This window comes from Melitaea cinxia, chromosome 1 (assembly GCF_905220565.1).
Source record: "Melitaea cinxia chromosome 1, ilMelCinx1.1, whole genome shotgun sequence".
In the NCBI taxonomy this organism is placed as follows: Eukaryota; Metazoa; Arthropoda; class Insecta; order Lepidoptera; family Nymphalidae; genus Melitaea; species Melitaea cinxia.
In genome coordinates this window covers 6,131,951-6,276,129 of record NC_059394.1, presented here as the reverse complement: position 1 = coordinate 6,276,129, position 144,179 = coordinate 6,131,951, and the positions used below count along the sequence as shown (strand labels likewise).

The 144,179-nt window shown below is 32.6% G+C and overlaps 1 protein-coding gene across 1 annotated transcript; it reads right to left on the bottom strand.

Annotated features, from left to right (window-relative positions):
- Positions 1-50,041: 50,041 nt before the first annotated feature.
- Positions 50,042-131,116, bottom strand: LOC123658147 (homeobox protein dve-1). The gene is made up of 6 exons (XM_045593623.1): positions 131,027-131,116; positions 88,606-88,786; positions 58,741-58,929; positions 57,725-57,954; positions 50,996-51,814; positions 50,042-50,911 (listed from the first exon to the last, which is right to left on the bottom strand). The coding sequence occupies exons 1-6, from the start codon at positions 131,114-131,116 to the stop codon at positions 50,246-50,248; spliced, it is 2,175 nt and encodes a 724-aa protein (XP_045449579.1). The 3' UTR covers positions 50,042-50,245.
- Positions 131,117-144,179: the final 13,063 nt, after the last annotated feature.

Here is a 144,179-nt window from a genome sequence, read left to right as displayed (position 1 = left end):
TATTGTAGCTTGACTAAGTCGACATTGGTAATCATATCTGTACATCAACGGATGGGCACCGCAGTCCGTTTAACGCGAATCCGAAGCATACAGGCTGCTTCGATTTAATACGCCTTGATAACGTCGATAAAAATTGAAATTTCTTATCACGAAAATACGGCTTTGATATTAAAATGGTATGATAAAACGTGACGTAAGTAATACATGATTTCACTATTAATTTTTTTTTGGACTAGCGAGTGTTCCCGTACGTATATTACACTTGAATGAGAAGTGAATGACTGTTAGATATGAATTATTGTTATAATAATGCCCCTGAAGAATTATCTTTAATGTATTTATTTAGAGCTTAGTCCTCACAACAACCTGTATACTTTGACTCTTATCTAAACTTTCTTATCACTGATTAGACTCGTATTGACTTATCGTCGTACCCAAAGAAATAGTTTTGCTCGTTAAATAAATGTGACAAATAAAAATAGATGTCATCCTGTGGCACAGTTTTACAATTGTAAAGCGAATTTGAGGCAATCACGTCGAGGTTGTACATTTGATGGTCTCAAATTTAAATTGTTTAATTTTATAAAATGTAAATAATGTTGACAGTATTTTGTTTATATTTCACATTTCGACATTTAGTTTTTTATTCATGTCATATGCAGTTATTATAACAAGTTTGTATTATTATATTGGAAACAGAATATTTTTCATTTATTAACGAATTCTTAACCACAAAATTATCATGCTAATGTGGGGGACAACTTAATCTGAGTATCACGTGTGTTTTCAATTACTCATTGATAAGATACGATTTCTTCGAGCTGTACTATGAAATTTAAATGTGTCAGATACTTGTTATATAAACAACTAGCTTTGCCTCGTGCGCGGTATCACTCACAAAATATATGTGTACAAAATCATTTCGTTACGAGTTCAATACAATGTTTATAGAATACTTGCTAAGCTCCTTAACGTTATATAAAGATAAAACTTGCATCAGATTTTAAACTGGTCCCTACAGATGATAATTGTGAAAACGACATACATACTTAGAGCAAGCTGTTAGCGATGCTGAATCCAACATACAGACAAATTTTCTAGAAATAATAATCTATTATAGCTACTATTGTTTTCTTATATTGTTGTTTTTACACATTTACATTACAAATAGATTTTTATTTCTGCATAGAAGCAATATTTTAAAATACAAAATTAGATTGCATAATAATAATGAATGTACAATAAACGCCTCACACAAAACGGTCCCCACTAGGATTAACTCCTGTATCGGGGGTCCAGAAACACAAATAATACACAAGCACAAACACCCAGACCACGGCAAACATCTGTATGGCCAGTACAAATGTTTACCATGTGCGGTGCTCAAACTCGAAACTGCCAGCGCAACAGCCACAATCCAGTGCTGTGACCATTGCGCCAACGCGTCATCAATAATTGATAACAATAACCGAGTGTGTAAGAATTCAATTAAAAAAATATCTCATTTTACTTTTTTATACTACTGTAATGGCAAACAAGCGTACAGCCTACTTGTTGGTAAGCGGTTACTGTAGCCTACAGACGCCTGTAACACCAGAAACATGGCAAGTGCATTGAGAATCCTACACCTGATCCCCCCTGGAGCTCTGGTCGCCATAGTAACCACAAAAACACGATCTTCTTGAGAGCAGTGTTATTTACCCGTGACTTCTCTAATGTTGAGGTACTTCCCCAGACGGGTTGCTTCAGATTTTGAGGATATTTCCTACTGTGCTCTACGTCATTTTACAGATTAACATAAAATACTAAAAGTTATATTGACTAGTATTATTATATATACTTTATTGCACTCAAAAATACATATAAAAACACAAAATAATAGTAAGGTTTATGGCAAAGGTGGACTTATCTCTGAAAGAGATTTCTTCCAGTCAACCCATGGTCATGAGTGTTTCATTCTTCCAGTCAACCCATTGTCATGAGTAAGTGTTTCATATAGCGAGGCAAATAGTACAAGAAGTATTCATTAAGAAGAAAAATAAAAAATATTATAATAAATTATTTTATTAATAAATTTACCAATTTATGTCGAGGTCACGTTTCACATGTCGGTAAGAAAAACCATTTAAGAAAGTAATAACTTTTACTTACGATGAGTGTATCCTGTTTCCCTCTATAAGAAAATTATTAATGCAAGTATAATGTATATAAACTTACGTAGGTAAATATTATGTGTATTATTAGTATTAAGTTTAAAATTTACTTGATAATATGATTATTATTAGACTAAAAATAATAAATAATAATTGATGAATATTAGAAATAAAATGTATTCAAAAAGATATCACGTTATAACTCATGGTAGCAGAAATAAAATCACAGATGAAATAAGCAATTGGGCTCGTCTAGTATTCAAATAATGCAGCCAATATTCTTTTACAAGCTAATCAGTAAAAATTTAATCGCTAAACAAGGCTCGAACTCGATGTTCAATAAGTAATAACCAATTTGCTTTGACGTGTTTCATCTTCAAATCCTAAGTGCTCGAGGATTAAAATCAGGTGTCGAGTGCAAAAACGCGACACGTTCGCGTCACGCTTGTCTGAACTCGTTTGCGACCTGTTTACAACCCCCCAACTTAATAGGGGAGAAGGGAGCTTCGATTATTGAAATGCGCCTACAGAGAATAGAGATAAGACAGTTTTTTTTATAAAATTATACAAAAGTAAGTACATTATTAAGTAAAACTAAGCTAAATAAATAATGAAAAATTGGACACTTATTTGTTTTTAAATACTTTACGACCTGTTTTTACACCTATATTGATTATCTCATATTTAAATAAAATTAACATTTTAATGTATATAACATTTAGAGAGAAACTAATTAATTTATTTTAATAATTGTCATAATTCTACTATTATATTAAAAGAACGGCTAATAAATCTTCGGTCTATCTGAAATAACTTAACCGTTAAATTACCGTCGCCTATGAGGCCTGGAACATAAGGGACATCACAAGTAAGTAGCCAAACCTTTCCCGGCTCTAGACACATTCAACCCAGGAACTGTCAATTTTAGTTGCCATGCACAAAACTACTTGAGAGCAATTAAATTTGCCTCTGATCTTCTATAAGGTCTAGAAATTTCTTCAGTCTGACTGCTTCAGATTTAGAGTCGATAATATATTTCTATTCATCAATATTTTATATTGTACAATTAATGTCATCGGATTTCTATATACAAATTATTGTAGTAAATCCTACAACAAAACAGCGTATGTATAACAAAAAAAAAAAAAATAACAAAAAAGGTTTTCCAGTTGGAATTGCCGATAGCTATTAGACAACCTTTGTATACTAAATACATTCCTATATGTTTCTTTTAACTATTGTAATGTATTTTACGGACTATTCTTCATACGTCTATTTTACTTACAATGTGCCAAGTTATTTTTGGTAGCACTTTCTTACAAAAAATAATTAATAATGATTTGTAAAATATTATTTTAAATTTTGATAAAACATGAAGTAAAGTTATAAAAAAGACAATAAGTTATATCTACTATAAGTATTATAATACTACATACAGTAGTCTATAGACTATAAGTATTAGTATAGTTAATAATAAAGTTCGAACTTATATTAAAAATATATCTTTGTGCTAGTTACATTCCAGTAACATATGAGTATTGTGACATCAAATACGTATTTATATTTTTAAAATCGGTTTTCGAAAGCTACTGAAAAATGTGAAAAATTTTACGCCTTAAATTCGGTTGCAACAAACTCAATAAATAAGGATATAGCCCATTAGAGACGGTCCAGCAAATCTTTGGCCGCCAAACGCCACTTACTTAGACTTAAACTGTTACGTAGAGATATTTGATAGAAGATTTGGGATTGTAACCGACATTTTGAGATATTGTAGTCGTTGTGAACAAGATAACTTTTTTTTACTGTTTATTGTTATTTTTCTTGTTCTCAGTCTACTCAGTTATGTTTTTATATTCATTTAAACTTAAGAAATATATATTTACAATAAAAATGTATATAATAAAAATGAATAAGCGAACTCTATTTAGGTGCAACTTCCGAACGACAGCTTCAAATTGGATGCTTGCCTTTTTTTCTTTATTGTCACGACAAGATTTTATTTAAAGAAATAATAAAAGGATATACCTATTCACGAATAAGAAGAAAAGATAGCGGTACGAATGTCCTAAAATCGTCTTTAGCTCTAATCCAAATTTCACAAGCAAATAAAATCTTAAAACAATAGTTTGATGAATTTATTATAGAACAATTATAATAAATAAATAGACAAATAAAAGCTTCAAACTAAACGGCCCCCAGTACGATTTTCATTTGTCATTTCATTCTGTCAGAGTCGAACACACACAACACACAATCACAAACGCCCAGACCACGACAAACAAATGATAACATAAAAATATGATACATTAGAAAGAAAATAGTAAAGAAATTAGACAAAAGACAAAATGATAATAATGCTAAACGTTTTGAAATACAAGAGGAAACAATAAAACTTACCTCTTACATCAATTTAGGGACGGAATTATGTCCGGGAGATCAATTGCTGACCCCAACATATCTTAATACCCAGATCAACGAAATATAATACTCGATCGTACCGTATTTATTTATGCCCATTAAGGATTTGCCCTTCATATGTTAAGATGTTTGACCCCTGAAACGAGATGAGGGCAATTTGCTGTATTGACTGCTTGTTATCCTTTTTGCTGTTTATATACAGGTATGAACTGGCGTTGGCGTTAACAATATTGTTAATGAGCCTAAGCCCTAATTTTGCGTATTTTTTATCACAAATAAATTACGATTTAATAGATATTTGCGTAGTATTATTATAATATCTCTCCATTGATGTTAAAAAAAAATCTACATTACATTTTACTCCTGACAAATCTATGGAGACAATTATTTTTGTTTGACACAAATTGCCCAAATATTGCTGTTCTTAATAAATATTTATAACAATATAAATACTATGTTGTCAATTGTATATAAGTAGAATAAAAGTTATTGTAAAATTAAAAAAAAAGTTTTAGCCATATTTTTATTACATAGCCTAAATACTTATAACTACGGTAAACAGTTAACAAGTGACGCAACGACAATTATATATAATATAATATATTGATATATATATTTGTACTATTAGAGTTAGCGTCAGTCTCTCTTTTATGCTCTTTACCTTCTTTTGTATATATTTTATTGTAAATAGTATATATTAATATTGTAAATTATAAATAAATAAATAAACTTCTCTTCTATGTTTTATTTCTATGTCGGGGTTCTGGAAACAGAAAACACATTAGCACAAACATCCAGACGAACTACTAAAATAAATACTTGTGGCCAATACTAATATTTGCCACGTGCGGTATCGAACCCGTGCGACCGTAGTGCCAGCGCGTATTAATATATTATTGTATTAATAATTTAATACATTAAACCTTATATAACTACGTTTCTCCAGTGCAGCGGTGCTTGTTTTTATTTTTACAAACAAAGAATGCGTTTGTATGAGTTCAATTTCAAGCAGTTTTCAATGAATGTCTTGCTTTAATTATATGGCCTTTTTTAACATTTGACTTACTAAGTTTAACTGCTGACATACTCACAAGAAACTGTATAATATGTGCATTTTCAAAAACGCAGGATGTTTAAAATTGAAAGGTCAGTAATATTGAATCTATTTGAAGACGGTCTCCATCTCAATCCGCTACTTCAATCGTTCCTGGCTTCAAATGTCAATCCTTTTACGATAGTGATGTAAAATTATATTACTTCACTACAGCATAATAAACTTTTTTTTTTAAATATTTCCACAAATGTTGTTATATACAATACACACAGATTATTATTTATGATATATATAGTATAGTAGATCAATATTTTAGTTCAACATTCAATCAAATACGAAAAATGCAGTAAATAATTACAGATTTTCTAAAATTTTAAAATAAAGTCTTGGATAGCAAAGCTGGCTGTTGGGTTTATCTTTATAACATCTATTTTAAAAAAATATTTGCGATGCCTTATCGTGTTGTTGTGTAATGAATAATATTTTCATCATTTTAGCCGACCACAATCCACTGCTGGACATAGGCATCCATAAGTTCACGCCAAAAATGGCGTGAACTCGTGTGTTTTGCCCAAAGTCACCACGCTAGGCAGGCGGGTTGGTAACCGCAGGGCTGGCTTTGTCGCACCGAAAACGCTGCTGCCCGTCGTCCACCTTTGTATTTCAAAGCCAGCAGTTGAATGGTTATCCCGCCATCGGTCGGCTTTGTAAGTTCCAAGGTAGTAGAGGAACTGTGTTATCCCTTAGTCGCCTCTTACGACACCCACGGGAAGAGAGGGGGTGGCTATATTCTTTAGTACCGTAGCCACACAGTAATATTTAAATAATAGTAGTAATAATATTTTAATGAACTTTAACATTTAACGGAGATTGAAAATAACCGAAAGATTACATTATTTCGATTTAAAAATTACGTAAAACTATAAAAAAATTGTAATTAATTAACAAGTGAAACTCAACGCCTTGACATAACTGTAATATAATCTTGTTATCTATGCAAAGCAAAACAGGTCGCTTGTTATTTAAATTGGCATTAAAAAAAAAGGATTCGTGTGTAGTTTTAATTTTTGGATGCAATCAAAAAATTGCTACGATATAAAATCAGATCAACTAAAGATATAAATAGAATTAATCGATCTCATTAAAGATGTAATATATATCGATACTTTTCCCACCCCTATAAAATTTTAAGTATTGATGGCAGAATAAAACAGCATTGAGTCGATGTCGCATCCCTAAACCTCGTCGTCGGGAAACAGGCTTATTCTTCCGATGAGTGCTATCGTTCGTGGCCTTTTAGGCCGAACCCCGTGGGAGCTCAGCCTTTTACAGTGTGTACGCGGCTTTATAGAATCGACATTCAATATGAATTTCAGATGGGTTATAAGATCGGTAAGCCGGTGTTCGGAGTTTGACAAATAGGCTTGTGATCGGCTCGAATATTGTTCGGGTTTTTTGTATGTTTTTTTATTAATTTGTTCAATGATTAAGTTTTTTTTAAGTCATAATTAGATTGTTTAAGAATTTATAAGAAATAATCTGTTAACAGCGCTTTACTTTTTTTCTGATTACTACCAAATTTTCTCTGCATTGGAGTAAAGACGCGAACTTAATCTACTATACTGTTTAACATCCGGTAGGCGTTAGGTTATTTTTCAATAAAAGTCATGATCACCAACGTCATGATGTGTTTATAAAAACAATTCATGAGTTTATGAGTTCCTTGAGAGTATAAGTATTATTACAAGCAGTTTGAGTATAAGTAAATACTAATAAAATAATGTACAAAAACAATAAAATACTTTTATTTAATTCTCTCAAGATTATTTTGACATAAACATAACGAGTAAACCATTAAAAATTGTTTTAATTTTCTCTGAAAACCATCTGACGGAAATAAATGTCAGTTATTTATAATGAAGCCAAAATATAAAGTAGTATTGTAACTTTACTTTCGTATGTGTTGGTAAACTATTTATTCTTTGTCATATATTCTATATTTTTGATTTATTATTTTATACCAAAATAATATACATATTTTATAGGTACTTGTTTAATCATCGCTAAGTACATAAAATAAATATCAAAAAGTCATAACGAAAATTAAATACGCTGTGATAAATTTTTGTCGGAAGCCACATCTTACTTTGGAGTTGCGGTAAGTTTTCCCGAAGTTATAGTTTTCTCAAAGCCCGTCGCGAAACTGCGGAACATTCCAGAAAATGAAGAAGCAAAGCATCCGAGTGAAACGAAGTCGCCGGCTGAGGCGGAATAAAGTTGACATTTTTGCAAAGCTACGTTAGAATTTCAACAAAATTAAATGTGGCACTACACGAAATGAAAATAGTGTGAGCGGGGCACCTTACCACCTCACCCAACCCCCTCTCTATAACCCTCCCAAGTCCTATTTTGTTATTTTCATATAATGTCTGTATCGTTGTTCGAGCTGGGCGTGCGTCTTAATAAACCATTTTGAAAAAAAAATTAATTATTTACCTTAAGGAATTATTTCGTTCAAAGTGACAAATTATTATACTCGTAGTACTGTTCGTTATTTGAAATATAATTTAGAACGTTATGACGGTAGAATATCATATCAAATTAATTTAATATCTAACAAACATTAATTTTCAAATGTCATTTCGAAATTACGAAACAAATATAAACAATCTATTTGTTAGTTCCAATTATCGTCCATCGTTATTATAGAAAGTTTAAACCAGCAAGCCGTTGCCAAAGGAGGCGGGATGTAAATGAGATGCAACTGCACATTAGCACAACGAATAACCTCTGTCGAGCGACTATCGCGCGCGACATAAACTACCCCCCACATTACCGAACTGTACACACAGGCCTCAAGCTCGATATTATTTTTTAAGTAAAACTTCTTAACGCACACTTGATTTGGGGAGTAAGCTAATACGTGTTGAGAGAGTTACGAAAAGTGTGATCGGGTGAGGCGAACTGATTGTATATAGATATACTAGTGACCTGGCCTCGCGCAGTTGCAAAAACTATCAGTGTTCCGCTGGAATCATACTATTTACTAAAGAAAACCGCATCAAAATCCGTTGCGTAGTTTTAAAGATCTAAGCATACAGACAGCGGGAAGTGACTTTGTTTTATACTATGTAATGATAAAGATAATTATATATCTAAAGGTTGTGTGGAAGATATCGCTCTCTCTTTCTTTGCGCGATAGATCTTTAGCGATAAGATCGCCTTTGTACATATTTTTTTGAATATAAAATACTACGAGTGTGTGTTTTTTTATTTTAGTATACATTAAAGAATGATTAGATTTTAGGCACTAAGTAATAGGTTCCAATATTTTTTTAAATAAAATTTACAATTTTTAAACAATATCTATTAAAATGATCATGTTCAAAGTCTGTGTGTAGATGCGCCATCAAGACCACACTATCATAAGGCTAATGTTCCGTGATCGTAGCCTCGTAGCTTATAAACTTTGTGAAATACTTTATACTATTCTATTGTATAGAAGCTCCGGTATTTATATGTAGGTCAAATTTCAGTAACGACTTATGAGACTGCGCGGACCGATCGATTAGAAATGTCGGATAACTCTTTTGGTTAAATTAATGTTATTTTATTAAATGTCATGTATGTCACACGGTAAAGTTATTACCAACCTTAATTGTGTCATATATTGATGAATATAGGTGTAATATGTATTTCTAATAAAGAAAATTCACAATTAGGTATATGTACTATTGTAAGCATAATTAAGGTTAAATCGTAACTTTTGTAAGAATCAGGCAATAATATTATACTAATCGCTAATGTTTATACAATTATATTAGTAATAATAACGATAAATGTAATGAAAATCTATTGTTGAATGTAAATATATATATTAAATCTTTTTATTTTCGTGAAGACTGAATTAAGAGACTGAATTGACTAAACGGGTCTGTTACCCGTTTAGTAGGGGAACTAAATGGTGGGAACTAATGGTGGGGAGAGTATGAGCGAAGCTAAAATAGAATGTCGCTGGACACACTCGCGTTTTGGTCTTCAAGAGAATAGCAAGTGTTCTAAGTGTTGTGTGAAATAAATAACATTGAAATAACAGTGCTGGATTTATTTACTTTCCAATATCTTCAGAAGTGGCAAGAATCTTTAAGCGCCCGTAACATGGAGAATGTAAGTACAAGTATTTCTTTAATTTTTTTTTTTTTTTTTGCTTTCTACCCTCGCTGCTGTGACTTTTGTTGTATTCATAATACAAAAGAATTTATTTTTTTCTGTATATCGTTTAGATTTTAACTCTTACCTTTACTATACTTATGTAATAGTATGATTGAAATGAATTGAAAAAATTACTTTATACCTACTTTTGTCAATAGTCTTAATTTGGCAATACGTTCGCTACGAAATATTTAAATTAAGTCTATAACCTAATATTGTACACATTTGAATTCTTTCCGGGAGCGGAATTTAAATACTATAATTGATTAACTATTTGAATAAATATGTGGGTAATATTTAAAAAAAAAAATGCAATGTGGAAGATATATTCGTAGACCAGAGGCGATAATTAACTATTTTTCGTGACTGTTACTGAATAGCATTAGTGATAATTTTACTAATTATCAAGATGATTTTTAAGGTACCGACGTTGTCTTTTGGTCGTATATCATCATCTAATGTTCGACAAAATGAAATTTACATTCTTGAAAGTTAAATTATTAGTTAGTAGTCGTTGTATGTATGTAGCTTAATTGAATCTGTACCTACACCTTCGAACTTTATTTTCTAAAGTAAATAATTTTTTTTTGATAGTTAGTATTAATCTATACCCACGTTGATGTATTAATGTGACTGTATGTGTATATATGTGGATATGTGTATACATAAACAATAGATAGTATTTATTGACGCAGTTTCACACTTATAATTGTAAGTTTCAGGTTGACCATCTGGACACGCAGCCCGGCTGCAGCTCAAACGAACCTTGTCTTTCGAGGACAAGGGCGATAAGCGTGCATTCTCGTGAACGGTCAAGGAGCCGTAGTATTACGCTGCCTTGTGAAAGACGACGTGCTTCCGCGCCGCTCGCGCCTGAACGTAGTTATAATCGTAAGTCTGCACAGCGATCTTTGCATACCCCAACCCCTGATGACGATGAGCACGAGCAACGTTTAAGGGATGATTTGATCAGAGATATTAGACGTAGGGATAGAGTACTGGACGATGAGCTCGAGCAACGGCCAGTCTCTAGACCTACCCACTCTAGATATCGTTACTCGAACGGTGAGCTTGAGCGACGTTCGGTTAACGACTATCGTTACTCGAACGATGAGCTTGAGCGACGTTCGATTAATAATTATCGTGAGCGATCGAGGTTGAGACACGATGAATTTACCAACCGTGACTTAGTTATCCGACATGACAGCCGCAACTCTGTGATAACGACACCTAGTCGCCGACAAGGAGTTTCAGACACTAGACAAGATACGGACCGCGATAAGTTTATAGAAGGGAGTCAAAAATCTTCTCACGTGATTAACCAGTTTTTAGAGGCTTTAAAATGTATTAATAGTGGTGGAAACAAGCTGAATTCTATGAATAATGTAATTCCAGAATTTGACCCTATGAATAAAAATCAGACTATAACTGACTGGTTAGCTAAAGTAGACGAATGCGCGGAAATCTACGAATGGAGCGAACGTGAAGTTATACATTACGCCTTGCCCAAATTGGTAGGATTAGCAAAATTGTGGTATGAAAGTCTTTCTAGCGTTAAATTCTCTTGGGTTGAATGGAAAACTAAACTCACAGCATCGTTCCCGTGTAGTGATAATTATGCCGAGTTATTGACTGAGATGTTAGCCTTAAGAGTTAAATACGGAGAACCCTTAGAACGTTACTACTATTCTAAGTTGAACCTCCTCAACCGTTGTCAAATAACCGGTAAGAAAGCAGTAGATTGTATTCTATATGGCATCGAAGACAGAGCTATAAAATTAGGTGCTCAAGCGGTTCAATTCAAGTCGCCGGAAGAAGTGTTAAAGTATTTGAAATCGGTTATGGTAGGTCAGATAAAGAGTACTACAGTTTCTGCTGGTAGGGTTAGAAATGACAGACGATCACAGATGACTAATTTTAACAAAACTGCACAAGGTTGTACCGAAAAGCCCTCTATTAAATGTTTTAACTGCGACTTAGAAGGGCACGTTAGCTTCAAATGCCCCAAGCCAATTATGAAATGCAGCAATTGTCATAGACTAGGACACCAGGTTGTAACATGTCCAGGGTTGTCGAGAGTTCAAACTCCAATTAAGGATGTAACTAATAATGAAAAAAGTATACTTAAACTTGACTTGCAAAAACAAAATAACCAAACCCCTACATCTGAATTATTGAAACAAGACATTTACACCCATAGAGAAATTAATAGGACCGATTCCTCCAATGATAAATACATCATGACGATTAGAGTGAACGACAATCCGTTAACTTGTTATATAGATCTCGGTAGCCCTTTCTGATGCAAAATTGTTAAAATTACCGATTACCGTTAGTAACTTGCCTTTGATGAAAGGCTTAGGGGGTAATCCTGTTACGCCTATTGGTAAAACATTTGCTAAAATAGAAGTACAGGGGATAGCTATTCCATCCATTGAGCTTATTATAGTTAATGATGATATACTTAAGTATCCCATACTGCTTGGGCATACATTCACTGAGCAACCCGGTATCCTCATTACAAAAACACCAACTCGGCTATTATTTGAACCCATTAAGAAAAAGCAAAAATTGTTTTTAATAATTAAAGATGAAATTCACGTTGACCCACTAGGCACTAGGGCAATTCCGGTTAGTACAGATGATGAATATACTGGAAATATATTCATCAACGGTACTGTTAGAGGGCATTTAACGAACCAATTTTATTTACTACCGGGTGAATATACGGTTCTAAACGGAACAGGTAATGTATTAGTACAAAATCTAACAACCAATCGTTTAAAATTAGCTAAAGATTCATTATTAACTCGCGCTTTGCCCTCTAAGAGGACCGTTGATGTAAACAAAATATCCACATTTTGGGACCAATCGGAACATTTAATTAAGCACGGCAACGACATTACTCCTGTGCAAAAGGAAAAGCTAGAGTCTTTAATAAAAGAGTTCAGGAACTGTTTCTCTACTAGCCTTAAAGATCTGGGTTTTACCACAGTGACAGAAATGGAAATTAGGTTGAAAGACTCTGATCCCGTAGTGTATAGACCTTATCGCTTGTCTCACATAGATAGAAGTCAGGTACAAGGCATGGTTCAGGAGATGCTTGACGCAAATATTATCCAGGAATCAACATCGCCTTATGAGAGTCCTATCGTCTTAGTACAAAAGAAAACTGGGGAAAAGCGATTGTGTGTCGACTATAGAGCCCTAAATAAGAAAACAGTTAAAGAGCATTACCCTATTCCACGAGTAGAAGACCAACTCGATCTCCTTGCTGGACATAAATATTTTATTTCACTAGACCTCGCATCTGGCTATTACCAGATTCCAATAGCTGAAGAGTCTAGACACAAAACGGCTTTTGTTACACCCGAAGGTCAGTTCGAGTACCTTCGAATGCCTTTTGGATTAGTTAACGCACCATCAGTTTTTCAGCGTACAATTAATAAAATCTTGTCCCATGCAAAAATTAAATATGCAGTCATCTACATGGATGACATTCTCATTCCAGCACATGATTTCGAGGAAGGACTTTTAAGATTGAGAGAGGTACTCGAGCTGTTAAGAAGTGGTGGTTTGACTCTTAACCTGAGTAAGTGCAACTTTTTTTTTAAAAACATTGATTTTCTGGGTTTTGAAGTAGGTTCAGGTGGTATTCGTCCTGGTAGTAAAAAAACAGACGCTGTGGCACAATTTCCGACTCCAAAGAACCAACACGAGGTGCGTCAGTTTATGGGTCTCGCGAGCTTCTTTAGAAGATTTGTTAAGGATTTTGCTATAATTGCAAGGCCGTTAACAGATCTTCTACGTAAAGACTGCGACTGGAAATGGACAGAATTACAAAACGCCGCATTTCATGGTATTAAGAAAAAGTTGATTGAACGTCCCGTTATTGCTCTTTATGACCCAAAAGCTGCCACGGAATTACATACTGACGCAAGTAAGTTAGGCGTAGCTGGCATATTATTACAGAAAAATAAAGATGGTATTTTGTGCCCTGTATCATACTATAGTCGAAAAACTACAGTGGACGAACAAAAAATGCACTCCTACGAGCTGGAGACCCTAGCCGTTGTATCTTCACTTAATAGGTTTAGAGTATATCTTCTAGGAATCCCTTTTAAAATTTATACCGACTGTAACGCTCTGCGAACTACTCTCACGAAAAGAGATCTTATCCCACGGATAGCGCGTTGGTGGATACAGCTTCAGGAATTCGATTGTGAAATCGAATATCGATCTGGTGATAGAATGGCCCATGTTGACGCGCTCAGTAGGCACCCTGTTGACGCGGGAATCGTAGAAGCACATATTTTGGACGTTTTAAATGTGGAGTCTGATAACTGGTTGAGTACTGCCCAATTAGTAGACGAGGAAGTACAAATTATTAAAAATATTCTCAAAAATCCGGAAAGTAAAAATATTGCAGATGTTTTAAATAATTATGAAGTTAAGAATGACAGACTTTATCGAAAAATTGATGGCAGTCTTAAGTGGGTGGTACCGAAACCAATGCGGTGGCAAATTCTCAAGAGGAATCACGACGACTTAGGCCACTTTGGTTTTGAGAAAACTTTAGCCCGAGTCAGAGATTCCTTTTGGTTTGCGAAAATGCGTAGGTTTATAAAGAAGTACGTCAGTGCTTGCTTAGAATGCGCACACCATAAGGCATCAGGTGGGCCTCGTGAAGGGTTCCTTCACCCCATACCCAAAGTTGATAAGCCATTTCATACAATTCACGCTGACCACCTAGGCCCATTTGTGAAAAGTAAACGTGGAAATTGTTACCTTTTGGTTATAGTAGATAGCTTTACAAAATATGTCAATATTAAACCTGTTACAAACGTTAAAGCCGCTACAACTATAAGAGTGCTCAAAGAACACATTAGCTACTTTGGGGTTCCGGTAAGACTAATAACCGATAGGGGATCGTGTTTTACTAGCAACTCTTTTAAAGTGTTTATTAAAGAAACAGGAATTAAGCATATACTTAACGCGGTCGCAACGCCACGAGCAAATGGTCAAGTAGAGCGCTTTAATAGGACAATTTTAGATGCTTTATCAACCAAAACCCACGGCAAAAACGATAAATCTTGGGATGAATTTGTACCTGACATACAAATTGGTCTCAATACATCTGTGCATAAAACCACACAAAAAAGTCCATCCGAACTATTGTTTGGCTTTAGAGCAATTAATACTACGGAAGGTATATTGAATGATGCGATAAGTGACACAGTTAAAGTAAATTCGTCCGAACAATTAGATAGAATGAGGGAAAAGGCTGGGAAACTGATTAGATTACAACAAGAAAAAGATAGTGAGAGATTCAATAGAAAAAGGAAGTCAGGAATTAGCTATAAAATAGGCGATTTAGTACGCGTAGAACGTGACATTTGCTCTAATGATGGGAAGTCAAAGAAACTTTTACCCAAATTTCAAGGACCCTACCGTATAGCTAAACTTTTACCTAATGATAGATTTTTGATAGAAGATACGCCCATAACACAAAAAACTAAACGACGTTATGAGTCCATAGTAGCTATAGACAAAATACGCCCATGGCTAAACCTTAATACTGACCTGAACAGTTCTACAGACAATGACAATGACAGTGACTGCGACAACCAAATCGACACATTGACAAATTAATAAATTGAATGTTATGTTGTTTTAGGAACCTAGTATTTTTGATTTTTAGTTGATATTTCTCGAAATAATGTAAGATCCTTTCTATTGTTAATTATCTTTCTATGTAATTTCAATAAAGAATCATTATATTTAATTTAAATAATTGTACTGATTGCACTCTAGATTATGATATTAATAGAATTATAAAATGTAAAGTATCAAAGCTTGATTATATATTGTAAGTTTAATTTAATTTTATTTTTCGTTGTAAATAATGGTTATTAATTTACTAAATAAATACATGTATAGATACGAGGACGTATCATTTGTCTGATGGCCGAGCTGTAAGCATAATTAAGGTTAAATCGTAACTTTTGTAAGAATCAGGCAATAATATTATACTAATCGCTAATGTTTATACAATTATATTAGTAATAATAACGATAAATGTAATGAAAATCTATTGTTGAATGTAAATATATATATTAAATCTTTTTATTTTCGTGAAGACTGAATTAAGAGACTGAATTGACTAAACGGGTCTGTTACCCGTTTAGTAGGGGAACTAAATGGTGGGAACTAATGGTGGGGAGAGTATGAGCGAAGCTAAAATAGAATGTCGCTGGACACACTCGCGTTTTGGTCTTCAAGAGAATAGCAAGTGTTCTAAGTGTTGTGTGAAATAAATAACATTGAAATAACAGTGCTGGATTTATTTACTTTCCAATACTATATGTAATTATTTAAGTATTCCTTAGCATTTTAATTCATATGTAATATTAATAGTTACTAAAAAATAATAACAAGTATTTAGTGACATTTTGCTACTAACGCTGCCTTGCCACGAAAACTGAAACTTATCGAATAACTGTTGATTAATTGATTAATTAGAATTTATTCTAAGAGGAATGATGCCATCATACATTCAATCCCACATGGCAAATATTTGTATAGGCTAAGAAGACATTTTGTCGTGATAAGGGCGTTTTTGCTTAGGTATAATTTGCGTAGGTTTCCAGACTTAGTCTTCAAAATGAACTGCAAGATTGAAGCGATTATTTACTTATCGTTAATTCGTATCTACTTTATATGTGATAGACATACTCGTATCTTGTATGTGGACATCGGTCCATTAATTATATAATATACATAAAATTATTACTTTATTTTTGTTAGTTTGTATTGGATAAATTGATAAACAACAAGACCAATTTTCAAAATTCTTTCACCAATAAAATATTATGCTATCACTGAGTAACCTAGACTATTTTAACGGGAAAGAATGAAACAGTGTATAATCCTCGTGGGCGAAGACGCGGCGGAAAGCTAGTGTTTTAATAAATGTCATAAAAATCTATATCGTCAAAAAGCACACGCGGTGCTGGCACGGTAGTCGGTATGTTGAATTTAAAACGGTCATTAGTCATTTGAAGCTTCGACGTTACGACCAGACTGTATCAAGTTCGTTTCGCTTCGCAGCAGCTAAGTGTCTAGTATTGGCGACGTTCCATCTACATATAAAATTAGGAGACGTGGCGTCTTATAAGATCCGTATTTATTCTTAACTATGTACAGACTGAGGAATTATATCGCAAAATATTTGTGAAGCTATATTATGCGATTTATTAATTTGTTAACAGTATGTATATAATAAATAATATAGCATAAGAATTAAGATATATATGGTTTAAAATATTAAAAAAAAATTATGTGTTTCTGATCGATAAACTTTAATCACTGCTTCGGTTTAATTTTTAACTAATCTAAACCATTAAAACACTACACAAATATGTCATTACATTACATTAAGCATCTTTTATTACTCTCATTCACTTTAGTATATCGCAGTCCACTGCTAGCCATAGCCCTACCTCCCCAAGTTCGCGCCAGACATCCCGGTTTTTCCCAATCCTCACCCAGCCTACACCGACAATCTTACGTAGATCGTCGGTCCAGCATCAAATCAACATATTTTATATCTAAGTATATTGAGCTTGGATTGTAATGAATATATTCGTGACCAAATAACTCGAGCAAACTTTACAAACAGCAACAAAAACATATATAACACAAATTCAAGCAATTGTAGCTCTTTAAAAACATACAATTAAGGACGAAAATTGATTGAAGATTCTGTTTTCTGCATACAAAAGCACTGTTGTCAATTTGTGTACGACGTCAGCGGCACAATGTACTAATTATATCAGTATCTTAGAAAGCCCCCTGACCAGCCCCTTAACAGTTTTCCACGGTATCGGAGAGGCATTAGTGCATTTCGCAGTAATGCTTCTAAAGACGGTCGGCGCACGATGACCAAGAAAACCGGTCAGTGATACCGAATTGGTTTCAAGCATTTTAACTGAAAGAATAAATAAATAATAAAATACTACACACTTACGAAAGTAGTATACTCAATAAATACTTATTTGTAATGTGAGTAGAGGTAATTTTGTGTATTATGAATGAAGCGATACCAAAATGTCACTAGTTACAATTTAGGCAAGTAGAGACTAATCATTTTTTTATTTCAAATTTGACTCATGCGTAGTAGTGAAGGAAATATCGTAAGAAAACTTACCAGAGTCAGAAGAAATTTTGTAAATTATATGATTAAATCCACCAAAACGCAATAAACGCTTCTTCGTATAATAAAACCTGCGATTGTGAAAGTTACCAGCTTTTACAGCATATATTACTATAAATTAGAAAACGTTTTTTTATTTTTAAATCTTAAATAAAACCATTGAATAATTGGTACACTATAAAGTATTACAAACACCGTTAACATATTACATGTTAATGACATTGAGACATCGGTTACATTCAACTTTAATTAAAAGAATGTTTCTGATTAACTAAAACGCTAGTTAAACTGTAGTTAGTTTAATTGTAGAGCTCGTTGTTGGCTTGTTCGGCTAATTTAGAACCATCGGCAAGCAAAGTGCTTCGTCTTGTGTCGGTACTGGACCGCGCTCAGAGCGAACTTGCGAGAGTTTTGGTCACCACTCAAACCGAAACTTAATATCAATATGTGATCCTTTGGTAAAGTTACTTGCGGCATTAAACGGCTGATAAGTGACGGAATGTACTAGACGATGAGACGACCGAATTATTATTATTAAATTTCGTTTTGGTACAAAATTTAGGTACCTAGATTAATTTAATAAAACAAATATCTGATATATAAAATTCTCATGTCGCGGTGTTTGTAGTTAAACTCCTCCAAAGCGGCTTGACCGATTACCATGAAATTTTGTGTGCATATCGGGTAGGTCTGAGAATCGAACAACATCTATTTTTAATTCCCCTAAGCTATAACGGGGGGAGAGGGGGATTGAGAAGGTTAATCAAATATATGGCAAAACAACGTTTGCAGGGTCAGCTAGTAATATATAAAAAAACCTGCAAGGGGAAAGAGGTCAATGCCCATTAGTGGGATGTTGCAGGCTGAATCACTATTAACAATAAATAAAAAATAGCAGCAGCTATAAGCATTATGGTATTAACGTGTGCTCCCCCACCTAGTTTGAATGAAATATTAGAAATTAACTGTAATATTATAAGTCTCCTAAGTATACACTAGCCAAGGATAAATCAACTAGAGTTTGTTTAAATGTTTTCTTCTGGTGTTTGAAGTCTTAGATACAGTGACTTACTCAAATAAATAATCTTAAGCTGTCTTTTGTTCTTATACTTCGTTTTCGATAAACGACTGAATAATTGTCTTACTATATTTATTTTACTGTCGCTAGTACAAAATGTTAATCAAATATAATATGCACAATAGTTTAAGATATCAGTTTGAATCTTAACCTCCAGCAGAAAGGACCGACCTTACCGGTTCTCATGTCTTAATTGCTAAATATCGTCTCACAAGGGATCTCAACTAAACCGTTAAAAGGATCTGTTACTGTTAAGTGCAGGATCGGGGGTTCGATTCCCCGTTGTAATTCGATTTGCCAATTAGGAGTTTAGTTGTCCTCGGTCGAACTTCGTCTTAAAGGTACGGGGTTGCTTAGACTCGATTTCGACCCTTTGTGTGATTTTAAGGTCGCCTATATACGAGTACGTATGTATAAATAATAGTTGCTTCATACATTTAGTATTCAAGATATGTCTCTTTAAACTTAACTAAACCTACAAAGCTATTCGAAACTCAAAGTTTCGAATTGACTAAGCCTAAAAATAAAAATTGGACTTCACCAAATTGGATATACTTCTTTTGTTTTTGATATTGTCAGCACTCAACACTAGATTTGTATAAAAAATGAAAAAGATCATGTTAAAGTTACAAAAAAGTATGGAAGCACAATAGAAAGCAATAATATATAACAACATAACATTAACACTATGCGTTAGGTACAATCGTTACATAAAGTTCAATAGCATAAACGAAAATTATTAAACATAATGATTACACAGTAATTTATTACCAACGTAACAAATAATTTCATATTCAGATTTAATGATATATTTAAATATAACGAACAATTTTACATTTTATGAAACAAACTCAAAAGTATCAATGTAAGTATTAACATAACATATAATCGACACAGCATAGACACACTAACACAAGTATAACATAAAATGAAATACGGAAGAGTTTATAGTAGTATTTTTCTTACACTTTACAGTGTAGGCGTGGCGATCGGATATAGCGGTATATCCGTATATCCGCATATAGCTATATCCGGGCATATCCACGCGGGGGCGGATCAGCCGGATCACCAACAGGTGGGGGATGAGCCGACCGTAGATCCGCCCACCGAATGCCACGTGCTTAGCGCTGACTTTTATTTTTAAATCCGTTTCATGCTGCTAGTACGTATTATTGGACAAACTTTTTTCTTATCACAACATATCAAGGGATTGGGAACTTAAGAGTTTTTGATTGAATGTCATATTATGATTTTTAAAATGATGAATACAGATTATATTGTTCAATTATTACATAAAATTAATACAATATTTCTATAGGCGTGTATTTATGATTACCCTATATTAGCGAAGTATGATGTATATAGGTATATTCTTTTAAATATTATAAATTTATATTAAGAATGATATGTTGCGTTGTACATTATTAATATGATTATTTGCTTTCTATAAAATAAATATCTTTATTTATTAAAATAATAAGCAAAATTTATTTTAATAGTTGAAATGTTGAAATTATTAATATATCATTTCATTCAATACTAAATGTAGAAACTAATCACTGAACAATGCTTCCCGTAAGCATCTAATTAATAAAGTTACTCGTAATTTAGTGCGGGTTTTCGGTAACACATAAAACAAACGAATGTTCCGATATTGTTAAAAGATAGCAAAATTATGAGCCGATTTAATCACTAATGTGAATTTATTGAGCTAATTTACAATTTAATGGTTAAATTGATGAAAACATTTCGTTTTGAAACTTGCTCATGCCATTAATAACGAATCAATCTGCTTCGAAATTACGTACTTTTAATACTCTTGGGAGGGTAGGTATTAGTACGGTTAGTAATATATTTATTTTATGGCTAACCAAAAGACAACATTCATTACTTGATCACGGAACTAGCATCACAAATATTTAATTTATGACTATGCTTTCCTTTATGTTACGAAGCATTAATTTTAAACGTATTACTTGAGCAAAGAATAATTAAACAAAATAAATATACCTACATAGAAAATTTATAGTTATGTGTAAGTTAATATTCTTACTAATATTATCGTTCTGGTAAAGGGATGCAAGAACTGGATTCATTTCTACAAATATTTATTTCTGGTCTGGGTATATGGACTTGTGGGTGGGTCCACCTGTTTTGTGGAGCACGTAAAGCCGCCGCTCCGTATTATTGTCATAGATATTTGATAGCGATTATTGCTCATAATAGAAAAGTTCTACGGAAAGTGGGGCAGATTGGTACGTTAAGCCCCAACCTTTGTTCTATATAAAGAAGAGACTTTTGACGGATATTTATTTTAGTTCAGATCACTAAATAAATGTAATAATCATATTGATATAAGAACATGCGATTTTAAAAAGAGTTTTTGTGAAAAAAAAAGTTATGCACCCAAAGTTGGCACCGCTAAAAATTGAATTCTGAACTTTGATTAAAATATGTCTAAAAACACGTAACTTAAAAATTGATACAAAAATATAAAAAACAACAAAAACATTTTTGAAATATATTAGCTATCTTGATAGGACCATCTTTATTTCAGCTAATGTATGACTTCAATTTTCCAGTAACATTTTTTTTTTTGATTTATTAACTGTTCAAAATCAATAATAATAATACTAAAAGAAAACAACAAAATAATAACATAAAATGAAAGATGTACAAAGGCGGTCTTATCGCAATCAAATGTACCTAATAATTAAGTTTTTTTAAGTATTATGCTTTAGTTTTAAAAATCTGTCAAAATACGATTACTTATGAAATTATGTAGGTGTATGTTATAAACTTAGATTCAGTTGAAAATATATTAGTATTATATAAATAGCACTAGCACCGAAACTTTAACATTAAAGCAACATGAAATTATATTTAAAATCAATATTACATACATATCCCGGTTATTTGTTGGCATAAGAACCAAATTAATAGTCCAAACTTTGCGAATCTCACAAGCCTTACGCGCAACTTAGACGCCAATTAATTTATTGCGCCAACTTTACTTTTCATTCTTTACGCAAACACTCATTCTTTAATGTTGCTAGTCTTCTAAATATTAACCAAACTTATAATATATTAATATTATCAATTTTATTTTAATTCTAAAATATATTTTTTTAATTATTTATTCAAAATACAAACAAAAAAATGTTTAAATTATGTTTGTAAAAATTATTACAAAAAATATACCTGCAAATTTTGTTACTGATATTTTATTCTATTTTTTAAACTTTATTGTAATAATATAAAAATATAAATTTGTTATAGTATATTGTACCTGGCAACACATCATCTATGCGACGCCGCGATAACCGCGCAAACGAGATTTATTTAGCGAACTTGTTAAAACTTCATAATTTGTCCGTATTATCAGCAGAGTATATGTGGTATTTAGGCGAGCCGTATTTCAATATTATGGCAGGCTTACTTAATTTCCAATAATAATTAGACACAACATAATAGACCTATCATAATAATTATGTGTCAAACTCGAACTACATTTCTTGCAAAAAAATAAATAATCTAATTAAATTGTAGTTTTTGAAATAGAGACATATTAAAAATAAATAAAATGCGAAATCCGTGATATTGCTATGGTAGTCGCTTCGATCTGTGTAACATTTGTTATGAAAGTTTTGATCAACTGTTTTTAGTTTAACTAGAACAATTTAAAAGTAATTGTCACATCATGAAGTTATTATAGAAATATTCATAGCTAGAATAGGTGATAGGTACATAAACTGTCAACATTACAGCATACATATAAATTTCTAACGATAAGTATAGATCTTACATAGTATATTAACTTAAATTATAGATTTGTTTGTATACGACTAGATCGGAAAATAAGCATACCACCTGATGGTTAGCATTTACCGTAGCCTCTAGACACCTGCAACATCAGAAGCATCGCGATCGCGTTGCCGACCCTACCCCTGACCCTCCCCAGGAGCTCTGGCCACCTTATTCACCATAGGAACACAACTCTACTTGAGCTTTAGCTGTATTATTTGGTACTTCTCCAGATTTTGAGCATATTATATATGTTGCTGTGGAGGTAGGGACCTCAATCAAAAATATAAATTTTATAAGTATATTATAGTTTAAGATACACATTGTTCAAGTTTTTAACCCTTAAAGGCTATTTTTTTTTTTTTTTTTGTTATTCTTTTACAATTTCACCGAAAATCAATTTTGCATGAAAATTCTACCGATTCGTAACTCATTTGACTCGTAATAAAATATATAGAAAATAATACAAAACGCAAATAAAAGTAAATCAAACGAACTTACATCCACGACCTACCACTAAAGTACGCCACGTTCGCGTAATACTGTATGGCAATTCTAATTAGCCCTTCCTTATTTATGATTCATAAGCCGATGAACAATAAATTCTCAAGGAATCTTTCCGTCCCACATGTGCTACTAAGCCTTGGCATTAGCGAATGTTGAATGTTGGTTCTCGCCTAATAAGAGACGGGATGTAAGGAATTGCACTGATTACTATATTATTTATTACGCTACGTGCCGCCCGTGTAAACGCTTCCTAATACTCCAATCTATGCTACCATCTTGGAACCTTGTCTCTTTAATACGCAATAACTTTCATGAACGTCTCTAAAGTATATTTGTAGGCGAGTAATGCGAGAAGGTTCTACGCATGAAGTATAGCCCATCTATCAAGTGGGGTAACGATTAACTGAGTGGCAGAAGCGCTCGCGCCAGTTAAATTTTTAATTATTGCTACGTTAGCTGTGATGTATGTTAATATTTTAAAATCGGATTACTGTGCAATTTATTTAATATTTATAATTATGGCAGCTATTCAAAAGCAAAACAATAGCAATAAGTTCATAAACTTCAAAAAAAAAAAAAAAATTGTTAATTTTTTTTTAAAGAATGATTATTGTCTAGTATTTAATTTTTTACTGACTTATGTATCATGATATCAATCGTATTTGGGATTTAGTGGTCGAACATTAAATTTATAACAATTTTGGACGGATTTAGTCTATTAAAGTCACTCGAGTTGCAAAGTTGCAATGAACTAATAATATTTTTTTAGGTTGGTGTCCCAATTAGACGAATAAAAACTGACTAAAACAATTAAATTTGCTAGGTTAGTGTTGTTATAGAGGATAATAAGAAATGTTATAGCACTAGAAATTAATAGCCGTTGGGGACTCCAGATAGATTTTAAGCAAGTGAACAGATTATCTCAAAAAGTTACCCTAAGATTCAATTAAAAGACCTTACTCGTAGTACAGCGATCAACGGTTCTCAGCCTTCAACTTCTACATTGCTTGATTAGAAATTTTTTATTTCTTTACTAAAATACTGATTACCTCGTAAATTCATAGTCATATCAAAGCAATATATATATATAATATAATATAGTATAACCCGACCAATATGAAATTATCACACAAACGATAACAAAGCGTTGTTGAATAATATCTCCCATATTTACCCTTATATCTTATTATTGCCGAAAGGATACATTTTAGAACTATACAAAATTAGAAATGATACACGTATGTATGAATCCGCATCGGATCTGACGCATTTGATTATAAAAATTAAAGTTTAAGTAAATCTCGAACATTTTATACTTTACTCGTTGAACCATAAACTTTTGTAAAATATTGTAGTTGAATATTTATATTTCGTGAATTATTACAATTACCAATACTAAATAAATACCCACTTACGCCCAACGACCTCAACTAGATCTTCCTACATACGAGTCATGTAATAGTGTTTTTCGACTACACTCAATACAGACACAAGCACCCAAACAAGCACTACAATATCACGACAAACATTTGCATAACTTACATAAGCCGATGGTAAGTACTTATCATGGGCTTAGATCGAACCTGCGAACGCTAGCGGAATATCTAGTTTTTGTGATAAACCATGCCAACGCGTCATCTTAAAACACGTTTAAGCATTTCCTATGAAATATTTCTTCTAAGGATAAGGCAGAAATTTTGCTTTATACGCAACCTTTGAGCTTACGCTCTGAGACCGCTTTATGCGATAATTTTAATGAATATTTATATTGTTTGTGCATTTACTTTAACTTGAGATGAAAACTGTGTAAGAACGTCGACGTGTGTGTAAGGAGCGAAAAGTTTAAATTGGATGGCGTGACGGAGTTTAGAATAAAACGATTTTGTAATGATATCAGTTTTCAATTTAACGAGAATATGTAACGTCTCTATATGTTTGGATTTTTTTAAATATTTGTAAGTATTTTTGAATAAATACATGTTCTGTTAGATAGTAAAAGAAAATATTGTAAGAAAAATTGCTTATAAGAGTTTAGAAATTTATTCACCAATCTACAGGAGTGTGATATGCGAGCGTGTTTTAAACCATAGAATTATCATAGTTCTGATCTGAAGTCTATTATTGAATTATCCGTTTAATAATCACAATCCTCTGCTGCTCTGGTCCCGTATGTCCTATACGAATACAAATAAATAGTTATTAATTTACTTATTAATATAACAAACTGGCTGTTGCCCGTGCCTGCTCAATTAACATCTTTTATTTGTTATTTCACCCCTTGAGTATTATTATAAAAACATAAATAGAACACGTGTTAATTTATTACAAAAGTCTCGTTTTATACTTTTGTTTTAAATATTGATCGCAGACATAAAAACTTTTATCTCTCTTAGAAGCATGTGTGTTACTAGTGTTGATACAAAAAAAAAAGCTACAGCTTAAACTAACCTCTTTGCTCCATGATGAGGAAATACTATGATATTTGTGAAAATTGTGACACCGCTATCTTTTACGACAGTCTGGCTACTTTAAAAGCAAAAATGTTTACTGTTTTCAATAATTAAATAAATATATGATTGTCAAATTATCTAATTCTACTCGTATAGTTAGTATAAAGCAAAAAATTATTAGTATTTATTAATGTTGTTCATACCTATTATATGCTATTTATTAATATTTTAAACTGTAGAAAAAGTCTAATGTGTATGAATTTGGTAAGCCAATAAATAATAAATAATTGCATGGACATGGTATTTTATTGCTAAAGAGCTTTCTTTCGTAAAGCTATTTTTTGATAGAAGGGGTAAGCATGATATTGATCTTGACCACGAATTTGAATGTCATATAATTTGTGGATTCAGCTTATGAAGTATAAATAATGTAACCCACTTTGCTGCTTCAGTTATAATACTTATCCTTTATAATTTTGTCCTAAGTTTAATTTAACAAAATGTGAGTAATCACTCTCTTATAAAAGATCAACATTTTTCAATTGATATAATATTTATAGTAATTGATTTAGTAAGTAAGTCGCATTGTGGCGATATAAAGCCCTTTCAATGCTTTTCAATAAACAAGCTTTCACGTTTAACTAAAAACAAACAGAAATTCTTGTTTATAATTCGTGTACATTGAGTGAAATAGTTAAGTTAAGCCGTCGGTCCCGGTTGTTATCATGTACACCAGATAGCGATCGTTACTCATAGTAGAGAATATATCCGCCAACTCGCATTGGAGCAGCGTGGTGGATTAAGTTCCAATCCTTCTCCTACATGGAGAAAGAGGCCTATACCCAACAGTGGCATGTTACAGGCTGAATGCGAATATGAGTGAGAAATGACGATAACAGTATAAAATAGTAAAAAATGCTAATGATAAAATACATGTAATAGAATTAAGAAATCGCTTCTACTTGTCAGGATTTGAAAACCAAACCTTCGGTTATGTATCATTAATGTAGCTTCGAAGCTACTACCGCTCTTAAATCTTTCATCTAACAAACAATAATCTACGGCACGTTGAATTATTATTTATAAGGTTATTACAAAAACACTCTCGCACGTTATCGCTAATGTTATTTATGCGGGGATAAACGGCGATGGGTAATTTTTGCATATCGTCCCCCATCCCCCCTTCATATCGCAGAAATTGAATGATAAGAACGTCTTGAAGAACACATTACGCGGAATAAGGTTAAGGAAATGATGATAGATTTGTCTTTTGGTGGCATTAACTTTGATTTTTCACTGTCAAATCGATGAAGTTTTTATGAATTAACTATTAAAATACTTTTGATATGATTATTAGAAAAGCTTAATGGTAATAACATTAATAAGTGTATTCATTTTTACATTAAATAACGCGTTTTTAAAAATTAAAAATTTACGTGATTTATTAGTTATAAAAAAAATAAACCTTTCAAAAAACGAAAGTAACCGACATAGCCTACAGAATTAGCAAGTTGAAGTGGCAGTGGGCTGGTCATCTGTGTCGCAGGACCGATTGCCGTTGGAGCAGACGGGTCCTGGAGTGGAGACCGCGTCTTGGCAAACGCAGTGTGGGACGTCCTCCGGCCCGTTGGACCGACGATCTACGTAAGATTTCCGGTGTAGGCTGGATGAGGATTGTGGAAAACCGAGATGTCTGGCGCGAACTTGGGGAGGCCTATGTCCAGCAGTGGACTGCAATAGGCTGAGCTGATGATGAAACCTCTCAAATGTTTTACAGCGAAACGAAGATTAGGTGTAAGTGGGTCGACATTGTTAACCAACCAGTGTATCTGGTCACGTGGTTTTACTTACGTGAATATTTATGGCAATTTTTCATACCTGTCATTAGTAATCGAATGCGTTTACACCATCCTCCTAAACTTTCGTATTTCTATTATTAGTAATATTTAAGAAAAATCTTAAATAATTGTAATTACGTAAAACCACACACGCCCTTCGAGCTGTCACTGAAATTAAAATTCATACTTCGGGCAGCACGTGAAAGTTTATTATCGGTTTTCGCTAAACGTATCCAAAGTTATTTTGCATGTAGCCGAGATAGCGTGTGTTGCAGTTCTGAAAGAAAGTCATGAATTATGGCGCCCTGCCTACATATCTGCCGGCAACGCGGGTATAGCAAACTGGAAACGACAAAATTATTCCAATATCAACTTCAATTCTATTATTTCTTATAGTTACAAATTTTGTAGTAAAAAAAATATATTAATATAAATATGTAATCTTATTCGTCATCCCCCTTTTGTCTATGATTGTGAAACTTAAAAAAATAAAAGGTTTTCAGTAGACAATGTTATAATAAACACCAACACTAATAGGTATGTAATTTTATATATATTAATATAAAAATAACATTTAATTTGTATACATATTTTTATATGTTATATTTCATCATTTAAATTTACGTTATAAGAATTTCATTTTCTTTTATTTATCTTATGTGAGTATGTTATAAATATAAAGGAAGTTTCGTACGACGAAGCATTATGCAAAAACGATGAATATTTACTCACAACTTCCCGAGAATAATCGCCCTTTGACACTAAATACCTCTTATAGGAACTACGAGTACATCCACTCCTTAAAGAAAATCATATTCATAGAGACGATAAATTCCCATCCAAGCAACGCACACCTCTTTAACCGTATTATTTTAATATACGTAAACCGAGAATTGTAGCTCTCTTGCTCTAACAATTGATAACACCGATAGTTGCGTCTTGCTCATTTTTCGGAGGATATCTTAATAAGATTCATGAAAGGACCCCATATTTTATATCCGACTCTGTCCTCTATCTTCTTATATTATCCGGGCAAGAAGCGCCTTTTGAAATATGTGCTTGCTCGGGAATTTCCGATCTTTCAATTACACCTTTGTTGGAGAGTTTCATTCAGATATTTTGAAAGTTGTTGCAACGTTGATAAAATCATTTTAATATAACTTAAGGCGTTTCGAACAATGTTTTGGCACGAAAATTTTTCCAAAGCGGAATTCGAATTACGATCACTAGTAATGTTACGGATCAATAGTAATTATTACATATAATTGTCTTGACAAAGACTTTATTAATTTATTATGAAGGATTTTATAAAATTGATTGTCTGAATTATGATCGATTACGAATATTTAAGAACAAGATTAGGTAAACTATATAAAGTTTTAATCCAGACGACTTAAAATAATGACAAGGTATAAACTTTTAAGGTTTAGTTAAGTTGTAAATTTTAATAAGAAAAACAAACAAAAGTAATGTGTCTACATATTTTAGTGACGTGAAATTGTTTGACGAATTCTTCTGCGTGAGAAGTTTTTTTATTAAATTCTCATCAAGTCATCACATCAATATGGATATTACGCGGCTAAAGCTCTGTGTAGCTTAAAAGTTTTGTACGCGAGGCGCGCAAACCCGATATTAAATAAAGTTATGGCTATAAATATTCCTTCAGTTAACTCCGAAACAAGATACATTCGGATGTGAGAAAGAACCTATATTGCTTCGGAAAATTATAACACAGTTGTCTATAGTATAATAATATACGAGTATAAATATATACTGACGACGTGTTGGCGTAACGGTCACAGCACTGGATTGTGGCTGTTGCGCTGGCGGTTGCGGGTTCGATCCCCGCACATGGTAAACATTTGTATTGGCCATACAGACGTTTGCTGTGGTCTGGGAGTTTGTCCTTGAATATTGTGTGTGTTTCCGGACCCCTGACACAGAAGATAAAGCTACTGTAGATGAAGCGTTTATATATTTATATTATTTATATAATATCCTTAACATATGTATAGTTTAAGTGAGGTAGGGCACAGCAGGAAATTTCCTGCTCAAAATATGGAGCAGCCCGACTAGGGACCTCGACCTTACAGAAGATCACAGCTAAATAATACTGCTTTCAATTAGTGTTATGTTCCTGTTGAAGAGTAAGGTGACCAGAGCTCCTGGGTGAATTTGGGGATAGGGTCGGCAACGCACTTGCGATGCTTCTGGTGTGACAGACGTCTATAAGCGATTACCGTAGAATCGCTAACCACCAGATGAGCCATTCGCTTGTTTGCCGACCTAGTTATATAAAAAAGAATGAATACACACGTCGTCTGTTTCTAAGATAAGAAATTTAATGCTTGAGTTATAGGTAATAGCCGACTTTTATAGGTACATTTCTTTCGATAAATATACATATACAATAAACACACATACTACAACTAACACTCTGGGTGGAAATGTAGCCCACAACGCCCAGAGCAGAATTGTATTTTTCTTATTTAATTATTTTATCGATGCAATAAAACTTGACAAAATTTTTGTTTATATGTACTAATAAATTCTGTTTTTAGTGGGCTGTCAAACAATAGTCCACGAGTCAGGAAAGTGAGTTATAATATTTATCTTAAGTGAATGAAATCAGAACTTATTATTGATATTTGCATCATGTTTTTATTTAATTTAATTAATACCTATATGTCATACCTTATCTACTAATGAGAAATCTTATGTCAAAGATAAAAGGTCCATTGACAAATATTTGTCAAACTTTACAAGAAAATGTACATAAGAAAAAATATATAGGTATATATAAGAATCGGTCACCTTTCTGCCCTTACCCTCATATAGTAGGGTCGGCACAACATGTTTTCCTCTTCCATTTATCTCTATTATTCGTCACTTCAGCGCTCACTCTTTTTTTTTCCTATCCTCACTCGCATAATCCATCCATCGCTTTTTTGGTCTGTACGTTCAGAGGGTTGGGCCACTAGATATCTATCCGATAACTGGTTGGAACCGTTACGAGTACGCGACCTCGGACTGCTCGAGCTACTAGTGTTCCCCCCCTCCCGTGCTCCGTGGCACTGGTATCCGTAACCCCAATTCCTTCTCTTACATAAATCCTTCTCACCTATCCTTCTTCTTAGCTTAAATTTCCCAAGGAGGGTTGATGTCAGGTAGGCGGCCGATCGTAAAATATACCATGCCAAATCATTACCTAAATTACAACATGAGTTTGAGAAGAATCCTGAAATCGGTATATTCGAATATCGGTATCCACATATTTTCTCGTAGTTATGAGCTAAACAAATATTACTGTTAGTTGTTTTGCCCGTTGGCGCAGTTTGTAGTGACCCTGCTTTCTCCTCCGATGGTTGTGGGTTCAACCCCCCCCCCCGAGTCTGGCTGTATTATATATATTTATTTATATATTTATATATGTGTTATATATAAGTATGTTTATCGAAAAAAAATATGTAGCTATACCAGTCGGCTGTTACCTATAACATAAGCATTAAATTGCTTACTTTAGGAACAGACGACCGTGTGTGTATTATGTAGATATTTAGATATTTATTTAGACTAATTAGATAAGTGTAACTGATTATAGATTTATAATATGTTTGCTATGCTCATTAGATAAAAAAATGCGCCATCAGCAACCTTTCAAAATAAACATTAAAACATCGTCCCCTAATATCATCGTAACTACATTTACATGGGAAGTTTTTTCATTGACTCCCGGCTCATACCGAGGGCGCGGTAATACCTCGATCGTAAATCTTAACTTTTAGAGAAACCTAGGGGGATTAAAGATCAGTAATCTTACGTTCAGATGAGTTATGACCGTCGCACCGCGATCCTCTTTATTGTGACTTTAAGAAACTAAGAGGAGATTTTGTTAAACGTTCGAAATTAATTTAGATAATGATTAATGGTATCTCCTATAAGCGCGAAGCTCCCGTGGGTCCCGGTATTTGCATAATTCATGATATCGATGTAATTGTGTTTCAACGGAATGTTGAGATAAGGATTGCGGTGGTGCTCTCGTAGTAAAAGAAAAATAGATTAATATACATTTATGTTATTTGCGATGTCAAAAAAAGTTTATAGCATGACTGTTATTTATTCACTATTTTTAACGCAAACCTCTGTTTTAGGATTCAGTATGTTTTCTAATTAATTAGTGTTCTAAATGAGCACTAATGAGATCAATTAAAGTTATTATAATAAAGAAAAATAATATATAATCAAAATAATATAACAATATGATTATTGTGTAAACATTAAAAAAAATACTGTGTTTTTCTAAAAACATAAATGAGAATGAAATGTATATGTAACTGTTTAGAAAACAAGACAATAGAATTACATAAATATTATCCAAAAACATAATATTAAACAGATACAGATTAAAAGCGAACCCATGAAAATTAAGAGGCCCAAGAAATTTGTCAAGGTATGCTTTATCGCAATACCATCCGAACAGAGGCGCTTATTCATAAATCTCGTAGCATTATTCCGAAGGTGAAACAACAAACATTACCGGTATAAATCTGCAACGTATCTCGGTTGAGAGTAATGCGTGCAACACACTGCTTGGAAAAACTAAGAACAATATTTGTATCCATTATTTAAGACTAAAAATGCCAGTATTTGAGTTGATCTTGCATGCAGTATACTTGAATACATATAAAAGATTTGACTAATACGGGTAATTATCGCAATTTTCGTTTTGGAACTAAGGAAATATTATGGTGCCTGATAGCGGCCGTCAAAGCTTAAAAACCTTTTTATTAATACACGTATATATATTACATTGTTTCAATTCTAACTTTAGCTAAATCCTAGTATAGTTAAATATAAGTAAGAAATCGTATTTTGCAATTATATCCTTATCCTTATTTTTATCCTTATATTTGTGGGAATGCTTTAGATGTAAAAATTTACTTTTTTTTTAATTTAAAGCCACACTTTATTTACTCAGTTACATAATATTTGTCGAAATCAAAAAATATTCATTAACGACTGTGATTCTGTAAATGTGTTAATTTGTTGTATATTTATTTAACAGTAAATAATAAGGTATCAATTTATGTGTATAAGTAAATAATAAAAATAAATTTATCTCTCTTACTATAGGGCCCTGTGTTGCAATTGTTATCTGCCGCCGTCGCGCCATAAGACAATAGTAACGCAATAATAAAAATGTTGAATAGCCCCCGTAATGATATTGTTACTGGCAATGCATTGTGGCCGTGATAACGGATAAACTGTACCCAGAAGACTATATAATATCTCTCTCTTTGAATTATGTGAATTTTATCTTGAAACATTTTTGGATATGTTAGATTAAATGTTCTTCTTAGCTTTGTTTGGGCGTTGTGACTTTATATAGTTATTTGATAAAATACGCAATAATTTAATTGGACACTATTGTATTGTCATATAATACATAATAAGATAATTTTATTCATTAGAAAATCAACACATAACACTATGTAATTATTAAATGGGCTTCTAACTTTTAGCAATTTTTTTTATTTTACGTTGCTCCATCAAAATTCTTTAAAAAGTTTCCTCGAAAATACCTATATTTCCATCGTTTATTATCCACACCGACCTTACTTATCTCGTTGTATTGTTAAAAACCGTCATGACTTAGTAACTGAAAGTCCCATTAAGCGCGTCTCTATTCACGTGGTAACTCGTGGGTGGTGAAGGTAGATACAAATAAAAAGGAGTTGTTTAAAAATATAACAAGCGAGTATTCAGAGAGATAAGGCTGCGTTTCCGGCGTCTTCCCCGTCACGGAATTATTTCAACGATTCGACGAAACACGACGTCGACAAGACGTCGCATTCAACACTCTATCTTTAAAAATATTTAGTGATGTGTTCTGATGTTTTTAAATTGATACTTAAAAATTGATTTATTTTTTATTTTTTTATTTTTTATGAATATAAGTCTCAACGTCTAAATATTTATTTAAGATCCAAGTCAATATTTTATTGGATACCTTGTAAAAAAAACATCATATCATATCAGGTCATACATAGTAATTGTACTACAAGCATATATTACAACAACTTTTTGTATTCTTCAATAGAGTTAAGAACCAGAATATTTCATAGCTAGACTCAAGATTAAAATTGTTTTCTCACAATTTTCTGAAATAAAACCTGTATATATTCAATTAACTGATATCTTTAATCGCTCCTCGATAAATACCAATCCTTTTTTATCATAATTTTTAAAATTGTATTTAGAAGAAATATAAAAAATATGTTAATATAGTTATTAAATGTAGAAAATATTTGTCCAGAAAACTTGTACATTGTACACAATTATCAAGTACGAGTTTTATCGACACATTTTCGCGACGCTGCTCGTGACTACCGACAGATCTGTAAAGAGCACCGTGTCAGATGCCCGTCGCTGTTTCTTAATTTCCTTTCGCTGAGATAAGATTGGCTTTTAGCTTTTTATTGAATTTTCTATGTTAACACAGACTTTATAACTCACTTCGAAACGGCACTTATTTCTTAACAGATAGGCAACAGAACTTTTTCACTTTAAATATTCGAACACAATTTATGCAGTGTTTTTCATACACATTTAAATGACTTCTGTAAGTTTCATCTTTCTTTGTACCAAAATAATTATATTGATTATGTTTTTATATGTACATATTACATTGGTATGAATTTATATACATATATATACATGTATACAATAATTTAGACATGCACTGAACTGAAATGCAACCTTTCAATGTGCTTTCCGTTAAGTATAGGCCTGTTTCTTCGTAGAAGATAATGACTAAACTTTAATTCTCCATACTGTGTTACTACGAATTAACGATTAATTTTCTTATGAATGATTACCAACGATTTTAACAAGGTTTTTATGATAATCACCAGGGCCGATGCCGATAGCGGTGACCTGTACCGGTAAATGTAGACAGATAATATTCTTATCTTAAAAAGACATGTAAATTTCTTCGTTTAGGTACTTCATAACGCACTTACACTTTATAGCGAGAAGGAGAAAATCTGAACAAAAAGTAATATTTTATGTAATAGGTAGTAATTATTCACTTCGAAAGGGAATCGAACCAAACAATTGTTAGCTTCAGTGAAACTTTTTACTCCACTACTTTCTATACTGTTCAGTCAAGTCAGTCAGTCAGTTCAGCCTATTGTAGTCCACTGCTGAAAATAGGCCTCCCCAAGTTCGCGTCACACATCCCGGTTTTCAGCAATCCTCATCCAGCCTACACCGGCAATCTTACGTAGACCGTCGGTTGTTAAAACATGCTTTTAATTTATTAGGTATACTAATGAATACATATAATAAAATGAATTAAACGCGTATCTTATGTAATATTGTCTAATTTTTAATTAAATGGCTTTACTATTTCTAATCTAATTTAATCTAATTTCTAAGACTGATTACTCTTTCTTACTAATAACTAATTACCACATAAATTACCCTTCGCAATACTATGTCATTTCATGTACAAAGTATTAGCGATAAGGATTTGATAGACGTTCCTTGTGTCATTGTGCAAACATAAGAAGCCTGAATATATCTGTTATCTGTGGTATAAGACGACTTAGCTACGATTTGGCTACGACTCTACATTTCCGGTCGTGGTTTGACATGATAACGTTATTTTTCCGTTGTATTTTTTATCTTGAATTTAATGATTTTTAAGGGAACTTACCTTACTAGATGTGAAATTGAAATGAAAAAATGTAATGTAAAAAGATATGGTATAATAAAAATGCTGTAAAATTAAGGCACAAAACTGAAAAATAGTCTTCGACCGTTAATATATACGAATTTGAAAAATAGTATATTTAGTAACTTTAGTGCATAGAATGTAATCTATATTTAAAAATATTATGTAATAGCTGTGCCCCGCGGTTTCATCCGCATTCATTTGAGGAAATAACGTCCTAAAATATTATATAGCCTTGATAAATGGGCATCCAACACAACAAACAATTCGAACCAGTAGATAATATACTAAAATATATTAATAGTATACTAAAAACAAAAGTATTAAGAAGTCAGAAAAGAGTTTAATATTACACTTTAATTATATATAAATGTGTTAGAATAGATCAAAACGTTTTGATTTTTTTCCACAATATAATAATAGAAAAGAATCCCATCTAGAACAATTGAGAAGATATATAAAAACAGACGTTTCAATTTAGACAAGTTCTTAAAAATAAATTTTAATTGTTCAATGCGGTGTGGTGGGAGACGAATTAGAAACGATAATCGTGTTACACTTGACACCTCATTGTTAAAATACAGAGGGAATGATGCTAGGGTTCCGTGAACTATCTTATGTTAATAAAATGTAGAAGTATAGAGTTAATATCTTGTAGTAGCGTAAGAGTATATATCATGAAAAAAAAAAGTTTTAGATAAAAATTTGATGATGCATAATTTATTTGTTTAAGTTACGTGAATTCGGTTAGAAAGTTCGGTAAGAAGACCGTGTGTTGGCAAATGTGGACGGCCTCGGGCCTGCTTGACCGACGATCTACTTAAGATTGCCAATGGTGACTGGATGAGGGTTGCGGAAAACCGGGATGTTTGGCCTATGTCCAGCAGCCGACTGCGATAGTGTGTAAGTGTAGTTAGAAAGTTATATTCGTTTATGATTTTTTATTAATAAAAATGTTTAGTTCTCAATACCCCAGAGATAAAAATATCGCTTCATTCGTACACTTTTAAGTATAATAATATAAAACTTGTTAGTAACTCTTACGTGCATTGTTGTTATAAAGTACAACATACAATACATGTACTCGTACATATTTATTTCCAATTACATATTTATTATTATACGTCATTCTGTCTTAGTTATAGACACTGTGGAAAAATTCAAGTGTCTAACATTTAAAATAAAAATAAAATAAAATAAATTTCATTGGTAACAACAATAAACACTGCTTACATGAGATAAAATGCAACAATATTTGATATTTTTATATATTAATATTAAATTTCAAAGTTATGTATGAAATAAAATAAAATAAAATATGATGTCACCAATCGGACGCCCACTCAGTATCGTTGAGACATCGTTGCCCCAACACTGATTTCGGTTCGAGACATATGATAGCTCCGTAATATACATGGATAGGTGGGATTGGTTTCAATCTTTGATTGCACATTCAAATACGTGCAATAATAATTTATAAACGCATTTTTAGACTTATATTGGGTTAGAGTAATAAGCTGTATGATTTTTTCTTACTTATTTTATTTGTTTAAGGGCACTACAGAGCACAATATATAGGAACAATTGTTTGGCAAAGTATGATATGATTTTTTGAGTCGGTTCTGTTTACCAGCAAAATTATCTACAAGACACTTCTAACTTCAATCCGCAATTCACACTTAGCGATTTTTTTTAAAGAAGTAATTTCCTGCCGCGGTCGTATTCTACAAATGGTTCTGTTATCGTCGTAGGCATTCATTCTCACAGTTGATTAGCCCTCCACGCTTAGCTGTCCTGGGGGATGTAATTAAACAATTTTGATGAGCGCTCGTTAAGAATTAACTTGTTTGTGTCTAAAGGGACCGCTTGGGCGTTATAACAATGGGTGGTTTAATTTTTAATTATATTATACGTTGTTTAAAATTTACGAAATTAAATGTTTTTACTGTCGAATCTGAAGCTACTGTTATAATAGGTTTTACTTAATTTGAAACATAAGTATAAAATATTTTTTATTTCACTCAATGAGCTTAATTATCTGTACATTATTATTTTATTTGGCGACGCAACTATTTGAAGGATAAATGTATAAAATGTAGAAGTAATTCTTTAGTAAATAAGAAAATAATTCTGAAAATCTTACTGAAGTACATGTATTTCTTTTGAAATAAGTCATATTTATATTATTGTTATTACTGGCAAACTAAAATACTAATAATAACAATGATGACAGTAAGTATAATGTTATTTTTATCTAAAAAAAAAGAGAAATAGGAAATTAAATCACTAAAAGGGAGTAATGGCTATAGAATTACTGTGCATCTAAACTATCCGCACTCTTGACATAGGTTGATCCCGTCAGCTCAGACAATGCTATACATGTCAGAGGTAGGAGAGTAAACTGCTAAGCCAGCGGCGCAGACGGCGGGTGAGCGTGGGATCTTTTCACCTGAGGCCGCGGTGAGCGCGACGTGAGGAAATTATTTGTATCTATGTGGAGCTGTTGATATATTGTCATTGTAAAACATGGTTTTTTAAAAGAGAGAATCTACATTTATTGTCATTTAATTATAATCACTACATTAAAATAAATATAACTTTAATTTGTTAAATGATTATTTAAAAGTGCTTTTGAAGTATTCTTGAATACTATATTTATAAGTGAAATAGTGGAAAACTGTTAATATATCTCATACTTTTTGTAATACTGACGGGATAACAATAACATTTATAGGTAAATGAATACATATTTTATACTCTATTAAACATTTTAGATATGTAATATCGTAATAAAATATGATGAAACATGAATACTTTAATTTGTGAATGACTACCTGTATCTACTTGTTTTGTACTGCGTACTATATTGTAAACTTAAAATTATGTACAAATTTATATAAATAAAAATCATTGAGATAAGCTAAAAAATTAATAAAGCACAACTAAATGTAACATTTACGCGTTTGACAATTTGCAAGACAGAACAGAACGTCAAGTTGGTGTCATCAGCTCCTTGTGGTTATCGCTCGTGGATGCATAAGTGTGATTTAGCGAGATGTCAGGGTGTGCGGCGTTACTCATGCGTTAATTTCGCGTCGCAACAAATTAATTCGAACACAGATTTAGATGTGAACAAAATGCACGTGTTTTTGTCCCGTTAGATAACGTTTTAGATGTTTCATATACGATTTAGCTTTGATTATTAGTAGGAACCTAGGTGACCAAACTTAGCTCGGTATTTTTAGCAAATGTTAATGTTTTTTGGAAATCATATTTAAATACGAATTACATATTTATAAAATATGAATAACATTTTTTTGCCGACAGTAACACAGTAAAAAATATAAATAAATATAAAAAATCTAAAATAAAATATAATTATAATAAAAAATAATAATGATAAAATATGAATAATATTTTTCGATTTTACCGACGTAATAATAACAAATAAGAACTGCTTATTCAAATAAAAAATAACAAGTGCAATTAGAAAAAAAAAGTAAAATAATAATCGATCTGGAAATTTGAGGATTTAAGATACTGTGGTCTTTTCGGTCGATCGCGACCGGCCGATTTCCCACCTTCCCAACTTTATTGACAAGTGCGAAATTAAACTTCGCATTCTAACGATATCGTAGCTATTTTCTTCATTGTCTAAAAACTGGGATAAAATGACATTTTCTAAAAATAGCTAGCTAGATTTATTCATCTCCAGATGAGAGATATGATAGAGAGATGATATATATATATATATATATATATATAGAACTGCTCGTTTATTAGTATTAGATTTGTATTTTATAATAAGTTCGACGTTTTACGGCATTTAATTTTTGATCTCCGTCAGATTATGAGGTTTGTTGCTATTTTTTCTCTCCCTATTTTCATAGGAACATTAAGATACTGAGTTCCAAGTGAAAATTTTGAACACCTCCAAGGAGGCTGTGCATTACTCTCACAAAATGAAAAGTACGGGAAGCCCTTACTCTTAAATCTCTATATTTTTATCACACTGTATTATTGTGCTATAAAATATATACTTATATCCAGAATACAATCAAACTTTAAATAAAATATCGTTTAAAGTATTTTTAATACTATTATAGTAATAAGAATCGATTAAATAATTATTATATTGGACGTCAACATTTTGGGTGTGGTAATAAAAAAAAATAAGGCCAGAACCACTTGACGAAATAAGCTTTTTTTATTATGTAAGGAAACTATTAACAAATTAGACTATTGAATTGAAGACTAAAAAATTCGACAATTTTCTACAATAAGTATTTTTGCGTTTCTATCATCATAATAACATATCACGTGATGTGAACGAATCAGAGCCATCTGTGATTATGTGCAAGAACCTACTCAAGTAATCGACCATATCAATACATATAATAAAAATGTAACGGATCGCTGTCTATGCATTTAAGATATATGAGAAAAACTATTATTGGGACCTTTATCAATGCAAATAGATTCCAAAACAATGATTTTTTGTCAGAATTTCTGTTTGTTTGTCTGTGCATGTGTGCACGCTAATCTCAGAAGCGGCTTATCTGGTTTAGATGTGGTTTTTACTGATGTTAGTTTCATGTCAATCGGTTCATAAATAAAAAAAGTTATAGCAATTTAAAGAATCGTATTGAACATGTAAAGTCAGTATTCCACGCGGATGTAGTCGCGAGCACAGCTAGTCACAACACTATAAAATATATAAAGCTACTCTTTAAATAAACATTTTAATTTAATAGACATATACTAAAATTAAAAACAATTTGTACAACAACATTGTTATTATTTATCATTGCATTAGAAATAACAAATAGCATACTAATAATCTTTCAATCATGAATAAATGATCAAGATGGATAATTGAATATCCTCCGATTGGCTCCCGATGCTATGAATAAAAAATAAGCCGAGGTTGAACCTTAAAAAAAACGGGGGAGTAAAAAAATAATATTATCCCGTGGAAATGAATTAAGCAACTCGTAGATACTGCGGTTCAGATGAAATGAGGAGTGAGTCGGGAGAGGGAAACGTAGAGATGGCTTGTCTTACTTTTTATATTTTTTCTCTTTTTGGTTAGGGTACGTTACGCACCCTTTTCTCCTACTCTGGTAGGTTACGTAGTGGTCAAATATCAATGAAAAAGAGGTTTACAGAATTTACGGGGGCGAAATTATATGGTGTCCCGTGTGCTTGGGTTCCTCGCTTGTCCACCAACTCAATTATATGTGGATACATTCTTTTTATTAGTATTTTCATGTAACAAAAATTCGGCCACGCAATTACATCTGTATTATTTCTGAAAAAATGTAGTACAGTAGTAGGTACTATACTAGTAGTATTTTCATTTATGCTGAGCTGGTTTATTTGGATAATTTAATTACTATGTATTTCACTTTTCCAATATGTGCTTTATAAACAAAAAATACATTACACACAAAAAAAAACTAAAATAAAGCTTTTCCATACAAGCCTACCCCGAAATCTTCCGATCCTCTGGGTAAATAGGGAATAAAATTAACCGAGGATGATCGCTAATGAAAATAAATTGGCGGCGGGAGATTTGAGATTACACCGACCGGCGGCTGAGCGATCGAGCGACCCGCGACAAACAGCGTGCGGACTGAGGAAACTGGAGATTTACCTTAAGATTATACTTTTTTATACTCCTGTACTGTGTTCTTCTGAGATAGGAACATACTTTTTTACTAGTTTAGATTTTAGAGACCCTTTTAATTTTAGTTATATCTCTCTGTACCATTTCATTTGTATCACTGTAGCTATGTATGTTTTTTGGGTAAATAGCCTGAAAATGCCTGAATATTAAGTAATGATTTCTATTCGTACTTATGGATATTAATATAAGGTAGGATATATTAAGGATAACTAGTATTATTCAAAACATAAATAATAGTTTAGTTAGGGTGTCAGCTTATTCTGTGCACATATCATAAGGTTCCGGATTAAAAATGATTAGCCATATTTTGCTATTACTTGTATTTAATACTCGACGTCTATCTACATACCCCGGATAAGCATGGTCAATCTAGCTCGGCCACAATTCTTATACAAAGTGAACCTTTTCCAAACAGTGGAAGGTTTACAGGCTGTTTACATAAGTTCAATAATTAACTTGTATTTATAAGTTAGTAACTTGTATTTATAAGTTAGTAAATTATCACCATTACAGATACAACATGTTACGTAAACGTCATTTAAGACATCTAACTTTATTATTTATAATTTTTATAATAATGGTAATATTTTCTTTTCGACACACTAAATAATATTTTCAACAAATAGGCAAGCGCAGTTATTACGGCGTCGGAAAATGAGCACACATCCAAGGCGGTTCATCTTCTTAAGTCAATGTGAGATCAAGTCTGAGTTATGGCCGCCTGCACTGCCTTATTACAAGGAGTTTCTATGTACTTTTATATACCATTTATATCATAACTATTAAATTATGGTAGACTACATAGATCGTTACTTATATTCTGTAGTGTATAAAGACCAAAATTTATTACATTATTAATAAGATTTAGTTAATTATAATTTATCTAGTCTAATTAATTAATTAATTAATAATAATAATACTAATTAATTAATCGAACATGGAGAGGCCTATGTCCAGGAGTGGACTGCAATAGGCCGAGCTGAACTAGTCTAATATATAAATCTCGTGTCAGGTTGTTTTTGGTCGAACTTCTTCGAAACAGTTCGACCGTTTTTCATTAAAAAAAAATTGGGTATATTTTATTGGTATGAGATTACGTTAAAAAGTATATTCCATAACGCTAGTATGACTTCATACAAAAATTTCTTCTGTTTAAACTTCCCGCGTTTCACAGTTTACAATGTAAGGAACTATGTCTATCGGGTCAACTAGTTATGTATGTAACAATTTTTAATATAAAAAAAACTAAAGGGCGAATTTGTTTGTGTGTTATAACCTCAGGTTTTACAGGAAATTGTTGAAAGCATGTGTTACCGAGATTAAATACAAAATTATTTAAGCTACGACTTTCCAAGGAACTGTAGTCATGTCTGTCGTGAGGAAATATTGAAGTTAATATTGAATAATCTTTAGAACATTACAGTTAAGCTACAAGAAATACTTTACAAAAGTTATGCACAGAACAAAATTGATCTTTCTGTTATACAGAATAATACACTTATATAATCACAACCACTCATTTATAAATGTAAGCATTAAACGGTTTATGTAATGCTAAAAAAAAGTAACTTAAAATTTTCATATCAAATATGCCATCAATGAAATATTGCTCGAGAGGTCTTAAGAAGATAATATTTTGCTTACGAACTCGTATTTTTTAGAGATTTTGTGTAAACATCCCTTGTTGGTTTACATCGAGGGTAAAAATGTCATGTCAATTAATAAAGTCTCCTGTAAGGCTCGGCTTAGCCGATTCCTTGTTATATCATAACTAAGGTTTGGGCCGGCCGACAGCTTTGCAACCTTTAACTCTACAAAACGCTAGCGATGATATACGAGTAAATGTATGTGACGAGTGACGACACACTTGTATTTATATCTAGTTGATAAACGTTATCCTGTCCTGTAAACTGTAATCGCATAAAGTTGAAATATTAGGCATAAACTCACTAAAAAATTCTCTGAAGTTGGTTCAACCTTTTTCGAGTTTAACGCTTAGCACAGATATAGCATAGATGTGTATTTCATTCCGCCAATCCGAAATGGAGTAGCGTGGATGGATGGATTAAGTCCTGATTCTTTTCCGAGAAATTAGAAGGGGAAAGAGCCCTATGCCCAGCAATGAGATAACACAGGCTGAAGCGAGCAAGAGTACATTTATTTACTGAGTGATGACGCTAAGTCTTAACCAGGAAGCGCTAAAACATACTCCAATTCTTCTTGCATTTGAAGTTAAATAAATTTACAAAAAATATTTATAACTTTACATTTGTATAGCAAAAAGACCACACCACAAACTTTGAAAATGATAAAATAATAATAATCATTTAATACTGTCAAAAACAAACACTTCTCAATATTTGACGAGTGTCCAATTTAAGTAATAACAAAAATTTAAAAAAAAAAAAACTGCGACAAAAGCTTGATAATACAAAGTATAGGTTGTAACTAGAAACGAAGTCAGACCGTAGTCTAACGCGATACGACGGTGTATTAAGTCGCTTGAGTAAATCTTCCGAGCAGGCGGGCTTAAGAGTTTTATTGTGCAATGTACGGACCACTTGGACGTCCGTTGGCTAGATGACACTTGGCTAATAGCTCTCTTAAAATGTATCTTTTAGTACTGCATCTTTGGTTCCTAATTAGTTTTGTATTTTTGTTACTATTAAAAATTTACAGTAGTTAATTAGTAAGCTAAAAATTTAAGATGTTTTAGTTTAAAGAATACTTTAACAGCTTGAAAATGTGCCACAGCTGGGCAAACTCTACCAGTTTTGATAAGAATTGTTTTTAAATTGATTTTAATTTTAATTAAATATATATAATAGGTTATATATTAAATAGGTATATCCGTTAAGGCATAAATAAGGTACATCCGCTGGTTTCTTAGAGCTCCATTTCCTCGATTCGGTTTAATCAAATTAATGAGCATTCATATTTAACATAAAAAACGGGTTTTAAAACGGCATTATTACATAATAAATTAAAATTCTAGCCAACAACTTCTTAAAACTGTTATTTTTTCGTTCACTCTACATTTTCTATGACGACGTTAGTCTTTGCATTACAGCGTATAATAAATTACTTCATTACGGGACGTCATAATCCGCGGTTAACTAACATTAATACGCGGGTCCTCTTGCCTCGGCAGTTTGTTTAGATTAAAACTTAATACCCCGCAACATTAACATGAACCGGCCAACGTCTAGATCTTATTATTTTGTGTTTTTATTAATAAGTAAATACACAATTAAGTCCTATGTCCTATTTATGTATAAGCTCTGTAGACTTTCTGCTCCACGGGTTGTGGGTTTGATTCCCGTTTTAGTGTTCCTGTAATATTTGTATTAATATATTTTCTAGCTGTGCTTGCGACTTCGTCCGCGTGGAATTTAAAAAAAAGAAGAAATTTATAAATTTCTAAGATAAAGTAGTCTAAGTTAATCCTTATTACATCAGCTATCTGCCAGTGAAACTCTCGTCAAAATCGGTCCAGCCGATTCAAAGATTAGCCGGAACAAACATACAGAAAGACAGACAGACAGACAGACAGGCAGGCAGGCAGGCAGATAGACAGACAGGCAAAAATGTGTATAAATGTATACATCAATATTATGCATATAGTAAAAAGTTATTATTTTAATATTACAAACAGACATTCCAATTTTATTTATTTGTTATAGATATATGTATTGTCTCCATGTATATATATGAAAATAAAATAAAAAATATTTACCTATATCAGCAGATAGTTACCCATAACACAAGCATTAAGTTGCATACCTTAGGAACAGACTACTGTATATGAATGTTATAAGACACAATTGTTATGTCTCACTAAATGTAAAGGAAATGTAGAGTCTAGGTTAGCAAATATTCATTTATATTTCTACGTTTATTTATTGCTTTATTACATTGTTAATATTCATTTGTTTTTTCCTAAGAATCTTTTGTCGGGTTATTGAATAGTACTACTGTTATAAATGTTTAATACACATTCCATTTTAGTGAAATTACTTTCTTATTTACAACTCTTAGATTATTTTTTGAGACAATTAGCCAAGGTTACTTATTTTGAAGAAAAAAAAAATTAAGTGCACGTTATAAACTGGTAATTGGCGGTCATCAGGAATCAAAACTAAAATCGCACTGCTCGGCACCATAAGTTATCTCTTGTTTGGATTATTTTGTATGCCACGTAAACGAATAGATTTACCGAGCGTCATTAGATTTACATTTATCATAGCATTTGCTGATGCTACTTAAATGTATTAAGATACACTTTAACTTTAAGACGACTTTTTCCAATTAAAAGGAATACTATGCTAAGTCAAAATACCGTCAGTGTCTGGTAAAATAGAATAGCATAAACACTTACTGTTGTAATTTTCCCTATTTGCGCCTGCGACTTTTTTGTAGCAACATCATAAAATAAAATATTTCAGGCGTTTCGTTAACATGTTTGTCTTACGTATACTATTACTTTTTACATAAACTAGCTACTTTATTTCATTTAGGCAGAGCACAGTAGAATATATCCTGCTCAAATCTGGAATAGCCTGTCTAAGAAAGTACCTCAACCGTGAAAAGAAGAATACAGCTAAATAATACCACTGTCAAGTAGTGTTATGTTCCTTTAATAGCTAGCCAGACCTCCTAGAGAGGGTGGGGGTAGGGTTGGTAACGCGTTTGCAATGCTCTTAGTATTGCGGGCGACCATAGGCTAGTAGCTGCTGACCGTCAGGTGGGCCGTATGCTTGTTTTTCGATCTAGTCATATAATATATATATATAATAGAAAAAATGACTGTTAATATCCATATTCTAGTAATTTATTTAAAAGAAGAATATTGAATCGTATTGGTTTCATGATAGTAAATCGAAGAAGAATAATCGGTTTGATTTTATAATATATATTTTATAAATCGAAGTTTCATTCGTATTTAAGGGTTGTTGCTTTCTATTACTTCATTTTATATTCTACTTTCGTTTGATTGATCGATACACTCTGCGACACACCACTACCGGGCATATTCATATTTCTCTATGTAGGTTCAGGTTTGTTGACAGTTTACATACTACTGTATTAAATCTCTCGAAACTACCACCTAATTTTGGTCTATTCTTGCCAAACTAAGACATCTCATTCCAAAGTTAAACCGAAATACTGAGACGTGATAAGGGCGGTCATTCACTGGCGATGCGGCGACAAAGACGTCTGTAGATATCGGTTGCGATTACGAACGACTTGCAGTTTGACAGGTGATTTGGGTTCCTGCCGCCTCTTCCGTTGTCTGCGTTGCGTTTGATAACTATTGGCACATGTTATTATTTGTTTATCGATGGTTGTCATTTTATTAATATTATGTTAAAACTATTATAAATTATATTTAGTTTAATTTAGATTTATTTTACTGTTGTTAAAGTTATTCTTAGTAGTAGTAAGTAAAGTTAGTAAAGATTGTCATAATTCATTTATGTGTGTAACAAACATTTATAGAAGTTTTATAATGCACAAGAATTTTTATAACAATTTATAAAAGTAATGCCCGTTTGTCCTAGCTATAGAGAAGAGGGTGCTATTTCCACATATCTTATCTACGCTCTGTCTTTCAAGAAACTAATATGTTTGTATGAAATCTGTTACTGTATCTATTTTAGTCTAAAAGATAACTTTTCAGTCCGACATTTTTGAGATTTGTTAATGTCTACAAATTCTATACATCTCCACCATATTGCCTTCTCCTATAATGAAAAAGAAATTTTTACTTATATTATTACAGATTAGGTATTACAGATTGCATTATTCAAGCAGGCCCGGCCTAAAATAAATAATAAAGCAGAAGTCTTTCTTTTATTCAATTTCATTTATAGACAGCAACATTCTGTTAACTTTATACGAGTGTAAATAACTTTCCTCAATACGCATATGAAAGGGTTGCAGTTTTAGACGACACGTTGGCACAGTGTTAAATAACTGACGGATTATCTCAACGCACAAAAAATATTTGTGTAGGCTATTCAAATTGTTATCAAAGTGTGAATAAAACTATTTTCTTCTTTATATTTAAAAAGCGGCAAAGCGGTCCCCACTCTGTCACTGGACGCTCAATATCCGGGTCAATACCTGTTACTTCGTGTATTGTCTAAGCACCGGCAGTCGCGAGTTCGATTCTCACTCGGGGCTTGTCCTTATACTCTCCAATGTGCCCCAGAAAACATGCTAATTGTCGGTCCTAGTTGATATTATAGACACCTTATAATGATCGTTACTTAGGCAGATAAATTATATACCAAAAAATTTTTGACACTATGGAAAGCCAATTATCCCAACCAATCAATGAATTTAGTAAGAGAACCACATTGTTCTGATTTTTTGTCTAAATTTTCTAAGTACGAATTATGAATATTTAATTGAAATAATGAACTATATTTATGTAGTTTTAGTGAGTATTAAAGAAGCTTTCCGGCCGCAATGCATACAATTTTGTCTATTCCATTTTCTTTCATTAAACTATAGATCATGTGACTCAGTGATAACGTAGGATCTGGTGATATAATTTTAAAAATCAGTTCAGTACTCTTTTAGTTTATCAAATACAAACTAATAGAAAATTTAATATTACCTCTTTATAATACTGGTATTAATTTATATACCATATTACAAAATTAAAATTTAATTTAATAAAAGGATAGACTTGAAAATAAAAGACATATACTTAATGTAATAGATACTATATTTATTAAATTTTGTTAAATAATTAAATGGAATAAACATTTAGCCAATTACTCTCGACATCTGAGCAATAAATGCTTATTTTTTTACCGCATAAGCCTAGTGACATGCTTTTATGATAAAAACCTTATTTTAACATTAATAAAATATTTACATTTTTTGGAAATATCATCACAGCTTCACAAAACAAGCATAACATCGAAATAACGTAACAAATTGATAGCGGTTACCACTAGTGATGTGTTTAAAAACTATAAAACAATTCGAATATAATTAAGAAACCGTAAGTAAAAACAGCCTCAATTGATAAATGCATAAATACTGTAACATTGTGTCTTTTATACAAAATAATCTAGTTAAGCAGACTGATTGTGTAAGAACAACAATCGAATCGTAATAAGATGTAACTCAACTCACTCAGTAACGGGCCTCGTACATTTGTTGTATAATATTTTTTCTAGTTATAAAATCCGAAGTCATTCTTTCATCGCTTTATTAAACAAGTAATCAAACAATACTATTGCTAGTTTGCTAATTCTATTTTATTTTATATAATCAATCTTTGGATTGAGAACTACGTAATCGTGTGATAAAGGAATGTGCGTCGTTATTACATATTCTAATATCACTTACATTATCATAACACCTACTTAAATACATACAACGTCATATCTTATATAAAATACCTAAGAGAAAGAAGTATTATTATATCCACATACTTATATATAATTATGTGCAATATTATTTCTATATCTATGTAATTTAATGACTGATTATTAGACATTAATTTGTAAGAACATTGATTCTTTTGAAATGCACTATTTACATGTTACGTGAAAACCAATGGAAGCTTTGGCATCTCCATACAATGATTATCCGTCACTATTTACAATAATTATTCATGAATATTTAAATCCTTAAATACCGTAACTTTAATAAATAAAACTTAATAATTGCATTAATAATGTACAAAACAATGGAGATGTACATTTGAGATTCATCTATCTTTTATTTTATTATGAACCTATTCGAAGCGAATAATAAACAGGTCTGCGAAGAAAAAGTTTGTGGGGGAATTTTATATGAATTTTGTAAATGTTGACCTTTATATTGTACATATAAACTTTTTTAATGTGTCATGTCACACTTTTTTTTCTCTATATATGTCATATAGAAAATAAATTTTCCATAAATAGTTACCTATACCTATAGTAAAGAAACTACGTAGCGGTAATTGCATTGTTATACGTTTTATATTAATGGCACATAAAATTTTCGAGTTATTTTTGTAAGTAGTAAAGCAGTATATTTTCAGTAGGAAATATCTGATTGGCGTAAAGAATTAAATTGGAAGTTGACGGAAAAAATGTCACCAACATCTACGACGACATTAAGTTGAAAGAAGGAATCTTCACGGCACCTGACATGAGAAAACTGTTAAAGGATGCAAAATTTAAAAAAATACAACAACCTCAGTAAAGAATTAGAAAAAAATTAAAGTATACCTTTAAAAATGTGGTTCCAGAGTTGTTAGAGAAAAAATATACTCAGTATAAAAATATTATCCAAGAAATGTTAAATTCTTATAAAAACTTAAGTTGTGATATTAATTAGAAAATCAATGTTTTGAAATCTCATTATAATGTTGACTCAAAAAATTTGAGCGATAACAATGAGGATCAAGTCGAAAGTTTCCTTCAAGATAAAAAGGAGATGTAAAAATTTTGTCAAGGCTGTCGGGACGTTACTACGATGGCGGACAATTGCTGGATGATATTATGTAAAGACGAAGTAAAAATTCACTAACGAAAACGAAAAAATCAATAAGACAATTCAAAGCAAAAACGATGTTTTTAAGTGGATATTTGTTTGTTTATTTTTTGTTTAATGTTATTTTAACTTAATAAAAGTAAAAAAATAAAAAATAAAATAAGGAGACTTTTATTCAGTTTATTAAATTTGTGATTTCAAGTTAGTATATACGTATATCCAAATACTATACCGCCTAAATCAGGTAAGTGTGATGTAATGTATATCATATGAATGCGGTTTTATTTGTAAATAAAACAATTAGAATAAATATAAATAACTTAAGAAAAAAAAAATAAAAATAACTATTCGCAGACCTTTGTAATAAAATTATATGATAATTTACAATTATTTATTTCAATTTAAAATAATTTTGTAAACTATTCCGATGTCCTTCTAGAAACCCCTGTTACATTGTAACGTGCACTATTCGTCATATTACACCCTAGCATGGCACTTTTATACCATAAACGATTCGTATTCAGTCTTTCGTAATCTTTGTTTTCACAAGCACAAAATGTAGAAGTAGAATATTTAAAATTTCAGACCATTTTTCTTTCTGCAAGAGCATGATGTCCAGGATGAGAGTAATGTCCTGGAGAAGGTGGTTCATATAGAGACATCTTCAGTCTCTTACATTTTGCTCGACGGTTTTTAAACCAAAACTGCACATTTTTTGACTCAAGCCTAGGAAATTTTTGCCTATACGGCATTCTGTTTAACTCTTCGGTGTATTTAAGTATCAAGTTGTGAGAGGGATGGGTATTCATCGAGAACCACTGTTCCAAAACAGGGACTTCTGATACTGGATCTATGAATGTGCGATTACGTTTGCGTCGCTCATCAGATGCTCCAGCCAGAGCTAAATTTAATCCGCTAGCTCCTTCAGTAGGAACGCCTCCTACGCCAGGAAAACCACCAATGTACTGACTCATGTACATAATGCCATGGCCGAACATAGGATGGTTTGGAACCATAGGAAATGGTAAACGATCAAGATGTGGTGAAGATTGTCGATAATCACGCTCTTGAACAACATCGTCATCAGAAGCTATATCTGCATCGTCACCGCCGCCGTTTTCTTTCTCTGTATTATTAATATTGTTATTATTGTGTAAACTGTCACTATTTTGAGTTGGAGATCGCTGTGGTGACGATATGTTTTCTGATTTAGACAAATCTGTGGGTTCTTGTTTTATATCGTGAACCTGTAAGAAACAATAAATGATATATGTTGTTAAAAATACCTATTTTAGACAGTTCGATTTTATTAAATTTAAAAAATTTATTACCTTTATTATATCTGGGGGCTTCGGAGATTCCTTTGCATTTTCTTCTCTGTCGTCGCTATTATTCTTCCTCGTCGTAATTAGCGAAAGTGGTGCATCAGGACTCTCAGGTCTGTCATCTGTATTTAAATCACCACCATCATCTTCCAAATCAGATCCAGCATTGGACAAGTTATCTTCAGACATCACGGACATAGGATATCGTCCAGGACTACCTGCCAGTTGCAATGGACTTTTCATAGAGCTGTGCTCGTGAGAACTATAATTGTCATTGCCGACCAATATTGACCCATTACTTGGACTATGACTTCTACTGTTGAAGCCATTCACCCCTAAATGTCCTCCGAGCCCACTAATATTGCGTAGTTCGGCACGTTTTTGAGCTGCTCTAGCATTCTTAAACCAATAAACAACATTATTAACATCTAACGGTTTTCTTCCACGCCTTGATTCTAAATTGTTTAATTCTCGTACATATTGTTGAATTTGTTGTCTACTCGGATGTTGGTTCTCGGAAAACCAGCGCTGTAGCTTTGGCAGTTCTAGTTCTGGATCAAAACTTGTCCTCATCCTCGTTTTTTGAGTTGGATATTGATTCTGAACAGTTTGTAATGCTGGATGTAAATGGTCTGGGAGGGTGGCCATATTGGGTGAACGATTTTTAGGGGATGGATAGCGCCGAGGGCTAAATGGAGGAGGACGCGGAGAAACTTGAGCACTCCACCATGACTCAAATTTACGACGAGTTTCTTCACTCGGTTCATGAAAGTTATGCGGACCGGATGATCTATCCTGACCGCGACATATTTGTGTCAGTGTCACCTGTAACAATAAATAAAAACATTCAATATTTCGTAACACACACTAAAAGAAAACGTAGGTACACAAAAATACAACAGATAAAAGTAAACAATTTAGACGATTTTAAGGAGGTCAGTCTAACCAGTAACAGGCACAGAGATAATTATTTGAATAAACGAACGAAACATTGTTTCACAGAACATCGCCATTAGATTATGAAAATATTAGGCCGGTAAGGTTGTTAATGTATGTGTCATGCACGAGCGGCCGATGCGGTTCAGATGCGAGAAGATGTTTACACGGTGGTTAGTGCACATCACTCCTCCGCCGCCGCCGAAACTTCAATCATGGTTTGCTCTAAAACAATGAGCGGGAAGGGCGTCTTTGCAATTAGCATCCACCCACAAGCCTTAACATAGAGCCGGCACACCGATATGGGCTAAGTGGTTGGACTCAAATGTTTCGACAGAAGCTTGATTAGTAGCCTTTTCTCTTCAATTAAAAACTAGATGTACTTGTTTTTACTTCATATCATTATACATGTAAATTAATACACAATAATATTTTAACTAATATGAAACATAAGTAATAGTAAATTGTTAATTTGTAAACTAATCGATAAAGAAATCAAGTGCAAGATTAAAACTATAGCCGTTCGTTTGTATTGCTGTTATGCAAGTGACTGTTCGTATCACGAGATTACATAGAACAATGCCAGTGATTATATCGTCAAGCGAGTTGTCAGTTCCAACAATTGCCAAATGAAATGTAGGTAAAACAGTAAGTATTACACATCCAGATTGCGTTTATAAATCATGTCACCGCAGAGGCATTAGCGCCTAGCTCGTGTGATACGTTAATCCGCTTCTTTGTTTTATGTTTTTAAATAGTGCGGTCATATTTGTTTTCAGATATTGTCTGCTTCAGCTATGCGTAAGATTTACAAGAGCTGGCGCCTCTGTGATAAGTTTGTCACTTGTCATTTGACTCTGTACGTAATTCGGTAGGTATATAATTGCGAACAGACCTTTATATAAATACAGTTACTGGGAGAAACTAATACAGTGCACTTAGTTTTATCTGATATAAACGGTGCTGTATTTTACATGCTAAATTTTATTCATTATAAAAAAATACTTTTATTCGAAAAAAATGCACTTTTATAAAAATATAAGAAGTCCTTAAGTAGATTTATGGTTCAAAAGTGATCCCTCATTGGAGTCTTTATAACCCTTCCGCAAAGTATTCCCCGAACGTCTTAAAAGTTTATTCGGAATTAAAATCGAAGTAGCGCAAGTTGAAGTGCGATAAATTACCATAATATCATAGAAGCGAGTTCATCTGCCGTTTAAACTAACTTCGACGTTTGAGGTGTTTGATTATCTAGTCTCGATGGACCCTTTTGTTCATTAGTCACAACTTTATTACGTTTGCGCCTTTTAAATTTATTATTCGTAACAAGCGTCGTTTATTATTTATTTATGTTAATGTATTTTTTATGTAAATACAATTTCATGAAGATTGTAAGTTAATACAGATAACCTAAAACAGGTTATTAGAATATAGAGACCCAATTGAGCGCTAACCTCGCGCTTAATAAGATTATACGGCATTATTTTATGGTATTAATAAGATCAAAAGCGTTCGTACATCTAAAACTCCTTTTAACCCTCTTTCGTTCTAACTCAAGTTAGTAAGACGAGGGCAAAACGTGCCACTTTTCTGTTTTAGCGGAAGCGGATTTACATTCTTACAATCTATTTTTTTTTATATATTAATTAATTGCAAAAATAATAATTATTATTAAGGTTTTTTTTTAGGAAATTGTATCGTAAATTCTCGATAATATAGGAAAAAAGAGTAAATTAGAATATTTCAAACTACAATGCCGCAACAATACATTAAATAACTCAATACTTTAAATTATTTTTCTATCAACACTTTAATATATTTTGCCTTCTATAGAATACGCCTCAGCATTTCACGTGATCCATACCAACCCTTTCCAACAAGGTGGATATTTAGAAAATATAACAAGGCTCTGAAGCGCGGATGAGTCTGAGATTCAATTAAATTTATTATGTATGAAGATCTCGCGTGAGGAAGATGCTCATCGCGTCGACAAATTGCTCTTTCTTAGTACACTGATACTACTTATAATGTGTGTGTGTGTGTGTGTATGTATTTATGTATTATTTACAAGTACATTTATCGGAAAATGAAATATGTAGCTACATTTACCGGGTGTTGACTATATATATACGGACACAAGCATTAACATGTTTAACTTAGAAACAGACACTGCGTGTATGTTAAAGATATTTATTTATATATTATTATTTAGTACTAAACAACAAAACATTAATTAAAAAACAACATACAAGTTTAAATTTACTACCAAGGCTCCCAACAACTAGTCGTTTCGAAATATTGAAATAATTAAAAAATAGCTATATCAGATTTAAATAAATAAAAAACACGCCTAGACAGGATAGTAGAATTTCAAGGTTATATACTTGCGGTTTGCTGGCATTTTTAAAAGTAAAAATCTATTGAATTACATCGACAGAAGTGCCTTGTGAAATAGTTATCTCCATACGGGAATTAAGGCGTACTTATTGTCAATAATGTTGTTTTTGTGCTCCTAAAAACTATTTACTCACGCAGTAGCACCACAAGTAGCATAAACATATTTTACCTTTATTATATTATACTATCAAATATGTAGGCATTGTTAGTTTGTTATCTGTTTACGCTTCAGCCTGTAATATCCCACTGCTGGCCATAGACCCCTTTCTCCATGTAGGAGAAGGATCAGAGCTTAATCCACCACGCTGCTTCAGTGCGGGTTGGCGGATATACTACTATGAGTAACGATCGCTATCAGGTGTACATGATAACAACCGGGACCGACGGCTTAACGAGCTCTCCGAGACACGGTGAGGAGACCCACAAGGACTGCATAAACACCCAGACCACGGCAAACACCTGTATGGCCAATACAAATGTGCGCGTGTGCGGGGATCGAACCCGCAACTGCCAGCGCAACAGGTACAATCCATAGCTTTAACCGTTGCGCCAACGCGTCGTCATCTGTTTATTATTTTACTACTCACGGCGTTATCTGTTTATTACTACTAAACTTGTATGAAATTAATTAGGAACAATTATTTTTTATAATTATATAATTAATTATATATTATTACTAGCTGACCCGGCAAACGTTGTTTGCCAATAAACTATCTACTATAAGTGTGCGGGGATTTACTTATAATCGAAAGCGTTGTAGACAATGAATAATTAAAGGAAATTATTAAAAATAATAAAAAATAAAAAATTGCGATCGAAAATTGATTTGGGTTGATCGGAGAGAGGTGGAAAATTAAGAGTAATAAAAAAAATTATTCTAAGTCATGACAAAATAAAAATAAAAATCTTGCCAAAAAAATTAAGTTTATAAGTAACAAATAAAATATCGCTATATTTTTTTATTTGATCGTAGAGGGTTGAACATTTAGGGTTGTATGTATTTTTTAATGTTGTATCACAAAAAAATTAAAAATAAATAATTTATCAAAAATTAAAAAAAAATGATGTGGACTACCCTTAACATTTAGGGGGATGAAAAATAGATGTTGTTCGATTCTTAGACCTACCTAATATGCACACAAAATTTCATGAGAATCGATCAAGCCGTTTCGGAGGAATTTAACTACAAACACCGACACGAGAATTTTATATATTAGATATTCAAAATATAGAAAAGATGTGCTCATTTAAAATAAAACAGTAAATCACAAGAAATAAACTGCTCACACAGAGACAATTAACTACAAAGCCCGCCATGATTATTGATTAGTACCAAGTAATATCGATACTTACATTTTGGAGTGTAGGTAAATATAATAATTTCTTTAATGGTAAATCATTCTTAGAGCTATTAATTATTATCAAAGTTTGTCATAATATCAAAAGCAGGTAAATATATAAATTTCTATTATTATTTTATTAACTACTTAGATGTGCACCGCGGTTTTACCCACGTTAATTTAAGAAAAAAGAGCCTATAGCCTTTCTCGATGAATGATGGCTATCTAACACTGGAAAAAGTTTTCAAATCGGACCAGTAGTTCTTGAGATTAGCGTGTTCAAGCAAACAAACAAACTCTTCAGTTTTATGATATTAGTATAGATATTTTTCACGCGTTTATCATCATATTTGAAATACAGAACGCGCAAAGAAATAATTATCGTTGAAATTCCTATTAAACTTCATTAAGTAAAGACGCAAGTGCCCAAACATCAAAACAAATGCTTCCTTAATTCTTCCCTCGTTTGATGATCCTTATTAGCAGGGACTTATACGTAACCTTGCAAATTATAACGACTTCCGAAATTGTACGTCTACTTAGAGAGAGTTTTGATAATCTGTCTTCATCGCGAGTTCTTCAAATCCAGTCTGATGAGCGCGTTTATGTGATGTTTTGAGAAATGCTTAAAAGTCGAGCTTTTAAGATGTTAGACGTAATTAATGAAAATAGCTTAGTATTTACGTTAATAAGGGCAAATTATTAACGGGAATTCATTACAAAAAAAAATGCGAATTAGTTTTTATTGAATGTGTAAAATAAATACAAATACTGTCCAATAATATATTTATATTAACAAGTAAATAAAGATTTAATTTCGAATATGTATATTTTATTCGTATGTATACAAATAATTTGAAACAAAAACTTTATCACAAACAACATCATAGTTAAACATACCAATGTTAATAATCCTATAACCACTGTAAATGTTTCAATTGGTTACATTCAGTTATTCAGCAGCTTAAATATTGAAAACAATGAGTTTCCCGTTAATAAGGGGGAGGTTTATCGGGGGTGTATTGTGTACAGGTCGGGGTTATATTCAGGTATTAAAGAACGTAACATTGCCGAGACAGAGGGAATCTGGCTCAGCTCAGTGTACCGAATGAGCTTTGTCGCCAAGAATTCGGTTTTAACGCTAGCTTTCGTAATATTCACAGATATTTGTTTAGTGTTATGACTATTTGAATACATTTTAAGTCAAATGCATGGTGCACGACATAAATGATATGTTAAAAAAAATTAGGTCATAGAAATATTGTTTATTAACTGTAATTCGCTAATCCCAATGTTTCAATTCATGTTTATACTTTTTGTTATCTTCGTATATGCTTGTATATTTTTATTACCTACGCAGCAATGCATACTATTTCGATTACAATAAATTATTTATGAATTTTATTATAAAAGTACTATAGACACAGTTTTTGGTCTAAGTCGGTCTAGGTTTTTATATATTGTATAAATATTTATAAAATTAAATTGATTTGTCAAACACACAGACTACCGACAAAAATTGAGTATGTTTGACTAGATCGCACTATTGAACTAAACATCTTATTTGGGGAAAAGTCCGTCCTTTTCCTTTTCAAAAATTGCGTAAAAAACGTATGTATATTTTTATTAAGCTATTTGAAAAAAATAAAATAACCGCTTTTTACTAAATGCATATGGATCTATACACGGTACATATACCAAAATATTTTTTTTTTATAATTTTTGTCTGTCTATCTGTCTGTCTGTTTATTCCGGCTAATCTTCGAAACGGCTAGATCGATTTTGACGGGATATTCACTAACAGATAGCTGATGTAATTAGGAGTAACTTAGGCTACTTTTATTTTAGAATATTATATTTTTTTATAACTCTACGAACTGAACAATAACTTTTTTGTTAAGTTCCACGCGGACGAAGTCGCGGGCACAGCTGGTATTATATATTTGAAGACGATTTACAGATTTTTAAAATGTGGTATACAAAAAAAATTGACATAAAAAACATTAATAATAAAAATATAAAAATATAAGTGTATGTATCGAGAAATAAATACATAAATTACCTCGTCTAAAGGGCATCCAGTGGAAATAAGCAACGGTCTGCTTTGCACTAGTAACAGGCTCAGCATCTTATCTTTGATGTCCTGGAGCGGAGTCGGCCTAGGTCTTAGTAACTGGATCCTCAGGGTCGCTACAGTTGTGAGCTCTCCAAGTACCTCTCCAACGGTCGTCATTGGCCCATCAGATATGTGGTCTAAAGGTAGTGGCTTCCAGTTGTTGAGTACCACCGAACCTAATAAAAATATACATTTTTAAGTTAAAAATCATTTAAAATGAGATAGTGATTGGTAAGTCTCCTCAAAATTGAATTATTAATAGTGACACTGGCAGTTTAGAACTTACAAAATCATAGGATTTACATTTTTTACTTTGGCTTATCGCTGGACAGGTGTCTTTGTCTAGTATTCTCAGCAAATCTTTTTATTTGATACCCGTATTATAGGAAATTATACAAAGCTTAGTCCGTCATCTTTAAAGATCCGCCATATTAGATTTAGAGAAACGTTTTGTTTTTCAAGTTATTCTCAACAAACTCTTTTATTCTATAGGTATATTGTAGGAGTGCATTAAAAATAATTAGTCCACCGTCTTTAAAAGTCCGCTACATTGGATTTAGAATGACGTTACACAACTTTCCATGCATTGTCATACAATATAAACGGGTATACAAAATTTCAGCTCAATCGGTTGACGACATTTGTTTCAAGTTTGAGTTGCTAGATTCCATCCACCCTACTATCCTACATACATACCTACATACATACATACATACATATATACATACATACATATATACATACATACATACATTGCAATTTAAATAAAAGCTTATAAAATATATATATAATTAGAAATATGCTCTAGTATAATACAATATAGTTATAATATCATCGGAAGTGTGTTGGTGGGGATTTGATTTGATTTTACCAAGCGCTCCATATTCGATCCATCGGTAATAAATATGGGCTGAAGCTGTGCAGATTTACCCCATTTATTAAAATAATAAAAAAATCATTACCTTTAGCGCAAGCTACCAATTCGTGGGGATAGCCAAGTCTCATCATGGCAGCTGGTACAAGTTCGTGGAAGGCCGTGGTCGAGGGTATGATCACATAGCTGTCGGTCTCCACAACCGCACGTCTTCTCCAAACTCCCTCTTCTAAAGACCCAACAGCCTCCACTACGCAGTGAATTGGCAGAGTTTTACCTAAAGAAAACAAGAAAAAAAAAACACTATTTTAATCTACATTAAAAGAAACATTGTTTTATTGCCTGTCCTATCTTGCGAACTTTCAAATGAATGAATATCAAACAATCGCTACTTTTTCTGGACTATTAAGATTTATTTTAAAAATTACACAGCCGTAAAAAGTTACTACATACACTACGTATACAAGAACAGTCGACGCTTGAAAACTATTTGATAAATTTTATCACTTGATATGCATTAAATATAGAACGCGACATTTAATATGTCTGTTAAAACAAATCGATTGTATTTCTAAGAAGCTCCATTTATTAAATAAAAAATAAAATACTTTTCCTTAGGAGCTGAGTGAAAAATCAAAAACTGAAGCGGTAGACGTCGAAACGTTGTCGTTAAGACGGCGTCTTAATTATTTAGCAACTTTTCAAGCGAAAAAGCAATGCTTTTGACTTGCTCGTGAGCGCGTTAAAAAACCGAGTGAAATGTTAAAATAATAATTAATCCTTGTTCTATGTCGGCGCGGCCGTCCCGAGATTGCTTTGTGCCGATGCTTTTACCATCCATCTTTGTGAGATGCTTCTTTAACACGATATTAAATAGTTTTTGCCTCACTGCTCTTTTTGACTAAGATGAGTGAAACTGTTCTAATAAATTTCAAAATAAACTCCTATGTTTTATTTTTCATTGTATTTTTATTTTGTATAAAACAACTAGTACTAGTTACAAATTACTTCGTACAATCGAGATAGCTCAGTAAAAACAAAGGAATCGCAACTAGCATAAAAAGATAAAAAAGTATATAGAAATTTAAATATTACCTTTACGGGTATCGAATCTACATGTGAATATCCGGGTACTTTCGTAAAGCGGAGGCTTTGGAAAATTATATAGATATTTCTGCTTCAATAATCTCTTAACAACCTTAGCTTAGTGGGAAAAGTTGTAAACCTTTAAAATAGTCTAAATTTCTGTAGCGCGGTAATAACGTAAAGTAACTTTCAATAGTTTTAGTCGGCAAGTTGCTTAGGTGAGATTTCGAGGGTAGTTCGAGGTTAGCACCTATGCTTAAATTTTGCGCCCGGATTAGGCGAGATTTCGCCGTGGACTCTCCGACGCGGTCCGGTGGTCATTTTAATCCCAGGCTTTGACGCTGGACTTTATTAATAACTGGAGATATGTATCGAATCGGACAAAAGCGAATAATAGTCTAGCTTAGTTAAATTCTAAGTGAATGAGGCAAGAGAAAGTATGTAATATATTTTTTAAATACTTTCTAGATTCGATTAAAAGGAGTAAAAGGTTTTTACGATCGCTCGGTTCAGACAAAAATTCTTCAACAAGTTATTGCGCGTATTAATTAGAAATATTTTAGCTCGTTAATCGAGTTACTACGGTATATTATCTCATGCCTAATTTTACTTTGAATTAATCATACTTATAAAATATTTGCACATTAAAGATTATTGATGTTAAATAAAATAAATGTTGTCTTGATTATTATAGATAGTCACATTCCTTTATTGATATATTGAGGTTATAATTACTGATACTTTGAGATATATATTTTTTTTTGTTTTCTTTCGATTAGATTTACTATGTTTCCACAAGTCGTAATTTTCAAAAAATTGCCTATTTTCTTAGGACTTAAATTGAACAGAACTGTCAACCTGCTATGATCCATTTTTAGAATTTTTCACAGTCACCAGTACACGATGCTACATTTAACTCGATTATATTAGTTCTTCATGTAAAGTAATCATAAATTGAAAATTGCAGAAATTAGATCAACAGTTACAAAGCAAATCACTAATGAATAGTTATTTTCTTTACCATAATTACAATTAATTCTACAATTTCGTTGTAGTCTGGCTTTAAAAATAAAAGTTTTTGTCCCAAATAAAATAACCCATGGACGTAGTACGTATTCATTACAACTTGTAAATCGTTTTCTTCATATACATCTCACAATAGAGAAGATTAGACACTTCTAACTAGGACGCTAATCGTCTGAAGAACTTGTTCTGTAAATTGCGAAGCCGAGTACGATGTTCATTAGCTAACATAAAACAGCAATTAGCTCAGTAGAGAGAGAAAGATAGATACTTAACCTCCCTCGAGTGAAGGAGAGGGGGCGAAAGCTTAGCCGATCTAAGCGCTCTTGAAAAGAGTTCAGTTAACAAAGGGTGGGATGTCAAGAACCGTACGAGTAGTGTGAATTTTAACTGTAGACTTTGAGAATTAAGTTTGGTAAGTACCGTGACAGGCTGACGGGATCATAGCTTTATACTCATATATTAAAAATTACGTATACTTTACAAAATAGCTTAAATTATTACATACTCGTCGTATACTTATGTATATAATACGAAAGTAGAATGTTTACTAGCGCTTGGTAGGTTGTCTAGTAGAATACCTAATGTTGGTAATTACGAGATTTATTAGGACAACAATTGGTTTGCAACTGTTTTGTTCATTATTAATAAGTACTTGACTTGTAAACCTATGTAAATGAAAATCGATCGCTAAAATCGTTAGAAGTAAATATATAAGAGGAGTGTAAAGGAAATCATAAAACACCTAACATGGTATTATGTTAACGAGATTAAAAAAATAGATATGGCTGTATGACAGGGATTCAATAGTTTCGCGTGAGTCGCATTCGTGAGCGATGATCTACTTAGCGGATAAATCGTGGCGTGCCGGATGCTGAAACCTAGCAACTACAAGCTAATCGCGTGCGTTCGTGTCCGACCTGACGTGATGTGTAAATCATGTGTTATAATGGGGAGTCGTTGTTGACATTGTCACTGATTGAGCTCACTTTTAAATATTTCTCCATTTATCTATCTCTATGTATGTCTTTCTATATCTACATTTCTATATATTTGTATAAAGAAAAATGAACCGCTGAAATGTATGTATGCGCATAACTTTGACTTGTACCAAATTGGATAATTATTCTTTCTTTTGCTGTCGACAATTAAAAAAATATATATCGTATATATTTTTTTTATTATTATATAAATTTCATATATGATATCTTTGTCAATGAATAAATTAGTGTTTGACTTTCAACTTTCTTATTTTTATTATTATTTTATTATTTTCACATTTTTATTCTTGTCCCTTGGAATTTGTTATCTTTTATTGTGTTCATCTTTTAAAGATAAGTGAAAACTTTGTTGACTTATGTAGTGGTATTGTTTTGTAAAATAATATAATATAATAATAAATTACCATAGATAGAAAAATAAATTAAATTATCTGTACATTAATGGATAAATATGGCTGAAGGAAGTTGGCCAAGTCAGGTAATAGTAATATAAATATCGAATGCATGTACAACCGTCCTGATAACATAGGAAGTGAAACGTGGCGAGATCTCTCGCATATTATTGTTACTTAAACTATATTCTACTTCCATGGATTAAAAGAACGGCATTCAAAATGCTTATTCTACACAAAACAAAACAGATAATTAAAAACATAAATCGCCAAAGATTTTCATTATTAAATTAAGCAATGAACGCATGCAGTAACGTATGGCTATAGCCTAAGCTTGTCCAATAATCCCCTTACAGACCCTAAACTTTCACCTGGCCAGCAGACGGAGTAAGTCTCAACTAAACAATACACATAATAGGAGATACGAACTAGATAAATGCGTAATGGATGAAAATTATTATATATTTAGTTGGTATATTAGAAAGATAATCACGAAAGAGTTTATGAACAATTCTGGGCAGGGTTATATTTAATTCAAAATTGAAAAATAAATTTTTATTTAAAGATACACCTACGAATTTGAAGAGTAAATTTAATACCTACTGACAGTATGAAGCCTGTAGAAAATGCAAACCTTGGGTTATCCATTATTTTCCTGGCATAACTACTGGGTTGGTAGTATAAACAGGTATATACGAGTATATTATTCTAGTTACTTTCACCCAAATGTTTAATAAACAAATATTACATCAAAATGAGCACTGTTTCATTGGGAATACGATGACACAGTGTTGTCTGCTAAAATTCTGGTTTATATGTTTTTTGGCGAATATAATGTAGTCTGGCCTGGAACTTTCCAGCCAACCTTTTCGCGATTTATTAAGATAAATACATACAAAAAAGTATGATGATCATTTCATTTTTTATCTACTAAGCAGATGGGTGAAGATCGCGTCTAGTTCGTATCTTAGACTAATATACTTGTGGACTGTTCGGTGCACTATCAATCTTTGTTTATTCTCGAAGATTACGTCTTAATACATTATAATGTTTTAAACTTAAGATAAGATTATACGAGATAATTTTGAGTTGATCTTCTTCAAGATTGTTTCCTTTTTATTAACTTAACAAAATATTAGATACCTAATCTAATTTGATAAGTGTTTTATCAATATAAAAGTAACTCTGTCTTTGTATTTGATTTTTAGATATATTCACATATATATTACTTAATACAGTATTGTCCAAGAAATTAAAATCGAAACCCGCAGTGGATGAGCGTGGTTGATTAAGCTTCGATCCTTCACCTACAACGAGAAAGAGATTCACGCTAAGCAGTGGGATGTTACAGCCGCAATAGTTGTTTATACATTGTTTTTCAAAAGAATAACTGCGGAGTTTCTTACCGATTCTTCTCTACAGAATCTACATTCCGAATCGGTGGTAGCTTTACTTTTACAAAAATATTTTATTTTATTTATTTATTAAACTTTAATGCACACACAAAAAAAGATACATTTCAGAACGATTAGATACAAAAACAAGTAATGTATGCAAAGGCGGCCTTATCGCTTATAGCGATCTCTTCCAGGCAACCTTTAATAAAAGTAGTATATCAAAAATATGTCGGTAATAGTGCGCAATCATCAACGTAAATTTATTACACGTAATTAAATCAATTTATAATACTAAACGTAGTTATATAATACAATATTCATACATTTAAACGGTATATACCTACATAAACATATACAAACATATGTAAATACATACTAAATATATTTAATAATTTATTTATAAAGTCTTAATGTGTAAAATGAACATGATAAAAAATGAAAATAACCTTACACTGTAGTACCTTGATTAAAAAAAAAATCCATGTTTAAGAAAAAAAATCCCGTGGATGTGTATTACTTATATTAAAAAAAATATATGTAAAATGACGTTTCGAAAGTGCTCATGGAGCCTATTTGAATAAAGCTATTTTGATTTTCATTGCGTGTCGAGATTTCTAAAAATTGGTGAAAACATTAAAATAAAAAGGATACAAATTCAACAAACATAAAAAAGAAAAAAAAAACTGGTAGAGTACATAAAGTATACATACAAAAATTTACATACGTACGCGATTAAAGAGTCGTAAAATACTACATACATATATGTAATGTGTCGTTAAGATTATCTACCTCTATAAACTTGTCTTTAGCGTGTGTTGAAATATTTTTCATTAATGTCACAATATTTAAAGTGACAAGTAGCTACATCTATACATTTAATAAAATTGTAGGAAAGTCAAAACCAATAGTCAATACCTCATAAATATCATCAGCATCTCCATAAAATATTATGTAGTATTTTGTTTATGTAGTATATATGTGTATATATTTATTTGTATATATGTATATATCTATTTTTATATATGTATGTATATTGTTTATATATGTATGTGTATATGTATGTATATTTACTTCTTCTAATATCATTTTGCTTGTTAACTATATGCCAATTCTTTATCAACTGTTTGTACACTTCCCTACCGCTTCTCTTTTTCTATGCTATGTCTTATGCCTAAAGGTTGTCTGGAAGAAATCGCTCTTAACGATAAGACCGCCTTTGTACATCTTTCTTTGTATGTATCACTTTTTTTAATGTTTCTTTGTGGTGTACAATAAAGAGTATTTGTTATTATTATTATTACTTGGGGTGTGATCTACAATCGATACCGAAGCCAAAAATATAGTTTTTAGAATTTTTGTCTGTTTTTCTGTTTGTCTGTATGTATGTCCGGGATAAACTCAAAAAGTACTGTATGGATTTACTTTAAATTTGGCACGAATATAATTAAGGAGTTGGGTCAACATATAGACTACATATTATCACGCTATCACCTACGGGGAACGAGCAGTGAACGACGCATATTGGAATGTTGTTGTTATTATGTTAATAACCATGCTATAAGTTAGCTTCACACTATAAAAATCACGCAATATAAGTAACTTAGGCCAATAAATATAATAAATGAATATAAGTAGTATCAAGAGAATTTTAAAGCAGCGCCATCTATGAGATTTCAAAAACATCATCATCAATCCTTTTTTGGATATAAATAATTTAAATTTGATCATGTTGGCGAGGTTAATAGTTGTTTTAAAAAGTCATAAATGGAGTTGTGGATTTTCTTCTTAAAAATTGTATCGTTAATTCATTTCAGAGATGTGCAAGACAATTAAAAAATGTGTTTATATAAGTTTTAAGCTGCTTCATCTATGTCTTCGAGAAGTCCTATAAGTATGTATTTTTACCATATTCTGTATACCTTATTCATTACTTTATCCATCTGCTTCAGTAACTTATGACTTAATTCAGCAGAATCACCATAAAGTCATTTATTCAAAGCAGGCTGAAAATAAGCACTTTTTAACCGACTTCCAAAAAAGGAGGAGGTTCTCAATTCGACTGTATTTTTTTTTTTTTTTTTTTTTTTATGTATGTTACATCAGAACTTTTTACTGGGTGGAGCGATTTCGATAAATTTTCTTTTAATCGAAAGGTGGTGTGTGCCAATTGGTCCCATTTAAATTTATTTGAGATCTAACAACTACTTTTCGAGCTATATCTAATAATGCGTTTTTACTTGACGCTTTTTTCGTCGACCTACGTTGTATTATACCGCATAACTTTCTACTGGATGCACCGATTTTGATAATTCTTTTTTTGTTAGAAAGGAGATATCCCAAGTTTAGTACCATGATAAGGAAACCAGGATCTGATGATGGGATCCTAGAGAAATCGAGGGAAACTCTTGAAAATCCGCAATAACTTTTTACTAGGTGTACCGATTTTGATAATTCTTTTTTTGTTGGAAAGGAGATATCCCTAGTTTAGTACTATGATAAGGAAACCACGATCTGATGATGGGATCTCAGAGAAATCGAGGGAACTTCTTGAAAATCCGCAATAACTTTTTATTAGGTGTACCGATTTTAATGATTTTTAATTTAATCGAAAGCCGATGTTTATCATGTGGTCACATTTAAATTTCATCGAGATCTGATAACTACTTTTTGAGTAATCTTTGATAATGCGTTGTTACTTGACTGTTTTTTCGTCGATCTACGTTGTATTACTCGTCGATGTAATTGAAGTCGGTTTTTTTTTCGTTTGCGAGCAAACACAATTATTGAAGGTCAACTAGACAGGTTTACAGAAGACAGTCTCCCTCTGTTACTGCACTTTCTATATGAAATGTATAGAAGAAACGGGTAAATGAATGTTATTTTAAAAGGTATAATCGTAGGTATTTTTGGTGATGTATAGCGTTCACGCAGGCGACGTCGCGGGCAGCAGCTAGTAGGTACATATATAATCAAATTAACAAACGCTCTAGAAAGATGAAGTCGATATTGGGCAGTATGTATTAAATAAAGCGGTTTGAAACTTATTTAAGGATCTGTAAATTTTGTAATGAAAATGAATAGTATTAACGTCTCTCGTATTTTATATTACTCAATAGATTTTTATCAAATAGTTTTAAAACTCGAATTATCCAAGGATACTTTTAATTTAAAATTATTAACTTTCATATATCTTTTAAATGTCAAGAATATTTATCATAAGTAATGAATGAAATAGATACTCGGCAATCATTACTAATAAAAATATTGGAATTCGGCCAAGTTATCATTATTTCATATGTAATTGAAATAACATGTTTGCTGTAATGTAAACAATATAAAAAGTAAGTAATATATGAACCTGAATTTGATTGTTGGATTAATTAAACAAAAATAAAGTAATTTTAATAGATTTGTATGTGGCAAACAGACCTACGGTCCCCCGACCCTTCCAGTAGTTCTGACTACCACATTCACCACAGGAACATAACACTGCTTGGCAGCGGTATCATTTGAATGTGATCTTCTATAATGTTGAGGACTTCCTCATTAAGACTCTTCTAAATTTTGAGAAAGACATTCTCAGCTGTGTCCCAAACATAAACACTTTTACTAAACTATGTCAAATAAGTGTAAGAGTCTCTTACGAAATCAAAGCGACGGTCATTATGTAGTTTTTGTTATGTACTAAAAATACACATAATATCTAAGATATTTGAAATCGAAACACTAGGGGAATGAATATCATTCATCTCCGTTACAAAAGTAGCCTATCAATTTATCTGATGCCTTGACAACTGATTTTGTATCGCCCCTCCAGATAACTCTAACAATTATTACGGAGGCGTTACAAGCTGTCAAGCATTTGCGGTTTTAATTAAGAAACGTTTGAATCGAGTGACCTATTTGTGAATAACTTAATGTTTTACATGTACATATGCTGTTTTATATCTATTTATTTAGAAGATAAGGGTTTTTTTTTCAATTTTCTTTACGCTTAAAAAACGATTTTTTAATTAAAATTCGAATGAGGGCTTGGTTAATTTAACAATAATTCTACACTTTTCACAAATATTGGACAAAAATTGCGGCAAATCGAAATCAAATGTCTCAATTTAAAGTAAGATAAACTTTTTTTTTATATCTTTTTAGATTAAATTTTAGAATATATTTACTCGTTCTTTGTGCGTAATTATTAATATTTCTAAACACACTAACGTGCGTAATATTTGAATATTATAAAACTCTGTTCATATTTAACACGATAAGTTGGAAGGAGCTTAATTAATTTATGAACAGTAATGAACAGGGGTTGGTAGAAGGAAACGTCATCATTATCTTAGCTGGTGTTGCGGCAACTTCCAGTGAATACGTACGGTGTGTCGTTCAGCCTTTTGTCCCGTCCCTCGTCAATCGGTAACACATTTACCCACTTACGACTGGGTGAAAACTCGCGAAACGAACGCCATTGTCGCGATCGCTACAGACACAATACCCCGCGGTACGCTTATCGACTCCAACCCGTCAAAGAAGTTCAAAAGCACGGTTTAGACGTTCGCTATCGCAACGTCGTTTGTCAGTTTTCACCCCGGGCGACGATTGTCTACGATTTACAAATAACCTTTTTGAGCGAACGTCGTTTCCATTTTAATTGTTGGGGCGGAGGCATCGTATATTCTTTGAAACATTGGAAAATCTCACAATGCGACGCCACATATCCCGAATCCCGAAAGAGCTCTCGAAACAAATATATTCGACTTTGACTTGTCCTTGTTTAACGAACGAGTGGCGAACATATTATTTAGGAGCCTCTTTACGTTACGTCGTGTTCGTTCGTATATTAATCTCATTTGTGTAATAAAATCTGTGTCTTAGGCGAGCCCATGGTGACGAGTGATCCGGCCCTGAAATGCGTGCCTCTGTGCGATAATCCTGTTAGGTTAAGAAGGTTTCTACATATTATGTGCTTTGCTACGCCTTAAGGATTAAAACGTCACATAACTCGATACTTAACGGAGGGCTGAGTAGGTATACCTTTTATTGATTTTCCGACAGCATACACACACAACTATCTCCGAGACAATATTTAATCAACGCTGGTACGAATAGATTTTCATTATTCGGCAGCCCGGCGAACGGGGCTTAAGCGATTACCTAAGGCAAAGATGCAACGTAGATTTAAGCGAAGCTCGCCATGACAAGGTGGTCATCGCAAACCCAGGGATCTTTACGCCGGACAATGAAGACAAAGAGCGTTTAAATTATTCAGATAAAGGAAAAGCGACTTTAATAACTCTTACATAGACACTATTCATAAATATTTAACTTTGTCCGTCAATTTTGGTTTAAGACGAGTACTTTGCATGAGAGAAATCGGAGGACGTCTGGCAGCTAAACCTACCCTGCGGGCAGTGGGGGGCCTGCCATAAATAATTAATCTGGAACGATGTGCGTCGGGCGGTTAACTTAATCCTGCGGTGGTTAGGCTTTCGGGGATCCGGAAACTTGATGCGAAATTTTTAAGTAACAAATTATATAATCATATTGAACAAAAAAAAAAGAATATTAATAAAAAAAATATTACGTCTGTGGATCTAGTTGTGCGAACTTTAAAAAAAGTAATATTTTGACTAAGTGTTCCAAAATTAAAAGATAAGTCAACTTACAATCAAATCATTAATAACTAATTAATAAATTTTACAAATCTCAATACATTACGCTTACAATTTATTAAATTGAGGAATATCCCAATAAGCCAGTGTAGTGCAATAATTTTTCAACATAGCAAGGTTCATTCGTGAAGCCCCACTGGCGAGCAACAAGCGGCGTCTTGAGGCTCTAAGGATCGGACATGGATTAGGCCGGCTTTACCCGCAAGACACTGTTAGATAACTACACTATCCGTAATACCTATGTGTCTTTCTAGATTACAATGTTTTCAATGTTTCACTTCAATATTACTGTTTTCTTTATATGTCAAGTTTAATAGTAAGCATATTATGAATATGGAGTTGTTTTTCTTTTGTCTCTTTTGAAATATACAACATACACAACATATACATAATCAATCTTTAACTATTTGAGTCTCATCGTCAGCCTATCACGGTTTATTGCTGGACGTAAGCCTCCCCCAGAATTCGTCACAAGACCCGATCCCGCTTTCGCCATCGAGTCACTACTAGCTACCCTAGTAGTGACTATGTTACCAGCCCACCTCCACTTCAATTTACTCTTTACGCTTCAGCCTGTAATATCCCACTGCTGGACATAGGCCTCTTTTCCCATGTAAGAGAAGGATCAGAGAGTATGCTAAACATTTTTCCTCTTCTGAACTATATCAGTTACTTTGGTCTTCTGCCTGTTAGTCTCACTTCGGACCTCGAGTCTGCATCACAGATTTATTTGTATTGAACACTAAAAAATATTTCTTATATTTTTTTATTAAAAAAAATTGTCGTCAAATAAATTTGCGTGCCTCAAAACAATATAAAATATTGTGTGTAATTCATTGACATATGCATTAAAATATAAAACACAGATAGCAGTGAACGTTATTACTAAAATGGCAAGTTTTTGATCAAACAACTGCATTAATTTTTTTTTTGCCTTAGAACCAAAATTGCCTAATACAATCGTGTTATCCTTAATACACACACAAGCTTTTAGCAAAAAGTTAAGTAAACTCTGAATTGAGCGGTAACTTGATTGTGAAGCGAGCTTACGACTGGATATTGGATTAGAAACAATTTTGTACCCAACTTTACCTTCACCGGCCGTACACAATAGTTAATATTTTACACTGAACGCTCAATCTAATCTAGTATCGAAATACATCTAAAATTTTTGTTAATTTAATCGCCAATTTGTGAAAATACCGACTATATTAGTAATAAGCTATTTCTGTTAAAATTAATTACGTTTAATTTCTTGTTCAAAAAACTTACCTTAATATCGCAAATTAATGAAACTTTGATTGAGAATAAATTAATTTGAGGTTATATATATAATACCATAGATAATATTTTAGGGGATCAAATTAATAAATGTCAAAATTATCATAGTAAAGAATAAATCCTAAATTCGTGATTTACATGAGAAGAGCACGGTTGCGTAACGGTAGACAAAAATACTCTTAAATGGCATTCATCATGCCGATTAGGTCTCGTCACTCATTGCTATCGTAAAATTAAATATTTCAGTAGATAAGCATAGAGTAAGAGAAGAGAGAGCCATTGCGGCTATACCAAACTAATACCGCACAATTTTAAATTGATAGCGGTTGAAATGGCATCCAAATAATCTGTATGCACTTAATGAACGCATTTGAAAAGTTAAAAGCCTGTTAGGCCGTGGGGACGCAGAGCGACTAATTAACATCGTGCGGTAATACCGCCCAGTGTAGAATCGGACTTAGCGGCATTATCGCCAAAATTGTCCTAATGTTTAGTTGCGAGCGTAGGTCATTAGTGATTTTGGATACAAATTTGAATGTATACTTTGATCTCGGCGCGAACCAATGGACGAATCTATAATTGTGAGATTATTAGTTAGGTACTGCTGATATTATCTCACTTTGCCTGAGTATAATTATATACATAATTAATTATGGACAAGGTTTTATTAATCCTAAAGTTGTTATTCTTGTCATTAATAATTCATACGAGTCGGTAACACAAATATTTAAAATACACATTTTTCATAATCTTAAAGTATTCGTAAATAAGTGTTATCTAGAGATAAGACTAATTTGAATATATGTAAAAGGAACAGCTTGTATCTTAAATTATCATTTTATTCGTATTAAAATATTAAGAGGATACAAGTAATGAGTGGAATGGAGGATTAGATTAGTGAACAGGCAAATTGCGTGCAAATGTGAGAGTGGAGCTTTGAAACGCACTGTATTTAGGCGCGGGCGGCGGGTGGCGCATCGCAGACAGACTCGATTTAGTAATTAATTTTACCGCGCGAAGTGCTCTAAATGCACTAGAAACTATAATCCTCATTAAAATGGGAATAGGCGACTATTCACTTCACCATCAAATATAATTTTGGCTTCTAAACACGGAATATTATTATGAATTTCGCCGAATCCTGTGTGTGCACCTCGCAAATGTACATATCATTTAATATCCACCCGTGCATCTTTTCAATCATTCATTTGTCTATAGAAATACACTAATTGAAGTTGTAATTTTCTATTTTATGCACTAAAAGCCATTAAGAGAAGAACTGAATTAAATTATATTTTAGAGGTTTATTATGTTGACTAATTTATTTATTACTTATTATGTTAAATATTTTATTATATTTCGCACCGAATACAATTGCACTCATTAATTTATATAACAGTTAATATAAAAATTTAACTCTTTTGTACTATATAAAAATAAAATTACACTTAAAACTTTGATATTGGAAATAATAATTTAATTAAAAAAAATTTAAATGACATTCCAACGAAATACAGTAACAAAACGATCATTTTCATTTGCGCGCCGGGCACTCAATTTTTCGCATAACGCACCACCCAATGAAAACACAAATTAATCTGCTCATTTTTTGCATACAATTTTATTATCATTGAGCTCAAATATCCGAAAGCAATGCATTTCACGACGCGTAATCCCGCGACACAATGATACTTGCGGATTACTCGTGACGAGATTGAATTATTTCATCATAATAAAACTACTTTATTACTTTATGAGACCGAAATTGAAAATGAAAAAGACTTTTCGTTTGTTTACATTTATATGCGAGTACGGCGTAGGTGAAATAAAATCCGGAATCGATATATAACAAGTGTGGAGAGCGCCTGTGTCGACGCGATATCCGACATGGGTTCGGATTAAGCGACGTCAAATCCTGGATTAAATGGGACCGGGATAAAGCGGAGCGGGGTTCTGCCAGAATCCGGGTCAGCGGGATTTCGTTCGAGCAATAAAAGTGTCTGCAGCCGATTTAGGCTGAGCCCGTAGGCAATTCAGCTCGGTTACCAATTGCTAGGTAATTTCGGTGTTTGAGCGCGATCTGTCTACACAAAGCCGTTCTAATACCCGCCAATGGGATTAGCCTAGTGTCGTCCGGCCCTTACAATTTATTAGAGTGAATCAGAAATCCAAATAAAGATTAAGCTACCAATTGTGTTTCGGCACATGACTACTAAGCTAATTATTTCTCTATTTAAATAAGTATACGTTTACATAACACATTTTAATTATGAAAAATAAATTTTATGCTTTAAAATAAATTAATAAATGCGACCTTTACGACATCGCATATTTATTTTATTTTATTTTAATGCACAGTCATTCTTTATCTTACGTTTTTTTTTAATGCATAATATTTAAAAACATACTCTTTGATGTAATTGTTGGAGCTGACACTGAATCATCTCTAATTTTCTTATCCCAACTATATGAGGAACCCTTCAGATGATAATAAATTGTTTGTACCTTTGATAGGCTACAGAATAATTGGAGTTTTTCTAAGCTTTACCCGCTCGTTTGCAGCGGCCGACGTTCAGCTATTATAGGGGTACATTAATCCGGATTGGAGATTCATTAGGGCGAGATTATACTCTATTGAAATCTGGCTTAAGCTAGCGGGGAGTTGTACGGTGGAGAGGGGGGTTTAATGATCATTTGATTTCGCAGTGGCTAATATAAATGAAATGTATTCTGCTATATTAAATTTAAATAACCTGGAATTATAAACTGTGTTAAAAGTTTTAACTTTTTTATATTGTCTTACACAATTTTAACATTTTCAACATTTTCACAATTTCAACTTTTAGCCCGAGTTATATAAATCAATATTGATAATTAATTAGTAAGTATATTATAAGCAGTATATAGTATTAAGTATATAATTCATTACGGGATATTATTAGTCACAAAATAAAGAGAGTTCAGTGAAACACGCCAAGACAGCAACATGCCTATACCTATTACATGTCACATACAAGGTCCCTACATAACTAAAGCCAATTTATCACGTATGATAATATTGCCGTTCTTAATACCTTGAAAGAAACCAAAGGTAGGGAAAATCAATGGTGGCATTAAGTTATTGGATAAGTCGATGTGAGATACATCAAACGGTTTCTGTCGAGCGAGTAAACAAAAAGCAAACATTTCCCCGATGAAAAGGATGCTTAATAACATTGATAAGTCGAATCTACACACACTACTACACTTATAAATGAAATAAATAATAACTGTTACTGGTGAATATGTGATATGAGAGTAAATGAGCAATAGTGGTGTCTATTGAAATTAAGACTAAGGCGCAGTGGTCGTGCAACTGGCTAATGAGTTGGTGGTTGCGAGTTTAATCCTACCCATGACGAATATTTATTTACGGGTGTATGTGATCACCGTCGTAGGAGTTTGTGCTTGTGAGTTCTGCGTTTCCGAACTAATAATGTAATAATAATAATAATAAGATGTGACTGTGATTGGAGGATCACCTCCAGTCGGATGAGTCACATCTTACTGGACGATATTTAGTGTGAAGCGTTTATTATCATTATTATCTATTAATTATAAACAGCACACTTTTTTCTTATCGAACGTCATTGTAAACAGTCATCACATTATGGCAAAAGACACATCTATTACGGATTACCTTTATCTAATATCTAAGAATACAGGTGACATGATGTTTAAAGTCGAAAACGGAATGCAATAGTAAATAAGCTTAACACGTGCAATTTCAGCGCTATTATCCAGATGGAAGCCTATAACCATTCAGTTAAGATCTTCAAGTTTATCGCGTCCATTGGACCGTCTCGAAATCAGAAGCAGAGAAAACCATATTTATTGAACACGTGAATGTTAGTTGATAACCTTATATGAGACTAACAATAATAATACTTTTTAATCTCATTCGAGGCAAGCTAATTTTGTTCTAACTCTAGAAAAAAAGTAACTTAGTGGCTAAAGTTCTTCATATAACTGGATTTTACTTTACTAGCTTAAGAAAATATTTTATAAAACTAAGTACGGGTTAGAATTACAAAATTTTTTTTAACAATATGGTTAAAATAAAAAAAAAAATAATGTAAAACAGAAATAAAAATGAAATCGGTATGAAAATAACTTCAAGAGTTAATGAATATTTAATTATTTTATCGTAAAATTAAGATTCATTTTTACAAGACAAATATATTACGTTAATTATCCTATTTTAAAATCTGTCAATTTTATACTCTTAATACGAACGATTTTAAACGTTCTATTGAATTTTTACGGTAGATTCTTGTCAAGGCTACATACATATAGGTATAAAGACAACAGTTCCACATAATTAAAACTCCGCTGTCCGTTAAATATATACTTCTATAAAAGACATTTATATTTACATATTTTTCCAGTATCGTACAGCAGAAAATATCCTTCTCAAAATGTGGAGCAGCCTAAGTGGAAAAATCCTTTAACTTTAAAGAAGACCACTGCCAAAAGCTCCTGGGACAATTCGCTTGCGATGCTTCTGGTATTGCGGGCGCCCATAGGCTGCGGTAGCCGATTAATTGGTTAGTAGCTTGATGACAAATTACAATAACCACATAGGTCTTATAAAAACAATCGATTACCATTAAATAACAAAATCGAATAAGGTTCATTTATGTACTATACGTCAAACACATATTGTTAAACATGACAATGATACGGAACCCTTCGGGATTTTGACTCGCTCCTGACCGAATTTTTACGCTTTTGAAAATAAATATCAATTTCGTTTACTATTATGGCCATTGATTATCTACTACAGACTTTGACTGGGTTGTTGGCACAGTTGGCAGTGACCCTGGCTTTCTGCTCCAGTTTTGTTCAGTTTTATCCGCCCCTGTTTTTCAGTATGAGCGTAATTTTATTTTAGTATATTTCTACGTAAATTTATTAAAAAATGTTAATTATTTGAGTTTTACCTTAAGTGTTGCTTACCATAGAAACAGATGATCGCTTGTATGTTAACTATTGTAAGAAGTTTTATAATTATTGTCCTTATAACGAGTAGCACAGTAGTGCACTATTTATTGTCTATGGACTGCAACAATAACAGTAGATGCCAACGCTCGACGGAGGGAAGTCAATTATTCTTTGATAACCTTTACATTTTTTTTTAATTATCGAGTTATCCTTTAACATACAAAAAACTACCTAGGTCGATAATGACATTTACCAGTCCGTAAAAGTTAACAGTATACTTATAAATAGACTATCGAATTACATAAATTCACATAATAGAGATACTTATGTATCGCTATTTTATAGTCACATCACAAACAAAAAAACAACACAGAACGGACACTAATTTAGTGAAAATTCTTTGATTTCACTCTTCGACAACACTCGTAACCCTACGGTAGGTCGTGGATAGGGCTAGCAATTGCGAGGTTCGTTGACTATTCGCACCCTAAATACATAACACACGCTAAATTCTATCTTCTTGTCCTTTAAATAAAGTATATGTTTGAATAACCAACTGATTTTTGGTTTACTACTGGAAACCGGAGATAAGCCGTTGGATTAGTTCGGCGAAACGTAAAAAAACGTAAAAAGTATAAGCTCGGATTGAGTTCCAAATTTTACAAGCGCGCACGCGCCACAACTATTTTCTAATTTTAGATATTTAAAATTTATATTATTAATACGAGACTTTATTCGATATTTGATACTGTTCGGACTTCAACTATGGAAATTAAAACACGAGGTACATGTTATGCAAATTCAATAATACGAGCAATAAATTTAATTTTGTATTAACACTATTTGGCAACGAGTTTCCATCAGATCCTTTATATCTTACATTTGATAGAATAAATTATCGTGTCAACTATTTTTAATCGTGTCTCGAGCTAATGATCAGGGTAATTTTCATAATAAATACATCTATAAGCCGCATTAAATATTTGTCATCACTATTAACTCGCTAAAATGTTACATTAAAATACGGATATCTTTTAGTGAAATATTTGACTTCCTAAAAACAATAATTTCAGGCAACCTCTATAAACTTTGGACATATCTTTAAGGATATTTGTTACATAATTATGTTTGTATATCATAATAATTCAACAGAAGACCGGCGATGGACCGTACCATTAACGGACCACGTTTAAACATCTACTACTATAGTACTTCTATAATAAATAAGCAGTAGTAGTAGTAATAGCAGTAGTAGTAGTAATAGCAGTAGTAGCAGAATTTCTAGTGGACCAAACTAAGCCTGTGCCCTCTTACTCTAATAAGGTACTCTTCGCACTGTTGAGTACCTATATTGTAGCACAAGGAAGAACAGTCAGAAACATATTTATCAGACAAACCTGTGCTTTTAAACAACCTTATGTTGATTCTTAGGTACGAGTACATATAGTCATTAATATTACAGAAATAGTCTTGCGGAAACACTTATAGCATTAGTGCGATCCGCTACGGTGTAAAGTGAAAAAGCCTTTATTCTAACCCATTATAACATAAAGTCTAACAAGAACCCGATGGCGTAGCATTTGACGATTTTGAATATCAAACGTACTTCAAAACGTCTCTGGACATTAAAAAAGTGTGTTATTTATAAACATACGTACCTAAGCATATATATTTTACGAGCACTTGGCGCGGTCTGTAGGGAGATAATCCCATCGTGCATTTCGCTCACACACACAGGTGTTGTCCGCAAATCCTATCCCCGTCCCATTCTAATCCCTTATTTGAATCTTATCAGATCTCAGGAGACACACCGGTAGTGGTCGTAGTCCGATGTGTGCATGTTAGTTGTGGGTTTAGCGGCTAGGGCTGACGCCAATAAGTCATACTAATAATAATATATCGAGTATAATGCTTGACACATTTAACTTAAAAACTTTAAATATATGTGCATAATTTTTTTGCATTATCACAAACTCGAATTCAAAAAACATTAACATTTTAATTTGAAGTTGAATTTTTAAATTTCGTTATATATGTTGGTAGTTTAGACGCTAATCTAATCATCCAGCATTATTTTAGAGTTTGATATTTAAAAAGATATTTAAATATTCAAAGAGGAAAATTCTAATAAATTCTAAAATATGCACGCACTGTGATTATAACTCATACGAGTATATAGAAATTTACATTATAGTAAGCTTTTCGCTTGTTTTTTATATATATATTATACAACCCTGTCTGGGAATACATTTAAGGTGCGTCCACACCGAATCCGCGATTAATGGGCTTTGGATGGCGCGATTGAAGCTAAATTTATGTTTCTGCATGTCACCAGATTATACTGACAGAGGGACGAAAGCAGCTGCGCTAATCTGCCTCAGAACCACGTCTCGTGAAACCGTGTACTGAAATATCGATAACACCTGTCTAATATTAATAACACGAGTGTCAAATTAATTTTAAAGTATTTTAATTGCTAGAAAAAAAAGATATACATTCGAAGCTATTAATTGTTTTTATACAAACAAAAGTTAAAGTTACAGCGGCTACAGTGAACATTAATTTTAAGTGAAAGCAATATTTCACGGCTCGAATTAAGGGTTTATGTATTTCTTGTGAGTATAATAAGATAATATTCGTAACCCTTTGTAGGGATTAAGATTTTGTTAAGGGCGGCCTTAAGCCTCACGAGCCAGACGGGTTGCCGTCGATCGCCTCTGCCCCCCTTGTTCACTTCTATGGTTTTTACGTCTTTACCTTGGATACTAGGATAGATTTGATTTTAACTTACATTTTAATATTTTGTTAATCGTATGAATATGTAGTTTTAATACTAATCTATAATAATATGTTTTCAACTAAAACACAAGGTAGACATTATATTTTAATTTAATGATGTTTACTGTAATTTTTCCACAGTAACTATTTAATTATTCATTAGTGAATCCGTTTAAGATGTTTCGTCACCACGTCTGCAAGACCACGCTAATCGCCCTCAATACTATAATAATAATGGACAAGCATAGATAGGAAGCTTATCCCCAGTTAACGTAGCCGTCTGGAGTGAAAGGGGGGCAGAGGTCTGACGGCTATTACGACAAATTAACGTACCTTATTAGGTATGAAAGAAAATTTATTCCAAAGCGATAAAAATCTAGTGCGAAATAAGTTATTAAAGTGTACGTAAAACTAACTATTAAATGTGTATTAAAAAAGTACAAAATAATGTCTATTTGACATGACACGTAAACAAAGCCTACTAAAGACTACAACATAATTTAGAACCAAACTACATAAATGAGTTGGAACCTTGGAAGAATAGCTAAGTATTTAGAAGCCTGTTTATTTTAATATATATTATGTATCTAAGCTTTGTATATAATCTATTCGTGTGTGTTTCGTCAAAATAAAGTATAAATCAATAAAAATAAAATAACTGTAGTCGAATAGATCGTTAAAATCAAAACAAGCCACGTATTCCCAGAGCACCTCGGCCTAAGTCTGATCTTAACAAATGGTCGGGATGATCCGCGCGAGCGGTCACGGTTAAGCGTCCACATGACTCTTTATTTTTTATCGATTGATCAGAAGCTCAACTGATTGCGTCTGTTGTTGCCGCTGGTTAAAAACCGACGCACACTACAAAATGTTGCGTTTATGGTGCGGTTTTTAAAACGTACCACAAACACGACATATAAATAAATAATATTCTCATAGATTTAACATGTATAGACTTGACGCAATTTTTAACGTGGTTATGCTTTCAATATCTATACAGATAATAAAAGCGAAATTTTCGAAGGATTCATGGATTTTTTGCTCTTCTTTATTTTTTATCGATTGATCAGAAGCTCAATTGATTGCGTCGTTGCGTTGGTTAAGATCCCACGCACACTAAGGTAGCTAAAGTGCGTCTGTTATGAGATTTTTAAAACGCCTCAAATAATATTCAACCGCAAATATTCAAGTTTAAGGCGTTTATTCAATTGTTTTGGTGTGGTTGTGCATTTAGTCCTAATCAATGATATACTGAAAAAGTTTATTAAAAATTTTATTTAAAGATAAACAATGTCAATTAAATAGTTATAGTTATAATTAGGTCTTAAGATATAATAGATAACTCTTAGCAACACCCTGCTGGTGGGCACATATAAACGGAAAAAATGCGTGTCAGCTCCGATACACGACTGGAGTTAACTAAACTCACTAAGTTTTTTTTTCACATTTGTCTCAACAAAAGAGATAGACTGCGCGGTAAAACTTACGAAACCCACAGAACAACCCTCAGATATCATTCCCTAATACCTAAAGTGAGTAGGTAGACAGAGAATTTACAGCTAAAAACGAGTCATTAGACGTCCTTACAGATAACACAGCTACATTTTAGAAAATACTGCTAAAATCGCTTTAAAGCTGTCTAGTACCTAGTATGAATTTCCATTCCATGTTCTTTATTTTGCAAATATTATCTCACAACCTTAATGTTTAAATTTTTTTTTAGAAACGCTTGTTTGGCTAAAGCGCACGCTGTAACTGCCTCTAAGAGGAATTACAATAGTAATTTTATCAGCTGTTGGTGATTTTTATTAAATAAATAAAAAAACGTAACTCACTAGGAAGGTAGCGTCACTGCTCAGCGGTTCTGATTTACAGGATCCCCATATTTTTGAAGTAAAACTTCTTCGCGCACGCTTGACTTGGGGAATAAGCTGGTGAATGCGTGACGAGAGCGTTACGAAAATTGTGATCGGGCTAGGCGAACGGAAGCTGAGAGGGAGATATAGATTAGTGAAGATAGAAAGAAAGAGATACGTTTTGTATATTACTGTAGGGGCAAATAAGAAGTTTTACTTCAGTCATGTTGTCTAAAGCGCAGTCGTTTTTTTTTTGCTAGCATCATTACTTTTGGGGTAAACTCCAAGATATTAGACAATAAATAATTATGTTTCATGTAAAGAACGCGTGGCCCTCGTGCGTAACCCGGTGCCAAATAATCTAATACAGTTTGATTAACGAAATTTGAATTGAATGTAAGGTTATTAAATATTATGTTTTAAAAGACTTATTTTTCCTTTCAGTTGATTTCATCACTTCTATTGAGTTTTACTTATTTTTATTTTGTTTATATTTACTTTTTTCTTGATTAGATTACGTATAAGTAGGTAGGTAAGTAATATTTAAAATCTTTTATTTTATTACGTATTATGTTAGTAACATTGAAATTTAAAGTGTGATTTATGACGTCATATCATAATTATATAAAACTTTTTAGTGCTAAGCAGCTATATCAAAATGTAGACGCAGCGGTTATACTGTAATATAAATTGGTAGTAAAGTATTGGATTTTCTGAACGAATGCAAAGGCTGCCTATAGGCTATGACATATAGTGTATAATCCGTTGAGTGTGTGTGAGTTAAGCCGAATGCATGCTTCAAATTGGGCTGTGCAAGAGATAATCTCACAATGATTGATGAAGGAGCTGCCCTCCTCGGTACCTTTCAAGATTATTTTTTCCTTTTTTTCCTTCCTTTTATTTGATAAATTATTTCTGTGTGATTAAATTAAATTAACTCATCTGCTAATTAATCAAAAAACGATTATGAAACACAACGACTTTTTTTATTTCGTTTTTCTATTTAGCAATATAATGCTAAATTAAAACATATTATGATACGTTCATTTTAGTTCCATGAGTAAAAAAAAAGGAAAACAAAATATAATTCGCATATTTAATGCGGTAAGCCTGCTTATCCTACTGGCAATACCGAAGGGTTGATCCGCGGGGATTATCCTTTATTTGACTAACACTGTCCATACTGTGAAAAAAGCCTGCAAGCGATTTAAAGCTTTAATGCAAAGGTGTAATGACCTATTTGGTATAACGTAGTGTTGTTCGTTACGTTTGAATACATAATATGAAGGTTACATTTCTAGATAAACAGTTTAAAAAAATGTTTTATACTTATACATAATCTGAAAGACTCCATAATCTTAGCGGCTTATACAATTTTAAATTTAACGTCGGTAATTAGTCATTAACGTAAAACTCGTTCGTTTAATACTATCACTATATACTCCACAAGTTCGTGCCAAAAATGACGCGAACTCTTGTGTGTTGCATAGTCACCACGCTGGGCAGACGGGTTGGTGATTTTGGGTTAATACTATAAAGGTCGTAAAAAAGCGTACAGTCCGCCTGACGGTAAGTGGATACCGTAACGCAGGTCACAAACGCCTGCAACAACAGAAACATCGCGAGTCCGTCGCCAACCCTACCTCTGAACTCTGGCTACCTTATTCACCACAGAAACACAACAATACTCGAGAGCAGAATTATTTAGCTGTGATCTTCTGTAAGGTTGAATGAGGTAGGTACTTACCCGATGGAGTTGCTCCAAATTTTGAAAAAAAAATCCCAGTATTCTCAGTAAGAATATAATATGGTCGCGTTAATAAGTCGCGTTATATTTAAAATAGACATAGACGATAATATCGATTAAAATAAAAATAAAAATCAAATAAAACCGGTTAGGTAAGAGGTAGAAGTGACCGCGAATAAAATCTGGTATCTAACAAAAGGGAGCTCAACATAAACTAAGTAAAGCATAGAGCACACGCGGATTGCGAGTAAAGGATGGAACACACGAGCTAAGTAGAGCTCTTGATCCGGATCAGAGGATTAGACGCCAACCGCTGCCCACCGGCCGGGATACATCTCCGACGGGATTACTCGAATCCGGATTTAGTTGAATAACTTACTTCGAATTTATCGTAATCGCCTTTCTAGATAATAGAATCCTCAGTAATATTGATTGTTGACTAAAGTCTATTGCGTGACTTCGACTCGAATCAAATTTTTTAGAACATGAAATAACTAGTTATTGCGAATTAAAATATTTACAAAAATGTGGTTAATATTCTAAAAAATTAAACATTCCTTTTGGTAATAACGACTCTATGAAAAATGATTTACATAAATTTAATCACAAGTTGGTATGGCAGAAATTTATTTAAAAATTATATTAAACTAATAATTAATATACATTCTTCTAAAGTATATATTTTATGTGTCTTTTCTATAATACTATTACTATACTTATAACACTATTGGGAATAAGTATTTATGAATGAACAATATATTTCAAAAGTAACATATTCAATTGAAGTAAGTATAAATTTCAGTTGGAGCTTTTAAAGCTTAAAAATAAAAAATAAATTACAAGTATAACACAAATGTTGCACACATTCACAGGACTCTAGCTACATGTGTACATGAGACGTACACACAGGCAAGTGTGCGATCAAGTATGCGACGTACACATAGAACTCGCGGATCAGGCCTTAGTCGGATTACTCGACCGTCGGATCTGGATTGTATCCCGAGGTCGGGAATATTCGCATTCAACATTCTAAAGTACAAAAATAAATATGACCATAAAGATTATAACGTAATGTATGTTAAAATGTCAATATTATTATAGTAACCTATATTTTTCACTCATTTTTTTACGAGCTTAATGATTTTTATATCACAACTATAAAATTATATAAAGACAAAAAATTAAATTATAGTTTGATTTTTATTAAATATTATACATATTTATAATGCAAAAATTTATAATAACTAGATAATTTTTTTTTTTTACTAAATCTGCTGTGTGGTTACGGCAGTGAAGAGAATGGCCATCCTCTCTCTTCCCCTGGGTGTCGTAAGAGGCGACTAAGGGATAACACAATTCCAGGTGAAAACTTGGAACTTAAAAAGCCAACCGATGGCGGGATAACCATCCAACTGCTGTCTTTGAAATACACAGGCCGAAGACGGGCAGCAGCGTCTTCGGTGCGACAAAGCCAGCCCTGCGGGCACCAACCCGCGTGCCTGGCGTGGTCACTATGCAACACACATGAGTTCACGTCATTTTTGGCACGAACTTGTGGATACCTATGCCCAGTAGTGGACTGCGATAGGCTGAAGTGATAACTAAATAAAAATTAGATTATGTAAAGAAAAAAAAAGATAGCTATTTCAAACTTCCAATTATTATATATATATATTTTTTTAATCGTTTTTATCCTGTCGAAGAAATATTTAAATAATATATTTCATTACAAAACACGGTCAATACGTTTTAACGATATGCATTACAACCACTAATGAGGGCCACACGGCTTTGTTTTTAAATCACAAACCGAATTTAATCGAAAAAGGGCCTGAGTAGGTGTGGAATAAATCGATACACGTACTGGGACGGGAAGCACGATTATCCGGATCATCCGGGCCGGATCAACCTCGTGTCGCCCGGAGATAAAACACAACTACCCTCACCCCACGCTGCAGTGAAGATCCACCCCAATGTATGACAAACTAGCTCGGTTTTCGCGTATTCTTCGATTGTAGAACGCTTTCGAATTTTTAAAATATATTTGTGTTAACGAGACATTAAAACAGTAAAATAAACAATCGAAATACAGAACGTTTAAATATACTAATATATTAACATTTTAACTCTTTCCTGTAGGGATATCTATTTTTAAAGAATTTTCTTACTTAAGCTGTATTAAACTGATACAGTGGATAAAAATAAACGTAATGATTTATTTTTTATTTTTTACTAGACCTAAATGATCTATTTCTTATATCTAGACTTATAAGTACCGTCAGGACTTTTATGTAACCATAATTTTAGAAACGTTGACAAAAATACAAATATATTGAGATCAAATGTTTAGCGAATATTGCAAAGAGTTATATTATAAAACAGATAATTTAATCAAAGACTAACTTTTTATTATTATTACTGTATTTTCAATGACTTTGAATTGATCAGCTTAGTCTACTTTCTTAGGTTCGACCTTTTTCAAGTTCAATACCTTTCTTGTGGAGTATAAATGTTACTATGGTACAAAGTATTATCCTTCCGTGTCTAATCAGTGTTAGAAATATATATACCTTCAATGTATTCGGGTAAAATTGAACAGTCGTTATTTTTCCATTTACGGTTTCGTTCTACTACTCTTTGTTTATCAGTTTTGGGTAAAAAAAGATTTTCTGATGGAAGATCAATCTGGAAGCTAGAGCTAGGTATCGCAGAAGTTGATACTAGATTTAAAACGCAATCTGTTCGCACATCTTCGACAGTCGGTGATTCTGGTTAAAACTCGGCTGAATCCTACTTTAAAGGTTTCGAATAACCTTATTTTAACCTTATTGAAGCCTCTTATTGGGTCTAAGGTTTCCCTCGTTTTCTCTATCAGAAACACTAGCATAAGAGTCTTCGATACAGTCTGAAAATTATTCTAATAAGATCTTCAATAGGGGTAGTATTGTTTGAAATATCCACTACACCAACGTAAAATAACAAGAAGCCAAAATGAAAATATATAGTAAAACAATAGATAATTAGCTTCTATAATAAACCAAAATACCCGAATTGTCGTGTATGTCTTTGCGTGATGTGATTAAATGAAAGAATTTATCTGACATGTTTTTCTATTTCTCGGTAAGAGCAAATAGTTGAAACTAGTGCGACCACTACATAAATTTATAAATTTTTGGAATAGCAACACTTTAACAAATGATTTAAGTACTTATGCTATTAAAAATTACGGGACATTAAAAAATAAATCGCCTTATCTTTATAAAACCGGCTTTAAGATGTACGGTCAGCGTAAAAAAAAAACAAATTTACTTTAAACAAATAAGTCATTCAAAATAATTTATTAAATTAAACAAAAAATTAAATTTTATTGTTTAAATTCTGAAAAGCTAATTATAATAAAATATTAAATTATTTATAGCTAATTATGGGAGGGAATGTTATTTGTTTTTAAAAGTAATTCATCACTATTGGCACGTGCTTAATGTATTGTCAAATCCTTGAAGAAAAATGGTTTTTAAAACATAAATTAAAACGCATTATACGACTAAAATTATCATTATGTAAATTATTTTTATGAATTTATTTTAGACGCAGAAGGTCAATATAATAATTTATGCGTACAGTGTGTATATATTTTGTATTTAAATTATTTATTCTCCTAAATCAAACATTTTTATCATATTGAATATTCCGAAATAAATTCCTTTTATTCATCTCTCTATTAAAAAAATGTATAGTGTATTTTTATGTCCAAGTAATAATAATTAATAAAACTGTAAAATTGTTTCCGACGGTACCCAGGTACGAATTGACAAAAATATCTCCGACGTATAATCCGGGGGCATTGTGCAATAGCTAATCGCGGATCGGCGAGAGACTTGAAATTAATAATGATTTATAACACCCGATTAGAGGCGTTCGGCATTAAGTCGCCACCGCTTCTTTGACGTCCACGATGTTTTACGCATAATATCACACACCAGCTATTTCATCCCTTATTACAAAGGAATAAAACATACAATCAACCGCGCGTATTATCCGGGTAGCGATTATACCTGAGTGAGGATATATTTAACGACATTAACTTGCGTTATTCAGGACAAATGGGACCATACATAGCGTTAAGAAGATGACAAGCAGTTGTGTTTATTTTTTGTTATAAAAAATGTAATAATTCGTATCTCAAAATCTACATCGGTATGCGTATGAACACCATTGCGTGTGACTAAATGCAGTAATAATTATGTGAGAGAACACTATACTTTTTGCATAAGGAACTTTTCAATGGGAGTGATGATCGTGATAAAATAAAGAAAGTATGTTCCGATGAAGGGGATTTGCTGTGAAAGGCTGCAATAAAATCCTATCTGGAGTTCAAAGAAATGAATTTGTATTTATGTGGTAGCAATTATACTAATAAACTGCACAGATTAATGATGAAAGACAACGATAAAATGCTAAAAAATATGATAATATATTGTATATTAAATTAGCATAAATGACTGAATAAAACGTTACTCATAAATGACTTACACTATAAAATTATCAAATTAGATTGAAAGATAATAAACACATTGGGTCTGCGTTATTACATGTATAAGGGCTGAATCTTTTTTTTTCTAGAAATGATTCACTATAGTAATTTCATAAAGAACTCGATTAAATAAAAACTAAATAATAAATAAATAATTAAAAGTATGGAAAATTGTAGAATTGTGTCCTATATTTATCTGAACATAGATTGTTTGAAAACGTGATGGCATCATATAAAAGTAGTTAAAATATGAAGCACAAAGAAGGCATGTGAACCGAAAATGAATTGATGTATAATGCAACGTGTGCCTACTGCGTATGTTTGCCGGCTTATGCTTTGAGCGCCTTACTGGGCAGACGGGATGTCCCGGATTAGATTTAAGGGGTAAAAGAACTGAAGCGAGATAGTACTAGCCGGATTTACATTAGAGAGACAAGGACGAACGAATGGAGATTTAAAGATTATGATTCATAAAGAGAGGAGAATGAAAGGAAAATTAATACGGAGGGGATAAACGGGAATTAAAGGGCAATGTTCTATGGAATTGATGGATTCGTGTCATTTTACATTTCACGCACGATGCGACCTTAAAGTGATGGTTAAATATGAATTAACTCTCAGTTTATATATTATTTTTATAAGTTAATGAAGTTTGTCTAACTATAATGTTGACTTTTCGTTCACTAACTTATGCACTGAATTGTGTGATGAAAACTATATTATGAATTAGGAAAGTATTAAAAAATACATAAATTCGCGTATTCTGAACAACTTGCGTAATGCGCTGTAACGATAGAAGCTTTTACAAAGCTATCGCAGTACTTTCTTTGTCGGGTATTTTATCCCCAAAAGAAAAACCCGATGATATTATATGCGAATACTTTGTCTAATTTTTCAATTACGTATAGGTAATTAACATCAGTGGGTTATAAACAAACAATGAATAAAAATTCATCACACTTTCATCCATTCATAAGGTAGGCAATTTAATGTCTGTGTTTTAGGTAACAGCCAACTGATACCAACATTTTTTTTTTCATAAATTTATAAAAACTTTCACCTATTGTTGACCCTATTGTTTTTGTTTTCACAAAACTTTTTTTATCCAGCGAAAAGATATAACATTGAATCAAAGATAACTGCATTTCTTTTCTCAAAAGTAAATACATTCTCGTAGTACAAGCACAGCATGATAGTACAATGGAGTCGCTTATTCGGAGTCACGCGCGCGTTCTTTGTCGAGTCCGAGCTCATCTCAGCGTTAATCTGACGTTGTAATTGATTCACGGTTAGCTATCGTACTGGTATCGGGTATAAAGGAAATATTATCTACGAATCGATGTTTACTTCAAAAGATAATAAGATTAATTTAAATATTATTTGTAAGAAATAAGATTACGGCAACGAAAACATGGTTTAAAAAGTGTTTAAAACAATTGATCAATAAATATTGGAATATTGATGTAATTCTTAAGGATTTTCCGAAGATATGCGTGAAAGGTTTATGGACTAACGCAGTAGTTACAAATATAATTTTTTATTGAATAATTCGAACAAAAGTGACTAGTAGAGATCTCTTTAAGAATTCATTGGGGTTTCTCTTATTTTTGTAATTAGCAAGCTGTAACCTTGTTTTAAAGTTCAATAAAGAATATATATACATATACAAAAATGTTTGGATACTGTATCGCTAATCTAGCCAAAAAAGTAATGTCAGAGTGACTGGCAATAAGCTTTTGTATCGAGACGATATCGTATGTACATATAATAAATATATTTTAAAAACGTCTTTATTTTATTCAGAAGAATGAAACAAGTGATTGGGCGGAAGTTACAAAATTGGCGCGACTGAACTGTATACCTTTTTGTGGCACGTTACGTGTGCCGATTGCGATATTAATTTCAGAACATTCATCTTATGAATTCGAGTCGTCTACAGGAAAACAAATTTTAATATATACATAATTACATATATTTAAACTGCGGGCCGTCTATACATGTCGCGCTTTTTAAAAAGAATTAATGTAGAGCAGTTTTATTTTGAATGAAGTCATTTGTTTTGATCTTTAGTAAGATTTTATATTTTCGATTTTAAAAAGCTATTATTTTTACTATTGTATAATAGCATTACAGCGTGCGAAATACGATATAGGAAGAAATGTTTTGGAAAATTATAAAAAAAAACGTATTTATATTATTCACTCACCTGTAACTCCTTTATTAAGTAGGTTGTTGAAGGGTTCTTTCTTGGGTGAAAGGTGAGGAGTGTGTGGAGTGAGGGAGGGTCGCTCGTGGTGCACCGGGGCGGAGGGCGGGCGGGATACTGAGCGTTCTCCGGGCGATCGCCGCGGTGGCGACTTGCTGCGTCGCATCTCCGATGACAAACTCTAAAAAAGATAACGGTTTTTAAAATATCAAATAAGTAACATTCATTTTAGATTTGATCTAAAAAAATAATGTACTTTAAATTAACGCTTACTTCTAACTTATTATAGTCTAATGTGTCTGAACGAATAGTAAATCGAATACCTACAGTTAATACTAAACTATTTTGATATACACGTAGGTAGGTACGTGATGTAAATAAACTATTTTGATTTTTAATAAAAAATCTGCGACAGTGACATGTCAACACAAGAATGACATATTAAAATCAATATAAAGAATAAATGAATCTCATCACAACAAGATACATTTTACAGGATCTAATCTAACAAAAGTCGTACCACTTAAAACAAATGGATATCAAATGGAGATTCAAATTGGACACTTGTTCATTGCGTCAGTGAAGCAAATCGTTCATGAGTCGCACTGATTACGCTCGTTGGCGTCTTGACCGCTACATGGCGAATCCTCGCATTTAATAAGGTTACACATGCAAACACTCGCATTAATAAAAACTGGTAGATAGAATTTTTATGAACAGCTATAAATCATCAAAATAACGAAATTGTCGTTATTAAGTTCACGTTCCATTTATTATATTTATTTTTTTCAAATTATGCACGTTTCTAATGTAATTGAACCTAAACTAAAATCTAACAGCATCGAGCTTGTTTCGATAATTTTTTCCACAGTTAAATTTCAATACTTAGATTGATAAAAAATGTTATCTCGTATTGATAAAGATGGCCCTTAACAACGAGGAAGCCAATAAGCATCATAGAATTGTCGATTCGCGCCACAGATCTGTCTAATATGGTATTGGAATTTGTGATGCCGTTTGACCCCTGTTAACCCAGATTACGGCTCGGCGCCTGATTCGTCCCCGAGCCTGATTGTGTTGTGACACAAACTGTAATGTATTATGTGTTAACTCTGCTGCAATCACGGCCGCTGAGCACAATTACAATGAACACGTTCGCCGAACTTACGATTTATTTTGAGCGATTCGTATTCTCATACTTTGTGTTTATTGTTTTACTTTATATCATTGCGTCATGTCTTTCTATATGTGAGCTTCTGTTAAATACTATGCTATTAAACGATACGATGACGTAGGAGATAGAACGTGGACCATGAGTTCGTGGGTTCAATTCCAAAACACTTTTGAATTTTTAAGTGTTATATTTGTTTAATAAATCTTAATGAGAAAACTGTCATGAGTGGAAGTCTATTTTAAACCTAAATTTTAAGATGTAAAAGAAGAACGCAACGCTTATCTTTCATTTTATTTTATTAAATATTTGTTTACTTTGTAGCTGTAAAGGAAATACAAATATTCAAAAAATATTAAGTTATAATGAGTGCCTAAAGAAGTCCCTGTGATACAACATATCGTAAGGTTGTACCTAAAACTAGTTCAACTATTAGACGTCGTAGTTTCGTCCGAAATTATAATATTAATATGGATTAGTTATAACTTAATCACCACAAAAAAACCTATTAACATTAAGCAAATTAGGAGTTATCATCAATAACTCTTGGAATTTTATCTTAACATCAGCGCTATGTTCCCACGGTATTTGTAACTTATCATTTTCTAATCGTTCGCTCTAATTACAATTAGACTTTGTTTAATAATGTAAATATTGTCCATAGCCCTCGATAATGTTTCCGGTTATCTGTCTAGACCAAAACCTACAAATCGAAACACTTTTTAGGCACACGTTACGTGAATGAAAAAAAACGTAATTTATCAATTCGTTAGTTTGTACATTCATAGCTTCTAACACTGCCAAAATAGTACATAAGTTTTTGTCAATTTCATATAGAATGGAGAAGACATGAAGGAGATCGGTGATTAAATTATTTTATTGTAGAACAATTATGCACAACAGGCGACTGTTAAATTATTTGACAATCATTGAAGATAGATGGCGTTAGTTGCATTATGATAAAAACCCCAATAAACTTGCTAATAGTAACTTTGTAAAAATCAAGTTTATGTAATAAATCAAATTTTTGGAAAATACGCAGTAATTTTTTTTTTTTTTTTATTATTATATTATTCGTAACAACTTTTAGTTTCAAGGTGGTTAACGATTTTATAGATAGTATGTTTCCGGTGATAGTCCGAATAACATAGCTATAAGATACGTGTAAAATCGAAACCGGTTTCATTATGTTTATATCTTCACATAATTATACTAATATAAAATAATAAGGGTTATAATTATTTTAACAAATATAACCATTTTAAGTACATATTTTTTTCATTACCTACTCTTATTAATAGATTGTTTTACTAATATAAAAGTAATAAACACATTTTTTATTTATTTTGTTATTTACCTAATTAGCGTTTTTTTGAAATCTCCACTTGAGACATACTTAAGGTAAATGGTACTATTTAGGGATATGTATATGAAAATACTTAAACGCAAAATCGTCCTTCACTTATGAAAAATTCAATGTGTAGGTAATTTAATATGATAATAAAAACAATTTCATACTTCAAATCTCTATATCTAAATCTATATAATATAGACATAATCTTTAAGTAAAAAAAAAACATAATTTGCGTCATAATAACTAGAAATACGAATGTGAACATTATCCTTATGTAGGTAATCAAATAAAGTCTACCCAACAGTTGCTAGTCAAATAGAGCTCAACTACTGTCAGTTACTATAATCTATTAATGTCATTTAAGATCACGTTAAGAGTAATACATGTTTAATTATTTGTCAACTTATCTTCGAATGATTATATTTATTTATTATTACAATTACAATATGAAGTAAGTTTTACACTGCTATTTCATTTATTTGAAGTAATATATATATTTTATTTAATTTAATACGGTTTAAATTGGATTTTTATAAATTATTAGTGCGTCGATGTATGTAAATATTTTTGTTATATTATTAAAACCGCACTATATATATATATATATATATATATATATATATATATATATATATATATATATATATAGTGCTATAGTGTATATTGTAATTTATTTCTTTATAGTAAAATACTTTTAATAATAAACGATTAACATAAGCACATAATAAGTAATTAATTTCGTTATCAATAAGAAAAAAATGAGAATAATACGCAAACGAGATATGATTTCTTAGTAGCTTAATTAGTTTATTGTTACTAATTCCAGTCGCAGTGAGTGAAGCAAATCTCAAGGCATACAGATCAAAACATTTCAGACTTATCTGATGTACACGAGCTACGTAATGGTGACATACACGGCACCAAAACACGATAGTAACATTTACTATGGCATTAGGCGTTTTGTCTATCTGTGAGCCGCGATTAATTTATGTCCCACTTATTTGTACAAGATAACGTTTAGAAATATCTCCGTATTTGTACATCATGTAAGCTTATCTTTTAATTCTCGAGCTGTCAACGAACGGGACGAGAGGTTTTTCCACATTTTGACGGAACAATATTAGGTATATACATTTCATAAAATCGTCATGCAGCTTTTGTACGTTGAAAATGTTTCGTCAAATTTATATAAAATATCATGCAACGACTGTCAGTGTATTACATAATTATGTCAGTCTGTATAACATTTTCATGTCGTCGTCCATAGCTAGCCTAAGCGGCCATATTCTCACTTAGGGTACGAAAATTAAGGTTGATCATTATGTTAATAGATATATGTATAATCGATCACGATTCAGACTGTAATAGCCTACTGCTAGGCATTAGCGTCTTTCTTCGTGTAGCAGAAGGATTGGAGTTTAATCCACCACGCTACTCCAGTGCTGGTTCCCGAGTAGAAATTTTTTCGTCTTCCTTAGAGGGACCGGACCAAGCATGCCTGATCAGGACTAGATAAGGCTTGTAACGCAGATGATTGGTCTGGACCTGATCAAGATGATATGAGATTTCCTGATCGGGTCCAAATCAGGAAATCTCATCTCATCCTTATCAACCGGTTCGGTCCAATGCTTTTAAAAGACACGAATTTATATTCTTGAAAAAATTGTTTAGCAAAAAAAAGCGAATTGATATTATAAATATGTTACTTAAAATAATTATTATGATATTTATTTCCGGTTATTTTTTCCAATGTATTATTTATTTATGTTTTTACTTTAAATATTAATTATTTTTATTTATTTTTATGCTATTAATTGATTACTATTATTAATTAAATTTTATTTATTAACTTCTAGTAATTAACTACTAATTAACTATTTCCTATTACTTACGACTGATCCATTGTGTAGAAATGGACTCCCTGCTAGACCGTCCTAATAACTGTATATAATTATACTAAGTGCGCTTAAAAAACATTAATAGCGCGATTCAGGCTCATTTCGCGTAATTTTTTCAGGCTATCCTGATCTGGACCGGACCGGGTCCTGATCCAGTATGCCTTACGATACTTGATTATATTTTACATCAGGCTATCCTGATCTGGACCGGACCGGGTCCTGATCCAGTATGCCTTACGATACTTGATTATATTTTACATCAGGCTATCCTGATCTGGACCGGACCGGGTCCTGATCCAGTATACCTTACCATACTTGATTATATTTTACATCAGGCTATCCTGATCTGGACCAGACCTGGTCCTGATAGAGCTTGCCGGATCTGGCATGCCTCATTCTATCCTGATCCGGTCCAGATACATAATCTGGTTGAGCCTGACCTTTTTTTCTAGTCGGGTTGGCGGATGACCTACTACGAGTAACGATTGCTATTAGGTGTCTGTGATAGCAACCCGCTCCGACAGCTTAACGCGTTCTCGGGAGACCCACAAGGACAGACAATCACACCAGAAATAAATATTTGTATACTTATAAATATCCACTCGGAGTGAAAATCGAACCCGCGACCGCCGGTATTTAGGTGCCTACATGACACACACACACACACACTACTACACACAACGTTACAAGTTTGATAAACACAAACACACTATTGCGAAGTTTAAAATAATGATAAACTACGGAATATTTACGGATTTTCACTGTAATATCGTAGCAACTGGTCAATCTGCGATAACATTCAGATTTCCGTTCATAAAGTATGTATTTGTACCGATTATATGAGTTTTGTCTAAAGTAAAACTTCTTTATGCACGCTTGACTTGAGGAGTAAGCTGCTGAATGCGTGACGAGAGCTTTACGAAAAGTGTGATCGGGCGAGGCGAACGGAAGTTGAGAGGGAAATATAAATTAGTGAAGAAAGAAAGAGAGGGAGTTACGTTTCGTAAGTTTTGCTCCAGTCGTGCGGTATAAAGCACACCTGTTTTTTTTTTTATATTTTGTAACGACCACATATAAGCGAACGCGATCGAACGCAATTGTCAATTGCGTTACGTCATTGACAGTTGCGATTGAAGTAAGTCGCTATTATCCCGTCAATGGATTTTATGGGTAGTTTAGTTTTATTTGAATCTACCTTCGTCTCAATTAGTGATCATCGATAAAAATTTCCATACATATCTTTCATTGACATAAATGCATTTGACAATTACTGCAATTTCACTCATAAACAATTTTAATTGTCAATCACACAACATTCAAACAAATCGCCATTCAACGTATCCGGTCACATTTTTTTATTTATGTGAACATCAGATGACAAGCCTTTAACTTTTACCGATCACTACTCCGCTTCTGTCTCGAATAATAGATATAAGAGTAATATTACAATAATAACATAACATCACTAATATTAAAATTCTAAGTGAATAATGAACTTTTTTGGTCCTATCAACTTTGAAACCTTTGTGGGCTCATGCACAACACTTTACTGAAGATCATGACGTTATAAACTGCGCAGTTTACGATTCTATTAAAGACATACAGACAAACATTAATTTTTATATATATAGAAGACAAGGAACATAGTGTCATGGAGGTCTTCATACAATATACGACTAGTAGGCACATAAACAATTGATAGCGGATAAAATGAAACTAATATTTATTATACCGAATTTTTATTTACTATTTATCAATTTAAACACTTCTATGTATTTTAAACAATATTTATCTTATAAAAGCTTGTTCTTATATCTCTAATACGCGATGGGACATAGAATGGAAGTTTTTGATAATTATTTAATTTTTTTTTTTTTTTTAATATATAGACTAGCGCTTGACTGCGATCTCACCTGATGGCAAGTGAAGATGCAGCCTAAGGTGGTGCGCGCTTGCCTAGAAGATGCCTATTCACTCTTGATTATATGAATGATGCCTATTCACTCTTGATATGAACAAACTAATGAGGTAAGGAAAACAAATCAGTCCTGATACTAGTAATACACGTGTCAGCGGCTAAAGCTTCATCTAATATAGATATTTTTAAATACTAGCCATACTAGCCATACTTGCTAGGCTCGTTAAAATAACTAATGATATGTATATTTGTATCTATATTTATACAGTGACCTTACGTACTCAAATAAAAAATAAAGGCTTTATATTCTATTTAAAAATAGAGAAGATTAGGCGACATTTAGTCACATAATCCAGTAGTATAAAATGATCCATTATGAGATTTTTGTGTTAATTTATTACAAAGAATTAGTAATGTATTCCTTTAATGTCCAATTTATTATTATTTTAATCAACGTATTGAGTAGACATTTTTATTTAAACATTATTTGCATATAAATTTTTATCATAATTAGGATAAATTTTAATTAAAAAAAAATTGTTTTCTTTCAAAAGAAAAATCCCCGACTTCAATTAAATGGATCAGCAACACAATGTAGATCAACGAAAAAATTGTCAAGTAAATACGCATTATTAGAGGTAACTCAAAAAGCACTTGTCAGATCTCAATTTTTAAATAGTACTACATGACAATCATTACTTTTCGATTAAATAATAAATCATCGAAATCGGTCAACCCAGTAAGAAGTTATGAAATAACCTAAAAAAATACACTAGAATAGATAACTTCCTCCTTTTTTGACGTCGGTAAAAAAAAGATTTTCCGATGTGTTGATTAAATTTAAATGTAATGAACACATATATTAAGATTACAACATACTCATATGCAGAAAACAACAGGCCAATAAACATAATTAGTGAACCGTGGCAGCCAGAGTCCTAAATCTGGATTTGTATTTTTATTAGTGAATTAATATTTACATTAGTGAGTTATCTCTATTGAGACGCTGTCGTCACAAGTGCCATGGACGTGACCCTAATTTTTTTTCCATCGAAGATTGCGGCTTTATGGATAATAAACGATAAACTATTCAGTTGTATTCTACAGCAATTTTTATAAAACATTACGCAATTCTTGAACTAATAGAAGTAAAAATGATAACCCGTCAAATCACGAAACATTTTGGTTGTGGTTAGCTAATTATTCAAGATTAAGTATGTTGCGTAGGTATAGAGTTAAATAAGGGAATATTTTTTTACAATTATTTTTATTTTAATAAAAAATAGAGCAGTCTTAGACTTTTTATGATTACCTTCTTGTGACCTAATATTTTAGCAAAAAGTATCAAAGTTATTACAAGTTTAGTTATGTTTGATAAATTCATTTTCTACTTAGTGGTATGTTACGTAAAACTAATTGACCATTTCGAATTGTAAGAAAATAAATAATAATATAATCTTGCAGTTTTAATATCCATAAATTAAATTGAAATTACAAATAAACGATTAAGAATCACGTTGTATACTTTTCAATATTTTATTAAACTTTGTATGATAGACCAACGGCACGTAGGTTAAGTTTGCGCACGCTCCCGACGCGGTAGCTAGTTCACGTTTCATAATCCAAGTTCCTATCTTCAGGGCATTTACTTTACCATGTCAATTTAAGGATTTAAGATATCCTATTGCACCTGTTGATGCTCACCGTTATTATGCTTACTTTTTGGCTCTACCATATTTTTATTACGGTGAGTAAAATTATTTGTCGAAAAAGATGTGTGAATTTGTAAACTTTATAAAAATTCTAGTTATATTCTTCAAATAATTAGGTATGTAGTTGTTTTTATTACGCAATTTTTTTGATTTAACAACTGAAATGAGCACACAAAGGTAACGAACGACAAGCTGCTAACTAGCTAACAAACAATAAACACATACAACTCCTTATAAACGTTACAATCTTAAACTTTCTCACAAAACAACGGTTACGTATTCCGAATATCTATTTTCTATGCGAATCGTTCAGTACTGGGCTTTCCTCATTATTCCAAGGGCATACATGAAACAGCTTGTAATACATCCGCCGTAGTACGAGTAGGAACGATCAGAATACAACAAGGCAGTGGGACGAAATAACCGACAAACGACCAGGTTTTATTTTGCTTACATTTGAATTTATAATTCAACTTACATAATTTGATTAATCGATTACATTCTAGGAAATAAACGGTCCTTTTTAATAAATAAAAAAATCAATAAAATTATAACCATGATAATTTTAATGTGTTTCTTTACATATTTGCGAATACGTGATTAACTATGCTGCTTAGAGCCAAACAGGTGTATAGTTTTAAATATTGTCACAGTCGGTAACTAATATTTTGCTGAGTAGGTAAAGTTTGAAGTTAAGTTATTCAACAGGGTTATAATAAGTAAATATTTATAATATAAATATTCCTCGTTATCGCCTTATTTACGACATATTATTCCCTAATTCCCACATTCGTTGAATTGAAACAAATATTTACTGCGGAAACGGTCTTATCGAGGTTAATTTATTTCATCAGTCTATTGAATCAATGAAATTGTTATGTTCTCAGTATACATATAGCTATTGGTATTCTATTGACAATTAGATGAGCAATTGAAGGAAACAAAGACAAGAAATCTTAAAACAAGAATTAAATATGATCCTTATAAGCATTGACATTATTTAATTAAGTATTTATGTTACTTTTAGTTAGTAATTTTTAGCATCAAAAATAATATTTTATCAGTAATATTATCAACCTGTAAAATATGAAATATTTATATATACCTAAGTTTCAACACATAATAATAATAATAAGAAGAAAATGAATAATTTACTCTTTTTTAATAAGCTTATTCATTGATCCTAGTGCCATTCATTTAACTAGGAATATTTTGGATATAACTATAAAAATATAAATATTTAGATTCTTTATAGTAGGAGCTCCAAACTTGAGACGAACTTCAATCATCTGTTTAATGTATGAAACTTATTTTATACTAGCTGTGTCCGCGACTTTGTCCGCGTTGGATTTAATAAAAAAGTTATTGTTCAGTTCGCAGAGTTAAAAAATAAATAAATTTCTAAAATAAAAGTAGCCTTAGTTACTCCTTATTACATCAGCTACCTGCCAGTCGAAGTCCTGTCAAAATCGGTCTAGCCGTTTCCGAAATTAACGGAAACAAACAGATAGACAGACAGACGTACAGACAAAATTGTAAAAAATGTTATTTTGGTATTATGTACCGTGTGTATGTACCATATGTATTTAGTAAAAAGGGGTTATAACAATATTACAAACAGACACTCCAATTTCATTTATTTGTATAGAAATTATTTTAGTATATTATAATGAAGACATAGGGTCGTCTGTTAAAAATTTGGTTTGAGTGGCGGTTGGCGAATATAATATAGCCTAGCTAGGGATTTTTCAGCTAACCCTTTCGCAATTTATCTTTAACGTACTAAAATAGATAATTACTTCATTTTTTTTCCATCAAACAGATGGGTGAAAATTATGTCCAGTTCGGATCTTAGACTATTAATTTTAGTTCAGTCGAGGATTTAAAAATGGGCATTTAAAGTTTTAAAGTATACTCTAGGCTGTGTTCGAAATTGGAGCAGTATGAGCAATGCATTAGCACGGGCCCGCTACATGGGCGTAATTAGTGTCATTTGCACTATTTTTGGATGGGATAAACACAGACGGCTATATTGTCGAACGGCCCACTAAATTGGAAACAAATGGTTGAGGCCTGGAAGTGCTAACTCAATTTGTTCAGCTTTCGCTAACGTGTGAGCAATAAATAGTACCTATACCTATCTCTTGCTCTCTTGCGTCACTCCATACCATGATTTGAAAAAGTTTACAGTTACCGTTGGAGTATTCCAAATTACTTAACGTATTTAGTCGTGACGTGTAAGTTCCTATTGATTATCGTCCTATTATAAGAGTAGACGCACTTCACGTGTAACGCTAAATCAAATTCGGCAAACTCTTATTACGGTATTACAAACAAGATTTTAAACGTTAACATTACATATCAACAAATTATTTATCAGAGCTCTCGTCAACCAATTCAAAAAAGTCATCATCAGTGGTAGAAAATCATTTGAACTCATTTTTATAGATCATTCTAGATCGAATGAGTTATGGTTCATATTTTGAGGAGTTTTATTTTTACGAATTTGTTGACTAAACTTATATCCAATATTATTAGCTGTGTGGTTACGGCAGTAAAGAATATAGCGACCCCCTCTCTTCCCGTGGCTGTCGTAAGAGGCGACTAAGGGATAACATAGTTCCACTACCGCCTTAGAACTTAAAAAGTCGACCGATGGCGGGATAATCATCCAACTGCTGGCTTTGAAATACACAGGTCGAAGACGGGCAGCAGCGTCTACGGTGCGACAAAGCCAGCCTTACGGTCACCAACCCGCCTGCCTAGCATGGTGATAGGCAACACACATGAGTTAATGCCATTTTTGGCGTGAACTTGTGGAGGCCTATATCCAGCAGTGGACTGCGATAGGCCGATATGATGATGATGATGATGATGATGATGATGACGGTTTCATGCATTGCTTTGTGCTACGTGCCTAATGATTAGCTAAATAGTTATAATAATTTACTTTAGTTAATTGTCCCTTCCCTTATTTAAAATATATGCATATAGAAATTAAGCTATACATACGAGTATGTATAAACCTTTACTTCAAATTAAATTCAAAACCCGTTGAAGAAAAACTTAAAAATATACAAGTATAGAAATAATAACAAAATCAATTGCAAAGTCCTGGTCGATTTCGTGCACCTAAAAAAAGTTATCGAAAAAGCAATCTAATCGTATATCGGTTCGAAAATAACGTAACTCTAATCTCATAATCTGTTTGAACAATTCACGAATACCGACAATAGTCGATAAATCTCTGCTGCAATCGAAGTAATCCGCAGCTCAGCTGATAGCGCACTTAATTAAGACATTATCGGTCGGTTATCTTCCAGCCGGATAATCTAACCGTGCCTTATCGCGCGCTTTCTTTTAATCACTTATTATTTTTATAACGCAACCGACGATTAAATTTTTTATGTACAATGTACATCGTTTATACAACACGGTTTGATTAAATTGCATGCTCTATTTGTAAGGAAAGAATGATAAGTTATAAAATAACTTTTAAATGTTGCTCGATTTAATTTTAATATATTTTTACGAAACCTCAAATTACTAAGACAAGTTTAGCCCACGAATATTTCGAAAATGTATATGTTATTAGTTTTTGTTATCGACAACAATACATATAAAAAATATGTATTTTAATATTTATTACTAAAATTGACTGAATATTTTTTCACTTTAGTTTTATTTATTAAAATGATTACCATATTATCTTATAATTTAAACAAAAAAAAAATGAAACGTGTCTAATATATATTTAAAAAATCATCTGAACACAACTGCTTTGTTTTTAACAGACTTGAAAAGGAGGAGGTTCTCAATCCAATTGTATTTTTTTTAATGTATGTTACTTTTTACGCTTAATGAATTTTGTTTTAATTGAAAGGTGTTGCGTATCATTTGGTTCCATTTTAATTTAATTGAGATCTGACAAGTACTTTTAGAGTTATATCTAATAATGCGTATTTACTTGACTATTTTTTCGTCGACTTACGTTGTATTAAGCCACGTGACTTTTTACTGGGTTTATCGATTTTGATGATTCTTACTTTAATTGAAAGCGGATGCCTGTTTTGTGGTCACATTTTAATCGTAATCTGATGACTACTTTTTCGGTAACCTTTGATGGCGCGTATTTACTTGATTATTTTTTCGTCTACTTACGTTGTAATATTTGTCTATGTAATTGAAGTTGGTTTTTTTTTCATTTGCGAGCAAATACAATGATTATGTACTATTGAGTTGCGCTATGTGGCTACGCTAGTAAAGAATATAGCCACCCCCTCTCTTCCCGTGGGTGTCGAAAAAGGCGACTAAGGGATTACACAGTTACACTACCACCTCGGTATTTAAAAAGCCGATCGATGGCAGGATAACCATTTAACTGCTGGGTTTGAAATACACAGGCCGAAGACGGGCAGCAGCGTCTTCGTTGCGACAAAGCCAACCCTGCGGTCACCAACCCGCCTGCCCAGGGTGGTGATTATGGGCAAAACAGATGAGTTCACTCCATTTTTGGCGCGAACTTGTGGAGGCCTACGTCCAGCAGTGGACTGTGATAGGCTAAAATGATGATGATGATGATTGAGTTGCGCGGTACTATGAAACACCGTGAGAATAAACTTCTCCAAGCTCTACATCCCGGTCAAGGAACAGGGTTAAATAGAGCAAGAGACCAGTCACTTCGTTCTATTACTAGTCCATATTATTGTCTTTGCAACGACTAACTAACAAATATAAATTTCATAAACAACAAAAGTTTGAGGACTTATACTGCATAGTATTACGATTTCGACTGTTGATGAGGTTTGATGACTGTGATATATGATATGATAGACTCGTAGGTATTCGAAACCCACATACTTAGTTATTTTTAGAAAATTATTTATCTTAAAAAGTTTTAAACAACACGTTATTTACATCAATTTTATTTTTAAATTATTCAATTATGGGCGTTCATCAAAATCTTATGTGATATAGGTATTGATATCTAAATCGAAGGCTTCACGTGCTCTAATCAAAACGAGCTTTAACATATAAATATTTATAATCGATCCTATAGTTATAATCCAATATTTGGAATATAAATTGTCGTGAATGCATATAAAACCGATTAATCAGCAAAATTAATGACATCATAAAAATTAAAAAGATCAAAGTTATTTATTTTGCGTAACGTGTGTTGGCTTTGACCTTTATAGCCGGGCTATTACCTAAATTATAATCGTTGAGCTAGAATTATATAATTATTTACTCGAAATTAAAAATCGATATCTAAGCTAGGCGTGGTATCTAAAATATTTGTGATTACTAGTTTTGTGTATGTATAGAAAAAAAAACACTTGTCCTAATTTACTGACTGATTCATCATTCATTATTAAAGCTAATCACTTGTATTTTGGTAAGAAGCGTAACTTTACTGAACAGACTCCCACTAAGTAATTTAAGAAATTCTGCCTTTAAAGGGGGGGGGGGACAGTGTGTTTTAGAAATTCTAGCTTTAAAGGTGATGATGAGTTGAATGTTTGTAAGGAAGTCTGTCAATATAAGTTGCTATATTTAAGACACTATAGACGATACCCAGACCGGAAACAAATATTTGTACAAATATATATATTAATACAACCGCCGGTGTTTAGGTACCACGCACACTCACACTTATTACTATCTACACAAGAGTGGTGTGCAGTGCATAACTTTTATATATTATAATCAAGTGACACATTGAAATGACATCTCGATCACACCTTACGTTCGTTTTTACTATGACTATGGATGTTTCAGACTATGACAAAAAATTCGACATCTACTAAGTGATGTAAATACTTACCGAAAAGTAAATATACAGCAAAAACAAACCGGGCTACGATCACTTTAATCAAATGATGAAGGAAATCAAGGGAAAATAGTATTATATAGGGAATCAAGGGACAATAGTAGGGGTGAAAGTCACAGTAGTAGTGGTGACTAGTGTTTACGCAGCAAACATACGAGAAAGAAGGTAGTCCGGTATGGACACTTCAAATGCCGTCAACATCTACCCGCAAACTTCAATCTCGTGAACAAGACATTCGTAAATAATGTCGAAATATCACAAACTAAAAATAATAATTGTGTTTGCTCGCAAACGAAAAAAAACAGACTTCAATTACATCGACGAAGTAATACAACGTGGATCGACGAAAAAATAGTCAAGTAACTACGCGCTATCAAAGATTACTCAAAAAGTAGTTATCAGATCTCAATAAAATTTATATGTGATCACATGACAAACATCAGCTTTCGATTAAATTAAAAATTATTAAAATCGGTACACCCAGTAAAAAGTTATTGCGGATTTTCAAAAGTTTCCCTCGATTTCTCTGGGATCCCATCATCAGATCCTGGTTTCCTTCTCATGGTACTAAGTTAAGGATATCTTCTTTCCAACGAAAAAAGAATTATCAAAATCGGTACACCCAGTAAAAAGTTATTGCGGATTTTCAAGAATTTCCATCAATTTCCCTGCGATCCCGTCATCAGATCCTGGTTTCCTTATCATGGTACTAAGCTAAGGATATCTTCTTTCCAACAAAAAAAGAATTATCAAAATCGGTACATCCAGTAGAAACTTATGCGGTATAATACAACGTAGACCAATTGACACACACCACCTTTCGATTAAAAAAAAAATTGTCGAAATCGGTCCACACGGTCAAAAGTTCTGATGTAACATACATAAAAAAAAATAAAGAAAAAAAAACAGTCGAATTGAGAACCTCCTCCTTTTTTGGAAGTCGGTTAAAAACACATTGTAAGAATACAGTTTTAAACATTTATATACAATGTTAAGACCAAGTATGAAATAGATTTTTTACAAAAGGTATCACAACGAAGTCGCTAAAAAAAATTTAATAGTAACTTTTTACTTCATTTCTACGTTAATGTTTACCAAACTTATATCATATTTTAGTTATTGATTGGTAAACAGAAAACACGTGGATATTAAATATTTCGATAAAATAATGTTTTAATATATGGAACCTGAAATACAATTTAAATTAAAAAAAAATTTTAAGCATCTATCTTATATTAATCGATTAATCTGTCTTTTTGACGTGTTAATCTTAAAATTTATTTGCAAATCTCTGATTATCTACTTTCGTTTATCGTGGAAGGTCAAACTCGATGACGTTTTACGTTGAAAATTAAACCAACGAAGCGCTTGCGTCAACCAAGCTGTGATAGCTACGAGATCTATTTTTTTTTTTGACATAAATAAACGTTTCACACTCAACGGCCCCCAGTAGGATTTTCTCCTGTGTCCGGGGTCACACACATAATACACACAAACGCCTAGACCGTGACAAACATCTATATGACATATACAAATTCTGTCCTGAGCGGGAATCGAACCCGCGACCGCAAGCGCGAAAGCCATTGTTGTGATCGCTGCACTAACTCGTCGTCTAATTTTCCGTCAAAAATTCCGACGATTATAGGAGTGTGAGACAGTGGTGTGAATTAAGCTTCAACCTTACTTTATATGTATATCATCGCACTTAAAAGTATATATAAAAACATTACATGTATGTTTGAAGCCAAATATGGATTTATCACTAAAAGAGATCTCTTCTAGTCAACTAATGAAAGAAATCACGAAAACGCGATGCCAACCCTATCCTCAGTCCCCCCAGGAGCTCCGGTCACCTAACTCACCAACAGAAACACAACACTGCTTGAAAACAGTATTATTTAGCTGTAACTTCTGTAAGGTCGTGATACTACCTACCGTCTATAAGATACGGTAATCGCTTACCACCAGGTGAGCCGTACGCTTGTTTGCCGATCTAATTATATTATATATATGAAACCTCAGTTAAAACCAGTTTTCAAAAATAGAAATACAGACATACATACATTTAAATGAATGAATTTATTTTGACTGTCAACATCGTAACTGTATTTCACGTCAAGGAAGTTAGAATAAAATCCATTTTTATACAAATTAAACAAAAGACCTTGAAGTTATACTGTTTAAGTTTATTTAATAGAATCGTCTGTAACAATATCCGTATTAAGAATGAATGATTAAATAATCTTGAATGCTTTACAAGCTATTTAAGAAAATTAGTAAATATCTTACTACAAAAATACATACGATGTTGTAACTATTCGGAAAGTATTATTGTATATGTATAGAAAGTATATTGTTCAGTGAAATTAATTTATTTTGTAACTCTGCGTCAGTTACAAATTAAATAAATTTCTAAAATAAAAGTAGCCTAAGTTACTCCTTATTACACCAGCTATCTGCCAGTGAAAGTTCAGATTAGCCGGAACAAACAGACAGAGAGATAGATAAAAATTATAAAAAATGTTAATTTTCGTATATGTACCGTGTATAAATCCATATGCATTTAGTAAAAAGCGGTTATTTTAATATTTCAAGCACACTTCGTAAATAAAATTATTTATTTGTATAGATAAAGACAATACTAACTGTACCCACCCCTTCGGTTACTTAATGTACGAGTAAGAAAAGTTCTTCTTTATTTTTAATCTTAACTTGCGAGTAGAATCACTACTTTGCCAATGTGTAACAAACACAGTTTATGTAGGAATAAAGTATTCCGAATCCAAAAAATGTTCACCAATATACATATCAATAATATTAAGAGAGAAAAAATTGTATGATCAATTAAAGGGTCCAAGTCCAGTTTTATATGCACTTCTATGTATTGTTACGTTATATACATACCTATTATACAAAATACGATATTGATATGATGTCAAAGTCGGTTGTTGATCAAACTTAATGAGCTACATAATGAAATCCGAAAGATTTGTTAATTGGCTCGGTTGAGACATCTGAAGTAGTCTTTAGTTCTATTTAGATTTCAGAGGTTTTTTTTTTTTTAATTTAAGCAAAGTATATTTTCATTGAAGTTTTTGTATCTACTGATATTTCTGTGATTTTTCCAAAGTTGTAATGAAAGAATGTTAGTTGGTAATAAAAGTAAATATTTTCTATAATTTTCTGTTGGATGTATTTTTCCACATTTCTATCTATATACAAAACTTCATTTCAATAAGATATTTTACTGAGTAATCTAACTAAAACGACTTTATTACTTTCGGTCCCACAGACCGTGCGCGGGTATACGTGTTACACTTTTTCACGCGGGTACAGGAAGGTTAACCTATTTTTACACTAACAGGATCTATTGGCCTCGACTTTTCATACTTCGATATCAATAAATGAAAGATTATATCAATTTAAGGAGTTTATTTACAAATACCTACATAATACACGAGCCACTTTAGATATCTCCACTCAATGCATTAACTGTCCATAATCTATGAAAAGATTATTATTCAACCGATGATTATCTCTAATTAACACTCGAGTGGCAAGCGATCATACAAAATAACCCAGTTAAACCACTCCGTACGAAAGACAGATATCGTGGAGCATATCGATGCATTGAATAATCATTCTGATTGTTTTCATAACGCATGTCATAAATTATGCAATATTGCAATATTTATAAGGACCGTCTAGATGACGGCGAAGGAACTTTTAAAACGCAGTGAGAACAAAAAAGCTATCAATGGGGCCGCGACCGGACCGCGGAGCACATTAGATATTGTTGACAAAACTTCCTCCTCAATTAATATGCATCGGCAGGTAATGTCGCGTACGTGCGCCTGCGCCGCTGCGCCCCGCCACGTCGGCTGAGCGCCGCAGACTACATTTTCGCATGCGCGACACATCCATGCAAAATTTTAGGCGGGATGCGTTTACCGATGTAAGAAGCGTCCAGTAGTAAAAGTAGCCATACTTTCCATCAGCGCCTCTTTGTCCTCGCGGTTCAATGGCTCGGGTTAGACAGAGAAGGAGATGGCGGCGCTGATGCGTTTGGACAATGCACAACGCATTCGGTAAAAGCGAGTTTTGACGACCGCCAGTGCGCATTCCCATGCAAGGTATGCCCGCGGGAGCTATGTCGGCAATTTAAATATTACGGCTACTCAAAAACGTGAGATGTAAGTAGCAAGAAAGCCCGTGTGGGCTCCGAGCTTGCCGAAATTTGGATGCAGCGAATCCGGCCAAAAAATATCATTTTTAATTATAAGACGACATTTTTTCGTAACGAAATTGCTACTTTTTATACAGTACGCATCGAGTTATGCAATTAATATTGTCATGCACGGTTTTCAAAACCATAAAGTTGCCTTAATGCGAATCAAGATTATGTGGTATAAAATTCTCAGGATTTTCATCCCATTATTATTAGCTCGTAAACGAAAGAGTGTTGGGACATCGTCTTGTTATAGGTCGATCACGTTGGACAATTCGTACAGTAGCCATTCCCATGTCGGCACGGAAAAATAATATTCAAATGGATTCACGCGCGCGCGCCTCCGTCCGAATTTTGCAACCTCTTTTGATGCGCCCGCGCCGATTCCGGCAAATCCGTCGCGTCGGAAGTGCGTGTCGCGCGCCCCGCCGCCACTGTCGATGTGTCGATATGCTCACAAGGAGTCATCGACCTCGATCAGAATCCCGATAATAGGTATCATAGAACGTTATTGGGCAGATTAAGGAGCCGCCGAACTCATCAACTCTTAATAATGAACCCACAATATACATTAGAAATAGTGATATGACTGCACGTTCAGATGCGTATAAGGCGTAATAAAATAAGTAGCGTTATGTAATTTGATCGATCAAATAATGATAACTAAATAACGTTATGTTTTTATGTACGTAACTACGTATAAAACAAACTATTGGTTCAATTTATCGACATCAAGTATTCCCCTCACTAATCCATGTGATACGTATACGGTCACACAATGCACTTATTATTCGACAGTTCAGTTTCTAAGTAAAGTACATTCGGGTTGAATACGGCGTTAAAATGACGTGTGCGTCTGCCCTTCGAATGACTGAATTAGGTACAAAGAAATTTGCAACAACCTCTACAACTTGAAACAATGTTGAGTTCATTCCATAATCCGTTACAACGGTAACAACCGCAATACATGAAGGATTTATATTTAAAAGTTATAAAGAAACTTATAATTCCCCTGTTATTTTAATTAAGCATCGTATTTTCAAAATTAAATCAAAACTACTCATAATTTCGTACCGACAGTAATTGCCGTACGGCAATTCGAAATATCTGGTTTTAAGATGAAAACCATACAATCAGGCTTTTTGTTTCATGTTTCAAACGTGTCGGGAAATCAAAACAGAGGGATTCTGTTAAGGCAATTAAGAGAATCTTTCTTGTAAGTGAGGCAGCGCGTACCTGGACTTTATTGCTGTAACAATGACTATGAAAAATTTCGGTGTCACTTATCCCATTACGTGAAGTTAGATTGTCTCGAACAATGCGCTTGTAAACAGGATCAACGCGTTAACGGTAACCTACCCGGACGTTTTGTAAAGAATCTACCTGATCTTTAATTTATGACTCAAAATGTCGACATTATTGACTAAACTTCACGCTTCACGCTTGAACTTTTTAAAATTCAAGCTTTATCTCAATCGTATCCATTCTTTTAAAATCTATAGTAGCTAATTTGAATGCCATTTCTGTATTAACCTTTCATTTTGAATTAAATTTTCATACATTTAAATAAAATTCTAAATTGATTGCATTTAATATTAGCAGATAAATATAATAGTAATTAATTTAAAAACTCAAACTAATTACCATCTAAATGAAAAAAAATCTCAATAATAGTGCAATAACGACCTAATATGAATTGATACAATTTATTATTCAATATAGTAAAAAACTAAAGAAAATAATAATTCTATACCTAAAGCTATTAGAGTATGAGATTACAATAGCATTTAAATAACTGTGAAATATAACAAACAAATACTTATCAATGTGCTCCCTGTTTTAGCAGATCGTAAAACGTGTGTCGTGCTAATAAATGTAAAATGTAAAATCACATCAAAATCATTGAAAACAATACGGTGCCAAGGCTGTGATCAATCAGAAAACTAGGAGTATTTGATTAAATCATTTCTTATTGCTACGTACAAATACGTATATATTCCTTAAATTTTTATAAAAATAGTTGTTAGAACCTAAGATTGTATTAAGCGTTAAATTACAGGTACAATGTGTAGCGTAGGTATTCATCGAGAAAGTTGTACGATATATAGTAAGTATGATGTATTGTTTCTAAATAACGCGTGTCATAGGATCGTTGTGATTCGTTGACGATCTATCAGTGCGTGCTCGGGTCTGGATGCTGCCACAAAACAGAGATTAGAGTTCGTTCACACAGGATTTTATTCCTCTGCATCGTATCGATGCGCGGACGCATATCGGTGCACTCTTACTCATTTGTTGTTGTAATTGTAAAAGGGATGGCGGATGAGATAAATGGGTCGATGACATTTGGCTCCGGCCGATTACTACGATTATGCACTTTGAGCGTTGAACTTTAACTACGAGCTTTGATATGCAGTTGATTTGTTGTCTTCACGTTTTACCATGACCGACCGTATTGAAAAAAAAAACGTTAATTTCATTTAATGATAATTAACAAATGTTTCTTTTACTTATAAGCTAAATAACTTTTACTCGCGTTCGTGTCTTATTAGCAATTCACACTAGAGTAAGTGCATCTTTATACTGTAAACATAATTATATATTTATAATAAATACTAAAAAGCAATCATTATGCAAATTATCTGTGTACATTGTACTTAAGAGTAAATAGCCTTGAAAAATAATTCCTATGAAATAAAATATCAGTATAAAAGTGCGTGCAATATCGACTGGAGCCGTGACCGCAACGTATTCAATACGTATAAATTCCCATGTAGAGATAACAGAATCTATCCTGCGATACACCGCTATTACCGCTATCGCTTCCGCTACGATAGCTGGCCGGCGTAAACTATTGTCCTAAACGAGACAGGGACAAAGATAGCTTCATTACTAGATAGCGTTAACCAAGTTTAATAACAAAACAAGTAAAGTTCCTCGGTAGGTACGTTTCGGTTCCAAGCATATCGAAATATTAACATAATCGTAATAAGATTAATTATCCACAAAAGATTTAAAGTTAAAAAAGTAACTATTATCTTAAAACAGACATGGACATATTCATCAGTGGACATCATAAACCAAATTTATGAACAATACAAGCCATTGAACTTCGGTACGTTTGACTGACAAACATATCGAATTATTCGAATTATCTATGAAGCTTTAAGGTTACTTCTTATTTAGAAAAGATTTTTTACAATATTTTAGCCGAGGTAGCTAAAAAAAGTTAAATAGATGGCTTAAGCTATTGTCCTAAACGGGATGACAAAGGTTCGTTTGAAGGTATCACAAAACAAATTTAAGAACAAAACGTGTAGAGAAAGGTGGAGTAAGACGGGTACCTTAAGGTATTTCATTAATAAATGGCTTCTTGGCCTTCGGTTGGAACCAAAAAAATGTCATTCTTCTTATAGAAATATCAACTTGCAAAAATAACTAATTTGCACCATCTTGAACCAAAAGTATCTAAGTTACATTTTTTACACAGGACAAAAAAGATTTGAATATTCAATAGAATGTCCTGAGAAAGAAATCAGATCCTTTCTTGCCTTATGTCCTTTGTAATAAAGTTAAGTCTGCCACACAAACACAACTATAAATGGAACATGTCTCCATTTAAAAAGATGACGATCAGCTTCATCTAACACAAATGATTTGACAAAACACATTACAATAATAGCGAGAGATAAATTTCTAGGCTGAGGTTACAATGTCAATTGGCACGCTTTAGCCATAGCCAGCTCTAAAACGTACATTAATCAGTCGCAGAGATTCTAAATATAGGCACTTATGCTATCGGCTATCCCGGTGCTGATGTCAGGGAATTAGCAGTTAAATTGGTGTGTCAAAGGGCTAAGCAGAAGACTGAGATTAAGTACTATGATATAATCATTAACGTTTCAGATAAAGTTAAATAGTGCAACTTATTTTTTGCTTTACATCTCTAGACATTTACACTTTTTTTGTTACTTTAGTAATAATGGCATCCAGAATCGACTTTGAAATTTATGTGGCTTCAAAATATACACTGACGTGGAAATAAGTCTTCAAGAAAAAGTTCACAACCTCAAACATCTTCAACTAATTTCAGACAAAAAAAAAGAAAGAACTCAAAAATGTAATTATTAATTTTATAATTGTTTGAGAGAATCTATCTACAATACAATTAATATAATAAGGCTATACATATACCAAACAGAAAACTAAAAACAAAAAAGTGACAATTAAGATTACGTTTTGTATTCATTCTTTCGTAACCATTTTTTTTCTTTCTTAAAAACTATCTCTAATATACTTTAGTAGGTTAGTTTTAATGGATTTTACATAAGTCCGTTTACTTTTTTTTTTTTAATATGGAAAAAAGTTCATTTACGAGTTTTATCATAAAAAGCAAGTTACTTAAAAGATTAACCTATTCATAGATTTTGCTTGCTGACTTTTGGTTGACCAAAAAATTAATAGTGATAACAACAAGATATATTTTTTAAACAACTCTTTACTCGCGACTTTATTCACATACAAATAAGTATGAAAGTACGGTTTTTTGGTATCTATGTTTAAATTCCGCGATCCTCTTTCACGCACGTTATGTTTTGATAGTTCAGATTAGGTACTCGTTAACAATGACTTACTACTTCACTCCCATAAGAGTGACTTAATCAAACATAGCCTATGATCTTATTAAATAAAAAAGCTAATAGAAATATGACTTTGCAAATCGATCTGTGTTTGATAAAATTATCGAAGATTATCATAGCAGTCTAAAGCTTCTTAAATGTGCAGTTCCTCAAGGGTCTATATTTTGTTGTTCTTAATCTATAGCGACAGTATAAAAACTACCTGATAACTATCTAAAAGTATTATAAAAATAAAAGCCTTTATAATTTATGAAAATTAAGAAAATAAATGTATATATTAAACTTCACCTATTAAAGCCTAAAATAAAATACCTCACTAGGAAAAACCTGCAATAATACGTTATTTATATATGAGCCAATTAAGGTATTTAATAAGTTCATCAGATTGCCTTTTGCCTTGCTCTACCCGTATCGCATCTAGGCGAAGCGTGGTTTAGGATTATATCAATGGCAAACAAATCTTACGTTCAACTATTTTTTTCTTACGAGCGGGTATTTTTCTTACTTTAGCTGGAGACCACTTCGAAATTATTTTACAAATACCGCACATGACTGTAACTACGTCAATTATAATTTAGTTTTATCATTGTGTTAGGATAAGTCTTTTTGCTGTTTATCACCTACAATTAATCCTTAGTGATTACTAACAACTGGATACTAATAATTCTATCTGAACAGTTATTGTAACAACTGTTTCAAATTTCGAACATTTTGTGTTCTAAATTAAATGGTTCATGAGCAAATATACTTTTTTAAAGAGAAACAAGGCTTAAAATAACTATATTAAGTCTGTAATGTCTACACTATAAAATAATATTTCCTATCAAGTAGCTATTATGATGTACGATAATATACTCATAAGTGAAAATTAGCTCAGAAGTAACTATAATTACACCGATATCGATGACATGCGTCGATTACGCGCACCTTGCAAGCGCATAGATGCGTGTATAGCTAACTACACCTTGACAAGTCGACGATGACTAGATTAAATGTGCGATTTTTTTTAAACAACTCATTAAACAATTGTATTGTTTTATAAAAAAAATAATGACGAAACGTAACAGGCGAAGCTATATACATACCTGGTTATCACTTAAATTATAATGAAAAACACGATTAATAATCGACGTAGACGAAGTAGAACAACTAGATTCAACTTGCGTCTTCTCTTTTCCTTGTCTATTCTGGTTGTTGTGTATAGTTTTTTTCTTTCGTATTGCCTGTTACTGTTGGCCCTGTTGGCCTTACTGGCCTTTACAGCGTCACCGGTGAGAAAAGATTGTGTATAGTTGGCACTAACGCTTTTTTTTTACTACGGCTTGATTTTACCCCACCCCCACCCCTCTTTGCCTACCGAATCTTGGGTTGGGTTAGTTTATTTTTGTATTGTTTGTTTCGACAATGAGTCAAGTAACAAAAAAAAGTGAACGCGCGTGGCAAATGCCACTTAACGTATAATCTACATTTTCATTTTCATTGTCATCCCAAGAATGTCTAGGACAGTCCTTTTTTCTTGATTATTTGCTCATCAGTTAAAATCTGGTTCCTTTTTGTTGTTTGTTTCTTTTTTGATAATTAACTGTTTATAATCGTGTTCACAGTGTGTGAAATATATATTTTACTGTTCATATATGTAATGATCCCCAACCAATGAGTATAACGCCTATGTTTTTTATAGTATGACTGGGCAACATTTGAAATAAATTTAATTTTATACTTTGACTGAATCTTTCAGGTATTGTATGAAATGCCTATGTGTCCTAATAGTTCTGTATTATACTATAATTTTGCTAGTTATAGCTAAACCACAAGTAATTACCGAATATAAATAAACTAAGCTAACACTAAGCTAGGTGATTGCAAGTCGACACCCGCATATGATTATTGAAAGCTTTAGTGTTTTACCTCAGTGTCCACCATGTGTATCCGTCTGTGTCGCCGTACAGGGCGGTACTAGCACTACAACAATTATGTATTAATGTATTAAAATAAATTGAATATTATAAATGAAAAAGGGGTAACGGCAAATGAAATTTAATAGTGGTATTTATACATACATTACTATGTAATTGTTTTGAAAAAGATTTTTTAGTATGTTTACTTGTCTGTCTATTCCGTTCTTATTTAGGACCACCCTTTTTTGAAAAATATTGTATGGTTTCCGATGAAGAAAAAAATCAATGCATAAAAATAGTAATACGTACCGTGTGGCTACGGTACTAAAGAATATAGCCACCCCCTCTCTTCCCGTGGGTGTCGTAGAAGGTGACTAAGGGATAACACAGTTCCGCTACCACCTTGGAACTTAAAAAGCCGACCGGTGGCGGGATAACCATCCAACTGCTGACTTTGAAATACACAGGCCGAAGACGGGCAGCAGCGTCTTCGGTGCGACAAAGCCAGTACTGCGGTCACCAACCCGCCTGCCAGCGTGGTGACTATGGGCAAAAAAACACATGAGTTCACGTTATTTTTGGCGTAAATTTGTGGAGGCCTATGTCCAGCAGTGGACTGTATAGGCTGTAATGATGAAAAATATATATAGTAATTAGCTGAATATTCCGTGCAGACGAAGTCGAGTAGCACTATCTGCTATGTTAGTCTATAAAATAGGCGCTCCTGTATACCTCCACTTATTATTGTACTAGTCTTACGAGTAGTAGCGATCTTTATAACTCGAGCAATTGTTACAAAAATAAATTGTAATTGAAATATAAACGACAGCTTGCTTAGTAGTAAAAAAACTTGCTTAGCAATAAGAACCTAAAATTAAATGAATGTGTATTGGTCTATAGAGAAATAATTTAATTTACTTGAATATACACTAAATTTGAAAAGTAATATTATGAAAAAAAAATTCAAATACCCACATATATAGATACATTGAATGATATTAAGGAAATGCAATCTTTGAAATTTGTCAGAAATATTTGTAATTACTTATACTTTAATCTGGATTAGCGTCAACCCTAAAGGCCGCTTAAAAATATAAAAAAGTTGCGCCTAATCCGTCCCCACGCACACAGACATTTCGCGTTACCTAAACGTTTGCATGTGGTGGTGCGTACATGTGGGTAGGTTAATGATAGTGGGTTTCCGTCCGTCACACCTGAGAGCCCCTAACCGCCATCGGGTTATAGATACCTAACCCCTCACCCCTTAACTCAGTTCGGGACGCACTTTGCGTACTAGATTTATATAGAGTTGCTTTGACTTTGGTTTTTAAACATAGCCATAGGAACGTTAGTTTTAAATACTAGTAAGGTATTAGGTATGAAAGATTTATGAGACATTCGATATGTATAAGATATCTCTAACATTATAGAGGTGTAATACTGCTGATAAAGCTATTTGACGTATATCCGTATCGAAGAGATAAAATTGCTTTCGACAAAAAGTCCACTAACTGCAATTAAATTATATACAGGGTAATACAAGGATAATGGCCAAATTAAGATAATTTACTTTTCGCAAGATTAATTACATTTAAATGCGAGTGACTAACTCACTATTAAAACACTAAATGACCAGAGATTGTTACAATAATTCTTTATTTTATCAATGAAATAAACATTATGTAAAATAGGTTATTAATTTTTATTATTCTAAAAATTAATTTATATTTATAGCACTAACTAATCATTGTGAGATTAAAGTTGTAATGGCTTACTGAAAGTATATCTTATAAAATTGTCAAGGATAACACCATTATCTTATTCGCATTAAAATGTATCTAATTCATGACATAAATATATTTATATCTATTATTAGTCAAATAATTTGCGTTGTATCATCTCTTATAAATTCCTCGAATGACATGTTGAACGAATTACGCGTGAAACATAAAGACTCTCAGAATTAAAAGGAAAAAGTTCAATTAATCCTAATTTGCTCGCTAAGATTAAGCTGGCGATATGGCATTCTGTTGAACCCTTTACTTCGATTCCCTGCCCTATTCTCTTTTAAGCCGCTTTCAAAAGGAGTTTGACAAACAAGGGACTTATAATGCGTAACGAACTAAGAACTTTATAAAGGCACATCAAGATCTAAGGAATTATTTATTCATTTTATCGATATCGAAGTAATCCTTTTTTTCCATCTACTTAATCGATGGAAATGAACGAACCTACACATCGTGCTCGTTTCCCTACCTTCAACAGATCAGTCAACCTTGCCAATTACGTATGCCAATGACAACGAACCGAGCTCCCATCGCGAATCAACCGCATAGTTTTTTTCCGTGATACCACAACATGCAAACTACATTGAAAATAATTTCCTTCTTAATTAGTGCGATTATTTGCATAAACAAGCCCGTATCCCATACTGGGGCGACCATTATTATAATTGTGCTTTTTTACGTGAAAACTTACGCCGTGTAACGGTCAGCATGGTGATGGTAATCGCCGACGCATCCGCCGATAGATCGATAAACAAGGGCGCGACTGCGACGCGTTTCATAACTAGTCGCAAATTGCAATAATCGCGGCTACTGTTGTTCGCAGCTAACGGAGTTTGATCGCTGATTGTTACACATTCGATGAGAACGCGCCGCAGATCGTCGGCCGATACGTCTAGGGCGGCATTAATTACTTAATTCCGATGCGTGCGTAAACATGTGCGATTTCTAACGCAACGGCGCAATTACGTATTTTTTTAACGCACTAGATATTATTTTTTGAAAGCTTATCGCTCCGTGCTCACGGATCGTAACGCTATTTACACGTTCGCTTGAAATTAAACTCTTTGAGGCAGACCGATATCGGACGGTCGTATCGATGAAACGTTGTTTCGATACCGTATATCCTTATTAAAGACAAAGAGGGCGGTAAGTAAAACATAAATTAGGTAAATACGGCGTGCGTGCATCAGAAACCGTCGTTATGCCGAATACGACTTCACAACTTCCTTTGCGAAGAAATTATTTAATGTTCGAAAGTAATATTATTTACAATGAGTGCGTGACAAGTATACAGACAGTACAGAGGCAGTCACAGAAGTTTTTTTTTTATTAGCACACATGTCGCCCACTTTCTTATAGATGTTAACGAGATTCCATAGAATTCATAGTTCGGTGTCGAAATCAATACCTAGAAAGCGTTTTGTCTACGTTTCTTTCCTTAAAAACTATATTAACATAACAAATAAAGTTAATAAGCCTGTTGATTAAGCTAGCCTATAAGTTAATATACACAGTAAACAAAAAAATATAAAAATAATCGTTTGAAACATATCATGTCATGTTAGTTTATCCGTAATAGTATCACGTCACAACCACTGATAGTGATAATTTATATCCTGGTTGCTTTTCACTTAACATAAAGGTCGGGCTAGATCGTAGCAGGGCTGTACTAAGCGAGTCCGTGCTCTGTCCATGTCGTTATGTGATATTATCGGTACCTGATTGATAATAATTGTATTTGCTCGTAAACGAAAAAAAAGCCGACTTCAATTACATCGACAAGTAATACAACGACGCAAAACTAATAAGCAGACGAAAAACTAGTTAAGTAAATATGCGCTTTTAAAGATTAAAAAGTAGTCCACAGGCCTCGATCAAATTTAAATGGGACCACGAGACAAGCATCCGCTTTCGATTAAAACAAGAATCATCAAAATTATTTATAAAGAATAAACTGCTACCCTAGTGGATAATACAGCTCACTACGTTTTTGTAGATGTAGCCACGTAACATCCCTTGATGCATATTCACTGTAGTAGTTTGACTGAATTCCGATAGATGGCATTGCGATAAATTACGCACCGTCTCATAAATACGCGTCTTCAAATATTGCTCAAAAAGTACTTATTATACCTCGATCATATTTAAATGGGACTACATGACAATTATTAACTTTTGATTTATAAAAGAAACATCAAAATTGGTGCGCCCAGTAAAAAGTTATGAGGTATAAAACAAAAACAGTCAAATAAATGCGCGTTATCAAAGATTACTCAAAAAGTAGTGATTAGATCTCGATCAAATTTAAATGAAACTATATGACAAGCATTATCTTTCGGTGACAGTAAAAATCATCAAAATTGGTAAACCCAGTGAAAAGTTATGCGGTTCAATACAACGTGCGTCCACGAAAAAATAGTTAAGTAAATACGTATTATTAGATATAGCTCGAAAAGTGCTTGTCAAATCTCAATTAAATTTAAATGGAACCACATAACACGACCATACTTTCAATTGAAAAAAAAATTATTGAAATCGGTCCACCCAGTCAAAAGTTCTAAGGTAACATACATAAAAAAATACACACGAATTGAGAACCTCCTCCTTTTTTTTGGAAGTCAGTTAAAAAAAGCCACATTTCACCGCATGCACCGAGTCACCACTAGCAATGACTGCACTTAATCAACTATGTATTAATGACTAGAAAGAATATCGTACCTTTTTGACCAAAAATATCCGTGAAATGAAGTCTGACGCTGTACGCAATGAATCACCCTTTAATTTTGTACCTGGAACCAAAAAATAAAATTAAAATAAAAATAAAATAAAATACAAACACAAGAAATAAAAATTTAACGGACTCGGGACAGTTCGCGTGTACTAATTATATAAATTTAAAACAAGTAGCTTCCGTAGCTTCCTATACCTATAGGACTCGTTATACGTTGCTTAGCAAAATATTCATTGCATAATAAAATTTTCCGTCTTAATTAATACCAATAAAAACTCAAAAAATCTAGTTGAATACGTAATGTATCGTAGTGATGTATAAATGTATTTGCATAAACACGTTTTTAACAATGGATTACTAATATCGGCTTTAAGTTATTGCTAGCTACCTAGCGCAAATGTGCATGTGTGTGTGTGTGTGTGTGTGCGGTACGTGTACGCGTGTGTGCGTTTCCGTCATTTCCCTGCGCAGGAGTCGTCGATCGCAATGATTGCTCACGCGTTTCGCATCACTCACCCCTACCCTCGGGACAACTCGTTTACACACAATTTACATACTTACCCATGCACTATATATTTTTTATTAAAACGTTAATCTATAAAAATATTTCCTGCAATCCATTATTGGTCATATTCATTAACATAACGTTGATTCTTATTAATGAACTATTTCGTGTAATTGCCATCATCGACGTCGTAAGCGTGGAATTTGTAATAAGATAGAAAAAATAGGATTCTGCACTCCTTCTTTATATAAACTATAAGTGTGCGAAATTTCATACTCCACTCGCGCAATTTACGGAAAAAGGGGTACATTTTTTTTTATAATAGATTAATTGGTATAACAAAAACAGTAAAGTAAATTTTGTTATTCTGTACTATTAAGAATACAAAATAATGTTAGAACTATGCTTCAATTTTATTATTTACTAGCTGTGCCCGCGACTAAGACCGCGCGTAGAATTTAACAAAAAAGTTTTTGTTCAGTTCGCAGTTATAAAATAAATAAATTTCTAAAATAAAAGTAGCCTAAGTTACTCCTATATAAGCTATATGCCAGTGAAAGTCTCGTCAAAGCCGGTCCAGCCGTTTCAAAGATTAGCCGGAACAAACAAACAGACAAACAGACAGACAGACAGGCAGATAGATAATAATTGTAGAAAATGTTATTTTGGTATATTATTATGTATCGTGTATAACATCCATAAGCATTTAGTAAAAAGCGTTTATTTTATTATTACAAACAGACACTCCAATTTTATTTATTTGTATAGATTTATTAATAAACTAGAGAATAAGTTTTCAAAATAAATTTAAAAATCATTAAAGCATACTTTTAGACAATTAAGCTTTACACCCGTATTCAATTATACTTAAATTCTTACATTTAATTTTACAATACAAATTAATGCAACGAGCGGTAACGGTGCAGGCGCACATGCGCTGGGCGTCGCCGGCTCCCCATTGTTTATCCCACGATTAAAACCAATTCAAATACTAACTCGCACTCAAAAATTAAGCTGAAGCACCACTGAGGACCTATTGTTTTAGCCACAATACACACTCGGTGCTCGGTCGCGAAAACTATGGACGAAGCCAACGCTGATCCCCCTCTTTAGCCTGCGTTTAGTATTATTATATTATTGACATTAATACCGCCCGACGACGAAATACAACTATTTGCTTAATTTTTTAATTACGTCGTACACTATTAAAATCCAATTACGTTAATATTGCTTAATAGATACTTGTTTCTTTAAACATGATTATTGTTAAAATAATCAAATTCCTCTTCGCTAATAATTAGTCAATTTCATATTATTATCAATCTTTTTACTCACTAAGAAAATATATCACTCGCTTACGGGAGAATAGACATAATTATTATAACACTAAATTGTTGACATTTCTTAAGTGTATTTTTTTCTGTATTTTTTAATAAATTGTATATTACAATGTAAGTCTAATAATTCTGTCTATATTTTTTCTTATAACTACCTAATTAAAAATACATTTACCAAACCTACAAAGTTTTGGAATTACTGTGGTATCAAAAGTAATTATTATTAATGAAATGTATGAAATGAACGTAAATAACGTTCAAAGTGACTGTTGTCTACTTTTAATAATTGTATTTGCAGCTCGCAAATGAAAAAACCGACTTCAATTACATCGACAAGTAATACAACGTACGTAGACGAACAAAATTAATAAACGCACTAGTCCTCCCTACGATTTTCGAGGGTTTTCCTCGATTTCTCTAGAATTCCATCTTCAGTGCCTGGTTTCCTTATTATGGTACCACACCAGGGATATCTTCTTTCCAACAAAAAAAGAATTATCAAAATCGGTTCATACACAACGAAGTTATCCCCACACATACATATACAAAAAAAAATATATACGGTCGAATTGAGTAACCCCTTCCTTTTTTGAAGTCAGTTAAAAATTTGTTAAGTATGGATTAAATAGTGGGGCGTCAAAGCAGAGTACGCACTCTTCAAGCTGCGCCAGCGCAGACGACAGCTGACGGTGAGCTCTTGTGAGAGCTGATTTTAGCAATTAACCACCCTGTCGTGCCATTGTGTGTCACTCGTTGATGTTTATCAAAACTTTTTATCGTTTATCATATAAAAAACCGCGAATTAGCAATAAAATGCTGTAATATTTTCCGAACAAAAACAATTTTATCTTCTAACACTCTCACGCTAACCAACGCAACCGTATCATGTCGGTTCACAATCGCAGCCAGCATACAATATTTACGCATACTTTATCGTCAATCAATAATTAATATCTGAAGGCTGGTCGTTCAGACGCTCCCGAATTTCGCGGAGAATGATGTGGAGATCGCGTTCGAGTAATCGAACCGGCAAAAAATAAAAAATGAAACAAATACGAAATACTCCATTACTGGCACGCGGACAGCTATGGAGACGTTTCGGGGCAAGATATATTTTTTAATTAATACAAAATCCGAAGACGATCAGGACTTTGCCAGGTGGTCGGTCCACATTTTTATGGTACTCAATAAAAAGTCGACGAGTCGTAAACAAATGAAAATGATACAAAACGATTGCTTTGTTATGTCAACGAAACAACAGAAGCTATGTTAAAGATTTTAATGCGCTTATTATTAAAATTTTCAAACAAAAAGTAAATTTTACCTGAACCTCATGTGTGGCTGATGAGAGATATCATTATATAACTCAAGCGTATATGAGACAGCAGTTAAACTACCTTATTAAATATCTACCTCATCATTTATATCTTTTGTCTGTACGCTGCCAAATACCGTGGTATTGTGCCAGAACTTCAGCAGATTTTCTCAATGAAATTAAAATTGGCTAATTGGAACGAAAACGATGTAGTTTTCGATTTTATCGAAAATACAACGTGATATTACAATTATGATATTATTTTAGGCAATAACTGTATATGATTTTATATTAATAAACTATTAAAACGTAGAGCTTGTGACATACAAATAAACACATATTGGTTTTATTTATTGTTATGTGTATAACTTCGTAATGAATACGCGCATGGAATGTATAAAAGACCAATATATGTAAAAATACCTTATAGCATACCAGTGATCATTATTCCTTCTAAATGTATTTTTCTACAAGAATGTCCAGATATATTTTCCATTTGCATTAAGCTACTAACTGTACTTATTAAGTTACATGACAAAAAGTTGTAGCATACAAATGTTACCATTATTTTGACAAATTTTTAAAATTAGCTAGTAATAAAGTATTCAGCGGATTTTTCACAAGATCGACTCCACATCGCCCTAGTTCTTATGCGTACACATTATGTATGCAGGGCGCGGCTGGCCGCGGGCCACGTCAGCTATTTGCTCGTGACCAGAGGGCTAAGCCATTCAAGGCTAAGACATGGGGGCCAGTTTTTGGTCGACTTGAACCACGACACCCCTGCGCCCGCGACGTGCCAACGCGCCTCACACGTTCGTCTCCGAGACTCAAGAGTAGTTGACGAAACAAATCAAACCAGTGCAACATACCACAGTTGCTCTGCTTGCTTGCTTGTTGAATTGCTAACCTAACCTAACCTAACTTCGATTCCTCGAAAACTTCTTTAATTACATTCTAATAAATTAAGTAATCCATAATCTGTTTGAACGTTCAAATATAACATATATTTAAAATCAATTAATTAACAATCGGCGCTACGCAAGCGTAAATGTCCTATCCATTAGAATCCGCAAACATTGTAATTCCTTCACCCCTATGATAATCTTAACAGTATTTGCGCAGATCTTAGTACGTAAGCTCGTCCATTATTAATTGCACTTCTCAGGTGCGAAGATTATCCTTATTAAGGTACCGCAAGGCTGAGACATGCATCTCCTTACTCGATCCGGGACCAACTTATCGAAAGGGTAAACTAAGTAGGTATCTGAACAGTAGTTATATAAGCCGATTGAGGAAATCCCAAATTAGGTATGCTTAGCTGATTTCATTCACTATTTATTATGTACATATTTTATTCTCAGTTAGATCTCGTTGGAAATATATTTAATAAATTTCTGATGGAGTATATTAAATATAAATGATTGTTACCTTTAGTTATTAGTTGTCGTTGTACTTATGTACAACATTGCGCAAGAGCAATATCAATAACTGAAAGTGTGCCATTCAAATTAACTACTCCGTCTGTATTTTTTAATACAGAATGACAAATAAGTTTTACTATTACAAAGGAATTTAATAGAGCGGATTAAGTAATAAATCTTTAACTGAACAAAGATTGCAAAACTGCTAGAAAATGCGAAAGTTAAATTAAAAATTGAATTGGCTTTTGGCTCGCAGCAGCGCGTTCAGGCGCTCCCCCCTCCCTCGCACTGTAATTGCGGGCGGCGCGCGCGCAGATTATCAGAAGCAAGTGCGTTCGATAACGCATGCGCACGAATGCATGTTATTAAATTTATTCCTTTTTCACCAGAATCTGCATAATGAGGGGGGTAAAAAAGGCAAGTAATCGCTAGATTGCACGTCGCCTTTCCTGGAGAAAGGCAATATTTTCTGATGTATCTGTATTCATTTAGATGAACATTTTAAGAAGTGTTATACATTTTATTTTTAGGCCAATGCGAAGCCAGACGATTACACGTCATTATTTCTTGTCATAACAATCGATCGCTTCAAAGAGGCGATATCTTTTAGTGCCAGCAAAAATACCTCGTATTTTTTCAAAATATCGTGTAGTCATGATCGCCTACAGCTGATCGGATCCTCTCACGTCGACGAGCTAAACTGAACAATCATATTATGTATGCACGCATTTTTTTTTAGATATTTGACATTAGTATGAACTTTGGATTGATAAAAATCTAAAAGATGAAACTGACACATAACGCTAGCAGCATTCTACTAAAAGTAATTTAAAAATATTTATGCGAACTAAACAGGATTTCACTAAATCCAAATTCAAATATAGTAATGCTTAGTTAATAACATTATTCAGCCTTATATTATTACTTTAATGTTGTTGTCAACATTTTTGTAACCAATTTTAATTTTCTTTTTCATTCCATCCCTGGAGCGCCGTGGGCTACCAAAATTCCACATCCGCACAACCCACTGGCCTTTTTTCAACTCCTTACATTTCGTCATTATTTAAAAAGCCTTATTCTCCACATATGAATAATTTTTTTTATATAACAGAACAGGGTCAAGTTCGTTCAGAAAATTGACAATACTTAACTCAAATTTGCCCGAAAATTTGCCCGAAAATCAAAAACGAATCTTGGTAGCTCTTAATTTTCGAACGTCATTAACGCGCAATTCCTCAAAGATGTGCTTCTGATGTTCGTGAGAAATTTACTTTGTAACAGGATCAGGGTACTGTAAAAAAGTTCCGCGCGTGTCGTCGGCAGCCGTCCAGCAAGTAGTTCGTAAATTATGGTTAGTTTTTGGGCACGCTCGCGCAATGCAGCCTTGCGGCTTTTCGCCTCACCCTCCCCGCCTCCCTGCCCAGCCTCACACGGTCACAGACCTCGCATCATTTCGTCAATCTCGACTACTTATCCGTCCGCACCGATCCTCATATTAATCATTTTCCCAAAAAAACGAAACGCAATAAAGATCCTATCGCCTCTGCTGGAAACCCTGCTAGGACGCTTTCGAAACTTTAGAATTGACAAATGAATATTAAAACTTTTATTAATTGAAGCATGTATTTTGACTATGAACCGTGCATTGCGCAGTCAAAATTAATCTCGAGGGTTTAGCTGCGTCACAAAGGCGACGTGCCGGCGCGTACAGTTGCTATTACGGACACCACTTTATAATTACCTTTTTAAATAGTTTTTTCAGTCACTCAACATATTAAAACGTCAATGTAAATAACTTGTTAGCCGCAATCTCATTTCTTGGCGATTGGATATTACAATAGTGTACGTGATTTGAGAAAGGTAACGGTGTCGCCGCTTTATCCGCGCGATGGAGCCCATTAGCGCGACACTAGGTCCGGCGCAGCGCGCGTGTCCGCGACAAGGCTGCTCGACCGAAATAGACTTACGTATATTGAAATCGATTTGTTAATCAAAATATAGATTAATGTTTTCATGTCTATTACACAGCAATTTGAATATTCATGCCCAGTTTTAACAGATGACTTTGGCTGTGTCTACAAAAACGCTGTACCTATCACAATATCTTAACTCAATCGACTCTAAGGCAACAAGAGCAAAACTGACTTATTGCTGTTCGCAGGCAAAAAATATGATACTTCACTCGAAAACCGTAAAAAAATAATCCGCGTCAAATATAGATCGATTATATTATCACAAAGAAACTGGCGCGCGTGGCGCGTAATTAGATCTGAACCCACTCTTTGTTGCCGTATCCAAGGTAAATTGAACCACGGAGTATTTCACCGGACACCGTCGTACGTGGGTAATTGCACGGATTTATCCACTACAAACTCCAGTTTTTTGTACTACTAGTTTGGCACGAGTCCACTTTCTATGTACCGACGTAGAGGTGTAATTTTTAGTTTTTACTGTTAAATTATCCAATTCATCCGTAACGTTTTTCAATAAGTTTAATTCGAATGTTTTATAACTGTATCAATTTTGAACCTCTAATTATATTTAACTCTTTTTAACACTAACATACTTATTCTATTCAGTTACAATCCAAATAAAAAACAATACCCGTTTCGTACATAAAATACGTCAGAAAACCCTATTCAAAGTATTATATTTCTGCGCAAAAACGTAAATGCATTTTATTATTTCATGTCGAACGTGCTGGTGGCCAATATCAGTAATAGGTAATTCTGAGTTATCGCTCCGAACCATAATCCGCGATAATGGATTAGCGCAATGGTGAATATTTATAAACACTATCGTCAAATCAGTGAAGTCGACTGTAATAATATTATTACATTTGTACATTATCAACCGCCAGTTTCAATACTCTATCTATCTCTGAATTTGCTTACTGGATAGAATTTTGACGTAAGTTCCATAAAATTTGTCTTAAAAATCTATCGCTAGTAGGCGAAACCAGAGATAGATTAATAATTGAAACCAGCCATAAGTCGTAATGACCTCTTTCCTTTGATTATTAATAATATTTCATTGGTAAATAATAATGTTTTACATTATCTTAAAAAACAACTGCAATGCCAGTGCTGCCAATAAAACAGCTGAATGTCTGAATTTTAAGTCCAAATTGATCTCTATAAAATCGACATAATTACCTATTTCATTTTATGTTATTTTTTTTTATAAGTTTTAATTTTACAGTACTATTATGACATTTTAGCGTTCTCTTGACACTGACAATATTGTTTGTAAACAATCTTCTATATATACCTTTTTTACAAAAATTGCGCTGACGGAGGAGTATGAAATTTCGTACACTTATAGTTGTTTATATAGAGGAGTACAGAAAGCTAATTTTTTTTTTAATTATGCATAATAATATATTAAATAAATAAAAAGACATTATAAACACTACCATGTATTTGACACACACACGCATATTAAGTATACTTTTTCGTTGATTGTCAGTCTGTATTCAAATTGAAAATTTTAAAAAAAGGTTTTTTTCATTATTAAAAAAGGTTAATATTAATTTTTATTGTTTTTTGTTCTTTTTTTATTTAAATTTTTAATTATGGTCGAATTTCGACCTCTGGGCGACCACTAGTTTTATTAATTATACAAAAATGTACTTTTTATCAGTAATTACGTATAATCTACATAACTAAAAAAATACAAATTGTACTTATTATAACTATTATGAATGTCTTTTAATGATCAACCTTCGTCGTTGTATCGACTAAGTATGTAATAAAAAGTAGTAACAACTACTAAATTTACACTGCAATAAACTTGTTATTTATTATATTGTTTTAAAATGTGATTATTATCAAATGAGTACCTATTTATCGATGTTCAAGATTAGTTTAGATAGTAATCCTTAACTGCCTAAGTACATCGATTGTATCTATCTATAGGTGTTATGGAAAATAATATTTTAAATGTGTGTTGATACATTTTTGCAAACAGCTACAAATGTTAATTTTTTTTTTTTCATAATTAAAGTCGAAATTTTTGAAACGAAACTAGATTCGTTATGATTTGAACACGATGAAACGAAAATGCGTTACGATAAAGAAACAAACATAAATGTATAGGAGAGAATGAGATAGGATACATTACTGCTCAAAACGCGTAAAGGGCCCTGTAAACGATCAGATTATTTGTCAAATTTTTGTTTGACAAACGTCTCTGTCAAATTTTTTGAAATTGTGCAAGCTTGTTTGACGTGTTTGTCTAATAATGTAAATGTTTGACGTGTTTGTCAAATAATATAAATGTTTGACGCGTTTGATAGAAATTTTGATTGACGGTGTGTTTGACAAACCTATTTTATAGGCTACAACTGTGTTTGTCAAATAAAAATTCAGTTATCGCCTTGAAACCACGAAGAACACTACTGCAATGGCTGTGTGTTCCTTTATAATTATTATTATAGGAACATGAACGTGGAACGTATATAGTGATATGCTTTACATCTACAGCCCAATGCAGTTATCAAAGTTTCATGGATTTCTAAATTGTCGTGCCAATATTTTCTAACTTTCTGGTGTTTTTGGGTATCTGAAATATAAAAATAATTAATAATATTATATAATATTTATATTTATTATATTATTTTATTTATTTGTTGTTTTGGTTTCTACGAGTCATCAATTTATTTGATCTATTGGTTTGATCGTATGCGCTTTTGCTTGATGAAAAACATGAAATGTGACAAACAAATTTGACCGTGTACATGGCCCTTTGCGTTTTGCATGGCGCTTACGAACACAAAACCGTGATCATCGTTGATAGTACAAATAGCAACGGCCTACCTTCAGTCATGAAATACTTATATACATATTTTATTATCTATATAAATAAAAAAAATTAATGTTGCTAAGCGCAATTTCGTAAGGTTTTATACTTAATAATATTTTAAAAATTAAAAAATAATTATTAATAACTTTTGATAGAAGGACGTCTGAGCTAGTCTATACTAATATTATAAAAAGTTAAAGAATCTAACTTTGTTTGTTTGTAGGGGATAATCTTCGGAAATACTAATCCGATCATGAAAATTCTTTCACCAACAGAAAGCTACACTATTCAGGAGTGATATAGGCTATATTTTATTGTTATTGAATAAAAAAAATCAGTGAAAATAATAGTATATGTAAATCAAGTTGGAGAAATTCGCGAGCGAGATGAAAACTTTACTATATATTTGCATTACAAAAATAATTAATTAGCGCCCAACGAAGTGGGCACGGATCGGCTAGTTTATTATATAGCAACAGATTTAATAAATATAGTGTTACATACATTTGTTTCTCGTGACAATGTGTATACAAATATAATGTTTATAATTATGCAATTTAAATATTAACAAGGGAAAATGTAGTTTACACGCTTTTTACACGTATTTTATTTGCTTCATCTGTATGTTTGTAAGTTTGTAACCGAATCCTTTAGACTTCATTTTGACCCACTTCAAACGTTAAGATTTCATTTAAACTTAGTAGACTTATCGAGGACCGATGACAATACACTAATTTGATAAGGTTTTCTACTTTTTAGTTTGGTTTATTTATATAAGCGTGTTTTTTGTTGTTTTTTTTAACTATTATTATTTAAATAAATTTTGAGAATAATAACAAATGTCATCACATTCTAAGAAGTGAAGAAGCTATTCATAATCATTAGATAATATTGCAAAATACCTTCTTAACCGACTTCAAAAATAGAAGGAGGTTTTCAATTCGTCTTATTTTCTTGTGTGTTACCTCAAAACTTTTGATTGGTTGGACCGATTTTGATGATTCTTTTTTTAGTCAAAAGATAGTGCATGTCATGTGGTTTCGTTTAAATATAATCGAGATCTTCCAAGTACTTATTGAGGTATCTCTAATAATGGGTATTTACTTGACTTGTTTTTTGGTCGACCTACGTTATATTTCTGGTCGATAAAATTGAAGACCTTTTTTTCGTTTGAAAACCAACAAAATTATTAATATATCAGTTTGTCAATGTACGATATAATTAAGACGAACTAATTTTACTCGACCACAATAGCTAAAACAATTTAACTAAACTGAGTAATAAACAATATGTACCAAGTTGTACATTGTTAATTTATTAAATGAATTTTATAATTATTCTTCATTGTATTTCAACGAAATTTTCTAACTTTATAAATTAATTTTTATGTGATATTATATACAAAAATAATGCAAAACACATGAGTTCACGTTATTTTTGGCGTAAACTTGTGGAGGCCTGTGTCCAGCAGTGGACTGTATAGGCTGTAATGATGATATACAAAAATAAATAAGAGATGTTGAATCAAAATTTACTAATTTTCTTAATACTATAACGTGATAATCGTTTTAATTATTTCATAATTCACATGAAAAAATTAACTAAATTATTTATGCTTAGTCCTGTAACATGCACATGAAACACAAGTACATAGTTGTATTCCTACCTTCACCTTCAACAAAAAATTAACTAAAAGTAAAAACTGTCAAAATCAATAAAACATTATAAAAACTAATAACACATTAAAACTCTTAAAAATACTTTTTATATAAACTAGCCTTTATACATAATTGTGTTTGCAATCGAAAAACTACTTAAATTTTCAACCGACAGGTAATAAAACGTAATAATATTAGTAATAACTCCAAAACTCGGAACTTGTCAGATCTCGATCAAATTAAAACAGGACCACATGACAAGCACTAACTTTCGATTAAAAAATCATCAACATCGGATTACCCACAAAAAAATTATCAAGTAACATACATTATAAAAATACAGTTGAATTAAGAACATCCTCTTTTTAGTCGCTAAAAAACTTAAAATACTAAAACTTTATACCTACTATTAATATTGATATCAATAATTAATTCAAATGTAGGTCGAATTTGTATTTATCTATATTTCGAATCCAAATTCAAAAGTTTTATTTAAAAATTAACTTATTAAACCGTCATTTATGAGCTGTGTTATTGACAAACGACTACATAATGTGGTTACCAGTAAAAATCCTTAAGACAATTTTGTACATTATACTTAGTACCCGGTTGACCGAGCTAAGCTCGGTATTTTTAGTAAATCGTGTTTTTTGGAAATCATAAAGTATAAATACGAATTACATATTGATAAAATATGAATAATATTTTTCGATTTTACCGACATAATAATAAAAAATAAGAACAGACTATTTAAATAAAAAATAGCGAGTGCAATTAGAAAAAGAAAAAGAAAAAATAATTGATCAGGGACATGTGGATTTGAACCATGATCTTCTCGGTTGATCCCGAGCGGCCGATTTCCCACCGAGCTATTTCAACTACATTGACTTATGCGAAATTTACCTTCGTATTCTAACGATATTTTTTTCAATTCCTAAAAACAGGGATAAAACGACATTTCCTGAAAATGAATCCTAGCTAGATAGATTTATCTCCCCCGAAACCCCCTAAATACTAAATTTTATGAAAATCGTTGGAGCCGTTTCCGAGATTCAGATTCTATATATATATATATATATACAAGAATTGCTCGTTTAATATTATACTTATTAACAACTTGGAATTTGAAGATAAGTATTGATAATTAACTAAACACACAATTAGTCCTATACATGTTTATAGAATGATCTATTAAATAGTTACAAGGTTTTTTGGAACTTAAATTTAAAAATTAGCATTTTTAGACGTTTGTGAGATCGTATTTTAGCAACATACCTTGCCTTGAAAATTATTAAATATAGATTAACTTAAAATCGAATAAAATACAAATTTAAAAATTATACAAATAATTTTGCTAGTTATGTTTGTATACCTGTCAATATTTCTAGACGTAACAATAATTAGTAATTATATTTATAAATATATAATCATATGTAATGTGACGAAACTGCGAATTTCATATAGACTCAAAATTCGTTATATACCAATATCAATAACATTAACAATATTACCACCAAAATAATAAAAAAGTACGACAAATGGTCCCACTATGGTAATAAACCTACTGTTACTTCATGTACCTACTACCTACCTATTGTGGTTAGGTGTAGAACCAAGAACACTTATCAGTAACATAATTATATATTCCAGATTTTAAATATATAACATTATGCTCATTACAAAACTAACTTCATTTTTTTCGCTTAATTATTTACGTTAAAAGCTTTCGTTTATTAAGAAATACCTTCAATAAATATTTAAATAATAAAATAATTTCAGTCCGATTGTATTTATGACTTCTCCGAAATATCGATCAATATTGATTAATTAATAATTCAATTATGTATGTGTTTCATTATATTTATGCTAATATCAGTTATCTAGATGAACTTGGTACCTACAGGACTTTATTGTTCGAGCGGAATAATTAGACAAGCCATATGTTAATGCTATTTGTATCGTTTTTTATTTTCATTGCTCTTAATAAAATAAAACTAACTTAAAATAAAAATAATAATGACGGATATCGATATTTAAAAATATATATTTAAGTAAGTATGAAGGAGTTATTAACTATTTCTTTCCCTTAATATTATAATCACTTGTCTTTAAGATTATATTGATAAGAAAAATGTCGTATCTCTAATACACATCATTAATTAACCATCGAAATTATTTTAAAGTAGTACGCGTATTAAATAATACTTACCTGTGATTGATTGCTGTGAGTCCCCGATTTGACAGTGTTGGCTACTGCCCATGCTTCCGCGAAAGTCTCCAGAGCACTCTGAAAGTCCATTTTACTTCGATTCACGACATCAACATACCGAAATTCAACACATGTGTCCCGAGTCAGTGAACAACAGCTAACACTAAGCACGTTCGCTCCAGCCGGCCGGCGGCGCGCTACTGGCGCTCGGCCCCGCCCAGCGAACCGCCCGCGTCGAGAAAAACCGATACCACCCGAGCCTCCCGTTTCAGCGCTTTTCTTTTTTAAGCCGCTATTTTAACGACTTTTTTTTCACCCAAAGCCCAGCCCACGGTGGCGGTTGGGCGGCCTTCGGATTATTTACACTTGTAATTCACAGATTGCTACACGGATATTTAATTTGTTGTGCTGAGAGGGTGTTAGGCGTTATCTCGTTACGTGATTACGCGTCGCATCGAGATAGGCGTCTTTACGTCGGATCTCGTTACGTATGAGACAATACGTTCATTGTTATGATTTATCGCCCTATCGGTGATTATTTAATTTTCCTAAGCGAGTCGGTAAATTGGGTTCGGGAACGATTCTGTGGTACATTCGACGATTGTTAATTAGTTCGTTAATATAGACGTCATTTTGCAATTTAAAAAGCTATAAAAGTAGCTAATTGCAATATCCTAGCAAATGGGCGATGTTAGAAGGCATTTTTATTCATTAAATAAATCACGCCGGCTTTCAGAGTCTGCTATGTAAGAAAAAATTGTCACGGCTTCCTATAATTTTGTACGTGGTCGTTTAAGCAGTATTACCTTCCGGCAAGCGGCATTTTATCTTAATTTCTATAGCTTTCACGATATTAACTGCTGGCTTTGACAAATTGTAACGATCGACTTAGTACCTCCGAAGACTTTAATAGCAAATCATGTCTACACTTTTCAGATTATAATAATAATAAGAAAAAATTAAACTTTAAAAGATTATGACAGATATGTAGGGCGCGATAACTATATGGAAACATCCTATAATCCTAACTTGTAGAAATAAAGGAAAAAATTCTATAACACCGACATGTGAATTCAATCGTTTATTAATTTATTGCTTCCATATAAAGTTTATTACGTTTAAGAGTACATTAAATCGTAATCTATTTGCGTTAATTCCTTTACGAAACCCTCAAACTGAACATTAAATGAAAAAAAAATGTTAAAAAATTAAAGAGAACAGTTAACCAGTCCATCAGTAAGTAGGGCAACAGTTTGTATCGACCGGCATTCTCTGGATAAAACAATGAACAAGTTGAGTCCTGTAAAATTTCCGACTGATTGTTAGTAGGAAATACATTCAATCTTGTGTCGCTTCCTCTATATAATATACGAGTACACTTGATCTGATAATTAACTCAAATATATTGTTTATATATTTATTTTTAAGTATGGTACACAGCACATTGAAATTCATAAATATAAATGTAATATAACATAAAAGCCAATTACCTATACCTAAGCATTATTTTAACATTTAAGTAGAAAAAATATGTGTAATATAAAAAAAATAAAAATAAAAACAATTTTTTTAAGTTATTTTATTAAAATAATTAACACAAACGATATCTTATCTAATAATAACTAATAGTAATCCATAACAATGGTATATTTGTTTGATTTATAGGTCTCGCAATTTTACCCTCTTAATTTTCGATCTCGTGGACATCTTAGGTGAGATAAGTTATGGATCTCCTGTTATTTGCGTACCCGTATCTATAGATTAATTGTTTTTATTATATTTTTTGCGAAATAGTGACAAACATCCATCTATCCTCACAATCTTTAGCATTTAGGTATATCTACTAGCTAGATTATTTTTATCTCGAATAACAATTTTTCAAAAAAAAACTTACGATTAAAACACAGTTTTTATCAAATGAAATGTGTGTTTTTTGGCTTAAATGTTAAGCTATAAACACTCATAGGAATGGGGCGGTAACAATAAAATTAATTACAAACAGGCAAAGTCGTATCTACATGTAGAAAAGGTTATAGAAATAAAAAAAAAACTGCCAAATGTCGTTTTACTGCAGCTCAATAGTAAGTTGGCTTTAACAAAATGAATCTTTTTATATTCATCTGACTCGAAAAGGGGGATGTTTTTAATTTGACTGTATTAATTTTTTAATTTATTTATATAATTTGCCTATATCTTTTTTTCTTGGTGAATCGCTTTTGATAACTTTTTTTTTTAATTAAAAGCTAGTGCGTTTCATGTGGTCTCATTAAAAATTGATCGAGATCGAACGAGTAGCTACTTTTTGAGCTATCCGTAATAACACGTATCTATTTGATTGATTATTATAGTTATTTCAACTGAATACGCCTGACTTGCGTTGTGCCTATAACTTGTCGCTGTGAATTGAAGTCGATTTTTTCATCTTGCGAGCAAACACAAATATTATATTGAACTACATCGAGTATAGAATAAATACATAGTATTCTGTGGAGTAAAATAAGCCTCGGTAGGTTATAAAAAAAACATGACATCTTTATCTATTAGACACATATGACATCATCTAAATACTTAGTTTTATAAAAATTTATTTATAAATATGCCTTAAAAAATTCCAAACATATTAGATTACAACAGATAACAGATAAATATAATAAACAAATATACACAGATAACATATTCATCTCAAATCAAAAACAGAATCAAACAATTATATCAGTCAGATCAAAATAGACAAGGAAAACAAACACGCATAACTACTTATAAAACATGTAACAACTAAAATACTACAGAAAACAAACCTAATAGTATAATCAAATTTCATCCATAACTGTCCTCAATTATCACTCGAATGGAATCTTTTATCTTTTTAGTGACACCCGAGTTCTGTTTTAGCTAAACGATTACTTACAAACTTTACATTACTTCTATCTTATCCAATGACAGGCGACTTTAAACCTTAATACATTTACATAAAGAATACATATATAAATTCAAAAGAATAATGGTGGCTTAACGACCTTAAGCACTGCTAGATCATAGTGCTAACTCATGTGCTACAGGTTTTCCCACTAATACATAGTGTCAATTTTTACGTATTAAAATAAGAAATTTTGTAACAATACTGACACATAGCATTAGTATAAGGACATTGAGTTTCACAAGAATTACACGTATCAAATGACCTTAAAGTAATATTGTGATTTCTAAGCTACGACAGCGTTATTATCTTAAATATTGAACTGTGTATAGAGGTCAAACTTTTAAATAATCAATATGTTTAAATATATATCAATTTATATATTATAATTGTATAAATATATATCCACCAATACTCATAAACATTGGTTGGTTTTTGGTTTTTTGGTTCAAATAAATTGTAACTTCTTCGTTCGTTACCTTATACCAATGTTATACCTCCCAGATCAGACAGATTTAAATATAGCATTTTTTATACAATATTTAAATTATTATTTGAATAAGAAATTCATTAACGTCATTAGTATATACTACATGAAATTAAAGTCAATAAAGTACCTACTTGATACAATAAAAATATTTTAATTACCCTAATTAACGTTTTCGTTTTTTAGCGAGTAAAACAATTCATAAGCACAAAAAATATCGTAAGTTAATCTCTAATTGTTTCATATTATAATTCTTCACAAAAAAGAAGCGATGAAAACGCGAATGTTAGATACTTTGACCAGTTTCTCACCGACTGAAGCGCTGAAAATTAAATTTTACATAGAATTTTCTTACATATCCTAATCCGCCTATATCCGAGATACCAATAGCGTTCGCTAGGCGTCGGCATTCGGCAAAGCCTCCTCCAATACGGGTGTGTTCGGGTTAGGTTTATCCTTTATCCGTAGATTAGGTTCTCTCTGTCTGGCGGGGGGCGGGGTCGAACCACGCCCACCGGTCGATGCGGCGACCACCGGCAGACTTGGCTCATTGTGCCGTTATCTATCGGAGACGCTGCACGCTCATCCGGCCGTCAAAGATAAGCACCGGTAACTCTGGTTCGTGACGTCACATGCTAGCTGAACCACTTACAGCCACACAGCTCATACTCGTACATATGCAGCACGATCTAAGTTACACAGTTCTTACACACAACACAACAATGTAATATAATTTGAAAGTACAAACAGTTTTCAAATTTAGAATTTAATGAAATAAAATTGAACGCGTGTATTTTTATTTCACACAGACTGAAAAGGTGTAAGAAAAAAAAAATAATTTCTCGTAAATATTTTCTTCGTAAAACGTGCTCATTATCAAAGTATTTTACTTATAAAAATAAATTACGTTAGCTAGTTACTGTAGACTTTATTCTAATCTCCACGTAAGGAGAGCTTTACCGTGAGACAATGAGGGGGAACCACCCTACCTCCGATCCGAAGCTGCCTTGCGATATTTGCTTTAAATAACAAATTATACATATATATGCTAATAATCCCTATACCTAGGTGTATTTATATTTACAAATATATATTAACTATACATATTTCATACGTTTATACCTAAATTCGTTTTTTTCGTGCGTCGTTTGCGTTACGTGTATTTAATTACGATTAGGTACCTAGTTATTGTACCTATTATTTTAAATATCCATTCATAATGCAAAACAACCGAGCGTGTTTAATAATATAACAATTAGACCAGTGCTTTTAGCCACGGAAAATGTTAAAAAATGAAAAAAATTATAGTAGGAGTGCTTTGCATTTTCTGAAAACATTTACCATAGTAATGAGTATTTTTTTACACCATCAGAAAGTAGAGATTTCAACGAACAAACAAATTTCGTAAAAAAAAATTCTTGTGAAAGATAAAAATAAAAAACCAAAAACTTGGTTTTTTGAATTTTCCACATAAATTTTGAGATTATGTGAAAAAAGAGTAAGTACAAAAGCTGTAGATCTTTTTACTACCTCCAACTTTGCCATTGAACTTTTTTCCATAGGACTTGTAGTTTAGCCGGAAATTAAGATGAGCCGCTTTTTACCCTTAAACCCCCACCACCACCACTCACCTTCCCTACCACTTCCCGACCTCAGATCGCCCGTAATTTATTTTTCCTTTCATTTTCATTGTATTCTCCTTCTTTTACAATGCAGACTATAATTTTACTTTTTCCTTCTTTTACAATGCACACTACAATACCTACTATAATTTTTTTTTGTTTTCATCGTTTATGAGCTTTTTATTTTTTTTATATTTTTATTGAGCTATATAAATAACTACCAAAAATGAAAGTTTCAAATAAATTTGAAAAAACAAAGTTCACTTTTTATCTGCTTGTAACAAAAGACAAGGGACCTTATGTCATAAAATATGTTTTTTTGTTTAGGCTGTTGTTTATTTGAGAAATAAACCATACTAGTGGTCGCACAGTGGTCGAAGTTCGACCATAATTAATTTAAATTGTAAGTTTGAATATTATTATGGTTCTGTTATATAATAATAAACAAAATAGTATATATGCGTGTGTGTTTTAAATACACGGTAGTGTAAAAATATTAGTATTCTGCACTCCTTCTCTATATAAACTATAAACATGCGAAATTTCATACTCCTCCGTCCGCGCAATTTTCTTAAAAAGGTTCCAAAGTTTTTGCTTTACGTATTAATATATAAATTAAATAGACATCAACATTAAGCAACAATAACATAAATCAGCAAAGTTTCCGACAAATGTTAATGAATACCTATTGATCTACTGCCAAGTAAATAATTGAATCTGCTCCTAAAATATATAAGTATACAAAATATTATATATAACTATTCTTTGACGGTTCGCAGGAAATATAAAGGATAATATAATAAGGAGGATATATAACTATTATAAATAAAAAAATAACTACGAAAAGAACATTACACAAATGCTAAATCTCTTATTTCGTTTTAAACTATTTTGAATAATTACTAAATATATCTAATGAATTAAATTTATCATTGTAGCTGTTACAAGCTCTGAATAAGTAAATCATTTGCAGTGCCTATAAGTTCTCTTAATCAGAGGAATTAGGAAAAGAGGAATTGTGTTTATACTTATTCTGTGCTTTCCGAAGCTCATACGGTCGTAGTACTGAGATCGTTGAATGTAAAACTTAGATTTGATTTATTTTATTATATTTATAAATCAATAAATGTTAATACTTAATACCCACTTCCCTTTGTCTCGCTATAGGTAGCTTGCAAGAGACGTCGCTGATTTCATTTAAACTTATTTTAAGTTTACTTGGTTGTAGATAAATTCTTTGAGCAGCAAATTTGAATACATATTTCAGGAGACATAAAAATTACATACGTACCGACTGGGTTAGTACCTCGACCTTACAGAAGATCACAGCAAAATAATACTGTTTTCAAGCAGTATTGTGTTCCTGTTGGTGAGTAAGGTGACCAGAGCTCCTGGGGGATTGGGGATTGGGTCGGCAACGCGCTTGCGATGCTTCTGGTGTTGCAGGTGTGTATAAGCTACGGTAATCGCTTACCATCAGGTGAGCCGTACGCTTGTTTGCCGACCTAGTGACATAAAAAAAAAAAAAAAAAAATACGTTTGTCAGTTTATATGTAGTATAGTATGCGTTAATCAGTCTTTTATATAGGGTCTATTAATATGTAAGGTACCTATACAATAATATACGAGTCATATAATTGAATTAGCTGCTAAATACCTTGTAAAAAAATATATTCTTAATTTTCTGTCAGCATTGTGTTCAGATATATGTTTTTATACTTACAAGGTCACGTTAACGCTATTGTCATTTTAAACTTTCGATATTTCGGCGACATTATAGACACACTAGTCACGGCTGACTCAAATTAATACGTTATTATGCTCAGAGCTGTTTTTGCATCGCTTCTTTGAGACATGGATAAAAATCAAGTTAACGCAATTTTTTTTAAAACATTTTTTTTAACACTATAATCAAAGGACGCAAATAAGATATAAAAGAAACAAACAGAAACAAAAAGATTCTTCAGTTCGTTAAAGTCCATTAAAAAAACCTATCCCTTGATTGGTGACAATAGTCCAGCAACTACTATTGGTAAATGATGCATTTTTTTTACCTTTACAAACACATTGAAAGCCTTTTGCATAAAATCGACTTCTTGGTTTCGTTTTCTTTTGTTACCGTTTTAAACCTTCGTTCTAAAGATTATCTTTTGTCTTTTATTACATTAAATTTTGTTTTACTTTCAACCGTAATAAAGCGCGAAACAAGTGCAAAAGTATAACTAATTGCTAGTTTTGTTTTTGATAAATCTTCGTACACCATATGCGCTAACCCTTATGTGGGGTGACAGGCGTACTCCCTTCAATAGGAATTTGTTATCTTGGCAAAGTAATACGATGGAAGATTAATTCTTACGACATCATAGACGCTCTCAACTGATCTGAAAATTGACTATTTATGAAACATCGGGGAATATTCGGATTTGTATTTAAAGTGACATACTCGTAGTTTAGATATATGTCTATTTATACTTAGTAATATTATATCGTAAGAAAATGTTAATATCGACTCAGGCAATACAATTTTTTTAACAACACGCACAGCGGCTGTGTGCTATGCGCCTATACTTTTTGGATGGGTGAAATCTCGTACTTATGCGTCACAGACATGCTTATAGCAGTATATTTGTAGCTATACAGCTGACGTATTGTGTAACATTAGTGCTGTGTATATCTCATTATTGAAATTGAATCATCATCATCACTTCAGCCTACTGCAGTCCACTGCTGGACATAGGCCTCCACAAGTTCGCGCCAAAAATGGCGTGAGCTCATGTATGTTGCCCATAGTCACCACGCTGGGCAGGCGGATTGGTGACCGCAGGGCTGGCTTTGTCGCACCGAAGACGCTGCTGCCCGTCTTCGGCCTGTGTATTTCAAAGCCAGCGGTTGGATGGTAATCCCGCCATCGGTCGGTTTTATAAGTTCCAAGGTGGTAGTGGAACTGTGCTACCCTTAGTCGCCTCTTACGACATCCACGGGAAGAGATGGGGTGTCTATATTCTTTAATGCCGTAGCCACACAGCAAAAAATGAAACTGAATGGATTTAGTGAAAAGTTCAATGTATGTATACTGTGCATGGTTTCTTTTTTATGTCACTAGGTCGGCAAACAAGCGTACGGCTCACCTGATGGTAAGCGATTACCGTAGCTTATAGACGCCTGAACACCAGAAGCATCACAAGCGCGTTGCCGACCCAATCCCCAATCCCCCCCAGGAGCACTGGTCACCTTACTCACCAACAGGAACACAATACTGCTTGAAAACAATATTATTTTGCTGTGATCTTCTGTAAGGTCGAGGTACTACCCCAGTCGAGCTGCTCCATATTTTGAGCAGCAAAATTCCTGCTGTGCCCTACCTCAGGTAGCATGGTGTTTTTGTTTGATTATTAATTAAATCGTTTAATTGTAGAACCATTATGCAGTTAGTGAGTACCTAATAAATAAATATACTAATATTTTTAAGATAAAAAATAAGAGTTCTAAGTTTTTACTTCTATTGGCAGTCTATAACTGCTACTGCTGCTGCTATTTGTTTTTTATTTCTTTTTTTTCGTTTTTTTTATACAAGTGTGCTTTAGGCCACACGACTGAAGTAAAATTTCTTTAGCAATAGGCCTGCACTGTGTCTTAGATGTACGAAATGTAACTGGATATGAGAGAAAGATAGAAAGAAAATGTGTGCTCGCGCCTCTCTCTCTTGCCCAAGTCAAGCTTGCGTAAAAAAGTTTTACTTCAAAAACGTTTAATTTGGTACGGTTTTGGTCGTTGAAAGTGAAACAAGTTATCTAAGGTTAGTAATCTGCAGTTACAATACTATCGTACTAGCTTGATACTACAGAATGCCATGAACGCTATACCCAGGTGATATGCTATCAAAAAATACTAAAACTGTGAATCTAGTAGTACAAAGGTCCTGGTATTTAACTGCTTATATCCATACACTTTCATTATATTATATACATATTCTTATTTTTAGTTACTTTAATTCTATAATAGCTTCAAGAATCGTTCTCTCCGCCTACCCGCAGTAGAGTAGCGTAGTTAATTAAGCTCCAATCCTTCTCGTACATGGAGAAAGAGCTCTATGTCCAGCAGTTAGATGTTACAGGCTGAATACAATGCGTGCCCTAAGACTCGTTATAAATATAAAAACATTCCAGAGTTAACATTCACGAACATAACGTCAAGTAATCGTATAATCATCAATAATCCAAAAAACTCCAAAACGGATAACTATCTGCGGTATTCGTAGCACTGGTCCATTTGCTAAAGTATTTTCAATCTTATCACAAGGTAATAGAGTTTACAATTCTGTTTATGTGGACATGCTTCGTCTTCGCAACCCGCTGTGAAGTAGAGATCATCGACGGTAAGGTTTTAGGATTATTATTGATGAAATGTCACTCATTTTCGACTTTTACCTGTTTTTGTCGCTCTTTGAGGCAAGAATCGTTACTATTGATACCTTTGACGAAAAAAACTCAATATTTTGAGACGTCCCTTTTAGGAAAGTAGTTTTAAAATACCAATGTGACTTGCATAATAATGCTTGTGCTCTGCATAAAATCTAATACCTATATAAAATTTTCGTGTCGCGGTGTTTGTAGTATGTGTATAACGGCTTGACCGATTCTCATGAAATTTTGTGTCCATATTGCATATTGGGTAGGTCTGAGAATCGAACAACATCTATTTTTCATCCCCCTAAGTTACAAGTGGGGGATTAAGGGGGTCTATAATAATATATATGGCAAAACAACGTTTACTGGGTAAGCTCTCTCAATCTCTTACACTTGATTATAGTTCATTATAAAAAAAATCACAAAACGAAACACGGTCGAAAACGGGCAGCAGCGTCTTCGGTGCGACAAAGCCAGCCCTGCGGTCACCAACCCGCCTGCCCAGCGTGGTGACTATGGGCAAAACGCATGAGTTCACGCTATTTTTGGCGTAAACTTGTGGAGGCCTATGTCCAGCAGTGGACTGTGATAGGCTGTAATGATGATGATGATGATGATGATAAAAAAAATAACTAGTAGAAAATCCCATACCTAAACTAAAAATTACCGTAGACATACAAATAACGTGTAAAAAATTTTTTTTACGCAATTATAGCGGCACCTCGCGCTTTCATCCGCGTGGTTTCCGATCCCGTGGGAAAGTCGGGATAAAATTTAGCTTATGTCTTAACTTGAATCTTTAACCATCTACGTACCAAGTTTCATTACAATCCGTTTAGTAACTTTTGAGTAAAATATTAATAAACCTACATTCAATCATCGTTACAAACTATCATTTAAAATACTAGGTAGTGGTATATACAAAAATTAATAAGTATCACACCCAGGCCCTATTAGAGTTTTATCTTCGTTTTCTGGTCGCAAACAACAAATGAATAACCGATAAAACCATTTTAGACACATCCTAAAGCAAGATAAAATAAAAGTCTGTCAATATTTTGGCACAATTTTTACCTGTTATAATATTTCTTCTATTGTAACAATAGCAATAAAGAATTGGTATTTTTTGTTGGAAATAAACAATTTTACTTACACTATTAAAAAGGTGCCAATAGTTTATATTAATCCTTTGTCTGTTAATCTATTTTTGAGTTTATTTCTTACGAAACGATAGTAGGCGCGTGGTATGAAAAAATATTGGTAAGTGAAACCGTGTGAATGGTTGTTACGCTAATAGTGACGCTTACGGCGCTTTTAATATGCATATTAAGCATTTAATATATGATCAGCAAACGTCAATGTATGTTTTGATTAATTTAATAGATCAGTTTTAATTATCTTGGTAACCGTTGCTTCCTGTAAACTCCAGTCGCTGTCGTATCTAGCCCACACTTTTTTTTTAGTTTTATCTTAATTTTACAATTAAGTGACTACAACTACTCTGGATTAGTGGCGCGTGTGCCGTAACAGCACCTAAAAACTGGCAGTTTGGGAGTTTGATTCTCGCTCGGAATGAATACTCGTATTTGTACAAATATTACTTTCCTGTTTGGATGTCTGTCCTTGTGGGTCTCCCCACTGTAACTTGGAGAGCACGTTAACCTGTCCGTCTCGGTTATTATCATAAATACCTTATAGTGATCGTTACTCATAGCAGGGAATATATTCGCTATCCCGTATAGTAGAGCACCATGGTGCATTGAGTTCCCATACTTCTCCTACATGGAGAAAGAAGCCTATGCCCTACAATGTGGTATTACAGACCGATTTATGATCGTGATAATTAAAATTAAGGACTTTCTTTTAACACTAGCTGGATCCTGTGACTTTGTCGGCATTCGTTATTATCTTATTATACTTGTGTACAAAATTTTGGTTGTAATTGTTTCATTTGTTAATAAACTAGTAATTTGAATCCTTCCTAGATCAGGATTTAAATTAGACTTTTTATTTTTTATGTAATGTGGGAATAAATAAAAAATAATAAAAATAATTGGTTTTTTCTTCGAGCTCTCATAGGTCAACCGGTCACAATTTTATCGTATCTATATGTAAACATTGTTACTACTATTTATACTATACTATATACCAATCTCTAGAAAAAATAAATTAAGAAAAAATCATTGCTGCTAATGTGCAATTTCGTAATAGGTATAGCCATACCTACTACATAAAGCTCGACTAACTTCAACTTCAAAATATAAATTAAAACGTTTAAGATTCGATCTGCGCGTAAGAATCTACAACGAACATCGATGTCTAATCTAAAAATCAAATTTAGAATGCGACGAATTTGACAAGTCACTGATTTTTTCCTACCAGATAATCTGGTCGCCTTACCCCACTCGATCAATCTTATCGAGGTAACTATTTCGATCTTAGAATTTAAATGTCCTATGTTCTATTTAAAAAACAATCAATTTAGGACCTTATTGCTGTATATTAAAATATTAATCAAATATAATCTTTAAAGTTAGAATGTTAGTGATGCCGTATACATCGGATCATCACTGGATTCCGGGAAATTCGCCCCGCATGAATACCTGCTTTTACAGGTAACTGTTGTGACTTAACCATATAATAGAGGCCTCTATAATATACATATTTTTTAATATTCTATGAGATGTGTTATGTAACATTTTGTGTAATTTGTAGATAATGGTTATTGCTGTAAAGTAATAAATACGCTTCAACCTGTAATATCCCACTACTGGGCATAGGCCTCTTTCCCCATGTAGGAGAAGGATCAGAGCTTAATCCACCACGCTGCATATTCCCTACTATGAGTAACGATCGCTATCAGGTGTACATGATAACAACCAGGACCGACGGCTTAACGTGCTCTCCGTGGCACGGGGATGAGACCACCAAGGACTAACAACCAGACCGGGATTAAATATTTGTATAGACACAAATATACACTCCAAGCGGGAATCGAACCTGCGATCATCGGTGTTAAGGCGCCGCCGACACGGCATACGCACCATTACACCAGAGCGGTCGTCAATAATATTACCAACGTAATCGAGAATGAAAGTCTAATTTGGTTAATTTTCAAAAATAAAAATATATCAATCATTACATTATTCCAAAAAATATACCTAGATATTAATAAGTAACAATAATAATACTTTATTTAGCTACAAATATGTCTTAAGCATATTATTATAGTCTTTTTTCCAAAAAAACGAGTGTGGTTTAGACCACACGACTGAAGTAAAACTTCTTCAGCAATAGGCCTGCCCAGTAGTTCTGCACTGTGTCTTAGATATACGAAACTGGCTATGAGAGAAAGAGTGAAAGAAAATGTGTGCTCGTGCCTCTTTCACATTGCTCCGTTCGCCTCGTCCGATCACAATTTTCGTAACGCTCTCGTCACGTATTCACCAGCTTACTCCCCAAGTCAAGCGTGCATAAAGAGGTTTTACTTCAATAAATATATGGTTGTACACTTTAAATTCATTCATCTACTCAAGCTAGGTTGTAAGATAATTTGTAATAATCGTAAGAAGTAACTATTCACTGTCCTCCGTTTGATTTGTTACTAGAATATAGTAATATTCTGTGCAATATGTTTTCCCACAAATAAATGTAACAAAGTTACACTATGCTAACTTTTTTTAAAATGCAATAATATAACCAACTCTAACTGCAATAACGA

What these genes read in the sequence shown, in the direction of transcription:
- LOC123658147 (XM_045593623.1), bottom strand. Translation starts at nt 131,116, where the DNA reads ATGGACTTTCAGAGTGCTCTGGAGACTTTCGCGGAAGCATGGGCAGTA. An exon ending in ATTGGTAGCTTGCGCTAAAG is followed by an intron (nt 57,955 to 58,740) that starts GTAATGATTTTT and finishes TATTTTTATTAG; the next exon opens with GTTCGGTGGTACTCAACAAC. An exon ending in AGCCCCCAGATATAATAAAG is followed by an intron (nt 50,912 to 50,995) that starts GTAATAAATTTT and finishes TGTTTCTTACAG; the next exon opens with GTTCACGATATAAAACAAGA.